This window comes from Hyaena hyaena, unplaced genomic scaffold, assembly GCF_003009895.1.
Source record: "Hyaena hyaena isolate Hyena2069 unplaced genomic scaffold, ASM300989v1 scaffold_143, whole genome shotgun sequence".
NCBI classification, from domain to species: Eukaryota; Metazoa; Chordata; class Mammalia; order Carnivora; family Hyaenidae; genus Hyaena; species Hyaena hyaena.
In genome coordinates, this window is record NW_024080775.1 from 1763758 (window position 1) to 1907936 (window position 144179).

General features: G+C 37.6%; 1 protein-coding gene across 1 annotated transcript; it reads right to left on the reverse strand.

Annotated features, from left to right (window-relative positions):
• Positions 1–43849: 43849 nt before the first annotated feature.
• ETNK1 (ethanolamine kinase 1) lies at positions 43850–100678 on the reverse strand. Its single transcript, XM_039238569.1, has 8 exons — positions 100243–100678; positions 82369–82628; positions 73360–73500; positions 70467–70609; positions 61050–61133; positions 58773–58933; positions 47401–47474; positions 43850–47066 (listed from the first exon to the last, which is right to left on the reverse strand). Exons 1-8 carry the CDS (start codon positions 100396–100398, stop codon positions 46994–46996), a joined length of 1092 nt encoding a protein of 363 aa, XP_039094500.1. The 5' UTR covers positions 100399–100678; the 3' UTR covers positions 43850–46993.
• Between the last annotated feature and the right edge of the window lie 43501 nt (positions 100679–144179).

A 144179-nucleotide genomic window follows, 5' to 3' on the forward strand; every position in this document is an offset into this window, starting at 1 on the left:
ACTGAGACCACTTACCTGAAAGACTAAGAGGATCCATTTGCTCAGGTTCATTCCTCCCTTCAGCTCCTGACTTCCACCACATGCCTGCAGCCTTTCTTGGACAAGCTCCCCCTGCCGTCTCAACCCCAAGGCACCTGGGCAGCATCTAAGGCAGTTTGAGGCCAGCTTTCCTTCTCACGTGTGGCCAACCTTTAATGCATGGAAAACACTCATATGTCAGTCCCTGTCCCACCATCAAGGCCGGAAGCTCTAGCCAGAGCATCCTACTTTTAGGTTCTTCAAGCCTGTCTCAGATACCAGTCAACTGTATCCCCCAAACAGTAGAGAACAATATCAGGATCTCCACTTTACCCTCTGAACCCTATTTCGCTTGAGTTGAGGTACAGAAGAAGCCTTTCGTTCAGTCTGAATGATGGAAGGGAATGAGCAGCATCCTAAAAACTCTCTCTAAAAAAATCCTCTCATGTCTCCAACTGCCTCCTCTTGATCTCTCCAACTTCCTTCGTAAATTAGAGGTGGATGCTCTGTAAAATCAGTTCATAGCTACCATCTTCTCAAAATGATTTAAGTGACCTTGCACCCATACTTGGCATGCAATGTTTCTATTGTCTTCGGGACTCAGATGAAAGAGGACTTAAAGAGTCCCATTTTGTAACTGGGTGGCTAAAATCCTAGTCCTTCAGACTGCCAAACCAAGAAGGGCAATGGATTTCCATTAGAGAATCTGAACATGCCCTGCATTCAATTGGCTCTTTGACATCTGAAGTCTGGGCAGACTAGCAGGTCCCATTTGCCAAGGAGCAATTACTTCTGTAGTAATTAGGTCTGAAATCATGTTTCCTCTTTGAATCAAAAGCAGTTATCTGCACAAGATAACATTCAACCAGTGCAGACACAGAAAGAGTAAATAAACAACCAATGTTTCTTCAACCAGGCACAGCACTGAATTTCATAGCAGATAAAGATTCTGAGAGTATCAAACATTATAAGACTATAATCATAAGGATACCAAAGACACTTATTAATTAAAGCCAAAACCTGGAAACATACACTGAAGCTATTATTTATATCATAATAGAAAAGGAACAGAGGAACAATGGGGAAGAAAAGAAGAAACTTAAATGGTAAACTGAAAAGCAAAATTATAAAAATTTAGATATACCAAGGATTCTAAAGATCAACTAGTTTAATTTTTATGTTACAAAAAACAATAACAATAGGCAGTCCTAATAAGCATTCACTGCATTTCAAGCACTTCATACATTATTCCATTTAATCATTTGAAAGGCTGCAGTAGATTTTACTATTGTTCTTTTTTTTTAATTAGTTTATTCTTGATGGCAGGGTGGCAGGGAGAAGAAAGGGAGAGAGAGAGAATCCCAAGCAGGCTCCACACGGTCATTGCAGAGCCTGAAGCAGGACTCAACCCCACAAACCACGGGATCATGACTTGAGCCGAAATCAAGTTGGAGGTTTAACCAACTGAGCCACCCAGGTGTCCCTTGACGATTGTTCTTGGGTCTTCACTCTCTCCCCCCCTCTGCTATGGAAACTTACAATGCACTGTAGTGGGGAAACTATAATTTTCCACCCCATCCCCACATTGATATTGGGCTTGGCCAGGTGACTTGCTTTGACTAATTTGTTGTTAGCACAGATAACACAAGTAGAGGGATTATGTGTGTTTGTATGATTTGACTTGACATCTTACATTCTTGAACTCACTGCTGGTTCAAGGAGAATTAAAAAACATATGGAACAAGCCTAAACTCAACCTGAAGCCTAAAACCAAAGCCAACCAATGAGCATCCTGAATTAGATATGTCCCAGCAAACTTGCAGATCCATGAGCTAGGAAAATTAATGGCACTACATTCAGAGCAGATTGGGATGTTGCATTATTTACTCAACACCTGATTAATTTGGAGGCCTAGAAAAAGAGAAAGAATTTATGCTTGTCACCAGGTCTAAAATAAAGTTCAAAAGAGTCATATTTCCAGTTTCCCCCATACTAGTTATTTGTCTCAATTTAGATACCTTGACTCTAACCTGTGGTCACTGTTGGACGTTAACGATTTTATTTAGAAAAGAATGCTACAAGGAACCCACAGAAATTCTGAATTACCAAAAGAACTAAAATTTCATCCCCCTCCCTTTGGGGGTGGGTGGGAATTGCTCTGTGTGATAGGTTAAGACAAGCAAACAGACATCTACACTTTGGCTCAAATAACACATCTGCTTTAGGATGAACAAGAATAAAGCAGATTGGTAAAAGTTTCTCATGCAAAATGGACCATCAACTCCCAGGACTAGAAACATACACATTCTTGGTATTAACTGATGGGTGTTTGTTCAGTTCTTATGCAATATTAGGCTGGGAGCAATGGTGGCAGTGGGGAGTGGGTGCTTAGGGGGTGGCTAAAAGTACAAGTATAAGAAAGAGAGGTCTTCCTTTAAGAAATTTTATCACCATTAAAAAGAAACTCTGAGGTTCAAATTCATTGTTTCAAAACTGCATGGAAAGTCATAATTTGCCCAAAAAATAAATTTCAAATTTGCTAACAAACTAAAACATCTGTCCCCCCACAACCAAATGAAACTTACCGTAAACATCAACATAATGGTGAAAATTTTAAAGCATGAAGTTTAAAATTAGAAATAGGACCAAAAATGGTTGATACCACCACTTCTGTTCACATTTTACAGGTTCTGTGAATCAGTAAAATAAGAAAGAAAAAAGTCAAAAGCATAAGAACTGGAAAGAAAAAATCAACAGCCATCATTATTCATAAAAGATATGATTATAAATCTAGAAAAGTCGGGGGATGGGCACAGAGGGGGGCACTTGTGGGGATGAGCACTGGGTGTTGTATGGAAACCAACTTGACAATAAACTATTTGTAAAAAAATAAATAAATAATTTTAAAAAATTAAAAATATGTAAACCCTAAAAAAGTCAAAAGATTATATAAAGTATTAGAATTATTAAAAGATTTTTTACAAGGTAGCTGATTAATTAACATTAATCAATACTTAAAAGTCAATTGCACTTTTATATACCAGGAACAGACATTGAGAATATATAACTTTTTAAAATATCATTTAAAACCCATCACTTAAAAAAAAGTGTGTGAACAGATTTAACAAAAGCTTTGCAAGATCACTAAGAACAAAAATATAATACTTTACTGGCTTGAAAAGATAACACTGAGGGAGGAGGGGCCAAGATGGGAGAATAGCACGGAAGTTTTTTTATGTCTCTCGTCCCTGAAATACAGCCAGATCAACACTAAACCGTCTTACACACCTAGAAAACTGATTTGAGGAAAAACACAACAATCTGCACAACCTGGACCCCAGAACTGGGCAGGTCCGCAGCGCCGAGAGTGAACTGGGGGAGAGTAAAGCTGCGGAGGGCAGGGAGCTGTTTTTGTTTGTGGAGGGAGGATGGAGATGGTGGGGGAGGGGGGGTAGGAGGAAAGCACACCCCCCCCCCAAAGAAGCTGGAGAGAAAGTGGAAACAGCCACAGGGACTGAACAGAAAAGGGAGGAGAAAGGAGAGGGTTTAAATTCTATTAAGGCTCTATAAACAGGGGGAGCACAGAGTCTTCACTCTGCAGCTTGATACCTCATGGTCCTCTGATGGGAAGGGCGAATCCCCAGGCGCAGAGACTGAAATTCCAGAGTCTTCGGGCCACATGGGGAGAGGCGGTTCTCCTGCCGGTAGAGAGATCTGGTGCAGCTACTCCACAGGCAAAGGTCCCGCAGACTCCAGAGAACAACCACATTCGCTGGTGCTGAACAAGGACGCTAAGGGGAAGCCTGGTGCCAGATGTGTTGTGATTTTCCATAATCCCCGAAATGCTGCTGCTACACTATCACCTGAACTTTTTCTGGGGCGGGAGCACCCAGCCGTAGTCTCTGGGCGTCGGCAGAGGTGCACTCTCACAAATGTTCCTGGGGGTGGGCGGCACCCAGCCATTGCTTCGGGAGACCCTCCCCCGGAAGGTCTGAGCGGGTCAAGGCCGCAGTCCCTCGGAAGTGAGGAGTCGGGAAACAGCCGCATCTGAGATCAAACTCAGGAGGTAGGTGCCGCCTGGCCGCCTGACGGCTTGGCCACGGACAGTGTACAAGCGGGGAGTAGATGGAAGTCGGAGACAAAGGAAGGATGCTTGATTTCCAGTCGTGGAGAGCACAGAGTTCTAACAGACACTTGGGTAGCTGGACGACGCCATTTTCGCCCCTCCCGCGCCTGTGCATACATGCGTACATGCGCACAGCAATCCACCCCAGGGAGCTGAGCAGCGCCATCTAGTGGAGAACGGAGCCATTACACTAAACCCCGCCCAACTGCGCCCACAGGGCTCCCGACAAACAAGTCTCTCTACCTGCTTAATTTATGGACTATAAAGAGCTTCATAGCTTGACTTCTATGGGAAGCCAGATGTAATTTCAATCGCACTTCATTCTGTTCGCTGGTCTTTTATTCGGTTTTTTCTTTTTCTTTTCTTATTCTTGAGTACAGAAAGAATCTATTTTTGTTTTCCATTTTTATTAAAAAGATTTTTACGTTTTTTCTACTACATTTTTTGCTTTTTCGTAAATTTTTAAATTTTATTTTACTTTCGTCATTTAATTTTATTCTATTTTATTGTATTCATTTTTTAATTTTCAAATGTTTTCCTTTTTTCTTTCTTTTTTTCTTATCTTTCCCTTTTTTCCTCTAATCTATCAAGCTTCTTTCAATAACCAGACCAAAACACACCTAGGATCTAGCATCTTTACTTGATTTCTTTGTGTTGTTTTCAATTTTTTAATTTAATTTTTTTACTTTATTAATTCCTTTTCTTCCTCCAAAATGATGAAAAGAAGGAATTCACCCCCAAAAGAAAGAACAGGAAGAAATGACAGCCAGTGACTTAATCAACACAGATATAAGCAAGATGTCTGAACCAGAATTTAGAATCATGATAATAAGCATACTGGCTGGGGTTGAAAATAGATTAGAGTCCCTTTATGTGGAGATAAAACAAGTAAAAGCTAGTCAGGATGAAATAAAAAAAATGCTATAACTGAGCTGCAATCTCCAATGGATGCCACAGCAGCAAGGATGAATAAGGCAGAGCAGCAATCAGCGATACAGAGGACAAATTTATGGAGAATAACGAAGCAGAAAAAAAGAGGGATGTGAAAGCAAAAGAGCACAAAAAAAAATTAGAGAAGTCAGTCATTAAAAAGGAAAAGACATCAGAATTATAGGGGTTCCATAAAATGAAGAGAAAGAAAAAGGGGTAGAAAGGTTATGTGAGCAAATCATAGCAGAAAACCTTCCTAACCTGGGGAAAGACACAGACATCAAAATCCAGGAAGCACAGAGGACTCCCATTAGATTCAACAAAAACCAACCATCAACAAGGCATATCATAGTCAAATTCACAAAATATTCAGGCAGGGAAAGAATCATAAAAGCAGCAAGGGAAAAAGAAAGTCCTTAACCTACAAGGGAAGACAGATCAGGTTTGCAGCAGACCTATCCACAGAAATGTGGCAGGCCAGAAAGGAGTGGCAGGAGATATTCAGTGTGCTGAGTTGGAAAAATATGCAGCTAAGAATTCTTTATCCAGCAAGGTTCTCATTTAAAATAGACGGAGAGATAAAAACCTTCCCAGACAAACAAAAATTAAAGGAGTTCGTGACCACTAAACCAGCCCTGCAAGAAATTTTAAGGGGAACTCTCTGAGGGGACAAAAGACGCTGAAGTGACTCAGTTTGTTAAGTGTCCTACTCCGGCTCAGGTCATGATCTCATGGTTCGTGGATTCAAGCCCCACATCAGGCTCTGTGCTGACATTTCGGAGCATGGAGCCTGCTTCAGATTCTGTGTCTCCCTCTTTTTGTGTCCCTCCCCCACTCATACTCTCTCTCTCTTTCTCTCAAAAATAAATAAATATTTTTAAAATTAAAAAAAAAAAAATCCCAAAACACCAAAAGCAACAAAGACTAGAAAGGACCAGAGAACACTACCAGAAACTCCAACTCTACAGGCATCATAAAGGCAATAAATTCATATCTTTCAGTACTCACTCTAAACAGCAATGGTCTAAATGTGCCAATCAAAAGCCATAGGGTAACAGAATGGATAAGAAAACAAGATCCATTAATATTCCATTTACAAGAGACCTGTTTTAGACCTAAAGATATGCTCAGGTTGAAAATAAGGGGATGGAGAACCATCTATCATGCTAATGGTCACCAAATGAGAACTGGAGTAGCCATGCTTATATCAGGCAATCTAGATTTTAAAATAAAGACTATAACAAGAGATGAAGAAGGGCATTCTATCATAATTAAGGGGTCTATCCACTAAGAAGACCTAACAATTATAAAAATTTATGCTCCAGGGGCTCCTGGGTGGCTTAGTCGGTTAAGCGTCCGACTTTGGCTCAGGTCATGATCTCGCGGTTTGTGGGTTCGAGCCCCGCGTCGGGCTCTGTGCTGACTGCCAGCTCAGAGCCTGGAGCCTATTTCGGAGTCTGTGTCTCCCTCTCTCTCTGACCCTCCCCTGCTCACGCTGTCTCTCTCTCTCTCTCTCCTAGAAATAAATAAAAATATTTAAAAAAAAAATTTATGCTCCAAATGTGAAAGCACCCAAATATATAAATCAACATAAAGAAACTTATTGATAATAATATTATTTATTGATAATAATACTATAATAGTAGGGGACTTCAACACTCACAGCTATGGACAGATCATCTAAACAGAAAATCAACAAGGAAACAATGGCTTTGAACAACACACTGGACCAGATGGACTTAACCGTTGTATTCAGAGCATTTCAGCCTAAAGCAGTGGAATTCACATTCTTCTCCAGTGCACATGGAATATGCTCCAGAATAGATCATATACTGGAACATAAACCAGCCCTCCAACAAATACAAGAAGATCGAGATCATACCGTACATATTTTTAGACCACAACGTTATGAAACTTGAAATCAACCACAAGAAAAAAAAATTGGAAAGATAACAAATACTTGGAGACTAAAGAACATCCTACTAAAGAATGAATGGGCTAACCAAGAAATTAAAGAGGAAATTTAAAAGTACATGAAAGTCAACTTACTTTTGATACCACAGCCCAAAACCTCAGGGACACAGGAAACACAGTCATAAAAGGGAATATAGCAATTCAGGTCTTCCTAAAGAAGGAAGAAAGGTCTCAAATATACAACCTAACCTTACATCTCAAAAAGCTGGAAAAAGAACAGCAAATAAAACCCAAAACCAGCAAAAAGACAAGAAATAATAAAGATTAGAGCAGAAATCAATGCTATTGAAACAAAAACAAAAAACAAAAAACAACAATAGTAGGACAGATCAATGAAACCAGGAGCTGGTTCTTTGGAAGAATTAACAAAATAAAAATTCCGTAGCCAGTTTAATCAAAAAGAAAAAGGAAAGGACCCAAATAAATAAAATCAAGAATGAAAGAGGAGAGATTACAACCAACACTGAAGAACTACAAACGATAGTGAGAATATGATGAGTAATTATGAGCCAACAAAATGGGCAAACTGGAAGAAATGGACGAATTCCTAGAAACATATAAACTACCAAAACTGAAACAGGAAGAAATAGAAAATTTGAACAGACCCGTAACCAGTAAAGAAATCGAATTAGTAATCAAAAACCTCCCCCAAAAAACAAGAGCCCAGGGACACATGGCTTTCCAGGGGAATTCTACCAAACATTTAAAGAAGAGTTAACACCTATTCTCTTGAAGCTGTTCCAAAAAATAGAAATGGAAGGAAAATTTCCAAAGTCTTTCTAGGAAAACCAGCATTACCTTGATTCCAAAACCAGACAAAGATCCCACCACGAAAAGAACTATAGACCAATTTCCCTGATGAACACGGATGCAAAAATCCTCAACAAGATACTAGCCAACCGGATCCAACAATACATTAAAAGAATTATTCACCACGACCAAGTGGGATTTATACCTGGGATGCAGGGCTAGTTCAATATCTGCAAAACAATCAATGTAATACATCACATCAGTAAAAGAAAAGACAAGAACCACATGATCCTCTCAATAGATGCAGAGAAAGCATTTGACAACATATAGCATTCTTTCTTGATAAAAACTCTCAAGAAAGTGGGGATAGAAGGACCATACCACAAGATCATATAAGCCATATATGAAAGACCCACTGCTAATATCATCCTCAATGGGGAAAAACTGAGAGCTTTCCCTCTAAGGTCAGGAACACGAGAGGAATGTCCACTCTCACCACTGTTACTCAACAGAGTATTGGAAGTCTTAGCCTTAACAATCAGACAACACAATGGAATAAAAGGCATCCAAATTAGCCAGGAGGAAGTCAAACTTTCACTCTTCGCAGATGAACTGATACTGTATATGGAAATCCCAAAAGACACCAAAAAACTGCCAGAACTGATACATGAATTCAGCAAAGTCGCAGGATACGAAATCAATGCACAGAATCAGTTACATTCCTATACGCCAATAATGAACCAACAGAAAGAGAAAGTAAGGAATCGACCTCATTTACAACTGCTCCAAAAAACATAAAATACCTAGGAATAAACCTAACCAAAGACGTGAAAAATGTATATACTGAAAACTATAGAAAGCTTATGAAAGAAATTGAAGAAGACACACAAAAAATGGAAAAATATTCCATGCTCCTGGATTGAAAGAACAAACATTGTTAAAATGTCAATACTACGCAAAGCAATCTACATATTCAATTAAATATCTATCAAAATAACACCAGCATTTTTCACAAAGTTAGAACAAACAATCCTAAAATTTCTATGGAACCAGAAAAGACCCCGAATAGCCAAAGCAATCTTGAAAAAGAAAACCAAAGAGGGAGGCATCACCATCCCAGACTTTCAAGCTGCATTACAAAGCTGTAATCATCAAGACAGTATGGTACTGGCAGAAAAACAGATCAATGGAACAGAATTGAGAACCCAGAAATAGACACACAAATGGATGGCCAACTCGTCTTTGACAAAGTAGGAAAGAATATTCAATGGAATAAAGACAGTCTCTTCAGCAGGTGGTGCTGGAAAACCTGGACAATGACATGCAGAAAAATGAACCTGGACCACTTTTTTACACCATACACAAAAATAAACTCAAAATGGATGAAACACCTAAATGTAAAACAGGAAACCATCAAAATCCTCGAGGAGAAAGCAGGCAAGAACCTTTTTGACCTTGGCCACAGCAACTTCTTACTCAACATGTCTCCAGAGGCAAGGGAAACAAAAGCAAAAATAAACTACTGGCACCTCATCAAAATAAAAAGCTTCTGCACAGCAAAGGAAACAATCAGCAAAACTAAAAAGCAAGTGACGGAATGGGAGAAGATATTTGCAAACAACATATCAGATAAAGGGTTGGTATCCAAAACTTGTAAAGAACTTATCAAACTCAACACCCAAAAAACAAACAATCCAGGGAAGAAATGGGCTAAAGACATGAACAGACAGTTCTCCAAAGAAGAAATCCAGAGGGCCAGCAGACACATGAAACAATGCTCAACATCACTCATCATCAGCAAAATACAAATCAAAACTACAATAAGATACCACCTCACCTCTGTCAGAATGGTGAACATTAGCAACTCAGGCAACAACAGATATTGGCAAGGATGCGGGGGAAAAAGATCTCTTTTGCACTGCTGGTGGGAATGCAAACTGGTGCAGCCACTCTGGAAAACAGTATGGAGGATCCTCAAAAACTTAAAAACAGAACTACCCTATTACGCAGCGATTGCACTACTAGGTATTTATCCAAGGGATACAGATGTGCTGTTTTGAAGGGGCACATGCACCTGAATGTTCCTAGCAGTGCTATCCACAATAGCCAAAGTATGGGAAGAGCTAAAATGTTCATTTACAGATGAATGGATAAAGAAGATGTGGTATATATATACAATGGAGTATTACTCAGCAATCAAAAAGAATGAAATCTTGCCATTTGCAGCTACGTGGATGGAACTGGAGGGTATTATGCAAAGCGAAAGTAGTCAGTCAGAGAATGACAAATATCATATGACTTCACTCATATGAGGAGTTTAAAATACAAAACAGATGGACATAAGAGACCCTTAAATATAGAGAACAGACTAAGGGTTGCTAGAGGGGTTGTAGGTGAGGGGAATTAAGGGATCTACTCCTGAAACCATTGTTGTACCATATGCTAACTAACTTGGATGTAAATTAAACAATAAATAAATTTAAATTATATGTATATATATAATACTTTACTGAAAGGCATAAAATATAAATAAATGAGAAAGGTACCACTTTCATGGGTTATATAAACATGTATATATGCAACCATGTTGATTGTCACTAATATGTTCTATATATTCAATTTAATTCCATTAACCAACCAATAAGGTTTTATGAGACATTAAAAGCTATTTTAAAAATCATATGTAGATCAATGGATGGATAATTGTGTGACAAAACAATATAGTAAAATGTTCATTGTAGCATCTAAGTAGTGGGTTCACCAGTGTTAGCTTACTATACAATTCTTTCAACTTCTTTTCATTTTTGAAGCTTTTCATACTGGAATATTGAGGAGAAATCATATGGAAAGATCAAGGGCTAGACTAGGCCAGACATTCCTGAAAAGGAAGAACCAAGTGCTTTACCATATAAGAAAAGTTTGAGTTACAATAATTGGGATGCCTGGGTAGCTTGGTCAGTTAAGCATACTACTCTTGGTTTCTGCTCAGGACGTGATATCATGGTCATGGGTGTGAGCCATGCATCAGGCTCTGCATGGTCAGATCTGCTTCAGACCCTCTGTCTCCCCCTCTCTCTGTCCTTCTCCCTCTCTCTAAAAATAAATAAACATTTAAAAAAAAGAAGTTACAATAATTAAGAGAGGGTGGCAATGGTTTGAGAATAGAAAAATGCAAAAATGGAATATAGCAGAGCTCAGGCATTTATGTCAAATCTGACACTATTGATTTTGGGGAAAGGATAGGCCATTCAATAAATGGTGTTAGGAAAATTGGCTATGCATATTAAAAATATTAGGGACAAAACTTTAAAACTTTTTAAAAAAGTAAATACATCTTTTAAATATCTTTGTAAAGGGAAATGGTTTTTTTTAATGACAAAAAAGCATAACCCATAAAGGAAAAGAGAAATATAATGTATAAGATAAATTTTATTACATTAAAATTAAAAACTTCTGTTCGACAAAAGATGGCATTAATGAAATGAAATAATGAGGCACCTGGCTGGCTTATTTAGAAGAGTATGCAACTCTTGATCTCAGAGTCATGAGTTTGAGCCCTATGTGGGTGTAGAGATTACTTAAGTAAATTAAACTTTAGAAAGAGAGAGAGAATAGATTATTATTCCACAATTTGGAAGCAGTTACTTTTCAACCCATATAACTCAGTAGTATACATATTTTATAAAGAAATTGTGTAAATCTTTGAGGAAAACGACAACCTTATAGAAAAAAATGGACAAAAGACACACACAGGCATCTCACAAGAGTACAAATAGATCATACATATATTAAAACATGTTCAAATCATCAGTTACAAAGGAAATCAAATTAAAACTACAGTGAAATGTTTTAATTGGGCAATATGTATGTGAATGTTCATTTTGTTAATATTTTTAAACTGTACACATATATAAAATTTTCTGTAAGATATGATTTATCACACCTGTCTTTTAAACAATATATTAAACATATATGTCTTAAACAAAAATTTGAAGTCAAGTGCAAGAGAATGTTGAAAGCCTAATAGGGAAGTAAAAATCTAAAAATCTCATCAAGATGGAAAGAGATAAGCAAACTATTGGACATCTTAACATTTCAATATACCCTTCAGCTTCAACAGAAATAAGCCAAAACAAAGGTGGCACTGGCTTATAATGTACTTTAGTAAATTTCCTAAGCCTTCCATAAAATATAATCTAGAAGCTTAAAAACCACTTAGGAATTGATGAAGCCTTATTTATTACTGTCCTCACAATTTATGAATTGTGGTTAAATATATCTTTCTATCCTAGAAGAGAGAGCAAAGGATGGAAATTATGACCAAGTATCTTTTTTTTCCTTCCTTTCCTTCTTCCTCTCTCCTTTTCTCCCTCCTTCCTTCCATCCTTTCTGTCTCCTTCTGTATTTGTTTTCCATTACTGCAGAGCAAATTACAAAAAAAAAAAAAAAAATAGCAGCTTGAAATAAAACAAAACAAATTAATTATTTCACAGTTTCTGTGGATCAGGAGTTTGGTGGCAGATTAACTACATTCTCTGCTCAGGGTCTGACCAAGCTGAAAATAAGATGTGGCCAGGGGTAGGATCCTCTTCCAAGCTCATTCAGGTTATTGGCCAAATTCAGTTCCTTGTGGCTGCAGGACTGAGGTCCCAGCATTTTTGCCAAGTATGAGTTGGGGGTCACTGTCAGTTCCTAAAGTCTGCCCTCAGGTTCTAACTGCATGATGCTCCTTCAACATGCAGCTCACTTCTTCAATGTCAGTAGGAGAATCTCTCATGCTTCAAATCTCTCTTAACTTCTTTTAAGGGTTTGCCTGATTAGGTCCGGCCCTCCTAGAATAATCTTTGTTTTGATTAACAGAAATTCAGCTGACTAGAGACTTTAATTACAGCTGGAAACCACAAATTATTTAAGATGTCTGAAACATAGAGTGACAGGTGGCAAGTGGGAGAAAGCTAAAGATATAGAGGCTAAGTCACACAGGACTTTGTAAGCCATATATGGAATGTGGCCGTTGTCCTAGCAACAGTTAGAAACCACTGAAAGAGTGAAGGTTTTTAAGAACAAAAATGTTAGAATGGAAGGGTCAGATCTTCACTTTAGAAGGATGGCTCTAGGGAGGAGTAAGAAGGAGAAAAGGGGCAATTTACTTGAGCAAGTATTTGTGGGACAAAGGGGGAACATATGGCAAAAAATAAGTCTAGAAGCTATTTCAAAACACTATGATATGCTCTCAGAAATTCTTTAATTTGAAAAACTTATGTAGCATTTATTCTATGCCCACAACAAAGCTTGTAACCAAATATATATATATATATATATATATATATATATATATATATATATATCCCTTCTCCTCTACCACAGATATGCACACATGTTTTTTGATAAAATAGTTGAGAGTAAAAGTCAAAATGCAAAAGAGAATAAAATTTAGGGGAGAAGGTTAGCACATTCCAATTCATACCACACCTTCATCTATTGTTGCCAGGTAGAGTAAAATTTCATTCTTAAATATGCTTGAAGTCAAAGGTATACAGGAAACATGATCAGTTACAGACATCATTGTATTCACAGGATAAATTGCTCAGGAGAAGAATAAACATGCCTTATGGCAAGATTGAGCAAACTTTTCCAAGGATCGTCTGTTAATTTTAAGTAATTTTAAGTAATACACCAAGTATTGAAAGAGGTAAAAATAGAAGGGTGACCAGTGCACAGCTGGGTTTGCCAAAAAAGGTCTCCTGATGAAGGAAAGACAGACTATGTCCCTACAGAGAGAAGAGGCAAATCCTACTAATAAATTTATATCCATATGCAGCATTCGATTGCTTCTTATTCGATTTGTCAAAGTGCTTATTTTGTGATTGGAGCATCCCATGTGTATAATAAATTGCTAACTTCATCTCTTGACTGATTTGTAAATCTTGGTCCTTTTCAAGGATTAACTACTTGCTAAATGCATTTATCAAAATTAAAACTAGGTTTTCAGTATGCTGCCCTCCAAATCCCAAGAAACTGTGAAAGATTAACCTTTTGCAGATCCTTCCAGACTGAACACCAGTGGGTGACATCGATGCAAGTGATTAACAGGCACTATCTAATGTCTGGGGAAGGTGCTGACAGACATTCCCCGCGGTGACAGCATAAGTCATCTCCTAATCAACCTAAGAAAACACATAACCTGATACTCTCCACACTATTGGACACTTCCAATTCATTTTAGAATATCCACAGATATTCTGTTTTACACTAATACCTGAGGTTTTTATTTTTATTTTTTTAACTTTTTTTTAACGTTTATTTTTGAGAGACAAAGAGAGATAGAGCATGAGCAGGGAACGGGCAGAGAGAGAGAGGGAGACACAGGATCTGAAGCAGTCTCCAGGCTCTGAGATGTCAGCACAGAGCCCGATGCGGGGCTCGAATCCACAAACCTTAAGATCTTGACCTGAGCCGAAGTCTGACACTTAACCGACTGAGCCACCCAGGCACCCCTACCAGAGATTTTTAGAAGTGTATCAGACCTCCTTGATGCTGTAAAACAGAATTCATTAACTCACCCTTCTTTAATTATTCTAGAAGAATCGGTAGCAGCAGCAGAATAAAACATCAAATCCAGAATGAATTGTCATAGCTCTTCCATGATGCCATTCTGAAAAAAGGACATTGGCTAACATTTTTTTATCCCGCTGACCCCTGAACCATTTGAGTTGTATAGTCTATGTATTCATCGTGGAGAAGCACACTCCTCTTCTGGCTTCTTTCTCCCTTGTCTATTTACAGCCTGCAGTGCTATCTTGGGGCCTCAGAGGCATTTCATCCGAATATCTACATTCACACAAAATGTTCCAACACCTTCCCAGTACAATCCTTGACATTTTCTCTTCTCTCCCTGAGAGGCGTGTGCTACGAACCTGCTTCTTCTTGCATGTGAAATGGAGGCAGGACTCGTTAATGGTTCCCTCTGATCCTCTGCCTCCTTTATTCCTCAAAACAAACTCTTTGCCTGAGTTCATAACAGGTCTGATGACGTCCTAAATAAAGTGCCACTGAGACTTTGCTTCCCACTAAAGGGTACAGGTTAAACCCAGATGGAGATATAAAATGGCAGGTGCCCTATCAAAGTATTCCCAGATTCCCTTAATTACATGTCATGGAATTATTCCCTTTGAATCCTCCAAACCAGTGGTGAGTGATCTTTTCTTTTCCCCTTGGAGGCTACAAGTATAGCTTACGGTATAATCATTTAGGTGGGGATCATACAGGTTATGTTAACTGCGTTAATTTTATAAGCATCTGTGAAAGCTAGCATTACAGAGCAAGTATGGTTACCATGCACTGTGTGAAGTGATTTATATGCCATTATTTCCACCGAACTTTACAATTCTGTGAGGTATATTCAATTACTAATATCCATTTAAACACAAGGGGACTGAGGCACCGGAAGTGTACATAACTTGCCCAAAGTCACACAGCTAATGAGTGGCCAGACCAGTAGTCAGACCCTGACCAGCCTGGCCCCAGAGCCCCGGCCTTCTTCTTCACCACCCGGGGGAAGCTCCGCAGTAGGTCCTAGAATCACATGGAGGGGCGAGTCGCATGGAAGCAGAAGACAATATTGCTGCCCCACCTCCACCTGGGGTTTTAATTCCAAGGAAAACCCGCTGAAAGCTATTACAGAACTAGGAATGGTGTGGTGGTCCAGCATGGAGGATGGAATAGCTAACTCAACCTGAAAGACTGAAGAAAGCTTCCTGAGATGGGTGAGATTCAAGCTGTAATCATGATGAAGAATATTCAAGGCAGAAGAATAGGCAATGATCAAAAGTACAGTGTTAGAAGAGGAAACATACCAGGAAAGTCAAGAAGCTTGACCTGACAGCAGTGGAGCGGACACAGGCGGGAGACTAAATAGGTTAAGTTGGGCCTTAGCTGCCATGCTAACAAGTTTGGATTTTACTTTTCAGGTAAGGGAGCCCATTGCTTTTAAGCAAAACAAAACAAAAATAATGCTGACTTTTATTTTAAGGAATATTAGCCAAGTGGAAGTACAGATAATGGAGGCAGTGGAGAGCCTAGAAGCAAAGGCACCTGTTTGGAGGCCAGGACAACAGTAAGCAGGAGAATGTAGAGAAGGCCTGAGCCACGCCAGTGGCAGCACCAGAAGAAAGGAAAGGCCAGAACAAGATACATTTAAAACTTTCTCCACGTTGCTTACCATCATATTTTATACCATGTATATTTACTTAATGATCTGTGTATTTTCTGTCTCCTACTGAAATGTAAATTGCACGAGAGCAGGGATTTTAGCTGATCCCTGGTGCCTAAAACACTTTCCCACAGAACCTCCACAGGCATATTTAGAATAAATAAAGTAAATTTAAAAGACTTTGGGGATTGACTGGATTTAATCGATGAGAATGTTGGATGACTAAAACGTCAAGCTTAGAAAATTGAATGGATGGTGACGGAGATCAAATATTTACAAGACAGAGGGGCACCTGGGTGGCTTAGTCGGTTAAGCGTCCGACTTTCGCTTAGGTGGTGATCTCGCGGTTCTTGGGTTCGAGCCCCGCGTCGGGCTCTGTGCTGACTGCCGGCTCAGAGCCTGGAGCCTGTTTCAGAGTCTGTCACTCTCTCTCTGTCTCTCTCTCTGACCCTCCCCTGCTCACGCTGTCTCTCTCTCTCTCCCCTAGAAATAAATAAAACATTAAAAAAATAAAAAAAATAAAGAAAAATTTACAAGACAATAGTTTTGAAGTGGCTGCAGAATTCGAGATTGATAGATGTTGCAGGCCATTTAAAGCTGGAGACTGGAGCACAAGAGGGAAGTTGAGACTAGTTTTAAAGAGTTTGGAGGCATCAGGACAGAGTTAGAAACGGTGTTGAAGTTATCAAAAAGGATAAAACCAGGCAGAGACTATGAAGGGTAGGAAGAATGGAGCGGGGAAGCCATGAGCAACCACAACATTTAAGAGATGGGAGAAGCCAGCCAAAGAAACAAACAAGAAACAGCGAAAAAACAAGAGGAGAACTGGAAGAAAAGGTGTTCCCGGAAGACAGAGTCCAGAAAAGCAGAGGCCGGCACATTTAAGGATGATCAGTTGTGCCATTAGCTATAAGAAGAACATGGAAGATGGGCCATTTGTTTTTGACCGTTAGACTCTAGAAAGAACAGTCTGAGGCACGAGGCGAGAACTGAATGCAAATCGTTGACACTTAGGAGGTGGGAGCAGGGATCCCACTAGCTCACAGACCCCTTCGTGCACATGAGAGGGAAGCACCATTCCTTGCACAGGACACAGGGATTGGCAGGCACAGCACCCCTCCCACATGCTCAACACCTTCAATTATTTTGGGCTACGGAGGCCAGAACGCAAGGACCAATGGAAAAGTCAATTTAAGATAAAGGAGAAAAGATCACCCACCGAAGGGTACAGGCAGGATGCAGAAAGCATACACCTTAGGGGCGCCTGGGTGGCTCAGTCGGTTAAGCGTCCAACTTCGGCTCAGGTCATGATCTCACGGTTCGTGGGTTCGAGTCCCTCGACAGGCTCTATGCTGACAGCTCAGAGCCTGGAGCCTGCTTCAGATTCCGTGTCTCCTTCTCTCTCTGACCCTCCCCTGCTCACGCTGCTTCTCTCTCTCTCTCTCAGAAATAAATAAAACATTAAAAAAATTTAAAAAAAAAAAAGAAAGAAAGCATATACCTTAGAATTTAGGGAGCACAGTAAAGGTTTGAAATAGGAAAATAAAATGTATTAGGGGCAAGAAAAATGACGATCTGGTCTGTACTGATACTAGTGCCATGAATTGTGCAGGCGTGTAATTTTTTTCCATCAGTGGTCAGAAGTTCAGCAACAGAAACAAAGAAAACGAGTCGTTGGCTTCTTCTTAAAATGTTTGAGAAAATTACAAAATGCTTCACTACCCATTTTAAAAATTGACATCAATCATAAAAATCTAGACTGTAGGAAACTACAGAAAAAATAACGTAGTTCCTTCAACAAATAAATTGAAAGTTGAAAAAGAAAGAGAAAAAAAGCTGGGATCTTGTATAGTAAAAAATATATATATATAATGTACGTATATATACATATATATATACACAAATATATATATATATACACGAATATGAGAAAAGAAATCAACCAATTACAATGTACGTGCTTTATTTCAATACATGTTCCAAGAGACAATTTTTTAAATAATATTTAAAAATCTGTGGGGGGGAGGCATCGGAAGTTTGAACATTAATTGGATTTTGTAATATTAAGGACTTGTTAACATTTCTGAAGTAATAGTGCCAACAGTATTGGCACTGTTGTTTTATTTAAAGAGTCCTCATGTATGAGAGATATATTTACAGATGAACTTGTTACTGAACTGGAGCTTGCTTCAAAATAATTTGCAAAGCAGGGAAGTGGGTGGGGATATGAATTAGCCATGAGCTGATAACTTTGCAGGTGGAAAATAGGTACATAAGGATTCATTGTACCATTCTGTGCCCTTTCCTACAGGTTTCCATTGTCCTACAATACGCTTTGTTTAATTTCATGACAAAGTTCTGTTCAGTGAATAATGGAAAAATTGCATCGCTTCTAACGATGGTCAGTTAAGGAGGATACAGATAAGGGAGGGTATATAAAGCAGAAAGAGGCAGAAAAATTCAAAGGACTGAAACACAGAGGAAAAAGGCATAAGTATAAACAGAAAACGAGGAAGCAAGGAGAGTGAAAGACAGACGTGAAATGACATTACCACCTTGTGGTCTTTTAGGATATTGCCCCCAAATATGTAAAGCATGATGTTTTTTCACACCTGTAGGCATTTGTGGAATTATTGTGCCTATATCTGCAGCAGGTGGAACTGACTTAAAGGCCACCCTTAACCTTCAGTCTGGAGGTTTGTTACTTGTGACTTAAACTTTCTTGACTTGTGTAATATTTTCAGACAATCCACTTGTGTTCACAAAGTCCCTACATTTTCTGAGCTTTATTGTCCAAAAATTCCCTTTTTATATTTTCATGATTAGCTCCTAAGTTGGTTTTTCAGGACTTCATGAACAAATCCTTGTTCGCTTTATCCAACCCCCTAAAGGTTTGTTTCATTAAAAAAACAACAACAACAACAACAAAACTAGTGAGTTATACTGATACACAAAAACTGGACATATTCAATGTATACCATTTGATGAGCTTGGAGAAATGCACACACTTGTAACACCATCACCCCAATCAAGGTAATAAACATATTCATCACCTCCATTTATATCATCTTTTCATCATTTTATATTCTAACATTTTCCAACTCCACAGGAGTTCTTTTTCTTGCAGTAGATGACAAAGCAGCTTACTATATTCATATAGTATGGGGCTGGCACCATAATACAAAGGAAACAGGAATGTGGAACCAAAGGAATTCTTTTTTCTTAATGTTTATTTATTTTGATAGAGTGTGTGTGTGAGCAGGGGAGGGGCAGAGAAGGAGAGAAAGAAAGAGAATCCTAAGCAGGATCTGAGCTATTAAAGCAGAGCCTAAAGAGGGGCTTGAATTCCCAAGCCGCAGCATCATGACGTGAGCCGAAATCAAAGAGTCAGACACTCAACCAACTGAGCCACCCAGGTGCCCCAAAACAAAGGGATTCTAAAGCTAAAATGGCCTCACAACTCAACCAGATGACTCCCCCCCCCCCCAGAACACTCCACATCCCTCACAAATAACAGCCCAAATAGACCAAATGCTCCATCACCTGTGTTACCTTTTAAATTCGCCCTCCTGTCTGTCCACTCTCTGTGTGAGCACTTGCTCTCCCAACTGCGTGCACTAAGGCACTAGACTCTTACCCGGCCTCCCTGCTTCGGTTGGCAGGCTCTCCAGCTGACCTCCACACTTTCTCCAAACGCAGAGCTAACCACGTGACTATGTTTAAGCCCTTCCGGCACTCCTCAACACCCACAAGAAAAGAACCCTAAATGCTGACAGCCAATGTTTTCATAAGCCAGTTTCTGCTGCTTTCTACTCTCATTCTCTGCCGTCCCCCCAACTTACACACTCTGCTCCAGCCATACCAGGCTACCTGCTGCTCTCAGCAAGCCACCTGTGCTTTCCACCTCCTTACCTTGAAACACATTGTTCTCTCTTTCTGAAAACCCATTTTGGGTTTGTCTTAACTCAGACACGGAGTTAACACTCAGACCTAAGATGCATGACGAGCCTCGCTTCCCAACTGAATATTCCCATAGCTCACTTACGCTATTACTTTTAACTCATAGTATTGTAAGAATATGTATACTGGTCTCTCTGAATCCCTGCCTTTAGTCTCCTTAAACTCAAATGTACGGTAACCTGAGCAGGGCGATGCAGAAGTCCCTCCTTGCCCCACGCAGGACATGTTCCCAGACCCCAGCGGATGCCTAAAACTACTGATGGTACTAAACTCTATATATACTATTTTCCCCCGTGCATATATTATGCCTGTGATAAAGTTTAACTTATAAATTAGGTGCAGTAAGAAGTTAACGATAGCTAATAATAAAATAGCAATGATAACAATACACTGTAATAAAAGTGAACGTGGTCTTTGTCTCTCAGAATATCTTTCCACACTGCACTCGCCCATCTTCTTGTGGTGATGTGAGATGATTACACGCCTGGGTGACAAGATGAAGTGAACGACACAGGCGTTAGGACGTAGCATAGGGACTGCTGACCTCCCGCCTATCTGTCAGGAGGATCATCTGTTTCGGGACCGCAGCTGACCAGGGTAACTGAAACCATGGAAAGCAAAACTGCAGGTAAGAGGGGATTATTCTATTTACTTCAGTATTCCCAGAACTTAACACAGTGCCCGGAAAGGCAGGGGTATGCAGTAAAGATCGACTGCCTTCTACTACAGCTATCTTCTGGAATCTAATATCCAAAATATAATAGGGGGATAAAAAACTGAGTGGGTGAAATGATGGGGTACCTGGGTGTTAAAATTTTTTTTAAAAAATAGAGTGGGTGACCAAAGTTTTAATGAAGAAAAGAAGATACTATTGGAGACTTATTGGATTCAGTATTTTTTAAAAATATGAACACTTTTTTTAATGTTTGTTTATTTTTGAGACAGAGACAGAGTGTGAGCAAGGGAAGGGCAGAGAGAGAGGGAGACACAGAATCTGAAGCAGGTTCCAGGATCTGAGTTGTCAGCACAGAGCCTGATGTAGGGCTTAAACTCACAGATCACCCCCGTGCCTCAGACTGTTTTTGTTTTTTTTAAATGATAAGTAGCCAGTGTTGCAAGCATTCTCAAACTCTAAGTAGGAGTATTTGTTTAAGTCATCTGTAAGTAAATACAACAAAATATGTGCATCATAGACCCAGAACTGTACTTACAGGGATTGAAATGGACAGTGTACACAGATTTAGTATTGATACAGTTTTTAAAGAAAAATCTAGGAAACCAAAATGTCCAGAATAGGAGCTTAGAAAAGCAAATTGTGTTATAACCCTAGAATGGAATTCTAGGCAGCCATTAAAAATGATATAGTATTAAACTGAAAATTATTCTCCTAACAAGCAAAAAACAAATGCTGGTATAAAATAACAGTGGCCAATTTTGCAGTATGTGTGTATGTGTGTGTTTCTATCATGGAATAATGTGATAGACTTATGTACATACATACACCTAATAACAAACCCAAGTTAACCATGCACAACGGAAGTTTTAAATATATATATACCAAAATGAAAATCAGTTTATAATTTTTTTTACTTCCTTATTTTCTGATTTTTCTCATGTGAACTGGTATTGTCTGTATAATAATAAGGGGGGAAAATTAAGTGGTGAGTTTTTTTAAAAGAAGAGGAAGAAGAAAGGATTCTGAGTCCCCAAGGCCATCAAGAAAGGAGAATATAGGAAGCTGGACTGAATTTAAAAGAGCATCAGAATCTTAATAACAGAAAGACCTATGGAGTTTTACAGAAGGTTAAGCCAACTGGTCATATGTGCTCTAGTGTCAAATACTGAGATCAATATGTACTTGAGGTCAGTGTCAGTGAATGAAAATGATCTGGAGAGGAGGGAGCTAGGAGGAAAAGGTGATATGTGTCAATATAATAGGTCAGACTATTCACATAACCCTTCTTTCCTTGGTTGCCCCAGCCCTACCTCCCTATCCCCGACTACGGCTCCCTCCTCACTATAAGGCTTTAGAGAATACTAGAAACTTACCTTTATTCATGGAGAACAGGAAGGTTATCTGTGGAATTAGTGAAAGGATATCCGGGCCATATACCTGACCAGTATATCTGTATCTGCTTCGCTAGACTTGGGCTTCCCGCTCCTAACCAGAGGTCAGCGGACAGACTGATTCTTTCCAAGTGCTTAGAAATTTATTTAAGTTCAGGTTTCACCAAAAATTTTGCACTGGTTGATTTACAAAGAAAACCAATAAAGAAACCCTGCTCTCACTAGAATATCACATATTCATTTTACAAACCTTTTTGTTCTGACAAAAAAAATAAGTAAATCAACTAAAACCATAATAGATGAAAGAGGAAATGGAAGGTTATAATGGTTCATTTCAGATGTTAACTTGACTGGGCCAAGGGATGCCCAGATAGGTGGTTAAACATTATTTCTCGGTGTGTCTGTGAGTGTTTCCAGAAGAGATCAGCATTTGAATTGGTAGACTGAGTAAAGCAGATGGCTCTCGCCAGTGTGGGTGAGCATCATTCAATCTGTTGAGGGCCTGAATAGAACAAAAAGGCAGAAGACTGGAAGACACGTTCTCTATCTCTCACTGTTAGAGCTGGGCCATCCATCTTTTCCTGCCCTCGATGCTCTCGGTTACCCGGAGTTCAGATCCAGAGTGGAATCAACACTATTGGTTTTTGGGCTCTGAGGCCTTTGAACTACACTACAGCACTGCTGGGTCTCCAGCTTGCAGATGGCAGATCATGGAACTTCTCAGCCTCCATAATCACGTGCGCCAATACATTATTTTATTTCTTACTGGTTCTGTTGCTCCAGAGAACTCAATAAAAAAGGTGAAGAAGTGGAGATAGCAAATTAATCTTCCAAGAACTTTGGTTATGAAGTTAAATATAGAAGTCTGTAGGTAAAGGGAGGTGTTTACTTATTGTTATTTTGTTTCTCTGGTTAAGGTAAGAAACTTCAGTATTCTCCTGTCCTATGAGGAAAGCTATTAAAGGTGAAATATTGAACATAAAGGAGAGGACACAGAGGGAGGCACTGGTATTGAACAAGATAAAGAGCATTAAAGCATCTCTACTTCTAAGGCTGCAGAAAGGCTGATGATGAGGGTACATAATACTTGTAGTTTTGAAGATGTGATGCTGTGGGACTTTTTGATTCTTTGTTAAACTGGAGGCAAGATCAACTGCTACAGAGAGAGGGAGGTACAGGGGTGAAATAGTGGTTTTCAGGAGCATGATATATTTTTGGAAGAACTACCACAAATAATGCCTTCTTGGAAAAGATATGTCACAGGAGGTGTTCTCTGGCAAGCAGACACAGAGACAGTTGGGAGTACAAAGGATCACTGGAAAGTAACACCTATAAAAGAGGACTTATGCCATTCCAGAAGCTCAATGTGGTTCTCTTTTGTTGGTTGGACATTCAAAGGCAGCAGATCCAGCTTCTTAGGTAGGGATTCATGCTATTAAGCCCACACATAGCCTCCATCACTGCTAATGTGGCCACTTCATGTACCTATCATGCTAGCCCCAGGGTGGCCACTGATAAAGGCTGGCTAATGTCAATGGCCGAGCCATTTTGTCTACCTGGTTGGTTAGTGTCTTTTCAACGACGGATTCTATCTGGGGCATGTTAATGTATGATAGAAAGATCTTAACACTTTTGCCCACTCCCATATATCCATCTATATGTCTCTATTTTAGATCTTGTCACTGATTTCTCAATCTTTTTTCATCTCTGACCAGCTTGTCACTGCTAACTAGTCCTTATATAGTGTAACCTCCTTCCACACAAAGTGAATAGCCTATTATACCATAGAGTACTCTCTCCACTGGAAATATTTTCTTTCGCCACTATTTTTCAAGACCGACCTGAATGGTCACCCTGAGTGCAGTGGTAATTCAGCTGCTGTCCACATCCAGTTTACATCTACATACCAAGCCAACTTGTCTATAAACCAAGCTGAGACTTTTCTTTTCCTTCTTTCTGCTAGTCATACAGGACCTCCCATATGACCACAGGTGTAAGTTGGAGAAGGGACAATGGTGCAAATATGATGACATAGGGGATAGGTTATCTGCTCAGTCTACTTATATCTTTTGGTACTGTTTGTATTTTGTCCCAGGCATTCCATTGTTGTCAAAAACCAACCAACCTCCATCCTTTGGATCCAAAATATAATGCAAAGACAGAGTTGGGGTTAAAGAGGGACAACAGCTTTATCGCTTCGCCAGGCAAAAGAGGCTGCAGCAGTCTATGGCCTTTAAAAATGGCAAGCCCTACAAAAAGTCGTCTACCTTCTGCAAGGGCGAAACTGCAAATTAGAGATATGATAGAATCTACCATTTCTGCATCCTTTAGATCATTAAGAGTGGGACTAATCTCCACCATGTTCCTTAGGATGCAATATTTTTTATTATTTTATTGGCGTGGGTAGGAGCAATGTCAAAGGCTTACATATGGCCTTCCCCACTATAACTGATATGGCCTCACAGGCCAAGGATCCAATATGGAAGTTACTCCCACTTCCAAATATATCAACTCCAATTTTTCAATGGTACTGGGAAAATGACCACCAAGAAGTCTTATGAACCCAATGGATCCAATACAGCCAGATTTTGACAAGGACTCCACTTAGAAACTGGTCTCCATATGCCTCAACTGTAATGGGGGGAACCATCATGATACTTCTATCTCCAGCTATTACTCTATGTTCAACAGACTTCAGATTTTCCAGGTAAGTCTTCTTTCTCCAGCGTACAGTCTCAATGGCTGTCAATCTCTTCAGATAAGGACTGGAGAATCAGTACAATTTTATTTAACTATGGTTTTGCAGTTACCATCCCCCTGAGGATCTGGCCAACTCTTTTGTAAATGGATTGCAGATTTGAAAATCGTCCCTATCTAATGACTGGGCAGGAGACTTTTACGAGCAAAACTGCCCTCAGGCTTTTGCTCACCCAGGTTTGCTCTTATTTACATATAGTACGCTCATCTCTTTTGCCCCAGGGGATGCTATTTCCTATTAACCATTTCCACCAGAGCCAATCCTTAGGTGCACAGGGTCTGAGGAAATGTTTTATTGTGGAGCTTGATCCATATTTTAATTAGATTTAAAATCTAATACAAGGGGCACCTGGTGGTTCTCTTGGTTGAACATCCAACTCTTGATTTCAGCTCAGGTCATGATCCCAGGGTGGTGGGATCAAGCCCCACATCAGGCTCTGCACTGAACATGGAGCCTACATAAAATTCTCTCTTCCCGTCTTCCCCTCTCCCCTGCTTGCTCTCTCTCTAAAAACTAAAAATAAAATAAATAAAGCGTTATACAAAACTCACGGGCCCATGTGAAATATAGTGACTTATCAGTGAAGAATTAGAATAATGATAGAGAAGAAGTAATTTTACATATTGTTTTTCTGCCCAGTCAGTGCATATGAGGATTCTTTGTAGTGTCCAGAAGCCATCTCTTTGTGTTTAGGTCTAGGAACCATCTCTTAACATTCTTTATTCGCAAGTGTACCATGACTGGCTAATTTCAGATTGTCTCCTGTTAAAAAAAAAAAAAAAAAAGTAGCAACACTGTTATTAATCACAATATGATGGCTCTTCAGAGTGTTTGCTTTGAAACAATAAAGATCTTTTTGCCTCTGCCTGCAGTTCCTTTATACCATGGTTACATCATTACTTCTGACCATGCTTCATCCTTTGTAGTTTCCATGAATACTGGCTTCCACTGACTCTCTCAAAGTTATTCCTGTGCTTTATTGATGATGATTGCAAATGTGAGTCTTACCCAGAGTGCAAGAAAATGTGAACAATAATGTGTCAAATTTACCTTTTTGGGTTTTAAAGCAAAAACATGGAATAATGTATCTTCCAACCATGTCTTCTCTTGAACTCTTCAGGCCATATCACTGCATTCCAAGAATGTAGTCACTTCTTACGGATATCACTGTCTTCCACATACTATCACCAGCAGGAAGAATAGATGAGGGGTGCTTTAGTGGAGTGAGAACAATGGTCTTATTTGCAGAAGGAATGTCTGTCTTTCATCTGGCATGGCTCAATTGTGATCCACAGTAATCAGAGGCAAATTTGTTATTACAGAGCCATAGTCTTGAAACCCCTCAAAAGACTTAGGTGAAATCACCCTGGGAGAATTACCTAACTTAAAGGAGGGAGTGGAGTGACCACTCTGGGTACTAGCAGGAGGATGGCTAGCAGAGTAAAGGATGTCTAAAACCATACCAATTGCCCTTGTGCTGTAGAACAGAGCTAGTACCATGGTCAAAACATACATAGTTGAGTCAATGCATGGACCTACATATGGTTCAGTCCCAAGAATCAGCAGTAGACCATTGATAGGCCAGAGACCTAAACTCATTCTGGTCCTACACGAGTCAGCCATTCAAAAATCAGCACGTCAGAACTATTTAGGTAGTGATCCTAAATGATCTGTTGATGTGCTAGAGGTGGTTGGTACTAGCTCATGAAAGCCAGTTGTTAACATCTTTTCCCAACTCTGCATTCAGTGACATGTTATAGTTTGAAACTGGCCATCATGAGAGTATCTACACCTTGGGAATCAGCAAACTCTTCAGGGACTTTTTGTGAGAGAGATGGTTGTTAAACATTTATCAGCACAGAGCTGACATGATCCTATGAAAGAAATACCATAATGGGCAGGAGTGATCCCCTCACCCGACTCGCCTCCTATAACTGAGGCCTGGCCACAGCCTGCAGGACAACCTCATAAGCATGAGTCCCTGAGCTCGCTGGGGGCATCTCGTTAACCCCAGATGAGGGGAGGCCAAAAAGCTGTTAAGGGGCAAAAATAGGAACTGAAGCCCCGTGGGACCTGGTCTAGTATTGTAGTATTCGGCCTGGATGGCAGTCCCAGCCCCACTTGGGACTAGGCACCAGAGGAAGACTTAAGGTTCTCCAAAACACGGAGCCCATAGCAGGAGCTCTGCTTGTGCATATCTAATGATAAGAACTTCCATAACTCTCAACTCATCAGGCTCCCTTGGCTGCTACCTCATGCTTGTTGTTTGCTTTGGTAATCATGACCACCTACTTAACCATCACCGTCTGGCCTATACATTAAGGAGCACCATCACCGCTGCTATCACGGAGAAAAGTTCTGTGATAACGTCTCCTACTCTCCACCCTGGCTTCCAGAGAAAGGCCATTACTGATCTTTTGGTGATGCTGGTCACCCTTTCAGCTGCCCATTACTGATGGCCTTTGTGAAGAGTGTATCCTCCAAACTTCCTTGTGAAATATAATCCTCTGTGGAGTCTTCTGGCCTCATGTATCCAATTTCAGCATGTACACTTTCCTGACCCTTTAGTACCTTTTTCTAATGTCTACCCTGGCAATTCAGGCATTTCAGTCTCACTCATTGGGCCACTGCTTGTTGCCAGCTTCTAGGAACCACCCTAGCAGCAAGTCTGCACCACCCCCTTGAGCTCTGACTCGGATGTTAAATTGTACATCCCAAGAGAATGCCCCCAAATCAGTCAACTCATTGTAAGCTACCAAAGAGATGAGCTCTATTACGTAACTTGCAGTCTTCTGTTAACTGACCTCAGCTTTTAATTATCCAACAGCAGGGTGTCAATGTAATTTACTAACAATAATCCAATTCTATTATCTTCAGATTTATCATCCTTCATATTATTTCAAACTCCTGAATGATCACACTGACCAATGCATTTCCATCTACCAGCACATTATCCTATTTCATCATCAGTGAAAGTTTTATCAATTATTTGCCACTTAGTGCCAGGGTCTGTGTACCACCTACTAGGGTAGTGAGTGAATGCTCCAAACTCCTATCTTACTGCTGCTTTCTTGGACCGCTCATCACCAATTGCTGCAGACCGGGTTTTCTGGGAAACAAATGCCAAGACAAGAGTTTGACATGTAAAAGGCTAATTATTGGGGAAGAGCACCTGTGAAAGAAAAAAAGGAAGAAGCGGGATTTGTCAGGGGGAAATTCCAAATGAGGAGGCATGCCTGACAGTCTCTGCCAGATCAATGGGGAGCTCCAGGGCAAAGACTCCCCACTGGAAGAGTCCCACACAGGGCAGAAATCACCAGGTCTTTGTACCACTGGCTGGGGGCTACCCTAAAAGGAATGTGATGTCAGTTTGAATGAGGCAGAGCCTGAATAAGCTAACAGCTGGAGACTATCAGCTAATCACACTCCACACAAAGTTTTTTCTTGGAGATCTGAGCAGCTTCCAAATCTGCCATAAATACACAAACATTGATAAGTTCAAATACTTACCTTGTTAGGGTAAATATATATAAACATGTTTATAAATTAAGGTTAACCATCTTAAGAATAAAACAGAATGCATAGAGGTATCTGGTTGGCTCAGTTTGTTAAGTGTCCAGCTCCGAATTTCGGCTCAGATTGTGATCTCACAGTTCGTGAGTTCGAGCCCTGCATCTGGTTCCACGCTGGCAGTGCGGAGCCTGTTTGGGACTCTCTCCCTTTTCCCCTCTCGGCCCCTCCCCAGCTCTCTCTCTGTCTTTCAAAGTAAATAAATAAGTGTCGGAGGCCGCGCCGGCTCCGACGGGTCCAGGGGTCCCTGAAGGATGGACGGTGTCAGCGAAAGAGAGTGAGAGAGCCCCGAGATCCTTTCTGATCACCAGGCAGGCATCTCTGTCCTGTCAGTTTTGGTGTCTTTATTTATAGGTCAAATGTTAACATGGCATCAGGAAATGGAATTTTTACAATGGATAGCTCTTTGTGATAAGGTGTTTTTGGAAAATGTACAGAAACAGGTTTTACAGAAGTCTTCTTGCAGAACTGCCCCGATTATAGTGAGGTTGAGTAACTAAGAAAATAACAAGGTGTTCACATTATAATAACACTAAGATTAAGTCATAGGTATGTAGATACTCTTATCCATCCTCATCACAGCTGCCAGGGTAAGGGAAGGTGTTTGTGGAAAGTAGGCCTTAGGGAAGGGGCTGCTATACACCATCGGTTAGCAAAGGTGTAGGTACTAACTTATCTTCTGTCCTTATCTGTTCCTTTTCTCTAAGTTAGGCTCTTTGTCTCCGGGCAAGACTTGATTTTCCAGTTATACGCTTTATTGCACCGGAGAGGCAACCATACCTTTAAAGAGTTTAGCTTATTTCCCAATATGTAGAATAGCCTCTTCGAGTGCATTTACCTTTGTGTCTACTTTTATGATTTCTTGAATAGCTAGGGCATGAGAGACATTTTTGGTTAGTTGATTTACATGTTGAGCTGTATGAACATCTTGGACTAACACAACGGTAGAAACAGAATTGTACATGTAAAGGTCAATCTTTTATGACTAGGGGTCATTAGCCTGTTCATAGCTCAAGGGAAAGTATGGAGGGAAACAGGACCTGCTGGAGACACGATGTCTGTTCCCATAATCAAAAGAAGTTCCCACAATAAGTTCCCTCACAAGGTGCAATCATCATACCAGGGCCAGAATAAGGGGAGAAGTCACTCCCGATATTGATCAACAAGGTACCCTAGGGGTCAGTGCTCAAGCAGAAATTGAGTGGGGGTGGATATCAGTCGTCATCTGATTGGCAAGAGACCGTGCAAACTTGCTTTAACCTCACCAGGAGTTTTCTCGACTAGTGGGCTCAGAATGGCTCCCAACAAATAAGCTTTAAAAAAAATAAGAGATAGAATGTATAACTTTTAACCCACCCAGAGTAACTTTTATATATACAATAGGAAGTAGTGAATAAAAACAGAAAGTACAATAAAACAGAATATGAAATACTGAGAACTAAGTTTTGATATTTGCACTAAAAGTAAATGTTTTAACTAACCAAGTAAAAAAGATTCTCAGAATGAATTTGGTGATACACAAATTGTTGCCTGTAAGAGCCATTCAGAGCAAAAAGACACAGAAAGGTTGAGCATGAACAAGGGAAAAAGATATACCAGGCAAAAATGAACAAAATAAAGCTAGGTAATCTATAGTAGCAGGTTTTAATATCTAACAGAATATATATATTCTTTTTTTAATGTTTTATTTATTCCTAGGAGAGAGAGAGAGAGAGACAGTGTGAGCAGGGGAGGGTCAGAGAGAGAGGGAGTCACAGACTGAAACAGGCTCCAGGCTCTGAGCTGGCAGTCAGCACAGAGCCCGACGCGGGGCTCGAACCCACGAACCGCGAGATCAAGACCCAAGTGAAAGTAGGACGCTTAACCGACTAAGCCACCCAGGCGCCCCATATATATTCTTTTAAGATAGATGATGATAGAAAGATATAGATGCAACAGAAATGTTACTCACTGAATAAAGGAGTGGTGCCTGGACAGCTCAGTCGGTTGAGCGTCCGACTTTGGCTCAGGTCATGATCTCATGGTTCATGGGTTCGAGCCCTGCATCGGGCTCTGTGCTTACAGCTAGCTCAGAGCCTGGAGACTGCTTCGGATTCTGTGTCTCCCTCTCTCTCTGACCCTCCCCTGCTCATGCTCTCTCTCTCTCTCTCTCAGAAATAAAATAAAACATTAAAAAATTAAAAAAAAAAAAAAAAAAAAAAGAACATTAGAACAGTCCAGAAAGCTATCTGGCACTTCTTGATCAAAATAAATATGGGCATACTCTATGATCCAGCAATTCTTCTGCTTGGATATATCCCCATGAAATTGTTACTCCTGACCACTAGTAGATATATAATGAGGAAGTTCATTATTGTATCACTGGTGGTGGTGGCAGAGTTGAAAGCAACCTGGGTGTCCATCACTGGGAGAAAGGATAAGTGAAATGTGTTGGATGAGCACCATGAAGTATTATGCAGCTGATGAACACAGTACCTAAGAGGTGCATATTCACACAGCTACACAAATTAATCTTTACAGTGTAGTACTTGGTGAAAAAATGAAAACAAGAATGAAATCAAGAACATCAGTTGGGTGAATTAAAAATAAATGGTCACAAAACTATACACATATTGCAAAAGTACACTCAAATAAAAAGGTATACAATAAAATGGTTGTTTTGAGGTGTTGGGAATAGAGGCATAGAGGACATAGTTTAAAAAAAAAGGAAGAATTAAAAAATTAAAGAGCAAACTAATTAGAAGGGCTTTGTTAGGATCAATAGTAATAACACAGATTTAGCAGATGAGTACAGCAAACTCAGTCCTCTGCTCTGGAAGCCAAGTGCTCCTAAAAGTCTATGCTATAGTAAAGATTCTGGAACTAACTGTAGAGGCATCAAGTAGCAGAGCTGTGTCTGCTCCTCCCGGGGCAGAAGTGGATGAGGCACATGGTTGGATATAGCCAAGCCTAAAGATTGGCTGGACAGTGGTGGAGAAAAACAGAGGTAGTCAATAGTTGAGGATGCTTGGCCAGAGGTTTTGAGGTGACACACCAGCATCTAGTCTACAGTAAATGACAGAACAGAAGAAGGGTGTTTGCACTGAAAAGGAAGAGGTCCAAGTTCTGGAAGTTTTAATGAGCTAAAAGAAAAGATAAGGTGAAAAAAAAGGAAGGGAATGGGAGGGGATGGGAGGGGAGGAGAGGAGAGAGGAGGAAAGTAAAGAGGTAAGGAGAGGAGAAGAGAGAGGAGGGGAGGGGCGAGGGGAAAGGAGAGGGAAGGGGAGGAGAGGAGAAAAGAAGAGATGGGAGGAGAGTGGAAAAGGGAAAGAGGAGGGGAGAGGAGAGGGGAGGAGAAGAGAGGAGAGGAGAAAAAAGAAAAGTAAAAAAGAAAAAAAAGAAATCTGGATAATCAAGAAAATGTAGCCAAAAATAGGAATAATTAAGGTTTACATTTTTTTTTATGTTTTATTTATTTCTGAGAGACAGCACGAGCAGCGGAGGGTCAGCAAGAGAGGGAGATACAGAGTCTGAAACAGGCTCCAGGCTCTGAGCTGTCAGCACAGAGCCCGACGTGGGGCTTGAACTCATGAACCATGAGATCATGACCTGAGCCAAAGTCGGACGTTTAACCGACTGAGCCACCCGGGAGCCCCAAGGTTTACATTTCTGTGGCACATTAATTAGGCATGGACTATGTCCATGCAGTTGGGCTGTTGATACAAAACGGAAATGAAGAATACTAAAATTTGAAGACACCAAAGGACTTTTAGCTTGGGTTACTGGACAGGATATACACAGATGCAGCTAAGCTTTCTGTGGTGATGGCAGCAGTGAGAAAAAGAGAGGATTGTGACTCAGATACCGAAGCCCTTCATGAGTAAGGAGGTGTAACCAGAAGAGTAAGAAAGAGTACTAAGAAGGACAAGTTGAGTATGATCTAGCCATGTTTCATGAATTTCACATAGGGCCAGTGTTTGTTGGAGAGAAATAGCAGTGAGAGGCTAAGAAAATATCCTCCATGCTCTGAGCCCTGGACACATGGATTAATGAAAGAATGCACAGCCTTTGCTTTGGGGAGTGTGACTAAGTGGTACCCTCAGGAGAAAGGCTATTCTCAGTGACAAGAAAGAATATCCTGTATAACAGCTAATATTTATTTATCCCCATCCCTTAAGCCCCACCTCCAATATACACACACTATCCTAAACTGCACCCACACACACACACACTCACACCCCTTCCCTTACGTACTTGCAAGAGAAAAGTTCTAAGACAAACCATGTTCCTATCATCTGTATTAATGGACTCAAGCTGCCACAACGAAATACCATAGATGGTGTGGGCTTAACCAGCAGACATTTATTTTCTCGGTCTAGAGGCTGAAGTCCCTAATCAAGGTGCTACTTGATTTGGTTTCTAAGAACTCTCTTCCTGGACTGTAAAGGCTGCATGCTCACGTGGCCTTTCCTCAGTAAGTGTGTACTTGAAGAGGGAGGGAGCAAGCTCTCTAGTCTCTTTCTATAAGGACATTAATCTTACTCCACCCTTATGAGTTAGTTCATTTACTCTTAATTACTTCCTTAGAAACTCCATCTCCAAATATAGCCACACTGGGGGTTAGAACTGCAGCATATGAATTTGAGAGCAACACAAACATTCAGTTCAGAATAATCCATCCAAAAACTAGATGGAAAGAGCGCCTATTCAAAAAGAACCTACATAGGGGCGCCTGGGTGGCTCAATCGGTTGAGCGTCCGGCTTCGGCTCAGGTCATGATCTCGTGGTCTGTGGGTTCAAGCCCCACGTCAGGCTCTGTGCTGACAGCCAGCTCAGAGCCTGGAGCCTGTTTCAGATTCTGTGTCTCCCTCTCTCTGCCATCCCCTGCTCACACTGTCTCTCTCTCTCTCTCAGAAGTAAATAAAACATTGAAAAAATTTTTTTAAAAAAAAGAACCTAGATAATATTTCATAGATCAAAGACTTGAAAAAGTAAAGCTCAAAGACAGACAAGATGTCTTCCTGTGGTGGCCAGTGTTCTGATAGAGTAAGATGAGCTCACGTACTTTCTGAAGGAACAGGGATTTTAAGTAGGATATCTGAAATCCAACAAAGGAAGAAAAGTGATATGCCAAAGTGACAAAGTCATATGAAAGGGTACCAATTTTTATGTGACATGTTTTCAAAGATATTTTGGTTACTGTAATGAGAAAACGAAAGAAAACCCATGATCATTGCTGGGAGTTCCTACTACCTAACCAGGGTCTTTCCACTACCTAACACTTAACTCTAGTTTCTAGATGTCCCCAAAGAGATAGTCTGAGTTGACAAGGAAAAAGAAAAGCAGAAACTAAATTCCATTCAACCATTACAACGTCTATTAGCAAACTACCTTAGCTTTCATTTTTTTATTGCAAAAAATAATTTAAGCTGATGTTGTCAACACAGTATTAGCTAACATAAGAGGAAAGGAAAAAAAAAAAAAACTGCTCCTCAAACCAAGGAAGGAAACTCACTGGCAAATGTGGTCAAGTGGCTACATTTTCTTTCTTGTTTATTTTTCTTTTTAGAATATTTCAAAGCTGGGACTCAAATCATTTTTAGCAGGATTGCTTTGGGTTCTTGTTAGGGATGTCACTAAGACAGCCTTTTACAAGGCACCTACACAGCCTTCTGCTTCCATGTGGGGAAAAAAAAAAAAACTGTAAGAAGCACAATAAAATTTTAAATTCTTTCCAAGTGTTACAAAACTAGGAAAAAAGAGAACAGTTTGAGTTAGACTCTTAAAATGTGGTGAGAGACTAAAATGGCAATCCTTTATCAACCAATTCCTAATACTTGTCTTTATAAGACATTAAATACATTTTCAACTATTCAGATTCACAAAATAAATAGTTGAGAAAACCAACTAGAGAAATTGTAGTAGAAAGTAGGACGTTTGGTTCAGGATCTTGTGTTTAATTAAAATAATACCGTAAAAAAAATAGTATGTCAAAAAGTAGTTTTACATGGATTCCTCTTTTGTGATATCTTGGCTAAGGAACAGAGGGCATAATCCAATGCAACTGCCAAATCGTTAGAAAAAAGTAAGCTGTTGCCTGCATAATTAATTAATGATGGCCACTTTAAGTAATATAAAGTTCTAATATAAGTCAGTGATGCTTAACTTGCGTTTTATTGACATTTACACAATATTATGACAACAACAATTACCAATTTTGACTGAAACTCATGTAAAGGGGAAAAAATCCTGTACTGCTTGTCTCAGTTTATAGACATATTTTTTTAAATTTTATTTATTTGTTTTGAGAGAGAGAGAGAGAGCCCAAGTAGGGGAGGGGCAGAGAGGGAGAGAATCCCAAGGAGGCTCTGCACTGTTAGCACAGAACCCAATGTGGGGCTTGGACCCACAAACCACGAAATCATGACCTGAGCCAAAACCAAGAGTCAGACACTCAACTGACTAAACCACCCTGTTTAAAAAAAAACAGGGTGGGGCTTGAAAAGCTGCTGGCATGCTAGACTCTAAGAACACTATATTACCTAGGGAATCAGTGACACTTAACAAAATACCTACATACTTTGGTAAGTTTTGGCTCAACTAAATAAATTAAAACCAAATCATGCAGAAGTACATGGAAAAAAAAATGGATCTCTAAATTCCAAAGTAAGTTAAGTACAGCTTCCCCAATGAAGAAGCTTTTCAAGTATCCGATTAACTCAGTTAAAGTTACTCTAAATAGTCATTTCCAGGGTTTCTTTCTCTCCAAGATCAAATACTGTTTGTATGTGTAACACCACACGCCAACAACAGAGAATATTCCTTCTTCTCAAGAATACATGAAACATTTCCAAAAGTGGGTCATATATTAAGTCAAAACATCAATAATTTCCATAAAGTAGAAATATTACAAACACCTGAAATAAATCAATATATTAAGAACAAAACCAAAAATTAAAAAATGTCCTTCCACCTAGAAATGAAACAACTTTCTTTTAAACTCTTGGGTGAAAAGGAACAAATTACAAAATTCCTGGAAAATAATAATTAAAACACTGCAAGTTAGAATATATAGTATTTGAATATATATATGAATTCTATATATGAATATATAGAATGATAGTACGTAGTGAAAATTTCAGAACATTTCACACCCATATCAATTTAAAGTTATCAATTATATTCCATATATGTATATGGAATATATATATCCAATTATATTGAGGGGTGCCCAGGTGGCTCAGTAAGTTAAGCATCTGACTTTGGCTCAGGTCATGATTTTACTATTTGTCAGCTTGAGCCCCACGTTGGGCTCTCTGCTGTCAGTGCAGAGCCCACTTTGGATCCTCTGTCTCCATCCCTCTCTGCCCCTCCCTTGCATATGCTCTCTCTCTCAAAAATAGTATTTTTTAAAGGTTCTACATTGAATGAAGGAGGAATGACGCCTACTGGACCAGGGTTCCTGTAGAAAAACTGTAATTTTGGGATATAATATATAAAACTACCTTAAAGCATTAGCAAATAGCAACCCGTAGAAAAAAGAAACTAGAACAGAATTTACACTTAGAAAAAGGGAATGACACTGAGTAAAATTTTACTAACATTATACCTGAGGGCAAGCCATGAGTCAGAGGTTTGTGGTGTTGCTAAAACTGAGAAAACCTGCACTTTTACTTGAAGAACGGAAGGACAGAGTTCAATGCAACCTCAACAGCTGGAAAGTATGAAAAGAAATTCCAAAAAGAATTTCACCCAGAGAGAGATGGCCCTAAAACCTGTGTGTATCCACTTTGCCCGAGGCTCTGACAGACCTCTAATCTATGTATGTGTGAGGGATACTCTGAGCAGCCAAGGTAAGCAAAAAGAACTGAAAATTTTTAGCTGCCGATTACCAAAGAGGAAAGAATTTGAGGTTTGAGTACAGCCAAGTTATATTGCCTGTTAAAAGAAACAAACCAAATCAATACTTTTCAGATCATAATAGAATCAAAAGTCTCCACAACATATCAATCACGATATCCAGGATACAAATCAAAACTACTAGACATACAAAGAAAATATGAACCATACTCAAAAGAAACCTAATCAACAGATGGTCCCTGCAGTGACTCCGTTGTTGAAATTAGTAGGCAAGGATTTTACAGCTTACTAAACTCTAAAAGATTACTCTAAAGTAATCAAATAGTTTCCAGAACTGAAAATAATAATACCCAAAAAGAAAAAAGAAAGTCACTGGATGAGCAGAACAATAGTTTGGAAATGAGACAGGGGAATATGTCAGTGAAATATGAAGACTGACCAATACAAATATTCCAATCCAAAAAAAAAAAAAATAGATATTGGGGGGTAAAAATGAACAGATAAGTAGTGAAGTGTCAAACAGCATCATACAGTCTTTGGAGACTCACAGGAAAAAGGGAATGGGTCAGAATGTGTACTCAAAGAAATGGCAGAAAGTTCCCCCAAATTTAGTAAAAGATACATTTACAGATTCAAAAAAGTCAAAACCAAAGAAGGATAATACAAAGGATGCACATTTATAAACATCATAGTCAAACTGCTGAAAACCAACTAAAAAGAAAAAATCTTGAAAACAGAAAAAAATTACACTATATACACACAAAAAAATGGAGGTGAGAAGACAGTCTTCTTAGGAAATACAAGTACTGAGGTGTAAATGAGATTTATGAGAGCAAACTGCTCTCAAATAATTCACAAAAAATAACATAAAGAGAAAACGATAAAGAAAATGAAGTGAAATATTGAGGGACTTTGTAAAAGGATATATGGCAGTGCACTGAACTATCACTGTGACTTTTCTGTAAGTCTTACATGATTTCAAAATAAAGTCATAAAAGCATATGGATAAAGAAATATAGATGTTATTTTAGAAATATATACATATATGACCTACATATCAGATCTATATAAAATTTCCTGATTCCACAACTGACAGAATATAGAAGCAGTTAACGGTGAGCACACCTGGCACCCAAAGCTTAGTTTCTAAGTCTCATTCTCTATAAAAAAGTCAGAGCTACTTGACACATCCCCAAAAGCAAGGGAATCGAGAGCAAAAATAAACTGTTGGGACCTCATCAAGATTAAAAGCTTCTGCACAGCCAAGGAAACAACCCAGAAAATTAATAGGCAACCAACGGAATGGGAAAAGATAGTTGCAAATGACATATCAGATAAAGGGTTAATATCCAGAATCTATAAGGAACTCACCAAACTCCACGCCCGAAAAACAAACAACCCAGTGAAGAAATGGGCAGAAGACATGAACAGACACTTCTCCAAAGAGGACATCCAGATGGCCAACAGACACATGAAACGATGCTCAGCATCCCTCCTCATCAGGGAAATACAAATCAAAACCACACTGAGATACCACCTCACGCCAGTCAGAGTGGCTAAAATGAGCAAATCAGAGAACTCTAGATGCTGGCGAGGATGTGGAGAAACGGGCACCCTCCTGCACTGTTGGTGGGAATGTAAACTGGTACAGCCCCTCTGGAAAACAGTGTGGAGGTTCCTCAGGAAACTAACAATAGAACTCCCTTATGACCCAGCAATAGCACTGCTAGGAATTTACCCAAGGGATACAGAAATGCTGAGGCATAGGAGCACATGTACCCCAATGTTCATAGCAGCACTCTCCACAATAGCTAAAACATGGAAAGAGCCTAAGTGTCCATCAACAGATGAATGGATCAAGAAGATGTGGTTTATCTATACCATGGAATACTACATGGCAATGAGAAACAATGAAATCTGGCCATGTGTAGCAACATGGATGGACCTTGAGGGTGTTATGCTGAGCGAAATAAGTCAGGCAGAGAAGGACAAATACCATATGTTTGCACGTATAGGAGGATTAGGAGGAACTTGACGGAGGACCAAGGGGGAGAAGAAGGGCGGAAATGGTGGGGGAAAGGGAGAGAGGCAAACCATGAGAGACTCTTGAATGCTGACAAAAACTGAGGACTGATGGATGTGGGGGGGAGGGGGGGATGGGCATGGAGGAGGGCACTTTGGGGATGAGCACTGAGTGTTATGTAGAAACTAATTTGACAATAAACTATTTGTAAAAAAAAAAAAAAACAAATAAAGTGAGTGTATACAGCAGGAAAAAAAAAAAAAAAAAAAGTCAGAGCTCCTTGAAGAAATAACTGAATTGAGGGCTGGGACAGGAAAGGTACAAGCCTCACCTGGAAAGCCTTATTTTGCCAGGAAAAAAAGTGCTCAAAAAGTATTAGGAGCATATGGAAAGGATACAGCAACCAACTGAAAGGAGCTCTCAATTACCAAATGAACAAAATGAACAACAGAATGATTGTAATGGATTACAGACTATAGAATTAAATAACCTTTACAGATGTGCTGTTTTGAAGGGACACATGCACCCCAATGTTTACAGCAGCACCATCAACAATAGCCAAAATATGGGAAGAGCCCAAATGTCCAATGATGGACAATGGATAAAGAAGATGTGGTACACACGTACACACACACACACACACACACACACACGAGTATTACTCGGCAATCAAAAAGAATGAAATCTTGCATTTGCAAATACATGGATGGAACTAGAGGGTATCATGCTAAGTGAAATTAGTCAGTCAGAGAAAGACAAATATCCTATGACTTCACTCATGAGGAATTTAAGATACAAAACAGATGAACATAAGGGAAGGGAAGCAAAAATAATATAAAAACGGGGGGGGACAAAAACATAAGAGACTCAAATATAAAGAACAAACAGGATTATTGGAGGGGCTGTGGGAGGGGGGATGGGCTAAATGGGTGAGGGGCATTAAGGAATCTACTCCTGAAATTGTTACACCATATGCTAACTTGGATGTAAATTTAAAAAATTAATAGAAGGCATGTGAAATTCTAAAACAAAACAAAAAGGAAATATCCTCGTGTTTTGACATAGTCAAATAAGTTAGTAAACTTAAGGAAAGCATAGCTCTTCTTTACAGTAAAATTCCAATTTTAGAATTAAAATTGAAAAAGAAGGAAAAAGAAATAGAAAATTAGCATCAGACAAACATCACAATTAACTGCTACAGGCAAAAACTGCCAATGGATGCTAAAATAGCACAAAAATCACATAGTTTCAAAGTATCTCCTCCCACAAGATACTTAGTAATTAAAAGTAGAAAATGGGGACAAACTTGGCAGCCACAACTTTAATGATATGACTAAGGTTAAAATCACTAGTAATACGTGTATCAACATTTTGTACCTCGTGTAATACAATGAAAAGGGCACATTAATTCTATGTTATTTATTAACAAAAATACCTATCCATATCATGAAGAGTAACGGAAAGGGAGAAACAAATATAAAATGTGAGACGCAAGGGAGAACTCTGTGAAGATAAATTAAAAATCAGAAGTGTCAGGGGCACCTGGGTGGCTCAGTTGGTTAACCTTCTGCCTTTGGCTCAGGACATGACCTCCTGGTTTGTGAGTTTGGGCCCTACACTGGGCTCTGTGCTGACAGTAAGAAGCCTGCTTGAGATTCTCTCTCTCTTTCTCTTTGCCCCTCCCCAACTTGCACTCTCTCCCAAAATAAAACTTTTGGGAAAAAAAAAAACAAAGCTGGAAGTGTCAGTATGTACTCACAATTTCTAAAATATTTACATATAAAGGTGTCTGTTTCCTTGTTCTGCCAGCTAAAAAAGGCCTAGAATGTCATATCCCAAGAATTAATGAGTATACCTAGTTCTCAGATTTAAGTTTCTAAGTATCATTCTCCCTAAAAAACAACAAAAACAAAAATGGATGATTCTAAGATTCTCAAAGGTTCCAAAATTAGTCTAGAACATCTTATTTTACTACAAAGTAAAGAACGCTCAAAAAAATGTTGTGGTACACCAAAAGAACCCAGATCTAATTGGGCTTCCCTTTTAACATCAATGTAAAAAAAAATACAGTAACAGATTATAACCCACTAAAAAAAAAAAAAAAAAAATAGCAACACAAGGGGCGCCTGGGTACCTCAGTCGGTTAGGCATCCGACATCAGCTCAGGTCATGATTTCACAGTTCCTGAGTTCAAGCCCTGCATCTGGCTTTGTGCTGACAGCTCAGAGCCTGGAGCCTGCTTTGAATTCTGTCTCCCTCTCTCTCTCTGCCCCTCTCCTGTTCATGCTCGGTCTCTGTCACTCAAAAAATGAACAAACCATTGAAAGAATTAAATATATTATATATGTATATATTATGTGTGTGTGTGTGTGTGTGTATGTGTGTATATATATATACATAGCAACCTAAGAGTCTACAGTTAAAATGCAGTCACATGTATGCTAGATCATACATACACACAGCTATTTTTGCTATGGAGAACTTATTTTCACGATTATCTGATGGGAGAGATATCTTCATATCACATTACCTGATAATTAAACTTAAGAAACAATGGTTGAGTGGATATTCCCTGTAAGATGCTATGTCCCAGACAGTGTCTTTATCTGTTTTCAGCCCTCATTACAGTGAGGATACAAAGCACAGTGGTTAGAATAATGAATTTTTAAACTAAGTAAAAGGAATTTGTTCACTGAGTTACATAATATTTCACACTCATCTCAACCAAATTTCCGAAAACAAACTTTTTTCAAAACTTTTTAGGGATGCCTGGGTGGCTCAGGCAGTTATGCATCTGACTTCAACTTAGGTCTCACAGTTCGTGGGTTTGAGCCCTAGGTCAGTCTCTGCTGACAGTTCAGAGCCTGGAGCCTGCTTCGGAGTCTGTGTCTTCCCCTCTCTCTACCCCTCCCCCACTTGTCTCCTTCTCTCAAAAATAAGTATTAAAAAAATTTAATAACCTTTTTAATACTATAAACCAGAGAACTAGAAATTTAAAGAATCACTTCAAATATATAGTTATACACTAACTTTGAAAAGTCTTGTTTTCTAATCCCCACAAAAAGGAAATCTACCCAAAATAAGTTGAAAGGACAAGATTTATGGCACACTGCAGTTAGAACCCAACTTTATTGTTACAACCAATTTTTATTTACAGAATATAAATCTCTTCAAAAAGATACATTCCTTCATTTAATCAATGGTAAAAGGCCTTATTAAACAGAAATAAAGCCTAAACATCACTTATATTCAAACAGAAATACAAACAACTTCATTAAAAGTTTGTGAACATACAGCAAAAATGTATTTTTTACGTAAGCAGTTACATGAATGAGGCTTTTTTAAATTGTCTTCACTGGCAACCCCATTTTTATCCACAGAATAAATTTTACACTTAAATTAACAGTAGTAAAAATGTAAAAATTAAATTTTAAACATGAAAAGATGCAACCAAAAACAGGAAGTATCTCCACTACCAAACAGATTGACAAGTTCTCAGACACTCAGATACTTTCTGAGGCATATCAAAACACCTACATCAAAATTTGCATTCATTTGAGAGGTATCAATACATTTTCAGTGCTGAGACTATTTGTAGCACTTACAGTATATACAAAGCAGCATTATACTACTATGGTTCACATTTGATAAACACAAATTTAAGGTTTATGCCACAATTGCCCAATTCAACATACAGCTAACGCAGTGACGGTTATTCATTTTGTTTTTCCTTCTGAATCTTAACAAGGAAATTATCACCTAAGAACATGGAATAATACCATGTCTCATTTCTTAGGAGAACAGTATATTTTAAAATTCAAATACTTCATATCATGGAAATTTCACCCAGCTGTAAAAAGGTTTCTAAATACAGTACACAGTTTAAGTTTCCTCTTAGTAAATTCCACCAATTGAGTTACTTTAGTACACATAACTAACAGGAAACTTCTTCAGATTATTGGACAATAAAGATCTTGGTGTGTCACTACCTAAAAAGTAGCAGCACACCACCACCATGGCAAGTAAATACTCCCACGTCTTCCACTGCATTTCCTGGGTTTTCTCCAGGTCATAAAATCTGGTTTACATGGAGATCGATGGGTCTCAACCTATCTCTGAACATTCTTTTATTAAGAGTTTTGAAATTTAACTAATGAAACAATTCAAATCAGCCAGCTTTTTCTTACCCTTCACAAACTAGTTCAAAAACAATATGTAACATTTTCAATTTTTATAAACATATTGTGTTTTGTTAAAATGATTAATGGTATTTATACCATTAATGGGTAAGATACAAACAAAAATATGCCTATATTTAGGGATTAAGAGTATTTTACAGAGCAGTTTTTCATAACTAGAAAAGCTAAAAGATCCATAATGAACAAAGATTTTATTTTAACCTGCTATGTGATATTATCTATAGTACAGTAAGAGCATTAAGTATAGTGGGGAAAAAAGGCAGATTTTAGGACAGAAACATAAAAAGTTGAATTTGGGATGGTTGAAACATAAAAGGGTATTTTTCTACAAGCACTGTCATTTTCATCCATTCAATGGTTGAAATCTATTTCAAATTATGATCCAAAAATGAACGTTTTAATGTAAAAATTGGAAGAATCTAATTCATTATGTAAGATACCTTATTAATTTCAGTTTTCCAGTACTCAAGTAATGCAAACCCAAGCATTTTGTTTTATATCAACATATTTACAGACTAAGCTACAAAGATGGGGAAAAATCATTTAAAATAATTGATATGCTTTTCCATCCAAAGACCTCAAACCTAAGACATAACACTGTAATCATACAAGTGATACGTAACTGGGGTGAAAAGGTGGCTCAATATAACAAATGTCTTTAAAAAAGAAAGAAGATGGAAAAGAAAACAGAAGCAAAACAGATTACCTTAATATGTTAGTTTCCAGTTAAAGGACATTCTAAAATCAAATGAACTAAAGAAGCAAAATCAGAGAATATCAATTCTGAAATAAAGAAAAGGCTGTTTTACCACACACTTATAATTCATTTCTTTTGTGCATAATAACTACTTGCATTTGCTTTTTGAGGAAGAATGTGCAAGTTGCTCCCAATAACAGAACTTTCCTCCTACCATAAAGCATTGGTTAACTTTGTCTACCAACTGAATGACTGATTAGTATTAGAAGCTTAAGTCTGTATCACTTTGGAATGCATATAAAATGCTTATTAAAAGCAATTTGAAGCAGAAAACCAAATTGACAGTATTTTCATCTGTATTTGAAAGAATTTAATAAAAATGGAATTTATAAAAGCTTTGTATAATATTAAAAAGAAAAACCCATATAATTTTTAAAGTGAAGGTTTTTAACTTTTAACTGAGAGTGTCTGGGGGAATTTTTTCCCTTAACTTTCCTTTATGAAATTGAAATAAATATTTTTAGTTCAGCAAAAATGAAAATAGCAGTCATTAAAAGATTACTCATTACTTAGGTCTTTTCTGTCTTTTACAATCCCATAATGAACAACTTTTTATTTATAGAAGCCAACTGTGATAGGCTTAAGTTGAGCTAAGAGCTATTATTTATCAGATCTCATATATGGGATTTAGATTCATAGAGATATGTAAAATTTCAAGGCTGGGTGTTTTTTTTTGGTAGGAAAAAGTTAACAACCTTGAAAACAGGAAAGGATAATACTTCAGTTTGCAATCATCACATTGTATTTTAATTTGCCTTAGTTTAGAATCGTGACTCAAAGAAAGGAGCTCTAGCAGTGTATTAATTTACTGCTTATAGAATCTAACCTCACAAAAACTAATGGCCAACTAAAGAATGAAGAAAAGTCATATTAGGCACTGAGAGGCTAAATAAATAAGTAATGACACTGACAAAATCTGATTAACCCTATTTCCAGTTCCTCTTGTTATCCCACTGTGCAGCCAGAACTTTTGGCTATTTCCAGTCTAAAACCAAAGAGCTGAATCATTTCCTTACCAAAAAAAAAAAAAAACCTACAAAAGGGAGGAGAATGCAAAACAATACACAATCTCATATGCAAGATACAATTCACACTAATTTACAAATTTTTATTTACACTATTTTATATACATTCCAGGCAGACCTAGTTGAGTTTTGTGCTCATGTTGATCTCAAACGACCATGTGAACAGTACAATTTACTACCACATCTCTTCGATTTCCAGAAAATCAAGTGGTAGCATGGGGTCAGGAGGGAAAAGTATCAAATATTACTGGTCAGGTAAGATCATACAAGTATGGAAGAAACAAAAGGAAAAAATGTGGAATTTTGCTTGTTAAAGCATTCAGGCCACTATGGTCTATTGACTAACAACGGGTACACATGAATGCCACTTCTCTAACAACCATTTTCATATTTACAAAATGAACTTACTACCAGCTGACTTATTAGGTAAGGCATTCAAGTTCCTTAGCTTAACATAAAAAGGCAACAGAACAGACATCTCAGCAAGCCACAGGACAAATTTTAGAGGGATGTTTTTCCTTTAAATTCCCTTAAATAGTCAGTAAGAAGGGAAGCAATTTTGAACCCTATTATTAGTCTGTAGCATGATACCAAAAACCTGTACAGGAAGTGGGAGCATCAGAACTCCCAAAATCTAGCCATAGAAGTGGAGAAAATATCTTATTTTGTTTCTAACTTCCACTGCATACTCTGAGGGCTAAAATGAAAGCCTTTACATTCACTTCTGTATGAATCTCTCTGAAACACAAGAGGATCACAGCTAGCAGCTATGCACAGTCTACAAGAAAAGGCTCAGTGAATCCCTATTCAAAATAGTTTGAAGAATATGGAATAATGTAGAAAACTGATCTTGTTTCCTCTCATACATACACAGTTCTCCAAGTTATATACTGTTGCACTTTAAGAAGTCAGAAAGCAAAAAAATCAAGGGTATTACATATTATTCATTGTCCTAAGAAAATGTTCCAACTACAGACGAAAATTCCACCAAAAACGATTTTTCAAGTTCACTCTAACATTATGTAAAAAAACTACTGTTTAATTGGTTCCATTCATTTAGTCAATTAGGTAAAATTCTATTGATCCTTTAGTAATATGGTTTATAAAAACAGAAGTGAACATTTATAACACTGGGGAGGTAGAAAACAAATATTAGTTTAACACTGTTACAGACACAAGCAGATTTTAAGATTCTATTTATGTAACTAGAATTCACCATTTAAAATGGCCTTAAGTGTTTCTAATTACTTTATTAGCTTTAAACATCTTGAGATAATCCAAGTATTTTAAAGCACTTATCTGAGAATATAAGTCATTTGGAATAATACATCAAACTCCCCAGAAAATTTCTTAGAGGATATATTTGTGGTTGCATATTCTGAATATGCAGATTCATTAAGCCAACTTTGTACATGGGCACTTATGTGACCAAAGTGCAAAGCTTATCAGATTAATTTTCTAAGTTAACCATGACTGCTCATCCCCACACAGGGGCAGTCTTCAAACTCGAAGCCTATTTATCACAAAGATCTAACTTCCTTCCGTATAATAATTACCACCCTCTCATTCCCAAACAAAATAAAAATACACAAAATCAAGAGAAAGTAAAACAAGAGAAGCTTTCCTACCATGAGTATTTCTGCTTAATTCACATTTTGTTGTAACAGATTTTAAATGTAGATCAATGTCCCAAGTGTTCCTTACTTCTTTCAACTGCTTCAATTAATTTCTCTGAACCTACATACATCACGTAATCATGTCATTCTAAAGACATGGAGCCAAACTAAAACATGAAATGAAATTGTAAGGAATGAATATGCAAAGGTAAAAAAGAATATCTAAATGACATTTTCTTGTTCCCAAGTATGATAACACCATTCTATCTTTGTTTCAAAAATTAGTATTTGTTCTACTAACTAAACAGAAAAAACAGAATATTTCATTAAGTAAAACAAAATTTTTGGTAAAAAAAAATAACAGTATGATACAATCAAATTTTAAAAATAAACTAGCAACTTAAATGACCACGTTTAGTACATGAAAATATTACTTAATGCAGATTTTGGTAATATAAAATCATATCAATTTTAGGATTATATGGTAAATATTAATATATATACTGCCAGACTATGTAAGGAAAGGAGAATTTAATTTTAAGATACATTCTGTGCCCCCCTCAAATATTATCCAATAATCAATTCAAAAAGATGTACCACTAAGCATAGACAGTAAATGTACTTTACCCTCATACACAGAAATTTTTCTATTAACACCTAAGTTATCTATACCAGTATCTGGCATTTCAAGAGTGAATGATTCATATTTCTTACAGTGTATCAAGATAAAAAGGTTACACTGCATACTTTGAATGTTTACTAAAAGTATTATTAAAGTAAAACTTAAAACAAAAATTTTTCTCTGGAACATTTTCAATGCTTACACTCAACCAACAGATGAAAAGAGTCACAGAATTATGTTAAATTTATAATAAATAATTCACATATAACGGAGATTAAATTATCAAAGAAAGGATTAAACTGACATCTTTATACCTTTTTGCAGATTTAACCAACTTCTAATCCACCACACACTGATAGCAGTAGGTGTACTTCTTGACATCATTTCAGTCTATTTAAAAAATAGATTGGTCGTTTAGAGGCATAATTTGTAAAGCAAGATAACCAAATTAAACAACAGAATTTTAACAAAATTGGCTTTTCAAAATTTCTTATGAAAAGATTTCACAAGCATTGTTCAGCTACTTGAGAATAACCAAATCTCTTCTTTACTCAGGCACTTTTAATGCGGTAACTTCAGGCTTCATTTTAAAGTATTGGTTAAAACGAACAATTGCATACCTAGTGAGAAATGAATAACAACAGAATTAATCAGAGGTGGAAAACTTAATCCTTCCTTCACTTTCCACTAACCTTTCTAAACTGGGATTTTTTTTTTTAATTTTAAGATTTTCAAAGGACATATTTTTAGTTTATTGCACCACCTACTGGACACTTTTCTAATATTGAGATTTTTAACAGATTATACCAGATTTACTTGCAGAATTATTAGATGTATAAAACTTTTAAAACATTTGACCGAAAAATAACTACAGTGTACCCTATAAGTTCTACATGTACACACAAAAAAAAAAATTACAGGCAAATGTGATGCACAGAGCACAATTAAACTTACCCAAGGAAATCAAAGTCAATAGTGGAGTATTTGGCTTGAATCAAAGCCCACAATCCCCAAAAGAAATGAGAAGCCTAAAAAGGAGAGAGGAAAAAATAAATTATGATAACACATTTCTTAATAAAACAACTATCAATTAATGTTCTTTATTTTCTTCAACTCCATGCAGAATATGGTCTTGATGCTTTGCATGAAATATCCAAAACTCAGCTAATACTGAAGTGTACAGTTATCTGGATGGCTACCTCATGTCCACACGGAAAGAGATTATGTTTATAACCTCTTCAAAACATAGAGCCCAATTCCTGTAACTGCTTTGTGGAGACAGAGTTCAGCGTCAGTACTAATAGATGTTGATTAATTTTTTTTTTAATATTTTTATTTATTTCTAGGAGAGAGAGAGACAGCGTGAGCAGGGGAGGGTCAGAGAGAGAGGGAGTGACAGACTCCGAAATAGGCTCCAGGCTCCGAGTTGGCAGTCAGCACAGAGCCTGACGCGGGGCTCGAACCCACGAACCATGAGATCATGACCTAAGCGAAAGTCGGATGCTTAACCAACTAAGCCACCCAGGTGCCCCAAATATTTTTAATGATTATAACTGCTAACAGGCTTTCCTATAAAATACAGGATTATCAAAGGACTTTGGATTTTTGACATAAAAATATAAACAAAAGGGAAAATCCAAATCTCAAAAGTGAAAAATATATTTAAATATGAAAAATGTCTAGGCATGGGACGCCTGGGTGGCTTAGTCGGTTAAGCGTCCAACTTTCACTTAGGTCATGATCTCGCGGTTCGTGGGTTCGAGCCCCGCGTCGGGCTCTGTGCTGAATGCCAGCTCAAAGCCTGGAGCCTATTTCAGAGTCTGTATCTCCTCTCTCTCTGACCCTCCCCTGCTCACGCTGTTTCTCTCTCTCTCTCTCTCACTTTTAACTTTCTCAAAAAATCACTAGCAGGATATGTAACTTCCCATCAAAACAGGTACAGAAAAGAATAAACAATGCAGTAAAGAGTCAACAGCTAAAATCACATGCACAAGAAGCCTAATTATTAAAAAAAAAAAAAAAAAAGCTGAGCCCTGGAGTCAAGTTGCAAAAATTACTAGTTGTATGGCTTTGAGCAATTAACCTCTCTGTACCTTTGTTTCCTCACCTGTAAAATGCAGGTGTGACATTACGATTTATAATACGAAATACATATTTAGTCTTTATCCACTGTCTCTGGTTCATAGTTCCCCAAATCATTGGAATTTTCTAAGCATAAAAGCAACGGGTGCATCTTTTTGTTATAATATTTGGTCTTTAATAAGTTCCTGAAATAGCTCCAGAACAATAAAAGAGGAGTCTCGTTATTCAAAACAAGTCCCTTTCAATCACACCTGACTTTATGGTAATGAGCTGAGTTTTGGAAAGCAAAGCACCTCAAGACAAGGACTGATTGCCAGGGGAACCAACCAGGTGATTAGAGGGGATGGACTTTGAGGCCATCTCACAACTCACAACTTCCAGGGAAGGGAAAGAGAAGAGAAATCGAGTTCAGTTTTCAATGCCCAATGTTTTAATCAATCATGCCTATGTAACGAAGTCTCCGTATAACCCAAAAGGGGAGGCTTCATAGAGCTTCCAGGCCTGGTGAGCCAGAAAACATCCATACGCTAGACAGTGGTACAGTCTAACCTCCTAGAGAATAGAAGTTCCTTGTTCAGGTCCCCTCTAGACCTTACCCTACATACCTTTTCATCTAACTGTTCTGTACCCTTTGTAATAAACTGGCAAACACAAGTAAATGCTTCTCTGAGTTCTACGTGCCACTCTAGCAAATTAACAGCACTCAAAAAGGAAATTTTGGAAACAACCTATTTATAGCCAGTGGGCAAGAAGCACAGGTAACAAATGAAACCTGCAATTGGCATATAAAAGGGGGAACACTGGGGTGCAGTGTTGTGAGACTGAACCCTTAACCTGTGGTATCTAACACTTACCTATGGACTCAGAGGACACTGCTAAGAATTGAAGTACTACTTAGTGATGTGGAAAAAACACACATTGGAGCCTAATATATATATCTAGTATACAACAAACATTAAATAAATGTTAATTATTATTATTATATAAAATTAGAATGATAGGGGCGCCTGGGTGGCTCAGTGGGTTAAGCATCCGACTTCAGCTCAGGTCATGATCTCACAGTTCGTGGGTTCAAGCCCCGCGTCAGGCTTTGTGCTGACAGCCAGCTTGGAACCTGGAGCCGGTTTCAGATTCTGTGTCTCCTTCTCTCTCTGACCCTCCCCCTAATCTCTCTCTCTCAGAAATAAATAAAACATTTAAAAACAATTTTTTTTAATTAGAATGATAAAAATAAAGACTTTTTTAAAACCTGAATGTAATGTTTTATTTCTTTTTAATGTTTTATTTCTTAGAGAGAGAGAGAGAGAGACAGTGTGAGCAGGGGAGGGTCAGAGAGAGAGGGAGATACAGAATCCGAAACAGGCTCCAGGCTCTGAGCTAGCTGTCAGCACAGAGCCCGACGCAAGGCTCGAACCCACGAACCGTGAGACCATGACCTGAGCCGAAGTCAGACGCTTAACCGACTGAGCCACCCAGGCGCCCCTAAAAACTTTCAAAAATGGTCTTCTGGGGTGCCTAGGTGGCTCATTTGGTTAAGTGTCCAACTCCAGCTCAGGTCATGATCTCACAGTTTGTGGGTTAGAGCCCTGAATCTGGCTCTGTACTAACAGCTCAGAGCCTAGAGCCCATTTCATATTCTGTGTCTCTCTCCCTCTCTCCTCCACTCGTGCTCGCTCTCTCTCTCTCTCTCTCTCTCTCAAAAATAACAAAATAAAACAAAACAAAAATGGTCTTCTTTCTACCTGAGGAAGTCTCAGGTATTGAAAAATGAATTATGAGATGAGATGCACTTTCCTTCTTTTTAAAGTCTAAAACAGTGGCTATCAACCCAGGGAAGGTTCCTGAGACTCAAAATTATTTCTCATAATACTATTAATATATTACTTGCCTTTTTGAACATGTTAACATCTGCAATGATGGTTTAGAAGCAATGGTGGGTGAAACTACTGGCACCTTACAATATGTCAAGGCAGTGTCACCAAACGCACACACTCCCATCACCACCACACACAGTAAAAGACTAGGCTAGGCTTGTCTGCGTGAAGAATGTCCTTTACGAAGCCAGTGAAATTATTAATTTTATTAAGTCTCTACCCTTGAGTTCATGTTCTTCTGTTATGTAATGGTGTAGGGAAGGTACACATAAAGAAGTCTGCTATATACCCAAAGGAGGAAGGTTGTTTCAAGGAAAAAACATTTATGACTAAGTTGTGAGCTGAACTTGCACATTTTTAATGGAACATCATTTTTACTTGAAAGAACTGACACTCGAACCAGTTATTAGACTTGGGCATTTTGGCGGATATTTCTCAGATATAAAAAAGAGCACTTGTCATTTCTATGAAAATAATTGACAGTATTTGTTGCCAATGATAGTCTTCAAGTATTCAACCTAAAATTAGAATTTTGGAAAATTGTTATTTGACTCTGTGAGCCTACCAGCTTCTCAATACGGTATTTAAAACTTTTCTGATGATACTGATTGTGATATCAGCAAATGTGAAATTTTTATATCATATAATGAGTCGTATTAACATCTGTAAGATCTATACAACTCAATGGATCAATATTTTCCAAATAATACTGAATGGTGTTAAAATTACAAAATCATGCACTCTAAAAAAGAGCCATTCAAAGTGCAAAGTAAAGCAATGGATTATAACATAATAGAGTATGAAAAGTTAATTGATGTTTTCTGACTGCACATTGCAACTAACCTTTAAAAAATGACCACCTGTTGGGTTTGGTGAAGTTATCAAAGAGAAAATCCACAATTATCTGATAAAGGCAAATTACTCATTTCTTCCAACAACATGTGTATGACACAGAACTTTCTTTCAAGCCCCATGTCTAGCTGCAGGCTGAGTATGAAGTCTGCTTGGGACTCTCTTTCTCCCTCTCTCTCTGCCCCTCCCCTGCTTGTGCTCAAAATCTTGGGACACCTGGTGGCTCAGTCAGGTAAGTATCCAACTCCTGATTTCAGCTTAGGTCATGATCTCACGGTTTCTGAGTTCAATTCCTGCATCAGGCTCTGTGCTAACAGCATAGAGCATGCTTGGGATTCTCTCTCTTACCCCATTCTCCCTGCCCCTCTGCCCCTACTGTTTGCACACTCTCTCTCAAAAAAAAGAGAGAAAAGAAAGAAAAAAAGAAAAAAAAAAAACACTTAAAAAAAGTGTTTGGAGCCCCCTGGGTGGCTCAGGCTGGTTAAGCATCTGCCTTCAGCTCAGGTCGTGATCTCGCTGTGAGTTTGAGCCCCACACTGGGCTCTATGGGGAGCCTGGAGCCTGCTTCAGATTCTCGGTCTCCCTCTTTGGCTCCTCCCCTGCTTGTGCATGCTGTCTGTCTGTCTCTCTCAAAAATGAAATTAAAAAAAAAAAACATTTACAAAAAATCTTGAAGTGTAAAGGGAAAATCCTGAGATAAAAAAGTTTGAGAACCTCTAGTTTATATCTCCTAAGCATATTTTAAGTGTTATAAAAATCATCTATAATCTCTTCCTATCAGGCCAATTCTGTGAGTGGAAAAGACTAAAATCGGGAAATTCTACACCTAAAAATAACATCAAACCAGCTCTTCCCGCTGGTTTCAAGCAACAGTCATTCATATACTAGTATAAAATAACTAAATGATTCTACATTAGAGATGCACTATACACAAAATTCACAAAAATCCCACTTTTTGGCAGGCAACACCTTTTATAGGGTGAAAAATGAAAAAAATATATACAAGATTACACTTTTTAAAAATGTTTTATTTATTTCTGAGACAGAGACAGACAGTGCAAGCAGGGGAGGGTCAGAGAGAGAGGGAGACACAGAATCTGAAGCAGGTTAGGCTCTGAGCTGTTAGCACGAACCACGAGATCATGACCTGAGCCAAAGTCAGACGCTTAACTGACTGAGCCACACAGGCGCCCCCAACATTACACTTTTAATAGATGGAAAGGAAATGCAGGAAACAGACCATTCATCATTGGTATTCCCCAAATATCAAAGAAAATATTTAAGTCCAAAGAAAATAATGTCATATTCTGTATGACTTACTTATATTATTATTTCTTTCAGATTTGGAAGTTATAGATACGTAAGTCTATCAAAGGGCATTTTAATTTCTAGGCTACTGTTCTGTATAGTTGTTTGTGTGATCTGTCATGCATTTCTGCCAGTGCCACACAAACACAATGGGGAGCTTAGTGGGCTAATTCTGTTGTCTGGCCTCAGGATCAGAACTGACCCACTGTTCCTAACAAGACGGATTAACGAGGCTCACCTTTCTCCTTGAGCCAGACCAGGCTGGCCCCCTGGAATGGATTAGGTAGGGAAGAGGAATATGGAGAAGCCCAGGCTCCTAACTTTGTGAGATACTAAGAGAAGTAGAGTGAAAAAAATGCAGCTTGGGACTGCACTTAGGCAAACTTAATGACTAACCATATATCATACAAGGGTAGTATATACATTGCCCTGGCAGGAATAGCTAGTTTGAAGTCTCACCTGAGGGGAGGACCCTCTGCCCAGGACCCTCAATCAGGACTCCAACTGGGCTATTCACCACGGGGCTTCTTTTCCCAGCAAGAAGGTTGGACATTGTTAAGCACCTGACTTGATGTATTAAGCCTCCTTTGTTTTTCTCTATAATTCTCTTTCTTGTGTTTAATGTAATTGTTTAATTCCTTATATTCCCTTCCCCTTATAATTAATAAAGTCTCCCTCCACAAAACCAGAAGTACAGCTATTGTGAATTCATATTACACAGAACAGCTACCCATCTCTGTTGCAAAGAACAATTCAAGGCTTTATAAGATAAACAAGTAACTAAAATGAATCCTGAAAACTGATTTTTGGGGGAAAAGAACCCTAAAAACTCTAACATTTTACTTAGAAATAATCCAAAGTCTGAAAACAATGTGGCTAAAAATTAAAAAGCCCAAATGTATACTTTATTTGACTTCACAATACAAATCCCTACTTTTGTTTACAATCTCAATATTAGTTAATTACAGTAAATAATCAGTAACATATGAAGTCTTTTAATATTTACAAGTCTGCTCAAGCCCTCAGCCATAAACATTTAATCAGCCATTCATTAAAAAATATCTATATCCTAATCTTATTCAAACCTCTTTTCTCTACTTATCAAATCCGCTTTATAACATATGTATATGCTGTCTTCTTGACAAGTGATCAATGAAGGAAAAGTCTCAGAGGAGGAAACAGTATTTAAGATGTGTCGATAAGAAACAAAAAGAACTTGCCAGAGGATGCAGGGAAAAGGGCATTCTAGGTAGGAAGAAATAACTTATACAAAAGCATACAGGCTTCAAACAGGGAGCATACAGAAAACAAGATGACTCTGCTAGAGCAGAAGTAGAGGTGGGAAAGAAGACAGAATCTGCAGAATGCTATCACTTGAATTCACTCTGTAGGTCACAGGGAACCATAAAGAATGCAAGTGACACAATTAAATTCATGAATTAGATCTAGTTATTACAAAGATAAATTTTAAATGTACAGGATGAAATACAGACAGAAGAAACTTGGAGGCGAAGAGGCCAGTGAAGGTTAACACAGGTGAGAAATTTAAGGCTTAATCAAAGGTCATACAATTAAGGAGATACGGCTGGAAATGAGAGAATTTTAGGAACACATAATGTAAAAGAATAATTCCTTCTTTCCTGGTTTCAGAATAGAGCAACTAAATGGATGATATTTTATTAAATCAAGACAGAACAAAGAATAAATAATGGGACAGAGGGTGGGATGCATGAAATGAAATTCAAGTTTGGACATGCTCTGGTCAATTACTAATGGGATTCTGGATAGAGAGAGATACTTACCTGGAGATCAACAGAAGAAAAAAATTCAACTTGGGATCATTAACAGAAAGTACAATAAAAGTCATGGGACTAGGGGTGCCCGGGTGGCTCAGTCAGTTAAGAGTTCAACTTTGGCTCAGGTCACGATCTCGGGGTCTGTTAGTTCAGGCCCCGCATCGGCCGCTCAGAGCCTGGAGCCTGCTTTGGATTCTGTGTCTCCCTCTCTCTCTGCCCTTCCCCTGCTGGTGCTCTGTCTCTCTCTCAAAAATAAACATTAAAAAAAAAAAAGTCATGGGATTAAATCATCCAATGAATGGAAGCCAGATGAGCCCCAAATCAGGGTAATAGGGAACACCAGTATTGTACGACGACTGTCAGAAGATGAAGAAAAGGAGGAGCCAGAGAAGGGGACTGAGTAAGAAAATACAAAAGAAGAGAACCAAGGAAGGATGGTTATCATAAAAGTTTAATGAAGAGAAAATTCTAGAAATCAATGGTAAATACTATCAAATGATTTGGGCAGAACAAGTAAGACAAAGATTGAAAGTTCAAACTGCGCTCAGTAATTATGTCATTATTGGTAATCCTGACATGAATTTTTTTTTTTTTTTTTTTAAGAATAGTGAGGCTAGAAGACCAATTGCAGAGGTCTGAAGAGTGCTTGAAAGATAATAGAGAAAAAAGACAGAGAGCTTGCTTTTATTTCCTCCTACCTTCCCAATTATTTATTCATTCTAACACTTGAGATTATGACAGACATTTACTTAATGATTGTGGGACAAAATTAAGACTTGGAAAGAGAATTATGTAAACTGGCTAGCTTAAAAAAAGAAAAACCAAAAAAACCTTGAAAAAGAAAGGCATACAGGGACGGACGCTTGGGTGGCTCAGTCAGATAAGTGTCAGACTCTTGATTTCAGATCAGGTAATAATATTGTGGTTCATGGAATCGAGCACCCTACGTTGGGCTCTGCACTCACAGCAGGAAGCAGGAAGCTGCTCGGAATTCTCTACCTCTCCCCCGCACGAGCACACATACTAAATAAACATTTAAATAAATAAATAAATAAATAAAATGATAAAATGATTCTTTAAAAACAGAAAAGAAAGGCATCAACTCTCAGGAGAATTAGTAATCTCAAGTAAGAGGGCCTATGAAGCCAAATGTGAGCATTCATCTAAATTCTGCTATATTCTTTCTATTCTAAAGATTGCAAGAGAGGCCCTGATGAAAGAAAGTAACCCACCTCTGAAGAAGAGAGTTGTCAAGAACAGCAATAACAGAGGACTGCAGCACAATTTAAATAAGAAAAGAAATTCAAACCAAAATTGGCTTCATAACTGGTTCTCAATGGTTTCTTAACCAGGAAAAACCAGAAATTGGTAACAGACTCTCAGAGCATAATAAACTCTGTAACGTTTATATGAAAACTAACAATTATATAAATTGGAAACATGCTAAATGAGGAATATTATTAAAAAGTTACTGAAGTTTTATGTCTCATCAACCATCTTTTTTTTCTTTTTTTTTTTTGAAGTTTTTATTTATTTTGAGAGCAAGCACATGCACATGGGCAGGGTACGGGAATGGAAGAAAATCCCAAGCTGGCTCTGCGCTGTCAGCACAGAGCCCGACGTGTGGCTCCAACCATGAGATCAATCATGACCTGAGCTGAAATCAAGAGTAAGACGCTTAAACAACTTAACCACCCGGTGCCCCTCATCAATCACCCTTTATTCTTTTTCTATAAGACCTTCTACTAAACATATGACATTTCATGAATATGTGTGCTGTACATTTCATATATTCTTTTTTTTCTTATTCAGGTTAAATTGGGGTCCTGGGTGGCTCAGTTAGTTAAGCATTTGACTTCAGCTCAGGTTATGATCTCAGTTTGTGAGTATGAGCACCACATCGGGCTCCACACTGATAGTGCAGAGTCTACCTGGGATATTCTCTCTCTCTCTGCCCTCCACCCCCTTCCTCATTTGCACACTCTCTCCCAAAATACAAAAACTTTAAAAAGTTAAATAAAGTTGTATGTTTAATCAGGTTAAATAAGTTTCCCTCCAATTATAATTTGCTATGAATTTTAAATAGGGATGGGTGTTAAATGTTATCTAGAAAGTATTTTGTACAAATAATGATTTGCCCTTCCAAATTATAAGTACTTTAAGTAATGCACTGTTTTATTCTTCTTTTAAGCCTCCAATCTACACGACCTAGAGTAATAAGTACTAGATATCCAATTAATAGATATTATAAACTTGATAATCAAATCAGAAGTAATTATTTTTCTATACCATGTATATATACAACACATAGTATAAGAAGTTGTTAATTTTTTTTTAATTTTTTTTAAGGTTTTATTTATTTCTGAGAGAGACAGCATGAGCAGGGGAGGGCCAGAGAGACACACACACACAGAATCTGAAACAGGCTCCACGCTCTGAGCTAGCTGTCAGCACAGAGCCCAACATGGGGCTCGAACCCATGAACCACAAGATCATGACCTGAGCCAAAGTCAGATGCTTAACTGACTGAGCCACTCAGGCGCCCTGAAAGTTGTCAAATTCTTATCATCAAAAGTTTACAGAAGAACCCAGGTTAGCTCTCTAACAGTAAATAGTGCTTTTGTTTAACTAATTAATAAGCTATGTGGACTTTCTGTGGAAATTAATAAACTCAATGCCTTGAGAATAACTTACATAAATAGGTACATGAAAAAACATAAATTATAGCAACAATATTCTTCATGTTAATATAGAAAGTGGCTAAACAGAAGTATTTAGGTAATTCTGAAGTCTATTAAGTAACCTTGTGAGAAAGAAAACCCTACATTCTCTACTTCAAGATAATGCTTAAATAAAGTAAGTAGAAACAGCAGGCATCCTAGGACCAGCTGGAGAGCAGGCCATTAATTTAGCTAACAGTTCACTGAAAATAGATACCAGAACAGAAAATTCGTCAAGTTTCAGCACATCCTCTTATTTGAGATGTATTCTGAATGGCTCTGGGAAAACACTGCTCTTAAAACAATGGAAAAACTATACCCTTAAGCCATCAACAGGGTCTAGTTGATTTAATTTTTTTTACATTTATTATTTTTGAGAGACAGAGAGAGCACAAGTGGGGAAGGCACAAAAAGAGAAGGAGACACAGAATCCAAAGCAGGCTCCAGGCTCTAAGCTGCCAGCACAGAGCCCAACACGGGGCTCGAACTCACAAACTGTGAGATAATGACCTGAGCTGAAGTCGGACACCCAACTGACTGAGCCACCCAGGCACCCCCTATACAGGATCTATTTGTAAAGACAACAATAGCCAATTTCCCAATATCAGTTGTACCAAACTGTATTAAAACTAAAAAGTAGCAGCTAAAATAACTTCAACCTAGTATTCAATTCAATTGTGTAACACCTCAGCTGAAGGCTCACTCTTATTCAACACATCATTCTCAAAAAAAATTTTAATGAACTATTTAAAAAAAAAACAAACGCATGTAAAAGTATAGAGAAGTGGGTGTTAAATATAATAATAAAGCATTAACACATCAAAGAAGCTGGAAACAACTGCTCATCAAAAGAAGACCACGACAAAATACTAGGTAAATTATGAAAACATAATTCTACTCCTTCTTCCAATCTACTTTTATCATCTTAACACTAAGATGTGATGTACTGGGTAAGGGCACCTGGGTGGCTCAGTCGGTTAAGTGTCTAATCAATCAGCTTAGGTCATGATCTCATGGTTTGTGAATTCAAGCCCACACTGGGCTCTGTGCTGACAGCTAAGAGCCTGGAGCCTGCTTCGGATTCTGTGTCTCCCTCTCTCTCTGCCCCTTCCCCATTTGTGCTCTCTCTCTAAAATAAACAAACAAAACAATTTTTAATGTACTGTGGAAAACCTCACTTCCTATAAATTTGTCCTTGATTATATGTTTTCTGTAACATAAAGACAATAGATGTAATCTAAAAAACTGCTTCACAATTAATCCGAACTGTAACTAGAATCCATTCATTACTTAATTACTGAGCACTTACCACGGGATGGCTTACCAGTTGGTACCACTGTTATTTTAGAGGTTAGGGATATGATAATGAATAAAACAAAACCTCTATCCTCAAAAGCATTATAATAGGGTAGTTGTAAAAAAAAATCATGTTTTATCCTAATTTTGAACAAAAATACATAAAGGATGATGAAAATTAAAAAGCTTTTTAGGGGCATGTGGGTGGCTCAGGTCATCTTACGGTTCATCAGTTCCAGCCTATATCAGGTTCAATGCTGTCAGCACGGAGCCTGATTCAGATACTCTGACCCCCTCCCCCCATCCCTCCCCTACTCTCCAACTCTCTAGAAAATGAATAAACATTTTTTTTAAAGCCTTTTAAATTATATGAACAACCTTTCATTGTTTAAACTTACCAATGCAAACTGATTGACCTGAATGAAGAGTATTTCCACCTCCTTTTCAGTAACTTCAGTCCCAAAGCCTTTATATTCTTTGTAGGCTTCAAGGTAAGAACGCAGCCACTGGCCCTGTAGTTGTCTGTCTGGATAGAGACTATAGTCTACATCACTGACACCTAAAATGGAAAAAAGGAACACTAAAGATTTTAAAAACACGTTATCTTCTATTTATCTGAATAATTTCTAAAGTAATAATAACTAGATGTTAATAGCAGTTATTAAAATAAACAAAAAAATATAATGCAATGAAACTTAAATCCTAATGCATGACCCATTTCATCATCATAATCAATTCTCATTGCTTCAATTTCTCCTCAAAGAGTGAAGCTTGAACCACCCACATCACAAGCCCCAAACCTTCATTTTAATAACCACCTCAGGGGATTCTTATGTACACTAATATTTAGAGCATTTCCTAGAACTCTAGCTCTAAAAACATTTTTGACCATTACTCACAGGGTTAAGAAATACATTGAAGCTTTATACATTCTCTCGGTATTAAGTGCCACAAAACAATATTTACTCTAACTACTTTGATATTTTCTATTTCTTTTCTTTTCCATTCCTTGTTTTAAAATAATCACCTGACAAACTTGGTTTTAAGATGTGCAACTTGGAAAACAGTAACCTCGGGGCACCTGGGTGGCTCAGTCGGTTAAGCATCCGACTTCAGCTCAGGTTATGATCTCGTAGTTTGTGGGTTCAAGCCCCACATCGAGCTCTGTGCTGACAGCTCAGAGCCTGGAGCCTGCTTCGGATTCTGTGTCTCCCTGTCTCTCTGCTCCTCCCCTGCCTTTGCTCTGTCTCTCAAAGATAAATAAGCAGTAAATAAGTTATTTTTTAAATAAACTTAAAAAAAAAGAAAAACAGTAGCCTAGAAAATAAAATTCAAACTATTTTGTCTACTCGGTGTTCATGAGTTAGTCCAAACTTTACTTCTCTATATAACTCCTATATGCTCCTTCATGAGTTTTATATCCTACAAACAGGTATACTCGCCTTGAAGTTTTCTTCCTCCTTCCTGCAGTGCTTTCCTTTCTCTTCTATTTGCATATCTCAACTTCTACCTAACCTGCAGCTTTATCTTGATTTTTTCCTACATAAAATCATTTTAGGATCACAGGAGCTTCCTCTTTTATATCCACAGCAGTGACCATCCATTATACTAACATGGATATGGTGATATCTCATATGCACAGCTGCTTTCCCTTCACATATATACAACACATGTATGGGGATATAGGATGTGAATGAAAGTTGTGGTGTAGGGAAATAATTGAAAACACGTAAATTAAAACTCCCTCCAACTTCTTCCTAGTTTGGTAAACATATGAAAATATAACTATGTCTGTAAATAAATACAAATAGAGCAATGAAAAGTTCCTACTAGGTATAAATCATCCAGGAGAATGTCCTAATCTTTAGTTTTGGAGCATTTCATGTTTCTAAATATAGTCATAAAATGTATTTTTAAATTCCTTTTAACATAAAAAACCTAAAATTTTTATGCATGACAGTGATAAAAGATTAATTTCCAGGGGTAAAATGGCAAGCCTTTCAATTATTCATAGCCAAAGACAAAATAAAAAACAAATTATTTACTTTCTTAGTTACTCAACATTCCAAAACGTCAAGTATAAAATGGAAACAAAAGCTTTTATAGGATTTTTTTAAAAATGCAAATCTTAGTTCTCTGTATTTTACTGTGATCTTGGGGAGTTGCTTTCTCCATGTGTAAACTGGGAATATAACCTAAGTGACAGGATTGCTGTGGAGGACAAAGATGAGACTTATGAAACACTTTGCACTATGTCAGGTCTTAATGTTAACCACAATGATTATTTATTATTTTCCTTAAGAGATTAGGAAAGGGTCATCTCTTCTCTTTCTTCAAGTAATAAAAAGGTCAGGAAAGGGTTAAAAAAATGTTGTTCCTACTCCGAGGAGAACTTCCCTGAAGAAAACAAACAAACAAGAACAGTTCTAAAAGCATTATTTAAGAGTCTAACTCTTGATTTCAGCTCAGGTCATGATCTCAAGGTCTTGAGATCCAACCCCACACAATGGGCTCCACGCTGAGCATGGAGTCTGCTTGGGATTCTCTCTACCACTCTTTCTCTCTGCCCCTACCCACCCCTCTCAAAGTAAATAAATAAATATCTTTTAAAAACCCTTTTTAAGTATTATTTCAAAGTTAAATATGTTGCTCCATTAGTTAAGCCCTGATTTTACCTGCAAATTCATTGAAATGATTTCCAATATCATAAGCCAGGTAGTTGTATCCAGAATATTCATAATCAATGAACTGTACATCACCTATGTGAGACACAAAAAAAAAGACATAAGAAATCATACACAAGATAAGAAAACCCCTATGCTATTTGTAATTAAATAGCTTCCAAAAATTTGTCTCATTGTATGTGCTTGGTTACATGCACTTCTGAGACAATACAGGGTAAGGCTGTGAATTTTATGGCAATGAGCTTTACAAAATTCAAATTACATACTGTCAACAGCTTGTGAACATTAACATTCACTATATTAAAGAAAAGTCAAAATAATAATTATCCAAATTCAAACAAAAGCAAAATACGTCTTTCACCACAAGGGGGCATCAGATACTTAAAAATTCCAATTTAATTAAAAATAAATACTATCTTTGGAAATTGTTAATAACCTGTGCAATTTTAACAAATTATGATACTCCAAAAGCAAACTGATATGCTACTTTACGTATATAAATCAAATATAAACTTTAACAAACTTGAATTCTGTGAACCCTGTAGTTCTGTTATAATGTTTGATCAACTTAATGATATTACTAATTTAAGAAATTAGTTGCTATAAATTCAGTTTCTTGGAAGGCTAGATAACTAAGATTTCCAATAGAACACCTGAGCAGCATTAAGGTGGTTATTTTATTTTTTAAAAAGAACAAAGGCATAGCTGCTAGTGAACATTTTTAATTTGAGAAATTTTTATATAAGCTAGATTCCTATTAATGCTAAATACATTATGTGTATTTCATTACATTTCTCCAAAGATAAAAGGCAAAGTCTGCCTGTCCAGACATTCATTTTTAAGTAGTAAGTGTAATAGAGGGTTTGTCTCAAAGATATAGGTCTTTTTAAAAAGGAGACAACAAAAAGTTTTAAAAAAAGAGAGAGAGAGAGAGAGAGAGAGACATTTAAAAAAATCAAAATGGGTCACTGTAGACACCAGGCATCACAAACTCAAAGGTTTACAGGGCCATACAGTTAAAATGGAAACACGCACAGAGATGGCTGTAAGAATAGTTTCTAAGAGGCTTATATTGAGAAAATGCATAGAATATGCCTTAGTTACACTGTCTTCAAACTGACGTAACAAAACAAACTCCTGGTCCACACACACTGGCATTTCCCAAATAAAAGAGCTTTGAACTATAGTATCTTGATATGGATTATATGCTTAATTTAGGGGTATATGTTGATCATATACAAACTCAGAAAAAAATTACATGACAAAAGTATTATGACACATGGCATATTTTACATAAAAGCAAAAATATTTCTAATGTAATAGCATTTAATATATTAATTCTAAACTTGTATAAATACTAGTCAGGTCTAGAGCAAATTAAGTGAGCATCATCAGAATATCAAAATCTATATGCATACTGACAAAATATAAGGTTTTAAAATGTTGGTGACTACAATGAACCACTGCTTTGAACCACCACAAGTATTATAGTCCTGAATTCAAAAGACTATCCCATAGAAAGTCTTAAAGTTAGCCAAATCACTTTACTAAATTGCAGAATGGGATGTGAGAACATGTTTTAAAGTCTGTTCTGGGTAACACTGGTAATAAGAGGGTGAATTCCACCATCACAGTAAAATACTCTAAAGCCATGAAAAAAAATTTTTCATTTTCAAAAATTATTTGATGACCAGGAGAATTACAAATGTTACACACATAAAAGGATATGGAATAGTAAACACAGTGATCCAAATTACTAAACTATGCCTGGAGAGAGAGAAAGAACATATAATGCACAGGAGAAAAAAAGATGAATGGAAATTAACCAAAACAGTATGTTTCAACTGGTTTCATTACAGGTGATAGACAAGTGACCTTTTTTCCCTTGTATTTTAAATTCTTTAAACAATACTTCATAGGAGAAAAGAAAAAAAGATAGTTTAAAAAGATTAAGATGAATTCTCTATATAAAACTGTCAACAGATGAAGAGACTAAACCCAGTAATTTTGGATATACCTATCCAGCCAGCCTTTAAGAAATCAGGATTCAAAAAGATTCAACAAGTTGCACAAATGAGCCAACCCAACAGTTTTAAACAGGCTTTTTTAAATTGCAGCTGTTGATTGTTTTAACTCTTTAAACACAAATTCTTGTAGAGCTCATATTAACTCTTACATGCCAATAAAAATACACAGCCCAGTCCTGAAGCTTACTTGTGCCACATAAACAAAAGCTTCAATTTCAATTTTCAAAATTATATTTAGAATTTGGCAAATATAGTTAAAATGGCAGGTAAAAATCCCTGCATATAAATACAATTTAAATAAAACATAGATCATTTTAACAAAAGTTAAAATCTGTTTCAGTATGAAAATTTTAGCAATGACTTTTTGTAGTAGCATTAATTCATTAAAACTAGCCTTTATTTTTAAATGCAATGTTGAGTTTATAAATAATGAAATTTAAAAAATAAGAAAATGAAGCTAACAAGATACAGATGAGGCTGTTACCAGGCTCCGTGCATGTGAACAAGTGATGCGATAAACCTCCAGTCAGTGCGTTTAAGAAGCACGGGTGCGCCGCCACATGGCAGCAACAATGGCATACCTAATCTGTAGCAGATGAAGAAAATTTGGCAAACTCACATTTTACAACACACAAAGCTTAAAAGGAAAAAAAAATTTTTTAAAACTCTGCATTAACTATTCTTTTTTCAAACTATTGCAAACAAAGTGGAACTCAACCTTAAATTTAATCTTCTGCAACAAAATAAAATTAAAGAGGCCTACTTCACTTATTTTGGGTGCCAGAAAAATCAAATTACTAGAAAATGCTTTCCTAACAACAAAATATATTGAACTTTTTCTTATATAAATTTAACTTCTGATTTCTAAAACTTCCAATTATTTAGAGGAACATCCACATCACTATTAATAATTAATAGTTCACAGGGCATGACTAACTTGTTAATTTTTTAAGTTTCAAGAGTGGGGGAAAAAATGAGACTACTCCCTAAAAGTTTTTACAAAATCTTATGTGTATCTTCATTTTATGAGGGCAATCTCAACTTTCCAGATTCTAAAGGGATCCCTGACCTCTTAAAAAAGTAAAGCAGCAGTGCTTTATCTTTACACAATAAGGCACACTGCACAAAATGGGTAAAACATCAGATTAACGAATAAAATTATAACCTGGACTTTCAAAAATTATGTTTCTTTTTATGGCTATTTCTTGTATGGCTTCACAGTAATAAAATCCATACATTACTGACTTTTTAACTGTTCAACAAATTTCAGTATGGCTGAAAACAGCCAATTTTTAAAGTACTTTAAAACCAAAATATTTAGTTCATTAACTAAGGCTTTATATAATTCACATGCTACATTTGTTTGGATTCCTTTATTTTGTTGTTAAGGAGAAAGAGATAAAAAGAAAAAGCAAAATGACCAATACGAGAACCTGAAAATCTTTTCAACTCACTCTACTTGTTCTGCAGTGTTAGGTAAGGCAGAAAGAGAATAGAGAAAAAATAATGATGATTAAGCTACTGTTAGCAAAATGCTTTTTCTCTTTTACAGAAAAAGGGAATATTCTGCTCTGAGAAACTTTCCATTCATCCCTCACTCTGGCGTCCAATAGTACCTGTGTACACCTTCACCATGGCGCTCATCATTCTGAATGTAAATATCTGTTTCATGATCTGACTCTTCCACTATATGGCATATGGCTTCCTGGAAGGACAATAGGTCCCTTTCATCTCTCATCACGCAATTGATGTATTGCACACAGTAAGTATTCAAATGCTTATAAACAAAGGTTTGGCAGAGAATACTGAGACACAATGATAACATACGTTTAAATGGTGGGTGGGGAAGAAGGAATAAGCATGAAACACTAAGAACGAATGAAGTATGGCATTTCTGACATTCTTACCCCTTAAGTATATGATTGAATATACAGTGGGAATGAATATATGAGTGAAGAAAAACACACTTATCTAGTAATTATTTTAGGCAGCTCTTTCTTAATAGTTCAGACTTTTATAGTGCATTTAAGCTTTTTACTGATTTAAGGATATTTTATTTTACGCTAAACAGTAATCCAGAATAGAAGTTAAAACAAGGTTAAGGCTATCCTTTATTAAGAATAACTCCACCCTGGAAAATACAAGTTACCAAATACAAAAATAAATTTGTATTTACTTAAATTTTAAAATAAAATCACCAAGAACAAAACTCTGTCATTAAAATGTCAATGAAACAATCAAACCACAGTATCTTTCATGAATAATAATACACTGGGTAAGATTTAGAGCCAATCAAGTGACTGAGAATGGTACCTCATCCATTTTCTATTTACAGTGTGTAAAACTCTAAAAACCTGTTTACACTATAAATCCCAGGAAAAGATTCCTTTTTCTTCCACTCATTTATGTTTCTTTAAATAGCTGTAAATCAGCTTCCTGTATTTCATAAATAATCAATGATTGCCATTACTGAAATTTAAAGTTCCAGATTAGATCTTAAATAAATTTTTATGAAGAAATGGGAGAGAAGGAAAGAAATGAAACAGCCACCAATAAACAGAGCATCAAGACATGAGAAAATATACTGAAAAGCTTTAGCAATTACTTCTAAGATATCAGCAGTTAAAGAGCTGAAATTAAATAATTAGAATTGAAGTTAGTCAATAAGCAATATTACAACTTGTTCTACTTCATATACATTCATTTTTAAATGATCAATATAAAAGACAATTGGTAAGTCTTAATAGTGCTGGAGCAAGAACCACTGCTACTGGGTTTTTTTTTTTATCATGTAATAAATTTTATTATCATTATCATGAAGTATTCTTTTCCTTACCTTTTAAAGATGTCATTTCACTGAAGGCAAGGAATGGGCCGCTGTTTACCAAACACCTAATTCCTGGCACTGCCTAACATTTCACAAATCTTGATAGTTACCATCAACTCCAGAAAGGAAGCTCACTCTTCTCCCATGAGTCCTGTCAACGGACATGGTGAGAACAGGCAGAGGCAGTATTTCGTCCTGTGATGCCTACTATCTCCTGCAACATTCACAGGTGCAAAAAGCCTATGAACTGCAGGGTGCTCATAATCCTGTGTGTGTATAAATATGTACTTATGTATACATACACACATACATATATATACATTTTTAAACTTTACTCACTCAAGTTATAGTTAAGATAAAATCTGTAAGCTGCACTTAAAGACAAATTCAATTGTCATCTCACGACTATGAACCATAAATCTCCTATTTGTAAGATACAGTCAACTACTATCTTCCAGTAACCACTCTTTTTCAGAATCAAATACATATTGTAAAATGCATCCTATGAACGTAATAAAGGGGTTGGCAAACTACATATGCTCAGGCCAAATCCAACCCACTGTCTGGTTTTGTAATAGTTTTACTAGAACACACATGCATTTACTGATGTATTATCTATGGTTCATTTGTGCTACAACACAGAATTGAATCACTGCAAAGGAGACTATCTGGTACACAAAGCCTAAAATGTACCATCCACACCTTACAGAAAAAGTCTGCCAACCCCTACTATAATAGTAACATCTATGAGCTACTAGGTACCTACTTGTATGCATGATCTAAAATCTTGTCAGGAGGGGCCCCTGGGTGGCTCAGTCGGTTAAGCGTCCGACTTCGGCTCAGGTCATGATCTCGCGGTTTGTGGGTTCGAGCCCCGCGTGGAGCTCTGTGCTGACAGCCAGCTCAGAGCCTGGAGCCTGCTTCAGATTCTGTGTCTCCCTCTCTCGCTGACCCTCCCCTGCTCACGCTCTCTCTCTCTCTCTCAGAAATTATAAAACAAATAGAATCTTATCAGGATCATCTGAAGTAGATAGTCCCTCTAAGTTAGAAATAAAGCAAATTAAATTTCTAGGCTATCAGAAGTATAAACACTGCCTGGAAACCCATTTAACATGCAGATTCTTAAGCCCAACTACAGAAATTCTTGTTCAGTTAGCCTTAGATGGGTCCCAGAAACACTCATTTTTCCCAAGTACCCTGGGTGATTCTCGTACAGATAGTTAAGTTCAGATATAAACACTTCATAAAGAGATAAAATGGAGGCACTTAAGCTGGCTAAGTCAGTAGAGCATGCAACTCTAGATCTCGAGATTGTAAATTCGAGCCCAATGTTGGGTACAGAAATTTCTTAACAATAAAATTAGAAAGAGAGAGAGAGAGAGAGAGAAAATGATGTGTCTAATACCACCTACTTCTATATGTGACTGAGCAGGGGTGTGAACCTAAGCGTGCTTGGTTCCAACATCTACACACTTTCCAACTTCTCTTAGTTGTAACTAAGCTTTAATACATCTGCTTTTTAGAGTTACTTAGGGGGGCCTGGGTGGCTCAGTCAGTTAAGTAACTCTTGATTTGGGCTCAGGTCATTATCTCTCAGTTTGTGACTTCAAACTCCACGTCAGGCTCTGTACTGACAGCACAGAGCCTGCTTGAGATTCTCTCTCTCTCAAAAATAAATAAACTTAAAAAAAGAAAAAGATTTACTTAGAAAATTTTAATCCAATGACAATATACAAAAATCTAAGTTTTAAGTTATTATGGTTGAAAAATACCTGTGGAAACTTCAAGATGACCTAGTATAAATTCATGAAGTTTAATAACTAAAATCTGCACTTCTGAGAAATGAAGGGTCTAAAACATACTAGAGATACTAAGCTTGATGATGTCAAAGCCAGTCCCTTGGCTTTCATCTTATTATGTTTACATATTTATATCTCATTAAGTGAGTACAAAATACTGAAGTCCTGAGCTCAAATCACATGAACGACTTAAAAAGTGGTAACAAACTAAACACACCTGTGATAGGACGTGCAACTTAATCACTTATTCTATGTAGAAATTACTTTAATCTCAAGACACTTCACACATGGGCTTTTAGATGCCTTAACATGTTAACCAGTTAAGATAAAGAACTCTTGCAGTCCCTATTTCTAATTTTAATTACCCTCCTTAAGACTGCAACTTTAAAAAATTAATGCTGTTTTAATTAAACATTTTTTTAATTAAATGGTAGGTAGATAAAATTAACCATAATTAATTAAACTAGTTTAATTTTTTTCTTATTACATTGACTAAATGTAAAGAACTTACAATTCTCTAAGCACAAGGCATGGTAGGTATTTCTTCCTTTTAACTAAAGGTAAATATGTCATACAGTTATATTACTTCAAAACCATTAGCTCTTAATTTGAAACAGATAATAATACACAGAACAAACCTCATGCCACACTTTTATGAGCTTTAGATTCTACCTGAACAACATTCCAACCGTATTTGCTTAATGCTATGTATCAACTAATCACATAGGAACTGACTCTTTTTAACGGATCCCATAAAGTCCAAACTTGTCTTCCGAACAGACTGTTAAAACCAGTGGTAAGGAAAAATAACAGAACATATCTATAACTAACACACAAAATATAACCACAAAGACAAGAAGAAACAAATGGTACACAATAGACTTTCTGAAGAGAGGAAAAACAGATTAAAATAATTACATTTGTTGAACTGTGAAATTCATTATTTCTGTATAGGGAAGAAAAATTAGGCACAAAAATATGACTTAGGTTTACTCTTGGTAAAATAAACAAGTGACAACACAGGAGTCAAACTGAAGCATAAAGATTTTGTTTGAAAATATGAGAACTTTTAATATCACTGATCAGTAGTTTAAATAAAAAGTAAAAATGCATTTTTTTTTAACACCTAAGACAAAGTAATCTGATTTTTTTGGTCCCTTATATTTTAGTTTTATAAACAAGATTGCTCTGTGAAATGAATATGCAAAAGAAAATTATAAAATAAAAATATGAAAAGTTAAAACTATATTCCAAAGGAAATAACAGATTTCTCTTTGACTAACTTGCAGTTAAAAATAAAGCTGAGTATCCACTTCAAAAGTAAGATGAAGTCCCTCACTTGAAATTCCATTATATAAAAAGTGTTATTTGGTCTTGTACTGAATTTAAAAAGCTAACACATCGCTTTAATGTAAAACTAGCATCTTGGCTCACAAATGGCATTGAGATTTGGTTACTAGTAATGATGTAGCATATACATGACAATTATATGTAATAAATGGACAATAAATAATAAAGGACACTGTCAAGTACTTCATGCTTTAGGGAATACCTGAAGTTTTTTTTAAAAAATGTTTCTAGACTAAGACTTCAAGACATTCAAAAAAATGATGTTATAGCTCAATGTATTTTTTAAAAAATAGAATCTCTAATCCGGATTAAAACATAAAAGATACTCAAACATGTTCTTGAAAATACGTGCTTCAGTCCCATCCTTGACAGTGCTCTTTGATTGATATTCTTCAAGTTAAAGGCAGTTACAAATACTAATAGCCTTTGCATTAGAACAGTCTTGACTTGGTCATAAATAGCAATTTTAGAATTATGACCACTTAATAATCAGAATTCTTTGGCTTTAGCATCTTCATAAAAACACACTTTTGACTTAAAATAATCTTTCAACTATAATGACTATTCTCAAAACTGATTTCCTTTAACATGCAAGTGTCAGAGTTTCAGACTTTCTGGATTAATACTAAATCTTCAGCCAAAATTATATTTTTTAATTTCAATTATTTCTGAAGGGAAATCTATAATTTAGCAACCAAACCTCAAACCACTTTATCCAATTATATAATAAAAACGAGAGTTTTTTAAATATGGAAACAGAAAATCTGAATACAACAAGATTTGAACAATCACAGAAAAACATTTCACCAAGAAGTATCACAGTCTATTCCTCAAAAAATGTTAAAACTATTTACCAAAGCTTCTTGACTACTACTTTAGTATACAAAATTCAGCAAGTACAAATAACATTTCCTCCATCTGTAGCTCTCCCCTTAGCATCAAAATATCTAAAAATCAGAATAATGAGGTAACAGAAAACCTGGACACAAATTTGTTTCTAATACTGCTGTCCTGCCCAACACTGAGAAAATTATATATTTATTAAAAGCAGTGCAATGTCAGTTGGCTTTTCAATAATTCCCATTACAAGCAGGTACATTTTCAAACCATGAATTACCAAATAGGTTTTACAGTTTAATTTATAAAAAAAAATCATTTTATCATTTTTCATTTAACTCTTAACAAGAACCACAAGATTTCTAAGAAACATATTTTGTGCAAATAAAGAATATGTTCCTACTTTAGCAGAGTTACCATGATTTTTAACCTAAAAAAAAATCTTTAAAGACTTCAGGAATGTTTTTAATCCTTACATCTGAATTAAATTTATTTGATACAAAGATCAAAGGACCAGTAAGAACATCAAAGAAATCAACTTTACTTACTGCTAAAGTCAGATACCTACCTTGTTTCTCATTGTAGATTATATTCTTACACAATAGGTCATTATGGCAAAGCACAACAGGTGACCCCAGGTTTGAAAGAATCTCCTTCATCCAAGTCATTTCTTCCTGAAGAATCTGAGAGCTTGGGATATCACTTAAGAACCTTTAAGTTAAGGAAAAAAAAAGAGAAAGAATTACATCCTGTTTATATTAATAACTTTTTTCAAGTTTAATTAAAGATTAAAATCTATTTTTAGAAAATTCCTTCCACTCAATTGCAAAGATTCCTGAATTAAAATAAGCCAACTATTCTAAATGTTTGAATAAAGGAAAATCTTTACAATGAACTTAATATGAATAAAAAATAAATAAACCTAAGCAAGTTAAAATGCAGAGTTGAAAAGTAAAAAATCTATTACTACAAAACTGGGGGAGGAAAGTAATATATACACATATACTTAATAGCTAACATTTACTAAGATCTAATTCTAATTGATTTACATGTATCTCCAAGACACAAAGAGTTCAATAAAAAGAGGTGTAAGTACATTATTTAAAGTTATAAAGACAGTTGATTAAAGAACTAAAACATCTATTTCAAATTTGAAGACTGAATGCTAACTTTACCTATCAAAGTCAAGAGACATGACCTACTATTGATAAACAAAATAAATTATATGCTAATCATCAGGTACTACCTGTGATAATCGTATCGTAGAATACTCTCATCTATTATAGAAACTGTCCCAGAGTAGTGAGACTGGGGAGTATGGTAGGCAGGTGGCAAGCAGGACTACAGATTATGGCTTTTGAATCCTATACCCACTACTCTTTTGTACTATTTATTATGCTATATTTATATTCATTTGACAAAATATAAAATGAAACAAAAATAGAATGCTACCCCTAACTCCTCCATACCATCTGGCTTACAAAATTGCTATTAGTTTACACTCTCTTCCCTTAACACTTTTAAGCCAAGTTTTCTTCATTCTTTCTTTGCAGTCTCTCAAACTACTCTCTTACTTTTCCATTTTATAATAAAGACTCTCTATCAATTAATTTAACTTTAATGAATTTGCCTATTCAAATGGTTGCTGCCTATATTTTCCCACTACTGCATTCTTCTCTACACACAGCTTCCAAAAGTAATCCTTATATGCTCTCGTGAAGATGATGTAATTGTTCAAGAAACTATGTAAAACGTACAGAGTTGAACAGAAATAACACTCAAAGGATTGAATGAGATCATTATAATCATATACAAATAAAAAGGAACTGAAAAAATATGAAATACTTTTAATACTTTGTTTTTAATGTTTTAGTTGTGTATTACCTATTAAGGCAGGGTACTTTTGCACCCTGTTGTATGTATTTTGTATATACTAACTCAACTAATCCTCATAAAAACCTTAAAAGGTAAATATACTACTTATTATTTCCATTTCACAGATGAGGAACAGGTAACTTGCAGAAAATTACAGAGTAGAACTGTTAACTGAAGAATTAACCCTTCATCCTAGGCAATCTGGGCTCTAGAACCTTGTCCAGAATCCACATAATACTATGCTGTCTCCAAACAGCATTATATTAAAAAGTCAAGAAACTCTTACATTCACCATTGCCATCTACTTCACGATTTTTAAGTGACATTCCCCAAACTTTTTCAATAAAACAGGTATTTCAAGAGGATTTTGAGGGGGGGGGGTTTGCTGCCACTTCCTGAATATCTAGTATACTGGACACATTTACAGATGTTTGTCTATCCCAGGTAAAAAGGTATACCATTCCTATCAAATTCAAAGTCTGACAAACTACCTGTAAGTAAAACACATATACTGAGTGAATCCAACTAATCTGTGAAATAATCCAACTCAAGAGAACAATACAGCTATTTTTCCCTAATGAATTATAAAGAGTAAACAGAAAGGAAGAAAAATCTATAGGTCCTGCCTGCCTTCATTGTTCTTAAAACAAAAAATTTCTAAAGAGATATAAAAGGGAAAATAAAATCCTTCATCTTTATACTAGCATCAATCACACTGTATAAAAATATATTCATATAATTTAGATTCCAAATACTAATTTACAATTATTTTTATAGAAAATATAAAGAAGTCCCTTACTTCCTCAACTTAGGTAGTCAATTTTACAAAAGCCAAGTAAGACTCCAGCAATTGAAGGGAACCTGGGTGGCCCAGTCACTTAAGCGTCCGACTCTTGATTTCAGCTCAAATCATGATCTCATAGTTGTGAGATCAAGACCTACGTCACGATCTGGCTCAGAGCCTGGGGCCTGTTTCAGATTCTGTATCTCCCTCTCTCTCTGACCCTCCCCTGCTCACGCTGTCTCTCTGTCTCTCAGAAATTTAAAAAAAAAAAAAAAAAAAAAGACTCCAGTAATTGAATCTTCAACCTCATTACCTGGGGATTAAATTCTCAGTAAACTAAGACAATCCAAACTTTTTCATACTCCAATATTACTACACAGCCCCAATGTAAATTTATCAGCCTATTTAAAACAGCTTCTAAGAAAAAGAATTCTTTAAAAAAGGGCTCCATGGCCAACTGCTTCTTCTATACAAAAACTACTCAGTCATAGCAATCATTACATTATGCTTACTTCCAAATAACTGTTTCTATATTTGTTTCTTGGCTGTTCATCTCTACCCACTTTCCCGGCTTTTGTAGGGTGTCTTGTTTGTTTTGTTTTTGAGCTGGCTGGAGGAGAAAGGCAGTTATACTCCTGTAGTGTCATCTGAGAGCCAAATGAATCAATGCTAAGCTAATCAAATACTAAGAGAGCAACCAAGCTAGATTTTATACACAGAAACCTTGCAAACTACCTCTAAAACCCTATTTATGTATAGCAAAAGAAAAGTAAAACAATTTCAAACGTAAAAGTAATTTTACCTTTTATTAAGGTCTTCATCTGCAAATCCTGTGGGAATGAGAGAGAAATATTTTCCCATCTTTAGCCATAGATTAGATTTGGGAATCCAGCCATTGTGTGCATGGATAGCATGGATTTTAGCAAGCTGACGTGCTATTAGCCTGTTTTAAAACAAAACAGAATAAAAAGAAAATGTTAAGTATCGTAGGGTTCATGCCTACTCATGGGTAAAATAACTAGTGTACATTTATTTTAGAACATGATTTCATTTTTACCTTATATATAAGAGCCAAAATTAATTTGTCAAGTCAACTCTCAGAAGGAGAGGCAGTCAAATGATTAAAGCATCAGTAGTTAAAAAAAAAAACAAAAAACAAAAAAAACCACCTATGATTCATACAGTGAATAAATGTTGTATCCAAAAGGGATGGAGTGTCTGGAAGTGGTCTGTTCTGATTACATAAACAATGGTTAGGATGAGCACAACAGTACACAATTTAAATGATTTCAAGTCTCATATCAGACATTAATCAGAGATACATTTAAATTGCACTGTTTGAATTTTTAAAAAAAGGTCTTTTAATGTCAGAATCAATCTCTCAATTCAACAAAATAATCTAAAGCTGTGTATACTTGTATCCATGCTATCTTTTTATCTGTAGAACCTAGAACAGCAAAGGCTAATATAAGAATAAGCATACAAAACAGAAATTAAGTTACCAAACAGTTTATATAGACTAGTAGGTAGGAAAATGACTTAATAGTAAGTAATGACTTATAGTAAGAACTTAAAATTGTCTAATTTTGAAGATACTCACGATCTAATGTTCTTTAAAGTACAAGCTCTAGGACCTACAACACAGTGCCATCTAGAAATGTCTGATGCCTCACCTCAGAACTACTGAATCACAATCTCTAAGGGTGGGCCCCTGCACTCTCATTTGAAACAAGATCTCCATGTGATCCCAATCCACTGTAAAGTTTGAGAAACACGGATATAATGTTGCAATTGTGCAGCTTGGCTCTATACTGAAATCAAACTTCAGAAACTTACTTACTTACATACATACATACATACATACATACATACATACCTAGGTACTACCTTTAAAAATTCCAATAATTGGTTTGGAATATAGCCAGGGCATCAAGATATTTAAAAGTTTTTCAGAGGATTTTAATATACAAAAATGTTTGAAAACTGCTCCATTAAGACACACACAGAATCTAGCATTGCAGTACTGTGATTCAATACACAGTTTTATTATATTTTTAAAGTATAGTGAATATTCTTCTGTACCTAGTTTCTAGTAATAAAAGCGTTACGATTTTCTCTTGAGGAAACCTCCATTCCCTTCACTTTTAGTTCCTGTGGTTCATACAGACCTCAATCCTAACTCCCTGGATCACATCTGTAGCACTAATATTAGGAATTAAGACACAGAATTGTCCAGAGCATTCCATCCTTCCCTATTTGTTTCATGATGATTAATTCTGAGCATATTACCCAAACTAAGCCAAAAAGATCTGATCAGGACTTCCCATTGATGCTTCTGACTGGTCAAAACTATTAGAAAAAGAACTCCCCTGCTCCCTGCCCTCCTCCCACCATTGCTAAACTGATCAGATAAGCCGGCAATTTCTGGTAATAGTTGCCATTCTTCTTTTTTTTAAGGTTTTATTTTTAAGTAATCTCTATATCCAACGTGGGGCCTGACCATACAACCCCAAGATCAAAAGTCACATGCTCCACTGACCAAGCCAGCCAGGTAGGTGCTCCTATTACTGCCACTCTTAAAAAAAAAAAAGAAAAGAAAATGGATAAATTAACATTTCTCTCGAGAAGCCAACAAACATAAGATGCCCAATAAGCAGAAGAAAAAATGCTATATATAACTAATCATTTGGCAAATGAAAATCAAGCCCACAGTGATATAACACCTCATAGCCATTAGGATGACTACTACCAAAAACAAACAAAATAATCAATGTTGGCAAGGATGTGGAGAAACAGCAGCCCTTGTACACTACTGGCAGGAGTGTAAGATGGTATAGTTGATATAGAAAACAATACGCAAGTCCCTCAAAATATTAAAAATAGAATTATAATATGATCCAGCAATTCCAGTTCTGGTTATATATCCAAAAGAACTGATATCGGTACAAAAAGATATTTTTACCCCTATGTTCATAACAGCCTTACTCACAATAGCCAAAAAGATAGAAGCAACCCAGGGGTGCCTGGGTGGTTCAGTGAGTTAAGTGTCTGACTTGATTTCGGCTCAGGTCATGATCTCATGGTTTTAGGATGGACTCTATACTGTGGGTGGGGCCTGCTTGGGACTCTCTCTTTCCCTCTTCGTCCCTACCCTGCTCATGCTTTCTCGCTCTCAAAATAAACATTAAAAAAAAAAAGAAAAGAAAGGAAGGTAGAAGCAACCCAAATGTCCATCCATGGATAAGAGGATAAACAAAATGTGATACATACATAAAATGGAGTATCAGCCTTAAAAAGAAAGGAAATTCTGGCACATACTACAACATGGATGAACTTTGAAGACACCATGCTAAGTGCAATAAGCCAATCAGAAAAGACAAAAGTGTGACTCCACTTACATGAGGTATATAGAGCAGTCAAATTCATACATACAGAAAGTAGAATGATGGCTGCCAAAATTGAAGGTAACAGAGAATTGGACAGTTGCTATTTAATGCATATAAAATTTTAGTTTTGTAAGATGAAAATAACTGTGGAGGCCTGGATGCAGAACTTACTACTACTTAACAGTATACTTTAAAAATGATTAAGATGGCAAAATGTTATATGCCTTTCTGCTGACCAGCACCTCCACCAAAAAAAATTTTTTAATTAAATAAATCAAATGAGGGGCACTTGGGTGGCTCAGTCAGCTGAACGTCCAACTTCAGCCCAGGTCATGATCTCACGGTTCATGGGTGTGAGACCCACAGGAGGCTCTGTGCTGACAGCTCAGAGCCCGGAGCCTGCTTCATATTCTGTGTCTACTTCTCTCTCTGCACCTCTCCCATTTGCACACTGTCTCACACTGTCTCTCAAAAATAAATGTTTTTAAATAAATTAAATGGTTATACAGTTCTTAACAAGACTTGATTACAGCAATTCAATTATTTTCTATTAGTAAATTTTACATATAACAGACAAAAAAACTACAAAATCTCTTCAATAATGTAGTTCTGCACTACTTAATAAACCACGAATTTTTTTTTTTTTAGACAGCATATGCACACCCAGACAAGGGGGGGGGGGGGGGGGGGAGAGAGAGAGAGAGAGAGAGAGAGAGAGAGAGAGAGAGAGAATCGGAGAATCCCAAGCAGGCTCCACGTTGTCAGAGCAGAGCACAATGTGCCTGAACCCACAAACCTAATCCAAAATCGAGTTAGACACTTAACTGAGCCACCTAGGAACCCCTAAACCATGAATTTTTATTTGTATATATAAGAAAGTAATTAAAAATTACTTCAAGATTTCTGATTTTCACTGTCATAGATTGGTCCTCCTTCTACCTGGTCTTAATAAGTAAGGCTTAACATCAAGGCAAATGCTACTTTAAAATTCCACACTCCGTAAAATAAAACATTTGAAAATTTCAAGGCTTCAGAGAACCTTCTTAAATACTCAATAATACGAATTGCCCCTACTCTTGGAAGCTTTTAAAAAATTAAGAGCATTATAAGAATAACAGGAATTTTTTTAATTGAAAAATAACCTCTAATCCTACCACTCCAATAGTTTGTTTCATTTTTAATACTCCATTTGGGTTTTCACATAGCAAATTATTGTGTGATTGTAGCCACAGTTCAACTATTAAATGAGTTGATTCCTCTTAGCCCTGCATCAGCCATTCTGCATTATTTTATACAATATTCAAAATTACAATTTCAATAATAGCATAGTATTTATTTGTGTTTATATGCCTTAATTATATCTGAATGTAAGAGTTGTCATGATAGGAACCCACTATCCAACTTTCTTTTATGATTATATATTGCCCTATTTTTTTTAATGTATTTTTTTTTAATTTATTTCTGAGAGAGACAGACAGACACACACACACACACACACACGTTTTTTATTTCTAGGAGAGAGAGAGAGAGAGAGACAGCATGAGCAGGGGATGGTCAGAGAGAGAGGGAGTGACAGACTCTGAAACAGGCTCCAGGCTCCGAGCTGGCAGTCAGCACAGAGCCCGACGTGGGACTCGAACCCATGAACAGTGAGATCATGACCTAAGCGAAAGTCGGACACTTAACCGACTAAACCACCCAGGCGCTCCAAAACTTCAGTATTCTTGATCAAAAACTGTAATTTTCTAACTTTCTACTTAAGATTACTTAATATCAATTATTAAAAGCTTTCCTTTAAAGAAAAATTCTATAATAAGCTTAATAGCAATTATTTAATCACAGAGAATAATCACAAATCAGTAAATAGGGATAAGTCTGCATTTACCTTCTTGAGTCTTTTCCACTGTACTTCAACAAATTTTCATAATAAATTACTTTTATAAGTAATTTAGACCTAACTATTTTCTTTTACATTTTATGTTCTTTTCTCAGTAAGTAAAAAGATTAAGTTACTCATTACTATCTTTTGGGATGTACTTGTACTAGCGACGTAACTAATTAGTTAAAATCTTACTTTTCTCATCTATTAAATTGGGATTTTAATATCATCTGTTCCCTGGGATTATTTTTTTTTTTAAATGTTTTTTTTTTTTTAAAGTATTTTTTTAATGTTTTATTTATTTCTAGGAGAGAGAGAGACAGCGCGAGAAGGGGAGGGTCAGAGAGAGAGGGAGTCACAGACTGAAGCAGGCTCCAGGCTCTGAGCTGGCAGTCAGCACAGAGCCCGACGCGGGGCTCGAACCCACGAACTGCGAGATCATGACCTAAGCGAAAGTCGGACGCTTAACCGACTAAGCCACCCAGGCGCCCCTCCCTGGGATTATTATGAGTTGAATTTGTTAATACACATAAGGTGTTTTGGGGTATCTGGCAAGCTCAGTCAGTGGAGCGTGCAACTCTTGACCTTGGGGTGATGAGTTCAAGCCCCAAATCAGGCAGTTTACTTAATTTAAAAAAGTATTTTAAAAAATACATATACATAGTGTTTAGTACAATATCCAGTTCATATTAAGTGCTATATCAGTATTAGCCACCATCACTTTAATATATCATTTCTCTAATTAATAAAAATTATATTATACCATTTTTTAAAGTATTAGTTAAAAATAAAATTTGAGGGGTGCCTGGGTGGCTCAGTTGGTTAAGAATCAACTCTTGTCTTTGGATCGGGTCATAATCTCACGATTTGTGAGTGTGAGCCCTGCATTGGGCTCTGGGCAGAAAGTGTGAAGCCTGCTTGGGATTCTCTCTCCTAGAATCTCTGCCCCGTATCCCCTCCCTCCCGCCCTCATCAGTAATTATAATTATAAATAATTCTCTCACTCCCACCAATAAATAATCTTTAAAAATAAATAAAATCTTAACTTTTTAAGGTAAAATGGTCTCTTTAAGAAAGCTAAAATAACTAAAACAAGGGACGACTCATGGATAGTAAGTACCTAAAATCACTTAGTTGAGAAAGATTCTGAAATCTCCTTGTTCATAAGAAAAGAGTTTCAAGACTGGTTAGTATTATCTGTCACAAACAAGAGTTAGGGGCGTAGTGGTAATGATTACTTGCTATGCTATTATCTATATGCTGCTTGCATACACCTTAAGAACAGTATATAATGTTATAATAGTATGTAAGTGCAAAAAAGTCTATGAATTTTAAAATTAAGAAAATGTTTCTAAAAGCATAATAAAGTCAATTAGTATTTTAATACTTTAATTAATGTCTAAGTTGTTAAAAACTCTGCCTAAGGTAAAATGTGAAAAGTCTTGAGGAAAAAAAATTTTAATAATTATAAAAGCTAATTTTTACATAGTGTTCAATAAACACCAGGCATTGTTATAGACTTTTTGCATGCACTACAACTTTAATCGTTACAACAAATCCCCTAGAAGTAGGCACTATTATTATTCTCATTTTTTAGATAAGAAGACTGAGGCACAAAATGTTTAAGTACTATGCCCAAATTCACACAGCTCATAAAGCTGAAGCAGTCAGATTCCACTGTGTATTTATAGTGGCAGAGGTATAATGCCATATATTGAATTTCACATGGATTTAGGGCTCAGTCGGTTAAGCATCTAACTTCGGCTCAGGACATAATCTCCTGGTTCATGGTTTCAAGGCCTGCATCAGGTTCTGTGCTGATAGTTTGGAGCCTGAAGCCTGCTTTGGATTGTGTCTCCCTCTCTCTCAAAAACAAATATTAAGAAAAAAAAAATGGAATTTCAAATGGTTTTTGATTCCATAACTTTCCATGATCACTGAGAGGGGAAAAAACTATCCTCAGCATTCACTTTCCATCATGAGATTATAGAGTAAACAAAAGTGCAAAATCTCCTGAATATGTACTTCTGACCAGCAGACAGTATCCACTACCAACAGTTCAACAGAAAGTTTAAATTAAGTGTGTTAAATTTAAATAGCTTAGGAATATCAACGTTAAGGCAGTTAAGACTGCTACACCAGGGGTGCCTGGGTGGTTCAATTGGTTAAGTTCCGACTTCCGCTCAGGTCATGATCTCATAGCTCATGGCTTTGAGCCCCACGTCGGGCTCTGTGTGGACAGCTCAGAGCCTGGAGCCTGCTTCAGATTCTGTGTCCCCCACTTCTGCTCCTCCCCCGCTCGCACTCAGTCCCTCTCTCTCTCAAAAATAAATAAAAACATTAAAAAAAAAAAAAAAAAAAAGACTGCTACACCAGTGGGACACCTGGGTGGCTCGGTTGGTTGAGCATCTAACTTCAGTTCCAGTCATGATCTCATGGTTCATGAGTCCATGAGTTCAAACCCTGCATCGTGCTCAGAATCTGCTTCGGATCCTCTGTCCCCGTCTCTCTCTGCCCCTTCCCTGCTCATGCTCTCTCAAAAATAAACAAACATTAAGGAAAATTAAAAAAAAAAAGACTGCTTTACCAGTAAAAGTTGTTATTAGCTTTACCCAACTTTCTTCTTAAATCTTTTGGACACGGATTCTTATTATTTTCTTCCCTGCTTTAGTTACTAGGAAGCTCATATAGCCCTTCTCTAACATTATGGAATAGACTTTTCATATCTGAAATCTAACTCCAGCTTTTCCATTGGCCTAATTTATGCATCTAATCACCTTTAATCCTGTTACACTGATATACTTCAAACACTGTAAGATTAAGGATTTATAAATAAATTTTATACACCCACACGCACGCATAAACCTAAACACCACAAAAAAATGTAACAAAAAAAAATCATTATCTATGAATTGGGGTCCTTCAATAAATTCTAAACAGGGGAGCCTGTTTGGCTCAGTCAGATGAGTGTATGACTCTTGATTTCAGGGCTGTAGGTTGGAGCCCCATGTTGAATGCAGAGATTGCTTAAATAAAACCACACACATACTAAACATTACATTCATGTAAGGCAGAAGACTATGTGGTTAAAAATATACTTTTATCTTTTAAATAAATGTGGGGTTTGAATATATTTCTATGCCAAATATTTTTTCTTTTTTTTTTTAATTTTTTTTAATGTTTTATTTATTTCTAGGAGAGAGAAAGAGAGAGACAGCGTGAGCAGGGGAGGGTCAGAGAGAGAGAGAGAGAGAGAGAGAGCGACAGACTCTGAAACAGGCTCCAGGCTCTGAGCTGGCAGTCAGCACAGAGCCCGACGCGGGACTCGAACCCATGAACAGTGAGATCATGACCTAAGCAAAAGTGGGACGCTTAACCGACTAAGCCACCCAGGCGCCCTATGCCAAATATTTTAAAATATTATTTGAAACAGATATAAAATAGTAAATACTGGTCCATTCCATTTTCATCATTGTGTTAATACAGCAACTCTTAAAATATAACCCAGGATCCCTGGAGACTCAAAACCCTTTCAAGTTTATGTAGTTAAAACTACTCTGGTAAGATATTATTCACCTTTTTCATTCTCTCATAAGTATATGGTATAGTTTTCAAGAAGCTACATGAAGTGGTATGATCATGTTAACACACCGATAGCTAAGAATGTGATATTCCTGAAGTCAAAAAAAGTTGCTTTAATTTCTAACATGGTTAATATTGACAGATGTAACTCAGAGAACTCTTTGGGTCCTCAATAACCTTTAAGAGCTACCTGTTAAGGAGCCCTGAGACCAAAATGTTTGAAAATTTCTGGGTTAAACTATGAATGAATTTACAGTTTTCAAATTAAACTCATTTGCTAGTAAGAGAACTCTAAAGAGACAGCAATTTTAGAAAAATGATCAAGCATATGCAAGACATTATTGTTATTAGCAGAAGAGATAATACACTGAGTTAAATAATTAAAAAGTAACAGTGTTAACAGAATTAAAAGCATCTTAGTAAGCAAAAACTCTAAAAATATGAGCAACTAAGTTATAAAAGTTAGTAATAAGAAATGTGTAATGCATTAATCCAGGCACTACTTTAAAAAATTAAGAGGAAGCCTTGACACCCTGTAGCAGGTTAATCCAAAACCACATCTTACAGTTTTCTTTTGCAAAGAGTCAACAATGAGATGGCAGACAGAGAGGATTTTTTTTTTCTTCAGCAAAAACAAAACAGAGTCCTAACTAAACAAAGTTTCTAAATTAACAAAATAGTTGCTCAAAGAAAGAAAAGGCAATTTAATTCCCGGTGCACCTGAGTGGCCCAGTTGGTTAAGCATCCAACTCTTCATTTCAGCTCAGGTCATGATCTCATGGTTCAGGAATCGAGCCCCACCTTGGGATCCACGCTGAGCATGGACCCTGCCTGAGGTTTTCTCTTTCTCTCTCTCTCTCTCTCTCTCAAAATAAATAAACATTTAAAACATATATATAATTCCTTAGTGCACTTAACACTCTTATTTTCAAAAAGGAAAATTATTTAGAAAAAAGAAATTTACCTGAAAATGGCAGGGTTGCAGACGTGCTTTGGATCCAATGCTTCTCCCTGTATAAATTCATAGCACAGTCCATTATTGAAGGTACAGTAGAGTTGGGGTGCACAGCCATGCGCCTGCAACACTCGGAAACTCTTCACTTCCTCATCTCGATCAACTAACAGCTCAGTCTTATTGCCATAAATTCGCACCAGGACTACATCCTCCATTGTATTACTCACGTAACAGCCAATAAGTTTATTTGTGATTCCATCTGTGAAAAGCTGCCAAAAAAAAAATAAGAAAAAAATGAGGGAAGAAGCAATGATATACTTTTAACAAATGAAATAGCAGACAACTTGAAAATAGCTAATTAAAACATCTACTTTTTAACATAAAAAAGAAACTTTTAAATACAATTTTGCCAAACAGGTCTATAATTTTCATTCTAGATTTAAATAAAAAGGAATACTACTGCTTAATATGTTGCCCTTAATTCTTATAACATTATGTCTTTTCTCTTAATCCAAAAGTGTTAATTATTCAATCTCCAATACTCATGCAATGTTTTGATACTATTCTATCTCAAAGTACATCTTGTACCGCAATCACTGTAAACGTGTGTATACACACACAATCTCCTATGTATAATAGACTGGAAGTCTCTGAAGACAGACACTGCCCTCTTCTAGCATGGCATATAACATATAGGTCTTTAATAATGTTCACAAGTTTAGGGGGTGCCTGGATGACTCAGTCGGTTAAGCATCTAACTCTCGGTTTCAGCTCAGGTCATAATCTCACAGTCGTGACATCAAACCTCGTGTCCATGCTTAGTGTAGCGCCTGCTTAAGATTTTTTTCTCTCTCTGCCCCTCTACCCCACTCACTCAAGCTCTCTCCCTAAGATACAAAAAAAAAATTTTCATAATAAAAATAAGGTTCACCAGTTTAAATATACAAATATAAATCTACCATAAGTAATATATGATGACAAATCTCTAACTTATTAAAAAATGAATTTTAAATGTCATTTTTAAAAGGTTACTTAAAACAACACGAATTAGAAATTGTTGTATTTAGGTTATAATAATTTAAACTTAAATGCTATGGCTAAAAGGAGAAGTACAACCTTAGTGAGAAGTGAGAGGTAAAGTAGAGACTTCTACCTTATTTTCTAAAAGGGACTTTTGGGGCTTTTCAAGAGCTTATGTCAAGTACATCAGGTTCTTTGATATCTGAGCACAAATGGTACATTTAAAAGGCAAACAGATGATTAGCAGTGTTAGTTGAAGTCTATTCAAAAATTGCAATTTTCATTTTCCTCTAATTTGATATTAAAACTAATTTTTCTATTTGCTCAAAGCTTTTGGAGGCTCTCGGGTGGAATAAAGGGACAAGAGGTTAAAAGTGAAAGTGTAAGCAAGAGTTAAGGACATTATTTTCCAAGAAAATTGGCAAAAAAAATAAAAGGGAAAAGGGCCAAAGGATGTTTTAAACATACACATATTTAGCTAATGCCTAAAAAAAAAAAAAGTAAATGTTTCTATTCCAAGAAGATTATTGTAATGATAAATGACATCTAAAAAGGCTTTTTATGGGGCGCCTGGGTGGCTCAGTCGGTTAAGCGTCAGACTTCGGCTCAGGTCATGATCTCACAGTCCATGGGTTCGAGCCCCATGTCAGGCTCTGTGCTGACAGCTTGGAGCCTGTTTCAGATTCTGTGTGTGTGTCTCTCTCTCTGCCCCTCCCCAGCTCATGCTCTGTCTCTGTCTCAAAAATAAAAATAAACGCTTAAAAAAAAAAAAAAGGCTTTTTATCTTCAGATGAAAATCTGGAAGTGTTTACTAAAGTTAATATAATCAACATCTAACTAGTTTCTTTTTTAATGTTTATTATTTTTGAGAGAGAGAGACAGAGACAGAGCATAATGAGTAGGGTAGGTGCAGAGAGAAAAGGAGACACAAATCCAAAGCAGGCTCCAGGCTCCAATCTGTCAGCACAGAGCCCAACACGGGGCTCAAACTCACAGACTACAAGATCATGACCTGAGCCGTACCAACTGAGCCACCCAGTCACCCCTAACTAGTTTTTATATATATTTTATTATATATAAGACCTATTATCCTTATTCACATAATGCAGATGAATTACATGAGCTAATCTAAAGAGACTTATTTTGAATATTTACTTTTTCAGGTATGCAAAAACATACAAGTATTGCTTTCCACCTAGATTTCATAAAGACTGTTAAGTAGAACTGACAAGAAGCATATGCACTTAAACTAAATGAAAACCATTTTATTAAAATCTGTGTTGAAAAGCATACTGTCTACTACATGGTCATGTCAATTTACATACAGCATTCTGTAACTTCTTCAGATGTACAAATAAAATATTTCAATTTACTATAACAAAGACTGAGAAACTAACCCCAGCATCCTCTACTGTACAACAGCCACATACTTTGGGGTGTCTGGGTGGCTCAGTCAGTTGAGCAACTGACTTCGGCTCAGGTCATGATCTCACAGTTCATGGGTTTAAGCCCAGCGTCCAACTCTGTGCTGACAGCTCAGGGCCTGGAGCCTGTTTCAGATTCTGTGTCTCCCTCTCTCTCTGACCCTCCCCCACTCGTGCTGTGCTTCCCTGTCTCAATAATAAATAAACATTAAAAATAATACTTTTAAAAAGACACAGACTTCAAATGAAATGATAAACAATAAATTCTTTGGGTAAAAAAATAAACATGTGAATAATATCACTTCACATCTATAAAAATTTTTTATGTATGAACAAGGATAAATATATCTACAAAGATATTCAAAATTATATTAAGCAGGCAGGTTAAATCTTTTTTGTTTTCTTGTTTCTCGAAACCTTCCTTTTGGCTTATGTATGTTTTCTCACTTTCATTTTCCTGCAATGAGCCTAGTTTACATATGAAAAATTAAATTACTAAGAGAAAAGAAGCCCAACAACTAGGAACTGACCTGGCACACAACAGTAGGGCCTTGAGGTTCTATTGAACATAAACAATTTCACAGAATACCAACATCAGATGAGGCCACTCTGACCACAATGGATCAAGGCAAAAACAAAGCTACTCTGTAAGCACGTTTGAATGTAGACAAAATTATAAATTTTTCCAAACCACAAGAATGACTAAATATCCCCCTATTTTGGCTTGTATGAATGACTGCTGTTTCTTTTCCAGTCACAGCGTAGGCCCTGCTTCACACCTCCAGTCCTCTAGGTAAGATTAATATATCCCCAGTCATAGACTTGCTCCACTTCCTTTCTGACAGCACCCAATCCAGAGTGCTGTAAGTCTTGCTTACTTGAACACTCCCAAATCAACAAACCCAAATCCTATTAAATCCTTTGTATCACCCACATACAGAGATCCCTACTATTCCTAGTGGTGTAAGTTCTCTCTTAAACCCAACTTGTTCAGCACTAAGTATGTTCATAATGGTCTGTCGATGGAGAACACTGGCTTTAAAGATGGTTTTTGCCCTTGGATGGTTCCCACCTCATATATAAACCTACAGGAAACACAGAAGGTGCTGAACCTTCTGAAATGTACAGTAAAACATACTAGATATATACTAGAAATGTAACTTTTCACCTCAATGGAGGGAGGACAAAGCTAATACAAATCTCATGGATCTCCTCCTCAGGGACTATATCTGGCACTGTTGTCAAATATTTAGGATAGTACTAGCTCAGAGAAAAACATTCTATACTGAATGATAATAAAAACATTTCAAAACTTGTGCATGCTTACAGGGCCATCTAAATAAATATATTAAAAAGACAGAAAATTAGTTCCAGCTCAGGTTGAAAAAATAATTCTTCAAATAAGTATACATTAGAAAGAGAATAAAAGGGCAAAATTGTCAATAAAACACAAAAATTCAACCATCAAAAACTGTTACTTTTGGGCACCTGGGTAGCTCAGTCAGTAAAGCGTCTGTCTTCAGCTCAGGTCATGATCTCACTGTTTTTGAGTTCAAACCCTGCATCCGGCTCTGTGCTGAGAGCTCAGAGCCTGGAGCCTGGAACCTGCTTTGGATTCTGTCTCCCTCCCTCTGTGCCCCTCCACTGCTCACGCTCTGTCTCTCTCTGACTCTCAAAAATAAATAAATGTTTAAAATTTTTTTTAATTGTTGGGGCGCCTAGGTGGCTCAGTCAGTTAAGCATCCGACTTCGGCTCAGGTCATGATCTCACGGTTTGTGGGTTCGAGCCCCAGCTAGCTCAGAGCCTGGAGCCTGCTTCTGATTCTGTCTCCCTCTCTCTCTCTGACCCTCGCCTGCTCACGCGGTCTCTCTCTCTCTCTCAGAAATAAATTTTAAAAAACATTTAAAAATTTTTAAAAAAAAGAAAAAAATTTTTTTTAATTGTTATTTTTAAAGGCAGTGTTGATCACTTCCAAGCAAGATTATCATGGGGGAAAAAAAGAACACAAACTATCAATATGATATCAAAACACACCAAGGACATTACCAGAATACAATAAAGATCACTCTCATGAACATAGTTGCAAAAACTCTAATCAAAATATTAGTAACTAGGAGTACTGGACTGGCTCAGTTGGGAGAGCATGTGACTCTTGATCTTGGGGGTCATGAGTCTGAGCCCCACATGGGATGCAGAGATTACTTAAATACTTAAAAAAATATCAGTAACTAATAAAATATTTTTAAAAAGGGAGAACTTATCAGAGCCAAATGGGGCTTACTCTAAGAAAGCAAAGGTTTTCAACATTAAAATCTTTTTCAAAAAATCAATGTAATTTAGCTCAATAGAAAAATGGAGGAAAATCATGTACTCATCATGAGATTTAAAAAAAGCACATGATAAAATTCAACACTCATGTATGTTAATCACATGTGCAACTAAGAATAAAATGAAACTTTCTTGGAATGCTTGGCTGGTTTAGTCTATACAGCATGCAACTTTTGATCTTGGGGTCATGGGTACAAGCCCCACATTAGAAATAGAGTTTACTTAAAAAAAAAAAAAAAAAAAGTATACTTACAACCTGGGTGGCTCAGTCGGCTGAACATCTGACTCTTGATTTTGATTCAGGTCATCAGTTCAAGCCCTACATCAGGCTCTGCGCTGATGGTACAGAGCCTGCTCAGGATTCTCTCCTTATCTCTCTGCCCTTGCCCGGCTCGTGCTCGCTCTCTCTCTCTCTCTCAAAAAAAAAATTAAAAATCTTGATAGAAATTAAAGGACTAAATAAATGGGATATACCTTTTTATGGATTCTGAGAGTCAATATTAATGATTTTACTCCTCAAAAACCTATAGAGTCCACAAAGTATCAAAGTCTCATCCAGTTTCTTTTGTGAAAATTGAAAAGCTGAGTCTGCAATTTATATGCCAACATAAAAAGTCAAAAATAGTCGAAGAAATGTTAAAGAACAAAGTTAAAATCCTGTATCAAGGACTAGAGTAACTATAGCAGCTACCAACAACCATAGTAAAACTTGAGTAATCAAGATAGTACAGTACCAGTGCAACAGATAAAACAGACCAAAGGAACAGAACAATATAACCTGACCCACATACAGAGCAACTGATATATGACAAAGAAGACACTGTAATAGGGAAAAGATAGTCTTTTTGATAAACAATAATGGGTCAACTGAGAGTCACATGGAAAAAAAAGTCATCATGAGCCCTTCTACCTAACACCATACACAATTCCAGGTCAAGATGTCAAATATCAAAACAGTAACACTCGTACAGAACACAGAGGAATGAACATCTTCATGAGGTTGACACAGGAAGAGATCTCAAGACATAAAGGCGGCAATATGTATGGGGAAAAAAAAACTGAAATATTGGTTTTAAGACTATCAAAAGATACTATTTAAGAGTGTAAATGCAAGCTATAAACTAGCAGACAATAATTATAATATATACTTCTTTGAAAAGGACTCAACTCTAGAATATATAAAGAACATCAATAAATCACAAAGAAAAAAATAATCTAACAGAAAAATCAGCAAAAGACTTGAACAGGTACTTTAAAATAGAAGATATCCAAATATCCAACACACACAGTAAAAAGATGCCCTAGCCACCAGTAGAATGCAAATTACACCCATAAGATATCCCTAATGCCCACAAGAATGATAAAAACAAAGACAAATAGTACCAGCTGTTGGTAAAAATGAAACACAACTAAAAATGTCATATACCCATTATGGGTATGAATTGGCACAACTACTTTGGAAAACTGAAAATATGTAATGAAGCTGAAAATACCTAAGCCAGATGACCTACCAAGTCTAACTATTCACCTAACAGAAATGGTCATTTATGTTCATCCAATATATATGTATATTTGTAGCAGCATAATTTATAATAGCCAAATACTGAAAACATCCCAAATGTCCACCAAGAGTAGGAAATAAAGAAACTGAAGTACATTCTCACAATGGAATAAGTTATCATGAGAAAAAATATATATATATATGTATAAATCTCTCAAAATTTGAGCAAAATCCAGACCAAAACAAAAAACAAAAGTCCATGTGATTCCATTAAAAAATTCATAAACAAAATTATGATGTAAGAAATCAGGATAGGAGTAACCTTTGATTGGCGAGAGAGATGATGAATGACTGCAGAGGAACATAAGAGGATTTAGGGGTACTGTTTCCCCAAATCTGTTTCGTGACTTGGATACTTATTACCTGGGTCTTATTACATGGGTTTCCTACATTTTGTAGGAAAACTTATCAGGGTCTACACTTGATTCATGTGCTTTTTATTATGTGTATCACTTATCAACAACAAATAAACTTTTATTAAAAAGTTACTGTAATATTCAGATCAAGAGGAATGTATTTTCACATTAATCTTCTCATTACCTTCAACGATTTTCCAAATTTACAATGGTATAAAAGCAATACACATTCAGCAGAAACCATCCTTTGAATAGGACTTTTGGGTTGGCAATATGATTTGATCCTCCCATGACAATGGGTAGCAGCAGCTACCGTTCTCAGTCAACCACATGATCATGACAATAAACAAGCTATATACTTCCAACCATTCTGTACCCCTACAACCATTCTGTTTTTCACTTTCAGTACAGTACTCAATAAATTACATAAAGCAGTCAATACTTTATTATAAAATAGGCTTTCTGTCAGATGATTTTGCCTAACAGTAGGCAAATGTCAGTGTTCTGGGCACATTTTAGATAGGCTAGGTTAAACTACAATGTGCAGTAGGTTACGTGTGTTAAATGAATTTCTGATTTGGGGGATTTGTGACTTACATTGGGTTTACCAAGACATAACCAGAACATAAGTCAAAAGAAACATGCATATGAAAGGAAATAAAATGTCTTAGTCTATTACATGCATTCTCAACACAGATATCACCAAAGAAACAAGAAAAATCTTAGGTAGTACAATGGTTGGTGGCTCACCAAAATTCAATCCAACCTGACAAAATCCTATTCTTTGCAACATAATTTCTCTTAGGCAGAAATCAAAAAACTTAAAATTAATTTCATTTTAATTTTTGTTTCAAGAGTAATTATTAAAAGGACTGAGAAACAACAGCCTACAACATGGACATATTCAATAAATGCTTGCTTATGTATAGACTGACTGTAAAATATCTCAGAAATGCTCAATTTGTAGAATGAGAAAATTACGGCCTAGTTAAGTTCCCTTACTTATCCAAAGTCACACGACAGAAGAAGGTTAAAAGCTGGTATCATGACTCTTTATCTGTTTCAATGATATCAAGTTTGCTAGCATGATCCTAGACTCACTGTAATATTGCTAAAGCATTTGGGGGGGGGGTGGAATAAAGAAGGTGTGAGAGGATAAATCCCTGATGCCAGGTATTTGCCAATTCACCCACAGTATCAAACAGCAGGTGTGCTGCCATCTGATACAGGAGGTAAAAGTAAATGAAACCTAACAGAGAATCCAATCTGAGAGGAGTTTAGTCACTGAATCCACAATAAAATGCAAAATAATAAGAAACTGACTAAACACACAATTCCCTGCTATTGTTAGCATACTACCTAGAATAGAAAACTAAAGACAGTTTTAGAGTGGACTGTGATGTTAAACAGACCCAGATTCCAACTGATCCAATCCAATCAAGCTGTTCACTTTAAAACCATCACAAAAGAGGGGGTGCCTGGGTGGCTTAGTCGGTTGAGCGTCCGACTTTCACTTAGGTCATGATCTCGCGGTTCGTGGGTTCGAGCCCCGCGTCGGGCTCTGTGCTGACTGCCAGCTCAGAGCCTGGAGCCTGTTTCAGAGTCTGTGACTCCCTCTCTCTCTCTGACCCTCCCCTGCTCACGCTGTCTCTCTCTCTCTCTCCTAGAAATAAAAAAATATTTTAAAAAAATAAAAATAAAAATAAAACCATCACAAAAGAGAAAAATCATACTGAGCAGCAGATTTACAGCTGTTTACCAAAATGATTCAGGTGACAAGGGGCCAAAATCAGGAAAACTACTGAAACCAGGGGATATACCATAGAAGTTGTCTTATTTAGTAGGTCAATATAGCTGGCTCCCTAAAGGACCTTTATTAATATGGCTCATAAGAATGGTTAATTCAGTAGCAGTGTATGAAGACCATGGCACGTCTGAGCTAATGCAGGATCCACAGCTCATTACTGACAGTCTTAAATGGCAGTAACCAACCCAAACAAGAGTGCTAGCCTGGTACAGTGAATAAAAAGTGGCTAGAAAGTTTATCTTGAGAAGGGGAACTGTTCTGTCCCTCCTTTGCATGCAAAGTGGAATGGTCCAGAGGAAGTAGCTGATATGCTATACATACAGACCATCCTAGATTTGCTTTCCAGTGACCAAGATATTCAACCACTAAATATGTCTCACCTCCCAGGTCATAGTGAATACTGTGTAATAAAGATGGCTCCTTCTATGGGGCACCTGGGTGGCTCAACGGTTAAGAATCCAACTCTTGGTTTTGCCTCAGGTCATGATCTCATGGTTCGTGGGTTCAAGCCCTGTGTTGGGCTCTGCAATGTTGATGCAGAGCCTGCTTGGAATTCTCTCCCCCACACCCACCCCTCCTCTGCTAGTACTCTCTCTCTCTCAAAATAAATAAACTTAAAAAAAAAAAAAAAAAAAGATGGCTCCTTCTATATGGGTCCCCCATGTAACTTTACTGTTACCAATACAAGAAACCATTCAGGATGTTGTATCGGACTTACTGTCTCAAGCTTCTCTTCATAGGTCTTAGGCATGTTGTCAAAGAATCAGAATGGTTCACTAGGAAGTGGAAAACGTAAGAGAGATGGCAAATCTATTTGCTGCAAAACAACAGAAGTTATGAGGTTTTTTTCTTTTTTTTTTGAAAGAGAGAGAGAGAGAGAAAGAGACAGAGACAGAGACACAGAGAGACAGAGAACATAAGTACGCAAGCAGGGAAGAAGCAGAGGGAGAGAATCTTAAGCAGGCTCCACAGCCAGCAAGATCATGACCTGAGTCTAAATCAAGAGAGGACCGCTTAACCGACTGAGCCACCCAGGCGCCCCAAGATTAGGGGTTTAATGACACCTTAAAAGCTACAGTGGTACTGATAAACCTGAAGGTCATCTTTAGACCCCCAAATCATAATTTAATATCTTCTTTCAATATCTGACACTGTCCTGCAACCAAAAACCCTGAGATGGTAAAAATATTAATTTCTACTTACTCAGTATGAAACCTCTTTAGTCCCAATGATGATTTAAGATATCAAACAGGGAACCTGTTTTGACATGAATTTATGGTCTAGAATGACCAATTAAGTACTGAATTTAAATGAATAAACTCTCAGGCTAATAAAATTGTAAAGACAAGTTTCATTTATTAAGCTAATGGTTACTAAACCAACTAAAAAGCCTAGAAAAGTGGAAATTAAAACATAGTTAACTGTTTTGTGGGAAAAAAATGCTGGATTCCATCACCTGCCAAAATAATAAAATTAGAAGTAATGTAATAATACCATTTTCATGTATCCCACTAACAAAAATTTTTAAATTTGGTATCAGGAATTGGACAAGGTATAAGGAAAAACTCAACACTGTGCTGAGAAATATAAATTAATACAACTTTCATGACAATCTGGCAATACAAAAGTGAGAAAGAATATGACAATTTAATGTGTCAACTGGGATTGGCTGTAATACCCAATTATTCAATCAAACACTAATCTAGATGCAGCTGTGAAAGTACGGTAGCTACACTTAACATCAACAATCAGTTATGAGGGTAGGCTTCATTCAATCAGTTTAAGGAATATAAAAGTAAAAAAATTTTAAGTTTTCCTGAAGAAATTCTGCCTTAAGATGACAGCAACAACTCCGGCCTGTTTCTAGCCTATTCTACTGCCCTACATTTCAGACTTACCAGCCTCTACAAGTGCAGGAGCCAATGCTTTGAAATAAAGCCCATATCCTATAACCCTAACTGGCACACAGTTTTTAACTTTTTAATTCCACTAATAAAAATTTATTCTATGGACATACTTCGAAAAGTTATCCAAAACATATGTAGAGGAGCAGTTCATGCAATATTATTTTAATATGCAAAAAAATAGAAACAATTCAATGTTTTTCTCCCTCTCAAAGTTTTGATATTGTAATGTATCTTTGTAGTAAAACTAAATTATTTCACGTTCATGTTCCTTGTAAAAGGAAATTCATACACTCAGTATACTGTTTTCTCATAGTATTGACTTGCAAGAAATGGCTAAAGCAAAATAGTCTGTTAGTTAAAAAAACAAAACAAAACTGCTATTGTGGAGAACCTGGGTGGCTCAGTGGGTTAAGGAACTGACTTCAGCTCAGGTCATGATTTTGCAGTTCATGAGTTCAACCTCTGTCTCAGGCTCTGTGCTGACAGTTCAGAGCCTGGAGCCTGCTTCAGATTCTGTGTCTCCCTCTCTCTTTGCCTGTCTCTCTCAAAAAGAAATAAACATTAAAAAAAAAACAAAAAACAACTGCTATTGTGACTACCACTAGAGGGAGGGAGAGATTAGGACAAGGAAGGAAAATGGAGATATTCTGGGTTACTGATATTTTCTTTACCAGGAGTTTGGGTTACACAGTATTTGTTCTACAAAAAAAAAATTTATGTTTCATACATTTTCCTGTATGTGTGTTATATCTCATGATTTTTAAAAGGGTGATAAAAATTTATTTATGTCCCATTTATTATATCAAAGAGCAAAATTATTCCTCAGAAGACTATATCATGAGAAATATAACCTCTGATTCCTTAAATATAGGTCTTCTATTATTTACCTCTGTCACCCCCCCCAAAAAAATCCTTATGCTTCCCTGTTCCCTCACCTGCAAGCAACCAATTAACTACTGCATATTTATTTTCTGAAATTCCCCCAATCTGCCCTTTATTTTCATTTCCAAAGCCACTATCCTAATTTGGGCAGCAGCACTTCTTTTCTGGACTAATATAACAGTCTCTCCTAGGTTAAGTCTTTCTCAAACGCTTTTTAATGTGATACTCAGACAAAAATAGATTTATCATCTACTTCAGTACATACTTTCATATGAAAAAAGCTTCACCAAAGAGGACTTACCTTATTATTTGCAAGACTCTCTGATCTATCCTATTATATCCTATTTTAATTCGTCACTTTAAACTGCAGTAGCTTCAACCCACTCTACTGACTTAGCGTTCTATTAATGTGGGGTAACCACTGGTTTCAAAACCAATGTCCTAAGTGATCACTTATTTCCCAATTCAAAACATCTCATTCAACTACTGCTGCCTTCAATAAGGCCTGCTACTGCTCTAAGAAAACAAAAAATGCTATAACTCATCTGCTTAAAAACATTCAATGGCTTCCCATTATGTCCTAGATAAGAAATATCACCTCCTTAATGAAGCACAAAACCTTCAAATCTAACAACTCCCTTTCTCAAAAATCAGTCCTACTTCTTTTCTTGTTCACACTCCATTCTGCCCAAAATACTAGTAGCCTAGCTTTGTTCTTTGCCCCTTATAGTCTAACTTTGTGAAAGTACTTTTCATTGCCCAGAAATGCTTCCCCATTCCATCTGATCATCTTTCCTTCAAAGCTCAGTTCAGGTATCTTCTGCTCTACGAAGCCTTCCCTCCTACATTTTCCCATGCCTACCTTCTGTATAGTTAGTTGTACAAAATAATGCTGCTTAAAATTAACATCATGCCAGGGTGTGGGGGAGCCTGAATCAGTTAAAAGTCACACCTCGATTTTGGTTCTAGTCATGATCGCACAGTTCGTGAGTTCGCACCCCATGTTGGGCTACGCGCTGACAGTGTGGAGCCTGCTTGGGATTCTCTCTCTCCCCCTCCCTCGCCCCGACTCTCTCTCACAATAAATAAACTTGAAAAACAACAGGGAAAAAAAAGGCTTATAAAATGGTATCATGCCTGTTACAAAAAACATATGTCAGAATTACTAAATTTTAGGAGCTTAAAATTCTTTTAGATCAATTATTCCACTTATAAATGGGGGAGGGTGTTGGGGGGAAAAAGGAAAAGTTGGAAGCATACAGTATTAACATATACCGTACAGAATTTTATGTATTCTATTAGTAGTAAAGTAATAAAAATTGGTGCTGGTAGTAAAATTACTATCAGTAGTATTAGGTAGTAAATTCTACTATTTTCTACTAGTTTGCTACTTTCCAAGTAGATGGTACTCCCATTTCAAAGATTTAAAAGCTTGCCAAAGGCTATAAATAGCTAGTATCAGGATTCAAAAACCATCCTCTTTCCACCGCATTATGCTGAAGCCCCCAAAACAGGTCATTTGTTTAGTTCAAATCACACAGTTGTTAATAGCTGAAAGTGATCTACATACTAGGCTTCTGACTTTTTATTTTTAGTCCCATCATAATAAAAGACATGAGAGGCCTATCAAACATTCAGCTTTGGGAAGCCTAGCTGGCTCAGTTGGTAGAGTATCCAACTCTTGCTCTCGGGGTCAGGAATTCAAGCCCCATGCTGGGTGCAGATTACTTAAAAAAAAAAAAAAAAATTTAGGGGCACCTGAGTGGCTTGGTCAGTTAAGCGTCCAACTTTGGCTCAGGTTGTGATCTCACAATTTGTGGGTTCGAGCCCCGTGTTGGACTCTGTGCTAAAACCTCAGAGCCTGGAGCCTGCTTCACATTCTGTGTCTCCCTCTCTCTCTGCCCCTCCCTACTTGCACACGCGCGCTCTCTCTCTCACAAAAATACACATTAAAGAAAATTTTAATTACACATCTTTGATAGGAGCCTATCAAACATCATACATCTCTCTTAGCCATAGTCAACAGAGTCTTAAGAACTATCACCCATCAAATACTTTATTATAAAACGCTGTAAACAAAAAGAGGAGGAACAGGAAATGGAAAAGTGGACCCAACCATTGCTATTACGCTATGTTGAGGGGCACCCAGGTGGCCCAGTTGGTTAAGCTTGGACTACTGACTTCGGCTGAAGTCATGATCTCATCCTTTGTGAAATCAGGGCATTGGACTCTCTGATGACAGTGGTAAGCCTGCTTTGAATTCTCTCCCTCCTTTCTCTGTCCCTCTCCCCCAACCTACAAGCACATGTGCTCTTTCTCTCAAAAATGTTTTTTAAGGCGCTCCAGTTGGTTGGGCATCCGACTTTGGCTCAGGTCATAATCTCACAGTTTGTGGGTTTGAGCCCCGCGTCGGGCTCTGTGCTGACAGCCAGCTCAGAGCCTGGAGTCTGTTTTGGATTCTGTGTCTCCCTCTCTCTCTGTCCCTCCCTTGCTCACGCTCTCTTTCTCTCTCTCTCAGAAATAAATAAAACATTAAAAATTTTTTTTTCAAGTTTTTAAAAATTTGTTGAAAAATTATGTTGGAAAAAACTATGAATCCTTATATTTATCTACAGGACTCAAGGATCCTATAAATATCATATCCTCCTGGCACACTTAATACATTACTTCAATTTACCTAAGACTTTTCAGAAAAAAACTCATCTTTCTAAAAACAGAAGAGAGGGCACCTGAGTGGCTCTTAAACATCTGACTCTTGATTTCGGCTCAGGTCATGATCTCAGGATTCATGGGTTTGAGCCTGGCAGTCCAGAGCCTGCTTAGGATTCTTTCTCTACCCCAACCCTGGCTCACGCTTGTTCTCATGCACACTACCTCTCCTTCTCTCAAAATAAATAAGTAAAAAAAAAAAAATTTTTTTTAAGTTAAAAAAAAGGAGGGGCAACTGGGTGGCTCAATTGGTTGAGTGGTGAACTCTTAATTTCAGCTAGGGTCATGTCCTCACAGTTCAGTTTGTGAGTTCCAGCCCTCCATGGGGCTCTGTGCTGACAGAAGAGTCTGCTTGATTCCCTCTCTGCCCCTCCCCAACTTGCACATGTACCCACCCTCTCCCAGAGGCTCTCTCAAAATAAACTTTAAAAAAAAGCCACTTGAAACTAATGTAACATTGTGCGTCAAGTATACTTTAAAAAAAGGGTGGGGGGGTGAATTATTAAATTAGAAAGTAAAGGACACACAGCTTAATAAACTATGTATATATATACATATATATTAGCAGCTTTGACTATTAATTTAAAAGAATATTAAATATCAAATATCAATATTAAAATAAAAAGGATTATAGATTTTTCATAGACTATTTTAGTAACTATCTCCAACATGGCTAAGGGAAGGGGATATGGAAAGTGCTAAGTAGCAACACAACCAAACATAAGCACTGGTTTCTAAGACAGTCTATGTATGCTTAGAAAAAACGGGATTTCAAAACCATGCATCCAAAAACATGAAAACTTGTAATACAGAAGGAACAAAACCGTATAATTTTTTAATGTTCTTCCATAATCTTTTCATATGAATGTAACATGAATGTACATTCCAAAAACACTATATTATGACTTTTATTTATCTTCCCCATTAGACTATCAATTTCAGTAAAATATTATGAAATAAAAAGTACTGTGACTAGTATTGTTGTTTCAGATGTACTCTGTCTATTCTAAGACAGTACAATACACTCCAAAAAGCTCACCACCCCTTTTATACTTTGTTCTTTCAATCTTGTATGAATAGGAAAACCCTAAGTTGTTAAAATCCCATCTAAGATGAGATACATCATTCCATGTGTCTATAAGTTTTGAGCAAAGACTGGGCCTTATAGCATTTTGACTGCATCAAAGTCTTTTTTGCTTGCTTCTGGATTTTCCAATACATTCTGAATAGTTCAGATGACAGGAGTAATCGTCAAGTAAAATTAAGTATTACTAGACTAAGCCTGTAAGGTATGTTTAAAGCATATTTCATTACATAAAAGTCTTAAAAAAAATGGGCTACATACCATCTGTATTAATCTGTTGACCATATGATACATACTTCCCTTCTGAAATGTAGATTATCTTTATACTTCAAAAGAAATAAAAGCAAATCTAAAAAGAAATATTCCCATTGAGATTTACTAAAGAAATCCTGAAGCATCGTAAGGAAGAGTTTGGAGGGGCATCCAGCTAGCTCAGTTAGTAGAGCATGAGACTCGTAGGATTCTGAGTTTGAGCCCCACATTGGGTGTAGAGATCACTTAAAATTAAAATCTTAAAAGGGGCGCCTGGGTGGCTTAGTCGGTTAAGTGTCCGACTTTCGCTTAGGTCATGATCTCGCGGTTCGTGGGTTCGAGCCCCGCGTCGGGCTCTGTGCTGACTGCCAGCTCAGAGCCTGGGGCCTATTTCAGAGTCAGTGTCTCCCTCTCTCTCTGACCCTCCCCTGCTCACGCTCTCTCTCTCTCTCTCTCTCTCCTAGAAATAAATAAAAATATTTTAAAAATAAATAAATAAATAAATAAAATCTTAAAAAAAAAGTAAGGAAGAGTTTAGAATGACAGAATTTGGGAGTCAGATTTTCCCAGGTTCAGAAACCACCAATGAATAAACACCAAGTCAGAGTTTCTGATCAAAGGAGTTGTTTGCTCACAGAATGATTGTATTTCTAATAATCATCCTTACAGCAAAATAAGTGGTAATATTTATCTTCACTGACAAGTAAGTATATTAGAAATTTGGATTATGAGTGCAAAGACCTTAAAGTAAAAAGTTGCTACATTAATAAAAGACGAAATTCAATCCCAAGTAATTTCCAATAACAAAAAAGCTCCCATTTTGTCCCTTTTTTACCTATACCCTGGCTTTATTTCACTGAATTTCACTTAGAAAAAGAAAAAGAAAAAAAAGTATCTACCTAATACAATTGTCTGTAGGATTAAGGGATAAAATATATAGATCACCTAGCTAACAATATGGCACACTGGTACCACAGGGTAGTTATTATTACTGTTCTACAGACAAATACATTAATAGAAAACACCAGTCTCAAAGCTTAAAACTTTAAAGTCTCTACTTAAAAAGCAGCATAGTTTGCCAGCACCAAAGTTTTCCAGGAAGCAGCATCGTCTTTAATTAGTATGTTTAGTTTATAATTGACTTTCAGAGTATAAACCATTTTGATATAAAAATTTTCTGTAGTAAACTACAAATAAGTTAATAATAAACTAAAGTAGTTCTTATTTTCAACTCGAAGTTTCATTTTTGGAAGTTTCAACTAATTTAACTTTCTTGTTAAAGAAAATATAGCAAGACTAATTTTTTTAATTACACATGAAAATCATTTTGGATTCACTATGTCCTGTTTAATTGGCTAACACTCCTTTAAAATTTCAGAATTTCTAAGTTTTTTCCCCCAAAACATAGGAGTCCTTTTAATCTGCTCAAAACTCATTTAGTCAACAAGAACTGAAACTAACACCCCTGAGAGCCTAAGTGTCAGGAACTGTTCCGGGCCCTAGAGCACTGTTCATGTTTTATTCATCTTTGTATAGGTGACTACTTTAGCAAAGAACCTGAGATACTGTTAAAAGTCAATAACACTGATGAATAAATTAGTCAACAAAACAAACCAGATGTTGTGGTTACTTCTTACGTTATTGTTCAGATTTGAAACAAACCCCAAATATCTCCGCCTTCAAAATTACTGACTTTGATCTGTGTATGCAAGGAAAATGGAGGTTCACTGTCGCAGATCATGAAACTCTAAAAGTTAAATTAATATTCAAAGTAAACGTCATGTATACTAAATCCTATCTTATTAGAAACAAATTATTCGAAAACGCCTATACCTATAAAGATTTTTTGTCTATCAATTGTCCCAATTTTTGTCTATCAATATGATAACACTGATCGATCTAACATCAGATACTGTCAGTTTTACTGAGACGAATACAAAAATTCAGAAATACCGATTCAAATAAAATATGTATAGTGCTACCTAAGAACACAACTGAGTAATACTCGACCATGGTTATTACTTTGAAATCGAATACTCTCGCCAATCCTAAGGTCTGAGACGGTAAAATGCAGGGTGAGACCTCCATGGGAGTAAACCGCCGGGGGGAGGGGGGAGGGGCGGGAAGGGAAAGGAAAAGATCAGACGGATTAACTACTGCATTATCCGTGGAAGAGAAGGTAACTAGGGACGACTGAAGAGGACCCCCTAGCAAGGGGAATGGAAAAGGTTCCTTTTGCAGTTAGAAGGGACGGGGAGTGGGAGGAGGGGCAACTATCAACGGATTTTCCCGGTGTGAATGGGTGCGTCACTTACGTAGCTGCTTCCAGAAAGAAAATTTGCCCCAAGGACAACCTCGCTAAGCAATTGTGAAGGAAGGGGGAGTGACCTTCCTAGGTTTGATCGAGGAAACACAGGCTCACTTCCCAGAGGACTGAGGAAGAAGACGCTCCCGTGGGCTCTCCCGGTCGACGGGAAACTGAAGGGATTGTGAGAATCCTTCAGGGCCGCGTCTGGGTAGTGAGAGACCCCGTGCAGAAATGTGGGCGTTACCTGCAGGGTCACCTCCTGAGGGTCCCAATGCGGCCGCAGGTGTTGCAGGAGGCTGAGGGCCCCCTCCCGGCAGCGCTGCTCCTCCTGATCCTGAACCGTGACGTCCAACTTGGGCACCTCCGGGGAGCCGGGCGGAACGTGGATGTAATTGGCCATGGCCCAGGCGACGGCAGAGACTACCACCACGACGACGGCGACGGCGACCACGAGCACGGCGGGCGCCGACAGGCTGGTGGATCCTTCCGTCCCGGGGCGCCCTCGCGGGAGGGCTAGGGGCGCTCAGACTGACGGGCGAGCGATAGGAAAAGGGCTGGACACGGCACTCTCACCGACCCGGGTCTGAACAGCAGCTGAACTGAGCCGGAGATGTCCACGGGAAAAATTCCGCTCGTCTGCACTCCACCGCCGGCGGCCGCGGAGCATGCCGGGACTGGCCTGACGCTGGCGTCACGCGCAGGGCGGGGCCTCCGCCTGCGTCAGGGGCTGAAGACGACTTTCTAGCCCCAAGCACAATGGGCGGGCGGCCCGTAGCTCTAACCCTCGGTGGTCAAAAACTCGGCCGGCTTGCTGCTCATCTGAAAACGCAGGCTCCTCTTCCGGAATGAGCCTGAGCACTGCGAAAACTCGAAAGGCTGTGATGCTTTACTTCAGATGATCGGGAGCGTTGGGGGGGTCTGGGTTTGATTTATGACTGAGTTTTTCTGGGAAGCGAGGGACGTGCCCTGAAATAACCCCCAGATCAGCCTTTGAATTTGGCCAGAGTATGGGCGTGGGGGGATTAAATGGTTCGCCTTGATCTCCAAGCCGCTCTGTCCTGACGACCACACAGTTGACTGGACCACTCAATTCCTATCAACAGTGTACTGAGATCATGGTGTTTGGTACAAACTTATATTTGTGTAAAGACAACACTTAAAGATTTATTTTTATGCAGAGAAGGACAAATACATGTTTGCACGTATAGGAGGATTAGGGGAACTTAATGGAGGACTATGGGGGAGAAGAAAGGGGGAAATGGTGGGGGAGAGGGAGGGAGGCAAACCATGAGAGACTCTTGAATGCTGAGAACAAGCTGAGGACTGATGGGTGTGGGGGGGGAGGGGGGAGATGGGCATGGAGGAGGGCACTTGTGGGGATGAGCACTGGGTGTTATATGGAAACCAACTGGACAATAAACTTTGTAAAAAAAACAACAATTGTTACGCAATAACAATTGTTTAAAAATTAAAATTCAGTATGATAAGTATTTAAAAAAAGATTTATTTTTACTGCCAAATGTTTAGCCATGCTGAGAATTATTCAGAGCCAGGAAAAACAGGTTCTAGTCTAGGATAAAGGTGAAAGGGAAGGAATGAAAAATAGTTTGGAGACAGCGCTTACATTGGCTCCATGCCTGTTTCAGGATATTCCTGCATGGACTTTACAATAGCTACCTTAAAACTTTTAGCTTCAAGTGTTATAGCAGCTATTTCCCCTGTTAAGGTAATATTGGAAACTACATAATCCGCAATGTATTGGGGCCTCTGAATTTTCTTTATGATTGATGAAAATGGTCTGAAATGTGACCTATTAATCTGTGTCTTCCCTGAAACACTTAGTACATGGTGACTATGTTTATTAGTTGTAAATTAAATCACTAACTGGATTCAGCTTAATTAACATTCAAATGTTTACCACCTTAACATGAGCTTACTTACAGTGATTATTCAGAATGAACCTACTTACTTTTGTAAATCACAAAATAAATAGCTCACTATCAATAAGGGTAAATTTATAAACTAAAAAGAAACAAATAGCACTGGCTGTTATATGGAAGTGAATCACTCGGTTCTGCTCCTGAAACCAATATTACCCTGTATGTTAACTAACTTGAATTTAAATTAAAACAAAAGGGGCCCCTGGGTTGCTCAGTGGGTTGGGCATCTGACTCTTAGTTTTGGCTCAGGTTTCATGAGTTGGAGTCCTACCTACATTGGGTTCGGCGCTGGTGGTGTGGAACCTGCTTGGGATTCTCTCCCTCTCTCTCTCTTTCCCTGCCCCTACCCCACTCATGTCTCTGTCTCCCTCAAAAATAAACTTTAAAAAAAATTTTTTAATGAAATAAAAATAAATTTTAAAAAGAAACTACAGTATTATAATTCAACAAGGGAGTTGAATCATTTTCCAGATATTTTTTTAATCATGTACTACAATAAACAGATTCTAGATTCCTTCCAATTGGGGGAGAAATAATCTACTAATACTGAAGCACATATATATAAAAGATCAGTAAAACCCAAGCTTGATGGTCAGCCTTTGGAGGTGACTCTGCTGGGCCCGCACTGGCACAAAATAAACAGTCTTTTCTGATTCCTCAAGTGCTTGTCACTTGTCTCCTTGAGTATTTGCTGTAACAATACTTTCACATTACAGATAGTATCTCTTGTATTTTTGTATAATTTGTATGTATTCTTTACTAAGATATACTACAATATATTATAGCATATATGATACATATATACTATACAGATGACATTTAAAAATGTTTAAAACTATATTTTGAATTATAAAATAATTTACTAGCAAATTATAAATCATTTTGAGGGGCATCTGGCTGGCTAACTTGGTGAAACATGCAACTCTTGATCTCGGGGCTGTGAGTTTGAGCCCCACATTGAGTGTAGAAATTACTTAAAAATTAAAATCTTAAGAAAAAAATTCTGAGAACTGAACAAGTTTGTAATTTTTTTAAATGTTTATTTATTTTTGAGAGAGAAAGAGAGACAGCATGAGCAAAGGAGGGATAGAGAGGGAGACACAGAATCTGAAGCAGGCTCCAGGCTCCAAGGTGTCAGCACAGACCCCCATGCAGGGCTAAAACCCACAAGCGGTGAGATTATGACCTGAGCCAAAGTCCAACGCTTAACTGACTAAGCCACCCAGGCACCCCACAAGTTTATAATTTTAAAGAAGCATCCTTTAACAAGAAAAAAAAAAAACTATTAGGTACCTAAGAATAAAATTAACGAAGGATGTGCAAGACCTTTATGGATGAAATTATATCAACGGAGAAATCTTTTCATAAAAAAAAGAAAAGATACATATAAAGATCTCTGTTTTCACTGAACTAATCATTAACTATAATGCAATTATAATTAAAATCTCAACAGGGTTTTTCGTAGAACTTGGTTTTTTGGTTTTTGTTTTGTTTTTTTTTTAGTTTATTTACTTTTGCGACAGACAGAGCACGAGTGGGAGAGGGGTAGAGAGAGGGGGAGACACAGAATTTGAAACAGGCTCCAGGCTCTGATCTGTCAGCGCAGAACCCAACACAGGGCTCGAACCCACAAACCATGAGATCATGAACTGAGCCAAAGTCAGATGCTAAACCAACTGAGCCACCCAGGCACCCCCCACAGAACTTGTTTAAATGACATTAAAATGTATGCCAAACTTTGTCCGAGAAAAGTTGCTATAATTTTTTTTTGGTGGGGGAGGGAGAATTGCAGAATAAGTTGAGAGAATCCCTTCTACTAGGATTTATTATATAACAGTTTAGGAATGGCCTACTAGCCCAGTAGAATCCTAGTATTGATTCCAGAAAAAAGACCTACACAGATATGAGAACTTTGAATATGACAAAGGTGGCATTAAAAATTAGTGAAAAAAGGATGGACTAGTCAATAAATGGTACTGGAACAATTGCCATTCATATGGGAAAAAATTTTGATCCCTCCTCATTATCTATAAAAATTAATTCTGGAAGATTGAAAACCTTAATATTAAAAAGCAAACCTCTAAAAATATACAAGAAATGTTAGTTCTTATCAAATTGATCTATACAATGCAGTTCCAGTGCAAATCCCCAGAAGTTATTTTTGTGGCTTTTGACAAACTGATTGTAAAATTTACATGGAGAGGAAAAGGACCCAGAATAACCAATGAAATACTGAAGAGAACAAAGACAGACATGACCCAGCTTCAACACTTACTATAAAGCTACGGTGATCAAGACAGCAAAGTATTAGTTAAGAATAGACAAATCAGAGGTGCCTGGGTGACTCAGTTGATTAAGCATCTGACTTCAGCTCAGGTCATGATCTCACAGTTCGTGAGCTCAAGCCCTGCATTGGGCTCTGTGCTGACAGCTAGCCCAGAGCCTGGAGCCTGTTTCAGATTCTGTGTCTCCCTCTCTCTCTGACCCTCCCCTGCTCATGCTGTCTCTCTCTTTCTCTCTCTTAGAAATAAATGAAACAGGGGCGCCTGGGTGGCTTAGTCGGTTAAGCGTCTGACTTTGGCTCAGGTCATGATCTCACGGTTCGTGGGTTCGAGCCCCGCATTGGGCTCTGTGCTGACAGCTAGCCCAGAGCCTGGAGCCTGTTTCAGATTCTGTGTCTCCCTCTCTCTCTGACCCTCCCCTGCTCATGCTGTCTCTCTCTCTCAGAAATAAATATTTTTTTTTAATTATATTAAAAAAAGAATAGACAAATCAATAGAACACAATAAATTATTTTTTTTATGTTTTATTTATTTCTAGGAGAGAGAGAGAGAGACAGCGTGAACAGGGGAGGGTCAGAGAGAGAGGGAGTCACAGACTGAAACAGGCTCCAGGCTCAGAGCTGGCAGTCAGCACAGAGCCCAACGCGGGGCTCGAACCCACGAACCGCAAGATCATGACCTAAGCGAAAGTCGGACACTCAACCGACTAAGCCACCCAGGCGCCCCGAGAACACAATAGATAGTGCAGAAATAGATTCACACAAATATAGTTAACTTTTTGTTGAAAAAGGAACATAAGGCAATTCAATGGAGAAAGGATATTTTTTCTTTTTTTTAATTTCTTTTATTGTTTTTTATATTACTTCTGAGAGAGAGAGAGACAGCATGAGCAGGAGTGGGTCAGAGCGAGAGGGAGATACAGAATCTGAAGCAGGCTCCAGGCTCTGAGCTAGCTGTCAGCACAGAGCCCGATGCAGGGCTCGAACCCACGAACTGTGAGATCATGACCTGAGCCAAAGTCAGGCGCTTAACCGACTGAGCCACACAGGCGCCCCAAAAGGATGTTTTTTCAATAAACAGTGCTGGAATTACTTGACATCCACATACAAAAAAACATGAATCTAGACACAGACTTTATATCTATCACATAATTAATTCAAAATGGATTATTGACCTAAATGTAAAACAAAACTATAAAATTCTTAAGAGAAAACATATAAGAAAATCAAGGTGACCTTGGGTTCGGCAATGACTTTATAGATATAACACCAAAAGCACAATCCATGAAAGAAAAATTGGTGAGTTGGACTTGAGTAAAATTAAAAACTTCTGCTCCGTGAAAAACACAGTTAAGAGGATGAAAAGCCAAACCACATGACTAGGAGAAAATATTTGCAAAACACATATCTTATAAAAGGCTTGTATCCAAAATATACAAAATATCTTTTAAAATAATAGAGGAAAAATTTTTTTAGTGGGCAGAGGATCAGAATCTCACCAAGAACACATACAGATAGGAAACAATCTTAAAAACATGTCCACACCACGTGTCATTAGGAAACTACAACTTAAAACAACGATACCACTACACACCTATTAGAATGACTAACATCCAAACTGTTAACAACACCAAATTTTGGTGAAGATGTTAAGAAACAGAAACTCTCATTCATCACTGGTGGGATAGAAAATGGTATAGCCACTTTGGAAGACAGTTTGGCAGATTCTTATAAAGCTAAACATAGTCTTACCACACTATCCAGAAATCATGCTCCTTGATTATCCGAATGAATTGAAAACTAACAGCCACACAAAAACCTGCACGCAAATGTTTATAGTACCTTTATTCATAACTACCAAAACTTGGAAGCAACCAAGATGTCCAACAGTCTACATTTAAAAAACAAAAGATGACAACAACAACAACAAATAACAACAAAAAATGTGTTACATCCACATAATGGAATATTATCCAGCAATAAAAGCAGATGTGGGATCAATCCGTAAAAAAATGAAAAAGAAACCATGAAAAAATCTTAAATGCATATTATTAAGTGAAGGCAACCAATTTGAAAAGGCCATATAATGTATAATCCCAACTATATGACATTCTAGAAAAGGCAAAACAGTACAGACAGTAAACAGAATAGTGATTACCAGGTGTTTAGACAGAGGGAAGTACAGATAAATAGATGGGGCACAGGAGATTTTTAGAGCAGTGAAACTATTCTGTATGATTCTGTAATGCCAGATACATGACATTACAGGTTGTTGAGCTCACAGAACTGTACAGCATAAAAAATGAACACAAATGTAAACAATGGACTTTAATTCATATTTACATCTTTGGTAATCAGCATCCTGCCTTAATAGTAACTAAGACTACTACTATAGAGCAGTTATGCAAAAAAGTAAATGAATAAATAAAAATGTATAAGAAAGTAAGGGATCAGATCTCTACAACTATAAGTGAAGGAAAGATGTCCTAAGCAAGACTCAAAATTTTAAGAGGACTTCAGCTACCTCTATTTTGACTTCAAACATTCTAATTAATTTCTTCTTTCCAACTTACCTCCTAACTTAGGCAAAAGACCATGGGGGCAAAGCATCCCCTGATGGGAACCAAAACTATCCCAGAAGCAATAAGGACTGCCCTGAGCCAGCAATACCCCACCTGTGACAATGATGACCTGATCTTTATTGTCCACCTGCATGTACCCATGGGTCTTTGTTCCCTATTTTCCTTACATAAACCTGGAAGTATTTTTGGCACTTTGGAGACAATCTTTGAGACACTAGTCCTCAATCTTCCTGCTGTTGACCTCACTGAACTAAAATCTTTTCTTATTTCACCACCACTCATTTCCCTGCCTTTGGATTTTGTCAGGACAAGTGGCCAAATCTGGACTGTTTGGGACCCCTGGAGCCAGGAGCTCTTGCACCCCTGTGCCTCTGCACCAGCTACACAATGAAGGAAAAGGAATGATAAGATTTTTATAATATAACTGCAGGGGCGCCTGGGTGGCTTAGTCGGTTAAGCATCCGACTTTCGCTTAGGTCATGATCTCGCGGTTGGTGGGTTCGAGCCCCGCGTCGGGCTCTGTGCTGACTGCCAGCTCAGAGCCTGGAGCCTGTTTCAGAGTCTGTCACTCCCTCTCTCTCTGACCCTCCCCTGCTCACGCTGTCTCTCTCTCTCTCTCTCTCTCCTAGAAATAAATAAAAATTAAAAAATATATATATAACTGCATATGTACATGATCAGAAGAACTACTGTTCAGAATATCACTAAGAAACCCAACCCACTTAGAAAAATGGGCAAAGAATATCAATTCTCAGAAGATGAAATCCAAATAGGCATTAAGCCTATGAAAATAATCAAGGCAATGCAAATTAAAACAACAATGAGATACCATTTTATATCCATTAGATTGGAAAACAATTGAATTCCTATAATGCTAATTGGATATTTGAATTTATTTGGAAAACAAAACTTTGGAGTGCAATATTACAGTATTTAATAAAGCCGAAGATAAGTATTCATGATCCCCCACAAATTTCAACTTCAGGTATATACAAAAATCCCCCACATATACATGAAAAAGTGTGCAAGAATATATACTACAGTATTGTTTATAGTAGCTAAAACTGTCAACGATGATTGAATGAAGATAGATAGATGAGTAGATAGGTAGGTAGATCAATAGATAGGAATATCCTACAAAAAAATAAAGATGGCAGGTGGAATATAAACATAAGTATATGCATATATTCAGGACTCAATAATGGACCTAGAAGTCAGAAATCAAGTAGTAGCAGTAGCTCTGGAAATCCAACAACACCTCTGGTTAATTGCAAACAATTGGCTTCTCTGTCTTTTCTCTCTCCACCTGTTTTTCTCTCTATTGTGGTCCTAATTATATGTTTTTATTTCCTTATGACTTCTGTCTACTGGCTTCTTTCCATGTATGTTGCTACCATTCAGGTCTTACCCAAAGTTGTTCTAGGGTAGCCTTCCCATTGTCCTACACAACAAGCTGTTTTATTTGTTTAGGTATCAGTTATTACCTATGTAAGTTATTTTAAAATCAACAGATTTACTGTCTTAGAAGCTATGTTTTCTACTACAATGTTAGCTCTCCAGGAGAGCAAAGCCAGAGTCTATCTTGTCTATTGTCAAACTGCCTGGAATACTGCCTAGAATTTAGAAGGTACTCAATAAATGAATGTTTAAGCCCACCTAGTTAGCTCCTGATATTCTGCAGGTCTCACACAAGAATAGCCCTCAGTCAAAGGTTGTATTTGGTCATCCCCATAGAGTACTCTGATTACGTTGAGCTACCCTATTGATTACTTCCTAGGCCACAGGCCAGCCCATAAATTATCTCTGGCTTTGGAACAAATTCTTAGCAGTAGGGTGTCATTAAATCTGCCCAGCACTTTGCAACATGTCTAGAGGATAGAAGATACTTATGAAGATATCAATATAAAATGTCCGACACATTTTAGTCCCCTTCCTATATTTGGGACATTGAGGTTACCAGTACCTGCCTCCTATCTTTGCTTCTTGAAGTCCCACTCATTCTTCAGAGCTTAACTGTACAGCAATCGTGTTCATGAAGCTGGAGGGGAGCAGAATTTACCGTCTCAAAATATGTCACTTTGGCATGAAGATTATTTTGAGCTAAAGGCAATCAAAACCCAGCAAATAAAGGAAAGCTTTTTACCTCCCCCTCAATTGCCTAAATTTACATTGGAAAGGGGGCCTGTACTGGAAAGAAAGCTATTCCAGAGGTACCTTTTTCCCTAAGAAACTTATTTGCATAGCTGGGTAAGCTTTGTTTTCCAAACATCTGTGACTTCCAATGAATGGTCTTCCTTCCTTTTGTGTCCCCAAACCACTACCCCTTTCCTTAGTTCAGGATGTTACATAAGCCACAATTACCTGGCTGTTCTTTGAGTCTTCCTATCTTTATGGGGCTCTCTTATACATAATTTTATTTGTTTTTCTCCTGTTAATCTGGTTTTTTTTTAATTTTAATTTTTATTTTTTATGTTTTATTTATTTCTAGGAGAGAGAGACAGCGTGAGCAGGGGAGGGTCAGAGAGAGAGGGAGTCACAGACCGAAAGAGGCTCCAGGCTCTGAGCTGGCAGTCAGCACAGAGCCCGACGCGGGGCTCGAACCCACGAACCGCGAGATCATGACCTAAGCGAAAGTCGGATGCTTAACTGACTAAGCCACCCAGGCGCCCCTCCTGTTAATCTGTTTTATATCAATTTAATTTAGACCAGCCAAAGAATCATAGAAGGGAAAAAGGGAAACGTTGTCTATCTCTATAAAGCCTATCTGGAATTTCCTAGTCCAAATTTACTTCTCCCTTTTATATATCTGTTAGAACACCTAACAAATTCTGCCATATGCCACCCACATTGTAGATTTAAGTCATAAAGATTGTGCTACACCTAAAAGACTAGTAAAACGTTTATAACCTGTTACATAATGAGCATTATATATGAGGAAATGAAAGGATCACTGAATATAAATCCAGAGGCTTTGGTCATAAATTTTTTAATTACAGTAGAGTTAACTTTAGTTACCAGAGTAATATTGTAAAGAATTTGCAGAAGAAGATATTCTGTGAAACAAGATTATGTGGTCATGTCTAATAGCTAAATCAGCCACAAAATTGAAAACATGTTTAAAATGAATAACTCTGAGGCTCCTGGGTGGCTCAGTCCGTTAAGTGTCCAACTCTTGGTCCTGGTTCAGGTCATAATCTCACAGTTTGTGGGTTCAAGCCCTGTGTCAGGCTCTGTACTGACAGTGTGGAGTCTGCTTGGAATTTCTCTCTCCCTCTCTCTCTGACCCTTGCCGGCTTGTTGTCTCTCTCTCTGAAAAAATAAAAACAAGCATAAAAATTCTTTTTCATGAATCACTCTGGGGGCACCTGGCTAGTTCAGTCGGAAAAACATGCAACTCTTGATCCCAGGGTCATGAGTTTAAGCCCCACATTGGGTTGTAGAGATTACTTAAACAAACAAACAAACATACTTTAAAAAATATAAAGGCCATGAGAGGCGCCTGGGTGGCTCAGTCGGTTAAGGTTAACAGTCCCACTTCGGCTCAGGTCACGATCTCACGGTTTGTGGGCTCGAGACCCGCGTCAGGCTCTGTGCTAACAGCTAGCTCAACCTGTTTCAGATTCAGATTCTGTAACTCCCTGTCTCTCTGACCCTCCCCTGCTCATGCTGTCTCTCTCTCTCTCAGAAATAAATAAAACATTAAAAAGAATTTTTTGAAATATAAAGGACATGAATACTCTGCTCTTCTGTTCCCCCACCAAAATAAAAAAAGAAAAAGGAAGAGCTTTAAATATTTAGATTTTAAGAGATGCTTCATAAAAGTGAGGCAGCACCTGTTGTACACTTCACAACTTTAAGATAGCCTGGGGGTCTGGCTGCCTGTAAAACTACTACAACAGCCACATTACACATCAAAGAAAGGCTGTGCTACTTATATGCATGCTCAGTTTTATAAGCTAATATTTAACTCTATAAAGCATGCCTATTGATGCTAGTTCTACCTTGACTCTTTCATATTCCTAGAATCAGATTATTACTCAGTTATTTCATACTATAGATGAACTCTTTGAGAGCAAGAATTCTTTTTCTCTTTACATCTCCCCTCGTCTAAAAGCAGTATCTTGCATACTGTAAATTATGAATATGGATTTAATTGAACAGAGAAATTTTAATTTTAACCATCTGAAATATGTAAGGGGAAAAATCCATATAGGGACGCCTGGGTGGCTCAGTCAGTTAAGTGTCTGGCTCTTGATTTGGCTCAGGTCATGATCTCACAGTTTGTGAGTTTGAGCCCCACCTCGATCGATCTCTGTACTGACAGCGTGGGGCCTGCTTGGGATTTTCTTTCCCTCTCTCTCTGCCACTCCCCCACTCACATTCTCTCTCTCTCTCTCTCTCTCAAAATAAATAAATAAACTTTAAAGAAAAATTTGAATACGAATGGGGCTCCTGGCTGTCTCAGTTGGTAGAACATGTGACTCTTGATCTTGGGGTTGTGATTTTAAGCCCCCACATTGGGCAGAGAGATTACATTTAAATAGGGTTTTTAAAAAATGTTTATTTATTTTGGAAAGAGGGAGAGAGAGAGACAGAGTGGGAGCAGAGTTGGGGCAGAGAAAGAGGAAGACACAGAATCTGAAGCAGGCTTCAGGCTGTCAGCACAGAGCACAACATCGGGCTTGAACTCATTAACCACGAGATCATGACCTGAGCCAAATTCCGACACTTAACTGACTGAGCCACCCAGGTAGCCGGGCAGAGAGATTGCTTAAAAAACAAAATAAAATAAAATACTGTTTGTTTAAAAAGAATCCTTACAGGAGTAATGAAAGGGGACATACCTTACCAAATGTTGAACATTTCATAAAGCCATAAACTGTGAGGCTGACACAGGAATCAAAAGAGAAAAAAAAGAGAGAGACAGAGAAAACCAAGTATACGTGGGTAGTTACTCTGCAATAAAGGTAATATTTTAAATCAGATATTTAAGGCAGATAAATTTTAAAATAATATTCAGATCACATTTTTCATGAAATTTGATAAAGTGGAGGGGCACCTGGGTGGCTTAGTCGGTTAAGCGTCCGACTTTCGCTTAGGTCATGATCTCGCGGTTCGTGAGTTCGAGCCCCGCGTCGGGCTCTGTGCTGACTGCCAGCTCAGAGCCTGGAGCCTGTTTCAGTCTGTGACTCCCTCTCTCTCTGACCCTCCCCTGGTCACGCTGTCTCTCTCTCTCTCTCTCTCTCTCTCTCTCTCTCTCTCCTAGAAATAAATAAAACATTAAAAAAAAAAAAAGAAATTTGATAAAGTGGGTTTAGCAGTCATTATTGTTATTTAAATGGAATTAACTAAAAGTTCACAAGTGTTGATTATTTCATCTTAATTCTATATACATCAGTGGCAAAAACATCACCTTACAGGTAAAATAAAAAAACAAATATTTAGCCCACTTAAATCCTGTTCTCTTTTTAAGTCCATTTTTCCTGGGATTTAGATGATGATTGGCATTCAATAGACAATAATTATTTGTTGGATAATAAAATGAGTGATAGAATAAATATGTTCTGCATTATAGTTTAAAACCATTTTCATATGATGTCTGAGACATTCACTTTTTTTCTTAAGTTTACTATTTATTTTGAGAGAGAGAGAGCTTACACATATACACATGCATGAATGCAGTGAGAGGGATAGCACAAGAACTCGGCCTGACATGGGACTAGATCTCAAAGAACTATGAGATCATGATCTGAGCCAAAATCAAGAATCAGATGCTTAACCAACAGAGCTACCCAGGCACCCCAAAACAAGTTCTTTCAGACTCCTAAAGTATACTGAATTAAATAATCACTCTATATTGTTTTAGTACCATTCTAACTTTCCCAATATGAACCTAATTATTTTAATACCAATTCCTAAGTTAAACACTTAATAGCTCAATTTTTTTAAGTTAATTTATTTATTTTTAAGAGAGACAGAGAGCACACAGGGGAGGGGCGGAAAGACAGGGAGACAGAAAATCCCTAGCAGGCTTCAACACTGTCAGTGCAGAGCCCAATGCAGGGTTAGAACCCGTGAACCATGAGAACCTGAGCTAAGATCAAGAATTGATGCTCAACTAACTGAGCCACCCAGGTGCCCCTAATATTTCCATTCTTATGTCTATTCCATACCCCATAAGGAGTGTTTGAAACAATATCTTGATAATGGTAGGCAAGGATTTCAGAGCAACTGTGTGTGCACACAAACTACAAAAAAATAATACCTACTACCTATGTAACTACAACATATGAAAAACACATCAAATAAGGGCCACTTACTCAGCTTCATATTTTATTCTATCTTGTTCCAAAGGGTGTAGTTTTGCTTTCTAGCTTTTTAAGGCCTATTACACAGAGATTAGAGAGGTAATAAAGGAGAAGAAAAGGATTTGAGTTCAGTAGTTAGACATCCTGCTATAGAATTTGAGCAATTTAGTCTTTTTGAAACTCAGTTTCCTCATCTGCAAAACAGTGATAATAACAGTGATGTCAAGATGATTTAAATAAATGATTGTCAAATCTTCAATATAAAGAGTGGCCCGTATAAGGACTTAAATCTCAAACATGTTTTGAGTTATTATTAAATGTTTATCTGAACTAAATGAAATGGTACATAATAACTAGTCATTTGGGGGCTCCTGGGTGGCTCACTTGGTTAAGCATTTGACTCTTGATTTCGGCTCAGTTCATGATCTCATGACTTTGTGAGTTTGAGCCTCACATGGACTCTGTGCTAACTATGCAGAGCCTGCTTTAGATTTTCCCTCTTTCTGTATTCCTTCCATGATCACACTCTCTCTGTCACTCTCAAAATAAATAAGTAAATTAAAAAAAAATTTTTTTCAGTTATTATTAAATGAGAGAGTGCCATTATTATTAGGTGGTAGAAAGTAAAAGACTTTCTTAACTTAATCCACTGGAATTGTTCCAGTGCTTTGACATTAGTTCAGTAAGTGGGTTTCCTTTATTCTTTCATTGGGATAGATTTATCAGGACTTAAAGGACAACATTCTGGGGAAGGAGAATATCAAGGACCTACTTTCTCTGGTCCTTTGTAATCCACTAGGTCTGATCATGTTACTCTCCTTTTCTTCCCATTGTATATTTTAAAGCTGCCCTGAGTAACATGACCCAGAAAGAGAGCACACTAGCAAGGAATGAGGAGTGACATAGTGATAATGTCGCAAGCCACTTAAACCCAGAGCAGATGCAGAGAGATTGGCCATTACTTTGAACGATTTATGGAGATGAAAATTCTGAAGATTGATACTGAAGAATTAAATGAAATACCCGTTGTTTTTGTTTTGTTTTGTTTTGTTCTGTTTTAAATGAAGGTAGACAGAATGAGTCCTATTAATTGTCAACTGGCAAGATAAACCAGGATACCTAAGTAACCACTAGATAAGAGCTTATCAGGCAATCACGTAATATAACAATTCAGAAGAGCTTAAAGTATAGCAAGGCTAAATCCTGATGGTTAAAAAAGACAAAGCCTACTGTACTAATTAATTAACTTTTATGATGCTGTTAGGCCATTAGCCATGAGGAAATATTGCATTTCCTGTATTTGGACTTTGGTAAAATGTGATTCTTTCTTCTTGTCAACATGTTAGGACCATATGGTCTAGAACGAAGTAGAATACATTAGAGAGAAAATTGACTGAATATCTTACCCAAATGGTTTATAGTACCACTGCTGCTGAAATGTGCCAAATAGGGCTATTTAAGGATCAGTCCCCAAGGATTTTTAATCTATGACATGTATGACATATTTCATAAAAACCAGTAGTAGTTTCTACTCCTACAACTTTGAGTCATTGCTCAAAAATAGTAATAGCCAAAATCAAAGTACACCTCTATTTTTTTCTTTTTTCTTTTCTTTTTTAGTTGAGAGAGAGAGAGAGAGAGAGAGAGAGCATGCAGGGGAGTTGTAGAAGGAGAAAGAAAGGGAATCTTAAGCAGACTCCATGCTAGGTGTGGAGCCCAACATGTGGCTTAATCCCACAACCCTGGGATCATGAGTTGAGCTGAAATCAAGAGTTGGATGCTTTACAGCCTGAGCCACCCCGGCACCCCCCAATTACACCTTCTTGACCCAAATCTGTATGTCTGAAACAAATTTATGAGATGTGATCGATGCACAGGCCTTCATAGAGAAAATATTTTAAAGTTGGGTGGGGAGGAGAAGAGGCAAATGGTAAAAAAATCTAATTAATATAAAGTATCCTAGTTACCCATAGAAGAAATATAAAACTTATGTATTATATAGATACAAATTGATTCTTTTAATGTTAATTATATTTTATCTTGGTCATAAAATAATAAACATTAAGACAGAACACATGCCAAGTCATAGAAAATGATTAGCCTGTGGTTGAAAAGAAGGGTCCAAAATTAAGAAACAAAGAAACATACTTCTAAATAAAAACTAAGTCAAAAAGGAAATTTAGAATACATGAACAATATTTGGGAAATAATTGATATGAAAACAACATACACAGGTGGACTGCTGGATAAATCAGACTTATACTTGTAGGTTAATTTATAATAATTTTATCATCAAACTAAGAAAAGAGAAAATAATCTCTGTTTGTAATTTTATAATTTTTTTAAAAATTATTTATTTTGAGAGAGAGAGAGAGAACAGCTGAGGGAGGAGCAGAGAGAGAGAGGAAGAGAGAAAATGCCAAGCAGGCTCCACACTCAGCCCAGAGCCCCACTGGAGGCTCAGCCTCAGTATCAAGACCATGAGAGCAAGACCTGAGCCAATATCAAGAGTTGGATACTCAACTGACTGAGCCACTCAGGCATTCCTCATTTTTTTTTGTTCTTCTTACTTTATTTTTTAAATTTATTTTTTTTTACAAATCGTTTATTGCCAATTTGGTTTCCATATAACACCCAGTGCTCATCCCCACAAGTGCCCGCCTCCATGCCCATCTCCCCCCTCCCTCCCCACACCCATCAGTCCTCAGTTTGTTCTCAGCATTCAAGAGTCTCTCATGATTAGGCATCCCTCATTTTAAAAAACACCCTAAGGGGTACCTGAGTGACTCAGTCGGTTGAGTGTCCAACTTCAGCTCAGGTCATGATCTCCTGGTTCCTGGATTTGAGTCCCATGCTGGGCTTTGTGCTGATAGCACAGAGCCTGCTTTGGATTCTCTGTCTCCCTCTCTCTTTGCCCCTTCACCACTTGTGCGTGCACTCTTGTTCTCTCTCTCTCAAAAATATTAAAAAACTAAGTAAATAAAAATATAAAATAAATAAAAAATAAAAACACCCTAGGGAAGGGAAGGTGGGGGCACAACAAGACCCATAAATCAATCTCTATTTGAGATCAGCCAAGGCTACCTTAGGTTTAATGCAATAAAGAAATATAAATGTGATTCTATACGCCACCAATAATTAGTTTGGAAAAAAATTGTTTTTAAAGGTTATATTGGCAACTGCAGCAAAAAGAATAAATTACCCAGAAATAAAGATGTGCAAGAATTCTTTTTCCTATAGTACATACTAATTTTTAAAACTATAAAATATTAATATGTATTTTAAAGTCCTCTATTTTTTCCTACTCAGCAATGATTATCAATAACGTTAGCTTCAGATGATTTGGTTTAAATAATTTAATCAAAATGGCGATCAATTTCTCAATATTTATTTATATTATTTTATTGTTTGTTTAAATCATAAAGATTTGGGAAGCTGTATGTTAGCTGCAACAAAATCCAGCCTATTCTAAATCATAGTTGGGGGGCGCCTTGAGTGGCTCAGTCGATTGAGTGTCTGACTTTGGCTCAGGTCATGATCTCACAGGTTAGAGCCCCACATCGGGCTCTGTGTTGACAGCAAGCTCAGAGCCTGGAGCCTGCTTTGGATTCTTTGTCTCCTTCTCTCTCTGACCCACCCCTGTTCACGCTGTCTCTCTCTCTCTCTCTCTCTCAGAAATAAATAAAACTTTAAAAAAATAAATGACAGTTGTGGCTTAAAAACTTTTCAGATTATTGCACCAAAATGATTAAGGTTTGAGAAGCATTTAAATGGCTTTTTAAACTTCATGGCAAAAGATAAAACCTACATGTGAATCAAAAGCTTTGTATTGGGGAGCTAGTCAAAATTTTACAATGATTTTAAAATGCCTTTTAGAACCTCTGAAATGGAAACACAATTAAAGACCTTTTGTGAAGCAGATAAAATGAAATTGTTGTCAAATGATATCACTGAGTGTTAAATTCTGCCAAGTAACCAGTAAAGAGAATTTACATGGGAAACATTCCTTTAAATCCCATTTGAAATTCTAAAGCCTGAAGTAAAAATGATTCTGACCATTATGAGTTAGGTTATATAACTTGTAATAACAGGCCCTTTGCCAAAATTCTAAATCTCACAAGCTCTAAAAACCAAGATTCTTTTTGATGTTTGCCATAGACCGATTGAGTGACAGATTCAGAACTGAAGTGAAATCAAATTACTTATAGTCCTCATTCATTCCACTTTGTATGAATTCATAAGTTTAAATCAGGCATATTCATTTATTTGCCAATAGGGAGGTTCTCAGACTCTGCTGAAAATATTTTATAAAATTTGCTATCGACTCTCATTTGTCTTTCTAAAATCTGAAAAATTCTGATTTCCAAAACCCATCAAACTTCATGGGTTTCTGATCAGGGGTATTCGGCTTGTAATACCTAAGTTTTTTTTGTTTTTGTTTTTGTTTTATCATGTACACTCTGTACCAGAGTACTGTAAGTGTTTTATTTTAATTCATCTCACAATGCCTATGAGAAATGTACAGTGGTTATTTCCATTTTATAGATGGGGAAACTGACACACAGAAAGATGAAACAACTTGCAAAGCTAATAAGGGGTGAAGCCCAGGTTCATAACATGGCTCCAGTTGGACAGCTGGACTAGCTCAGCTAGCTTTTGAACCAGAGGTCATGGCTTACTTAGCAGATAAGTAAAACAAACTTAGTTAAATGAGTATTCATACTCAGTTTTCTCATTGTAAAATGAGAATAATATTACTCACTAGCTCATCAGATTATTACTTCGATTAAATGAAACGTGTAAATCACTTAAGTTAATGGCTCATAGTACCTACTCAGTATGTTTACTATTGTTAATAAGATTGGTCCGTTTAAATCAACCTGAACTATCAATTACAATGGGGACCTTGAAATACTTAGAAACAAATTAGATTTTGCATCAGTAAAAAGAAAATATCTGCTTAGGGATGGGCACCGGGGTGGCTGAGGCAGTTAAGTGTCAGACTCTTGATTTTGGCTCAGGTCATGATCTCATGGTTTTTTGGTTTTTGGTTTTTGGGTTTTTTTAGATATTTTTTATTTTTTAATTTTCATTTTTTTTTATTTCTGAGAGAGAGAGAGAGAGAGACAGTGTGAGCAGGGGAGTGTCAGAGAGAGGGAGACACAGAATCTGAAACAGACTCCAGGCTCTGAGCTGGCTGTCAGCACAGAGCCCAACGCGGGGCTCAAACCCACAAACCGTGAGATCATGACCTGAGCTGAAGTCGGACACTTAACCGACTGAGCCACCCAGGTGCCCCCATGATCTCATGGTTTGTGAGTTTGAGCCCCTCGTCAAGCATGCTGACAATGTAGAACCTGCTTGAGATTCTCTCTTTGCCTCTCTCCTGCTGTGTGTGTGTGTGTGTGTGTGTGTGTGTGTGTGCGCGCGCGCGCGCGTGCTCTTTCTCTCTAAATAAATAAATAAAATAAAAGGAGAGAGAGAAAGAGGTGCGCCTGGGTGGTTGGGCCAGTTGAGCGTTTGACTTCAGCTTAGGTCACAATCTCTATGTTCATCAATTTGAATCCCGCATTGGGCTCTGCAGTCAGCACAAAGCCCACTTCAGATCCTCTGCCACCCTCTCTCTCTACCCCTCGCCTGCTCATACTTTCTTTCTCAAAAATAATAAAACATTAAAAAAGTAAATATCTGCTTAGACTACCTAGGACCATGTATATAACTTAAAAAAATAATATATTCACATGAAAGCCCTTTGTTCCTTGTGCTGTGGTTTATAAACACAGTGTCCAACACAGAGTGGGTAATCAATAAATATGTCTTGAATGAACAGTGCTATAAAGTTATAAAGAGGCAACCACGTGCTTCAAATTATGAAATGTTGATTCTGAGTTCATACACGATAGATATCACTGAAAGCCTTGGTTGATAATGGTAGATAATAAAATGTTAATGGGTTCATTGACTTCCTATAAACAAATAGTAGAGTCCACAGTATATATTTTATTAGAGTTGTGTTGAAGAACATCTGACCATACTTAGCTGGCAACATGTTTAATAAAGAGAAAAAAGCACAAGGAACACCTGCCTGGGTGGCTCAGTTGGAAGCGCCCAACTTCAGCTCAGGTCATGATCTCGCAGCTTGTGTGTTTGGATCCCAAGTCAGGGTCTATGCTAACAGCTCAGAGCCTGCAGCCTGCTGCAGATTCTGTGTCTCCCTTGCTCTCTGCTCCTTCCCTGCTTGTGCTCTGTCTCTGTCTCTCAAAAAATGAATAAAAACATTTTTTTAAAAAAAGCACAAAGCTTTCATTCCCATTTTAAGTCTCTCAGGCCACAAACTGGCTCACATAGGGAAAGGGAAACATTCAGATGAGCAGAACCCAGACCTAGTGGGTCAAACTAGGCTGAAATTTATTTTGTCTATTTTATTTTAATGTTGACTTATTTTTGAGAGAGAGTGAGAGTGCGAGCAAGGGAGGGGCAGAGAGAGAGGGAGACAGAATCCAAAGTAGGCTCCGTGCTGTCAGTGCAAAGTCTGACACGGGGCTCAAATCCATCAATCCTGAGATGATGACTTGAGCCGAAGTTGGATGCTCAACCGACTGAGCCATCCAGGCACCTCTAGGCTGAATTTTATATGTTTTTTTTTTTAATATTTTATTTATTTCTAGGAGAGAGAGAGACAGCATGAGCAGGGGAGGGTCAGAGAGAGAGGGAGTCACAGGCTGAAACAGGCTCCAGGCTCTGAGCCGGCAGCCAGCACAGAGCCCGACGCGGGACTCGAACCCACGAACCGCGAGATCATGACCCAAGCGAAAGTCGGACGCTTAACCGACTAAGCCACCCAGGTGCCCCTAGGCTGAATTTTAAATAACTAGATATGACTGGGAAGCTCTGGGATCTGACTGAGATGTCATTAAGAGATGAATTGGGATTTTGAGGAGCACTGAAGTCATTTAGAAAAATGTAAGTTTTATGTTTATGCTGTACTGAGAGGAGACTGCTTATTAAAATAGTTACTTATATTTTTCTAGCCAAAAGGCTTTGAAAAACTTTTAGTGCCTTTAAAGATTTTAAAAGTCCATAGGATACTTCAGAATAATTTATAATATATATGAATCACCTGACATTATTAGTAACAAATAAATAGTATACCAAAGGTATGACATTATTTATTTCACTTTATTTTATCATGCTAGAAATACCACTGTGAATTGTAATTAATGATTTATCATAAAAACAGTGGAAAACCCGAAATATGTCCTCATTTCTGTTTGTGCCCCCTAAAAATCTCCTACTCATATTTCAATATCAGTACAGATCAATAAATGAAAAGACACAGGTGCTTGGCTGGCTCAGTTGGTAGAGCACGTAACTCTTGATCTCAGGGTTATGAGTTTGAGCCCTACATTGGATGCAGAGATTACTTAAAAATGAAATCTTAAAGGGACGCCCTGGGTGGCTCAGTCCATTAAGCATCCGACTGTGGCTCAGGTCATGATCTCACAGTTCATGGGTTGAGCCCCGCTTCAGGCTCTATGCTGACATCTCAGAGCTTGCAGCCTGCTTTGGGTTCTGTGTTTCCTTCTCTTTCTGCCCCTCCCCTGGTTGTGTGCTATCTCTCTTTCAGAAATAAATAAACACTTAACAATTTAAAATAAATAAATAAAATCTTAAAAAAATAAAAATGAATAGGTAACCTATGGAATCAAAAAGATATTTACAAACATATATCTGGTAAAGTATTAATATCCAGAGAGCAGATAGGCCATTGCTTAGGTGGTGGAGGGAAGGGGATTAGAATAAGTGAAGGTAGTCAAAGAGCATAAACTTCTAGTTATAAGATGAATAAGTTCTGGGAATCTGACGTACAGCATTGTGACTATAGTTAACAATACTGTATTGTATACTTGAAAATTGCTAAGAATAAATCTTGAAAGTTCTTACTACATACAAAAAAGTAACTATATGCAATGATGCATGTGTTTATTACCTTATGTGTATTAACTAACTTTATTTTACAATACATATATATATATCAAATCATCATATTTTACACCTTAAACTTATACAATGTTATATGTTAACTGTATCTCAATAAAGCTATTGGAAACAAGGAAATGTTTGAACTAGATAGAGATAGTAATTGCATAACATTGTGAATGTACCAAATGCCACTGAATTGTTCAGGTTTTTTAAAATGTTTATTTGTTTTTGAGAGAGAGAGAGAGTGTGCAAGTGGGGAGGGGCAGAGAGAGAGGGAGACACAGAATCTGGAGCAGGCTCCAGGCTCTGAGCTGTCAGCACAGAGCCTGACGTGGGGCTCAAACCCATGACCTGTGAGATCATGACCTGAGCTGAAGTCAGATGCTTAACAGATTGAGCCACCCAGACACCCCGTTCAACTTTTTTCTAATGTTTACTTATTTATTTTGAGAGAGGGAGTGTGTGAACACACACACACACACACACACACACACACACACAAGCAGGGAGGGCAGAGAGAAGGAAGAAAGAGAATCCCAAGCAGGCTCTATGCTCAAGGAAGAGCCTGATGCAAGGCTCTAATTCATGAACTGTGAGATCATGACCTGAGCCAAAATCAAAAGTTGGATGCTTAACTTACTGAGCTACCCAGGCACCCTTGAACTGTTCAGTTTTAAATGGTTAATTTTGCTATGTCAATTTAATTTTCATGAAAACATAAAGTAAAAGATCAGTACAAATGTTGCCTTTAACAAAGTTGCAAATGATATATACTTCCATATCATATTGTATTGTAATGATATCTTTATGGTTCTTTTCCCTTAACGAGGTGTATGCTCTATAAAGATAGGATCTATATTTAAATGTTTTTGTATCCCCTACCCACCGAAATGCCTGCCACATAGTAGTCACATAGAAAATGAATGAATTAATTAAAGAATTAAAGAAATTACACGCATTTCTCATAATGAAAGTTGAAGTTAAGTTTTGGATGACTAGCACATTTTGGAAAAGTCTTTGATGTTCCTGAGCATGAAGTGCTGAATGTGCCAGGTTATTTAGACCTTGTTCATAAGATTACAGGAGATTTACCTAACAGAGCTGATAATTGATTTTATTTTTTACCAAATTGCTGACACTAATATACCTATTAAAATTATGAAAAACATCTAAATTGTGTTGGCTTTCTAAGGATCCCTTTGTTTACTTCAGGCTGTGACAAATTTATTACTGTGAAGTCAATGAACAGTTCTAAGAGATCTTAATTTCCCAGTAACGTGATAGTGAGCTAGATGGTGGAATATGACCTAAGGCTTGCAATTCTACACGATTGTTTAACTTCTTCAAGTAACTCATTAACTATTTGTATTACGAATATAAAGTGCATGACAATTTTGATATAACTAGACTAATAAATGTTTTTGGAAATACGAAATTTTTCATACTTTTATGCTCTTAGAGGGCTCTATTGCTTGTGAGTTGTCTTTCATTCACTGGGACATTCCCTCAAAAATTTCCTTTGTGTGTAACTATTCCAACCTTAAATGTGCTGTGGCTAGGGTTACAAAACCTTCATTTGAACTTTGTTTTGTGGTTTATCTCTCACAAGAGTGGGACTTTTGACTTGGCACATACTCAAATATGTGCTTGGATATATTCTTCAAAGAAATGAACCATGATACAGTGATGAATTAAAAAACATTCTATTAAAAAGCAAATTTAATATTGTTTATATTTTAAAAATTTTTTAAGGTTTATTCATTTTTCAGAGACAGAGCATGATTGGAGGACGGGGAGAGAGACACAGAATCTGAAGTAGGCTTCAGGCTCTGAGTTCTCTGCACAGAGACTGACACAAGGCTTGAGTTCATGGACTGCAAGATCATGACCTGAGCTGAAGTCAGATGCTAATTGACTGAGCCACCCAGGTACTCCTATTTACAAATTTTTTAGGGGCCCCTGGGAGGCTCAGTTGGTTAAGTGTCTGACTTCAGCTCAGGTCATGATCTCACAGTTTGTGAATTTGAGCCCTGCATCAGGCTCTGCGCTGACAGCTCAGTATCTGGAGCCTACTTTGGATTCTGTGTCTCCTTCTCTCTCTGCCCCTCCCCTACTTGTACTCTGTCTCTCAAAAATAAATAAATGTCAAAAAAATTTATTTAAATAAAAATTTTTTAAACAGTTTTTTTTAAATGTTTTATTTATTTCTAGGAGAGTGAGAGAGAGACAGCACGAGCAGGGGAGGGTCAGAGAGAGAGGGAGACACAGAATCTGAAACAGGCTCCAGGCTCTGAGCTAGCTGTCAGCACAGAGCCCGACGCGGGGCTCGAACCCACGAACCGCGAGATCATGACCTAAGCGAAAGTCGGACACTTAACCGGCTAAGCCACCCAGGCGCCCCTTAAATAAAAATTTTTAATGTTTATTTATTTACTTTTGAGAGAGAGAGAGAGTAAGAGAACACCATCAGGGGAGGGGCAGAGAGAGAGGGTAAGGGAGAATCCTAAGCAGGCTACAAGCTGCCAACACAGGACTCAATCTCACAAATCATGAGATCATGACCTGAGCCAAAATCAAGAGTGGGATGCTTGGGGCGCCTGGGTCTCCCTCTCTCTCTGACCCTCCCCTGCTCATGCTGTCTTTCTCTCTCTCTCAGAAATAAATAAAAACATTAAAAAAAAAAAAAAGTGTGGGGATGCTTAATCGACTGAGCCCTCCAGGCACCCCTAGTTTAGATTCTAATATGTAATGGTATACCTTTAAGATTTTAAGTAAAATAACATTGGAATTGGTATGGCTAGTTTCTCAGTTTTACGGATCTGGCTACAGGTCTCCTCCTATCTGTTAACTTGGGTAAAGTGTTTAACGTGAACATAAAGTTTCCTCAAATACAGGTGAAATATTTTCAGAAGTAGCATTAAGTAAAAAGGCAGCTTAGCAAACAATTTAGATATTTATGTCTGTCTTCTTCATTTTTTTGTTTCCTGGCAACAAAAAGAACCTGAAATAATTATTTCACAATTTAAGGGTATTTGGGCTGCCTGACTGGGTCAGCCATAAGGTGGGCAAATCTTTGTCTCAGAGTTGTGAGTTTGAGCCCCACATCTGGTGTAGAGATTCCTTAAAATTAAATGTTAAGGGGCGCCTGGGTGGTTCAGTTGGTTAAGCTTCCAGACTTCGACTCAGGTCATGAACTCACAGTAAATGGACTTAAACCCTGCGTCAGGCACTGTGCTGACAGCTCAGAGCCTAGAGCCTGCTTCAGATTCTGTGTCTCCCTCTGTCTCTGCCCCTCTCCCTGCTTGTGTTTTGTCTTTTTCTCTCTCAAAAATAAACATTAAAAAAATTTTAATAAATAAAATCTTAAAAAAATTAGGAATATTTGAACTGAACTTCAATGATAGAATCCTCTTAATTTTTGATACATAACTATGTTTACCTAACATGGATGAGTATATCAATGAAAGAAAGTAATATTTCAGTTCAGATCAGACCCTTATAGAATTGTTATTAATTTTTAATGTCATAAAAATAAAGACAAAAGAACAGTACTCTTTTAATGAGGGTGTAGAAAAATATAACTAGAAAATCTTGGCTGATTGTATGTGTGCCTTCTGGGAACTTATACAACTAACGTTTACTGAACATTTCTCTATGTCAGCCAATTTTCTACACACTGTATGAGCATCATTAATCTTCACAAATGCTCTTTGAGGGAAAACCATGATGAGGTACACAGCTCTCTTCAAGGAGAGAAAAACTTTTTATTAAAACTTAACAATACCATATAAGGCAATTGAATCTATTAAAAGGTATTTCCAATTATTTTCAGTTGTGGTTTTTGTAAAAGCTGCTTTTAGTCGATCAGCTTGAGTAATGGAAACTTGGGCCAGGCAAAAGGATCCATGGTGACCGACCACCCCACCGAACTGAATACAAAGAGCACATTAATCAACCCACCTCAAAATAGCTATGGGCCCTAACTAACCAATAGGTTACTTACAACCAGGCACAGTCACCAAAAAGGGACAATTCCATGTGCCCCCATATTCTCTCACTCCACCCTGTAACTGTGGTCCCCCAATACCACCTCATAGCAGATGGTCTCTCCTCTGCTGTCTTGCCCGCAGCTCCCTTGTGTGTGTTCAGTAAACTTCTATCTCCTTTGGTCTAACTTGGGTGAATCCTTTCACTGCCAGTGCCTCAAGCCCCCATCGAACCAAAGCGCCCCTCAGTTTTACAAATGATGTTGAACATGGGTTCATCTGTAATACCGCATCTGATAGTCTGCTGTCAGTTCTGGAAGAGAGTGGAGAGCATGTCCAGAAGAGGTTGAACTGGTTAGTGAAGTGTTTCCAAATATTGTTGACTATGGGAAAGTTGATGTCACTGTGGCTCTTTAGTCTGTGTAAAGACTTCCGTAGCTATCTTTAGACACTTGAAGGGTATTTTGTTCAAACCAGATTTAGATCTTACTTTTGTGTTGCTTCAAGGCACAAACAAGATAAATGAAAGAGGAAAGCGAAAGAGAGTGTGTGAGTGAATGAGATCCTTTTGCACCGCTAAAAGCACTCAAGGTGAACATTACCAGGGCAGAGAGTTTGCTTTTGTTCTTTTAAAATACATTTCAGTGGCACCTGGGTGGCTCAGTTGGTTAAGCATTTGACTCCTGATTTTGGCTCCAGTCATGATCTCACAGTTGTCGGGTTCAAGCTCCACATCAGGCTCCGCATGGACAGCACAGAATCTGCTTGGGGTTCTCTCTCTCCCTCTCTCTCTCTGTTCCTCTCCTGCTCTCTCATGCCCTCTTTCTCTCAAATAAATAAACTTTTTAAAAACAAAAATAAAATATATTTCCAAATAAATATAAAACAACTTTAGCAAAAGATTAGAGGAAACTAAGAAGGGAGGAAGCAAATGAGGGAAAGAGGAGAACAGAATGGAGGAGAGGAGAACAGGAAAAAAAACATAAGGGATAATCTATCAAAGATTACTTTAAGAGGCAGATGTAAAGTAATTTAAGATGCAGCCAGGACACAGGGGTGCAATATAACATCAGGATCCAGGAGTCCCAAAGAGACCAGGTTTGGCCACTTGCTGCCACATGAAACCCAAAAGGTACAGAGACAGCTGGTTGTGAAATAGGAATTTATTTCAGCAAGGCCAACAAGATGGTGGACTAATGTCTCGAAGACTGTCTCCAAAGTGCTGAAAATACTTCCAGGTTTATTTTTTTTAAAATGTGCGGGGTGCCTGGATGGCTTAGTCGGTTAAGCGTCCGACTTTCGCTTAGGTCATGATCTCGCGGTTTGTGGGTTCGAGCCCCGCGTCGGGCTCTGTGCTGACAGCCAGCTCAGAGCCTGGAGGCTGCTTCAGAGTCTGTAACTCCCTCTCTCTCTGACCCTCCCCTGCTCACGCTGTCTCTCTCTCTCTCTCCTAGAAATAAATAAAACATTTAAAAAAATGTGGAATACAGGTTGGTGGGTACATGTGGGTAGGCAGTAAAGGTCAGGTCATCATTTTCGTAGGTGGGGTCTTGCTAGCCCAAGGCAGTCCTTAAGGGAATACTTGCCCACAAGATCTTTAGTCCGAGTTAAGAGATAAGCTGAAAAGAAGAACTTAATCAGTTATAAAGTTTGAGATCAAAATGGAAGGAGGTAGTCTTCTTTCAAAGATGATAGTCATTATTATTATTTAAGCAGGCTCTGCACTGGGCATGGGGCTAGAACTTATAACCCTGAGATTAAGACCTGAGCTGAGATCAAGAATCAGATGCTTAACTAACCGAGCCACCCTGGTGCCCTGATAGTCATTACATTCTGATGATAATAGGAGAGTTTGTCCAATCTTATGATTTGACAAACATAATAAAAATCAGTGAAACAATCACATAAAAAAAGACACTAAGAAATAAAACACCCAGGAACCGCCATATCCCAGCAATTTCCCAAAATGACCAACACAAAAGGAAAGAAAAGGAGCACCTGCTATGTTCTCTAGGCCTTTTAGAAAACATGGAGTGGTTCCTTTGGCCACATATCCAAGAATCTGCAAGAAAGATGATAGGGCTCCTGGGTGGCTCAGTTGGTTAGGCATCTGACTTCAGCTCAGGTCATGATCTCACAGCTCATGGGTTCGAGCCCCACGTCGGGCTCTGTGCTGACAGCTAGCTCAGAGCCTGGAGCCTGGTTCAGATTCTGTGTCTCCCTCTCTCTCTGACCTTCCCCTGTTCATGCTGTCTCTCTCAGAAACAAATCAAACATTAAAAAAAAAAAAGACAATATTGTGGACATCAAGAGAATGGGCACTGTTCAAGAAGGAACACCCCACAGACGTTACCATGGCAAAATGGGAAGAGTCTCCAGTGTTACCAGCACGCTGTTGGCACTGTTGTAACCACACAAGTTAAGGGCAAGATTCTTGCCAAGAGTATTAAGCGTGTTAGTCATGCAAAGAGCAGAGATAGCTTTCTGAAAGGTGTGAAGGAAAATCATCAGAAAAAGAAGGAAGATGGAGAGAAAGATGCTTGGGTTCAAGTAAAGCCCCAGCCTGCTCCACCCAGAGAAACACACTTTGTGAGAGCCGATGGAGAGGAGTCTAAGCTGCCAGAAGCCATTCTCTATGAATTCATGGCATAAGTGTAAAAAAATAAAAGACCTCAAGACTGTTAAAAAAAAAAAAAAAAGAAAGGAAGAAAGTAAACATTCAGTGTGGTAAACATTCAGTGTTGATAAAGGTATATACGATGACTGTCCTCATAAACATCTAGTCACAGTGTGTATATGTTGATAGATTTAAACAAACTAAAAAATCCAATTTGACAGTATAAAACATTTATAATTTTCATTCTGTAATTCTTTTCCTGTGTATCTATCCTAGAGAAATATTTTTAACAGAAAGAAGCCATGAGTACAAATGTATTCATCACAGTGGTTTTTAAGTAGTAGAAAAATGGAAATAATATGAACAAAATTATAGAAGAATGGTACATTAAATACAATATATGCACTTGGTAGAAATGTATACGTTCATCAAAAAGGAATTTTCAAATAAGATGTACCAGCATAGAAATATATTTGTTGAGGAATGAAAACATTCTCAAAGAAGTATAGTTCAAATAGCCAAAAATTTTTCAAGATGTTTTTGTTTAATATTTATTTATATTTGAGAGAGAGAAAGAGAGAAAGAGAGAGAGAGTGTGTGTGTGTGTGTGTGTGTTAGCAGGGGAAGAACAGAAAGGGAGACAGAGACAGAACTTGAAGCAGGCTCCAGGCTCCAAGCTGTCTGACATGGGGCTTAAACCCCACGAGCCGTGAGATCATGACCTGAGCTGAAGTCGGATGCCTAACCAACTGAATCACCCAGGTGCTCCAACAGCCAAAATATTTTTGAGGGGATCCTAATAATTAACTAGGCTCTCCTCTAAAACCGTTAATAAATTTCGATTCATATACCCACCAACACTTCCACATCTCTTTTTCTCTTCTTTCCATTTTCCGTTAAGCCCACATTATTCTGGAGTTCCCTTACTGACAGACCACAGTTGATATTCTTTTCCCCTCTTCTCAACTGCTTTCCCTTTCTCCATCCCTAATTTGTCAACTGTTTTTTTAAATGACCCTAAAAACCGACGCCTTAGTCGGTTAGGGATCCGACTTTCGCTTAGGTCATGATCTCGCAGTTCGTGGGTTCGAGCCCCGCGTCGGGCTCTGTGCTGACTGCCGGCTCAGAGCCTGGAGCCTGTTTCAGTCTGTGACTCCCTCTCTCTCTGACCCTCCCCTACTCATGCTGTCTCTCTCCTAGAAATAAATAAAACATTTAAAAAAATTTTTTTAAAAAAATGACCCTAAAAATCAATTTCCTGTCTTCTTTTCCATCCCTTCCCAATCTCAATTTTTGCATCTCACAAGTCCTTCCACCAGTCTGGCAGACTGACCTTTCTGGAGCAGAAGCGTGGGAAGCTGGAATGGAAAACAAAAGAAAACAACAGCCACAAAAAACAGGGGGCTTGAATGGCTAATCTGGTTGAATGTTTGACTCTTGATTTTGGCTCAGGTCATGATCTCACGGTTCATGGGATCCTGCCCCACATTCAGGCTCTGAGGTGACAACTCAGAGCCTGCTTGGGCTTCTTTCTCTCTCCCTTTCTCTCTGCCCTCCTCTCCCACCCAAATAAATAAGCTTAAAGATTTTTTTCTTTTTTGTAAAAAAAGCAGTCAGCATTTGTATTCCAACTTTTGACAGAAGGAGAGTCATTTCTACATTAAGAATTTTTGTCCTGTTCAGGGGTGCCTGGGTGGCTTAGTCGGTTAAGTGTCCGACTTTCGCTTAGGTCATGATCTCGCGGTTCGTGGGTTCGAGCCCCGCATCGGGCTCTGTGCTGACTGCCGGCTCAGAGCCTGGAGCCTGTTTCAGTCTGTGACTCCCTCTCTTTCTGACCCTCCCCTGCTCACGCTGTCTCTCTCTCTCTCTCTCTCTCTCCTAGAAATAAATAAAAATATATTAAAAAAAAAAAGAATTTTTGTCCTGTTCAATTATGAACAGGCTCACAGAATTTTAGATACCAAATATTGCAAGTTGGTATTCAAGTATTATTATCAAACTAGGTTTTTATTTCCCTGTATCAACTTAATCACACTCCCACCGGAAATTCATCGTCTATATCTTCATCACCATTGGGTATTTTATTTCTTCATATGTGAAACTAAGAATAACTGTTCTAAGTGACTGATACAAACTTAACAATAGTAAAATAAATGGAAGTGTTCAAATGAAAAGGATTTCAAAGATGTCCCAGAGAGGAGGGCCAGGATTTTACTGTAAAAATAAAAACCTCTATTTGAACTGTGTCCTAGGTCCTGTGAGTCACTTCAGGGTTTACATAAGTATGATTCACATATATCTTAGTTACACTGAGAGGCCAGGGTGCCAAGTGGTCAGGAGGAAGGAACACAGAAGTAGGGCTTAAAAGTACTTAAGATTGCTTCCTATTTTTACTTTTCAAAAATTTCCATTTCTAAGCATAATGATATTACTAGAGCCCTGCTGCTCGCTTTGATTAAATGAGAAAAGATTAATTACTGCACTTTGTACCTCACTAGATACTTCCTGTAATATCCTGTTTTCTATTAACTGCTTGATAATTCAAAAAAAATCAGAAGAATTATTCTAAGTAGGTGAGATGAAGTCTCATGAGGTCTTGGATTTACTTCAAAATACTTTAGCAACAAAAAGAAAAAGAGGGTAGATGAAACCAGTATGGCAAGATAATTATCATTTTTAAATCTGGGTGCTGCATGTATTAATTGGGGTTCAGTGTACCAGTCTCTTCACTTTTGGGAGTATTAGGAATTTTTCATAATAAGATTAAAATCGATAGTTACACTGAAGGCAATCAAGCTCTTAGCTTTATTTCTTTTAAGTTTATTTCTTTATTTTGAGAGAGAGAGAGAGAGCAAGTGAGAGTACGTGGGGTAGGGGCAGAGAGAGGAGAGAGAGAATCCCAATCTAGCTCCTTGTTGTTAGTGCAACAGTTTCACAAATTGTGAGGTCATGACCTGAACTGAAATCAAGAGTTGGACGCTTAACCAACTGAGCCACCCAGGTGCCCCAAGCTCTTAGTTTTAAAGAATAAAGTTTCATATTCTACCAATGAAGAGGTTTTTTGTTGCATATTGATGTATCCAAAATAGTATCAAAAATTTCTGGTACCTGAAAATTTCTAACTAACCAAAGACAAAACAAAACCAAACCGATATGCAATGACAATGATAAATATCAGATTCAAGACATCCTGACAGTCAATATACTTAACAGTAACACCAATTTGTACTTGTCGCAAGTGAAAACACCAAATGCTCCTTGATAACCAGACACTAGCTCTTTCCCGCCTCCCACCCCATTCCTCTTCTTCCTCATGTACTTTAGTCTCAGATTTAGCCTTAAACACCCTGTTCCTTTATTTTATTGCTCTCATTGATTTACTTGGATGGAAAATAAGCTACATAACACCCAAGAGAAAAAGACTCTTGGATCAAAAAAAACTTTTAAAAGAACTAGGACAAATACTAAGAGTGGTAGTAACTAAAGAGAGTAGACAGAGGAACTAACATGTTTTGAGTCCTCTACTATGGACCTAGGAGATATTATGGATATTTTACATATAGCAGAGTAAGACACTTTTTGATATTGTTTGCAAGAAGAATCACTAGAATGGCCCTATTGGTTTTTTTTTTTAAGCTTATTTATTTTTGAGAGACAGAGCAAGGCAGAGCGTGAGTTGGGGAGAGGCGGGGGCATGCGGGGGGGCGGGAAGGGGGACACAGAATTCGAAGCAGGCTCCAGGCTCTGAGCTGTCAGTACAGAGCCAGACGCGGGACTCGAACCCACGAACTGTGAGATCATGACCTGAGCCGAAGTTGGACGCTTAATGGACTGAGCCAACCCGGTGCCCCTCTTTTTTTAATTTTTCCAATGTTTATTTATATTTAAGAGAGTGACAGTGGGTGAGTGGGGGAGGGGCAGAGGGAGATGGAGGGAGAATCTGAAGCAGGCTTGTTTTGTCCACTTTTTCAGGCCAAATATGGTATTCTTTGACACTGTCCTCTTTCCTAACCTCCCTGCACCAAAGTTATCTTACAAAGTCATGTTGAGTTTTATTTCTAAATATATATATTTAATTTTTTAAATTAATTTATTTTTTGTTGGTTTTTTTTTTTTTTTCTAAGAGAGAGAGAGAGACAGCGTGAGCAGGGGAGGGTCAGAGAGAGAGGGAGTCACAGACTGAAACAGGCTCCAGGCTCTGAGCCGGCAGTCAGCACAGAGCCCAACGTGGGGCTCGAACCCACGAACCGCGAGATCATGACCTAAGCGAAAGTCGGACACTTAACCAACTAAGCCACCCAGGCGCCCCATTTTGTTGGTTTTTTTATATTCATTTTTGAGAGACACAGACAGACAGTGAGAGCAGGGGAGAGGCAGGGAGAGAGGGAGACACAGATTCCGAAACAGGCTCCAGGTTCTGAGCTGTCAGCACACAACCTCTGACAAAGGGCTCAAACCCAGGAACCTCAAGACCATGACCTGACCCCATGTTGGATGCTTAACCAACTGAGCCATCCAGGAGCCCCATAGAATGGCCTTATTCTTTATACAAATGTCAGGCAGGCAGAAATCTTTAAAGAAATATTTAAAGACTAGAGCAAGTATCTTTCACTGCTCCATCAGATCTGTCACTCACTGTGACTCCTGGAATGTAAAGCTGGTTACCCAAGGCAGAAGTAGATGAATTTGCATAAGGGGCTCAGGGACTTCTGTGAGAGAATATATCCTAAATATCTTCTCTTGAGGATATCCTACCTCCTCCTCTCTGAGATACAAAATTAGAGAATGGTGCTGGAATGAAGAAGGCAGACTTCATTCATTCAAAGGCCAGTGGTTGGGATAGGCAGCATGTCTGCTAAGGTGAAATTAATGTAGAGGGGCGCCTGGGTGGCTCAGTCCGTTGAGCATCAGCTTCCGCTCAGGTCATGATCTCACAGTTCTTGAGTTTGAGCCCTGCATCTGGCTCACTGCTGTCAGCACAGAGCTCACTTCAGGTCCTCTGTCTCCCCTTCTCTCTCTGCCCCTCCCCAACTTGTGTGCACATGTGTGTTCTCTCTTTCTTTCTCTCTCAAAAAATAAATAAACATTTAAAAAAATTAATGTAGAGGAAGGAGTTGATCTGGACTGGTAGCTCTAACTCATGACACATAAATAATACAGAAGTAAGTAGAGTAAGGGGCACTTGGCGTCCAACCCACATCGGATGCAGAACTTACTTTAAAAAATCTTGGGGTGCCTGGGTGACTTCGTCCATTAAGCAGCTGACTCTTGATTTCCTCTCGGGTCATTATTTCTCAGTTTGTGATTTTTGAGCTCTGCATCTAGCTCCATGCTGACTGAGCCTGCCTGGGATTCCCTCTCTCTCTGCCTCTCTTCCCTCCCTTTCTCAAAAACAAACTTTTTAGAAAAACTTTAAAAAAGAAGTAGAGTAACAAATATATTTATACTGTTCTTCACATAAAGAATTAATTGATAATTAACATCCTTTCCCTGAACAAGACAAAACTTTTACCTCACTTTGGAGTTTCCTATCCTTCATCTTCTAGTGCATTCAAATTATCTGGAAATTCGGCTCTAAATTATTTTATTACACCATATCTCTACTTTACTGGGAAAATTACCTATGTATAAAATAGTGTTGCTTGTATTTTAAAAATAAAGGAAAATAATTTGAAGTATATTGTAGTGGACAAAGCAAGAGGTATTCAAATCTCATACACTCTGCTCTATGACCCCTGACTTACTCTTCCTAAACCCCGACTTAGTTCCCACGTGCTCCCTTATCTGAACAATTCTCACCCTTGATTTCCCACTCAGGCCCTCATTTTCCCCTTGAAATCTCACCAAGCATCTCACTTTACAGAGATGTTTTTCTGCCTCTGAATTCCTATTATATTTACCATTCATTTTATACTCTATTGTTACATTTTAAGTGAATAAACTAAAATGGATTATTTAGAGCAGTGACTGTTCTAGATCTCCCTGCACTCTTCAAGGAACTTAATGTGGTATTTTATTTTTTAATTTTTTAATTCTTTTAATGTGGTATTTTATTTTATTTATTTATTTATTTATTTATTTATTTATTTATTTATTTTAATGCGGTATTTTAAATATTGGCTGAACATTAGACTAAAACTCTAATTTGGTCAGAACACATGAGTTCTTCTCTAGCTCTCCTTGGTTCTTTTTAGCTTAGTAACCGTCATGGACAACTGAATGTGAATCTTAGGGCTTTTATTGGTCTACCTAGCAACCAGGAAGGTTCCCAAGGATACAAACTCTGAAGACATACACTTTTGATATGGTAATGAATGAAACTAAGGAGATAGTCCTAAAACAGTACATTTCCATATAAACTGAAATCGTATGTCAATATTAGAACTACTGTATAATTAACTGTGGCTTTACGGTCTCAGGGAGAGCTATTATTGCCTTCTTTATAATCAAACATTTTATTTTACTTACATGAAGCAAACATCTCTAACTTTGTAAAAATGAAATAATGAGAACTTACTAAAGGAGTACCAAGCACAACATTACAATCAATCATGTTCACATAATCCAGATTTAGCAAATTCAGCCATTTTTCCTAAGAAATAAAACATTATAGAGATGAAACCCTTCTCATCTTGTTTTCCTTTCTCTTTCCCCAGAAAAACAGCTATCACGAAGTTGATAAGTTTATATGTATATTCTTCCTATCCATGTTTTTACATATTTTACCATACATGTATATATCCATTAACACTGTATATTATTTTGCATGTTTAAAAATACTACACAAATGTTATACATAGTATTCTGCAAACTGCTTTTTCATTAAAAATTATGAGATTTAAGCATGCATATATATGCAATGGATTCACTTCAATTGCTCTGTAGGATTCCATACAGTAAATAATATACAGTTTGTTTATCTGCTCTGTTATGAAATGCATTTAGATTATTTCTAGTTTTGGGGAGAGCACCTGGTGGCTGGCTCAGTCCATAGACTATAGAACTCTTGATTTTAGGATGATGAGTTCGAGCCTCATGTTGGGCATAGAGCTTACTTAAAAAAAAAAAAAAGACTATTTGCAGTTTTTTCTTAATTACATCAGAAGAGAAGCAGTGAATACCTTTGTACATGACTTGACATGTGTGAGAATCCTTTCAGTGTAAATATTTGAACATGAAATAATGTTGATATGATAAATTGTTACAGATTTTCTGATGTTAGATAGACCATACTTATATTCATGGAATAAATCTTATTTGATCATGACTTTTTTTTCAAGTTTTATTTATGACTTTGGGTCTGCATTCATAAGTGAGATTTGTCTATGATGTTATTTTCTTGTAGTGTCCCTACTTTTGTTACCAAGCTTACAGAACCTTCTAAATTAATTTGAGGAGACTTCTCTCTCTTGCTATTTGTAAAACATCTTGATTACAATGGAATTTTTCTCACATTTATAAAAACTGAAGGGGTGTCTGAGGGAGTCAGTCGGTTAAGAATCTAACTTCAGCTCAGGTCATGATCTCATGGTTTGTGAGTTTAAGCCCTGCATTGATCCTTAGTCCCAGTCTCTCTCTGCCTCTCCCCATCTTGCATTCTGTCTCTGTTTCTCTCTCTCCAAAATAAATAAACATTGAAAAAATAATAAAATAAGATAAAAATAAAAAACACTGAAGTATTCTTTGTTTTGTTGATATTTTAGATTTTTCTAATGCTTTTACTTAAAAAATTGTTTTAATGTTTATTTTTGAAAAAGAGAGCACAAGCAGGGAAGGATCTGAGAGAGGAGTGGAGGATCTGAAGTGGGCTCTGCATGGACAGCACAGAGCCCAATATGAGACTAAAATTCACGAACTGGAAGATCATGACCTGAGCTAAAGTGGGACACTGAACTGATTGAGCCACACAGGCACCCCCATTTTTTTATTTTTAAAAATTATTTTATTTATTTTGAGAGAGAGACAGAAAGAGAGAAAAAGAGAGAGGGAGAGAGAATCCCAAGCAGACTCCTCACTGTCAGCACAGAACCCAAAGCAGGGCTCGAACCTATGAACTATGAGATGAAACTTCCATAAAACGCTGCAAATAATGAGGTTTGGGGAGCTCCCAAGTTGATGAATACATCCACGTGTTACAAGAGTGATACACCCAGCTCCACAGCCTCCTGGGTTCAGTACTCTGCTGGACCTCACCCTTGTACTTCTTTATCTAGCTATTGATTTGTATCCCTTATAATAAACTGTAATAGCAAATAAAGCATTTTCTTGGGTTCTGCAACTTGTTCTAGCAAATTGTTAAACCTGAGTAGGTGGGCTTGAGGGAACCCTGGTACTTGTAGCCAAGTTAGACAGATGTGTGGATAACCTGCGGCTTGATACTTGTGACTGGCATCTGAAGTGAAATCACTCCTTAGGTAATCTTTGGGGCTCCTGGTTGGCTCAGTCAGTTAAGCGTCCAACTTCAGCTAAGGTCATGATCTTGCGGTTTAAGAGTTGAAGCCCCACATTGGGCTTTGTGCTGACAGCTTAGAGCCTGGAGCCCATTTCAAATTCTGTGTTTCCCTCTCTCTCTGCCCCTCCTCTGCCCATTCTCTCAATCTCTCTCTCTCTCTCTCTCTCTCTCTCTCTCTCTCTCCCCTCTTCAAAAATAAACATTAAAAAAAAAAAAGTGAGATCACTCCTGTGAGACTGATTACTTAAATCTGTGGAGTTTGACATTAGGACTGGGTAATTAGTGGGGCGCCTGGGTGGCTTAGTCGGTTAAGCGTCCAACTTTCACTTAGGTCATGATCTCGTGGTTGGTGGGTTCGAGCCCCGCGTCGGGCTCTGTGCTGACTGCCAGCTCGGAGCCTGGAGCCTGCTTCAGTCTGTGACTCCCTCTCTGACCCTCCCCTGCTCATGCTGTCTCTCTCTCTCTCCTAGAAATAAATAAAAAAGAAAAAAGAAAAGAAAAGAAAAGGACTGGGTAATTAGTGTCCATCTTGAATTGAATTGTAACACACTTAGTTGATGTTGTAGAGTTGGAGAATTGTATTGTGAAAGATACCATGTATTGGTATCCAGAGGAAAAAATTTCTCACTACCACTGTGGATTTGCATTCTATTTTAGTTGCAATCGGTGGGTGTCCTGGAGCCAAATTATACTGGTTCCGGAGAATCATTTATTAACCTCCATGAAATTTGTGGGCTGATTGTTCACTCTAATAACACACCCCACGAATGGTAGCGTGTTTTATGTATTATTTTGACTTTGCTCTTTAAATTAAATATATTATCCTGGACATTATCCTGGACATATTCTAGTATCAGTAGACTGTTTTTGTTACAGCTGTACTGAATTTTTTTTTCTTTTAAGATGATCTATTTTTGCTTTCATTAGGATGAGCCTTGATGTCGATTATTTTATTTTTATTTTACAATATTTTATTTTGAACTTTGGTATATACCCTGATTTTCAAGATTCATGACTTTTTTCATTTCTGGGCTATCCTATTTATTATCTCTTTATACACTAGTCTCAGTATACCATGTCTTTTTCTGAAACTCTTACAATCCCTTATTATGCTGTTGAACCACATAAATATCAAAATTACAGATATATTCTTTTACATTTTCTAGCCACACCTATGCCCTGTGCATTTAAGACAAACTTGTATAAAAGACACAGCAACATACAATGGCTCAAAAAGTTGTTTGGTTTTTTTTTGTTTTTTTGTTTTTTTGTTTGTTTGTTTTTTTCAAAAAGTTGTTATTTAGTGTTCTCTTATGTACCAATCCTGAGGGTGACTGAGCCAAATTTCCTGCTGGCTCTACTCATTAAACAGATCTTATACTTTCCATCCTGTGTCTCCACTATTGCCTGGGGCAAGAGTTCTTTTATTATTATTATTATTTATTATTATTATTACTGAAAAGTTATTGGATACAATATTGTATTCGTTTTAGGTTAGGCCAAGGGTTCTTAACCATTTTAGTGCTATAAACTCCTTTGGCACTCTATTCAAACATATAGACCATCTCTCAAAATGATACATAAAATAAAATATATTTTTTAAAGCATAAAATGAAATACATTTAGATTTAAAACAAACAAATTGGAGCTCCAGGGTGGCTCAGGAGGTCAAGCGTCTGACTCTTGGTTTCAGCTCTGGTCATGACCTTATGGTTGGAGACCCTCTGCACTGACAGTGCGAAGCCTGCTTGGGATTCTCTCTCTCTCTCCCTCTCTCCCACTGGTGCTGTCTCTGTGTCTCTCAAAATAAATAAATACACTTTAAAAACAAGTTTTTAAAAAGTTAGAAAAAATAAAGGAAACAAGGGTGACTGAGTGGCTCAGTTGGGTACGTGCCTGACTTTGGTTCAGGTCGTTATCTCACAGGTTTGTTCATTGCAGCCTCATATCAGGTTCTTTGCTGTCCCTGCAGCAACTGCTTCGGGTCCCCTGCTTCTCTCTGTGCCCCTCCCCGACTTGCACTCTCTCGCTCTCTCAAAAATAAATAAAAACTTAAAACACAATAAAGGAGGGGCACCTGGGTGGCTTAGTCGGTTAAGCGTCTGACTTTCGCTTAGCTCATGACCTCGCGGTTCATGGGTTCGAGCCCTGCGTCCGGCTCTGTGCTGACTGCCAGCTCAGAGCCTGGAGCCTATTTCAGAGTCTGTATCTCCCTCTCTCTCTGACCCTCCCCTGCTCACGCTGTCTCTCTCTCTCTCTCCTAGAAATAAATAAAAATATTAAAAAAAAAAACAATAAAGGAAACAAATGATACTGGATTACAGTTATCAAAATAGTTTTCTAAATAGATACAATAATAAATATACTTAATTCATTAAGCAATCTAATCTAACAATGGATCTAATAACCACCATAACCTTGAAATATGGTTGAGCATAAATGATATTTAGAGAGATCTGAAAAAAATTGTAATGTGATATGAAAATAATTTTTTGGGTTATAAATTCATAGGTATTGCTAATACCAAAGTATGATTTGTTGTCTATATTTATAATTAAAGTAAATATTAATTTTAGCTAGAGGCTAGTAAAGACAAGGACATAATATTTTCCCATTGAATATTTTCCCATTTTCATGAACCTAAGATTAAGAACTCCTACGCTTTGGTGTCTCTTTGGCTTGAAGCAGAGTCCTAGGCAGTGTTCTCACTTACAAAAAGGGGAAGAACTTGAAAAAGTGCACCCTCAATGTTTTAAAGTTCTGCTCTGAACGTGGCATATAATACTTCTGCTCACTAGGACTTAGTCAATGTCCGCATCTAGCTACAACATAAGCTGAGAAACACAGTTTTTGACTGGAAGTCACACGTCCAAATATTACCATATTACATAACAAGTAACTGGCAATCTCCTTCATGCTCTTATAAGAAAAAATAAATTTTACAAGTTTTTTAAACGTTTATTTATTTTTTGAGAGACAGAGAGAGAGACAGCATGAGCAGGGGAGGGGCAGACAGAGGGGGAGACAGAATCTGAAGCAGGCTCCAGGCTCTGAGCTGTCAGCACAGAGCCTGATGTGCTGCCGGAACTCACCAACTGTGAGATCATGAGCCAAAGTCAGAATGCTCAACTGATTGAGCCACCGAGGTGCCCCAAGTTTTACAAGTTTTAACTTATGAATACATATATCAGACGACGGGTTTCCCTGAGCATTTCCTAATGTGTAAACTTGATAAGCATTTTAAGCACTTTTATATGTTTTAGTTAGATGAAATATATTTTTAAATTGCAAACAGGGAAAACTAAAAACAAAAACAAATAAATAAATTGCAAACAGGGAATTAGCTCACCACAAAGTTGTGAATTAGGTAAAGTTTATCTCTGTCTTTACAACATTCTCACTTCTTTTTTTCTTTTTAATTTAATTTAATTTTTTCTTTTGAGAGAGCGAGCATGCATGTGGGGGCGGGGTGGAGGAAGAAGGAGAGAGAGAGAATCTTAAGCAGGCTCCATGCCCAGCGTAGAGCCCTACACAGGGCTCAATCTCACAACTGTGAGATCGTGACCTGAGCCAAAATCAAGAGTTTGACACTTAACTGACTGAGCCACCCAGATACCCCATACAACATTCTCATTCTATCCATTTTTAAACCATTCTCTGCTCTTCTCTCCCAGTTGATGAATCTGCATCTTTCAGCCTTTATTTCCACGTTTATTTTTAAAATTTTCAAACATACTGAAAAGCTGAAAAAATAATACAATACCTATATTACTATTAAGTAGATTAAAAAACTTAATTTTTAACATTTGCTTATTCCCTTTTTATTTATTTATGTTAAAAGCACGTTATGAATTGCACAAACATGAGTTGTGTCTTTCCACAGTGTTGGCTTCATTCAATCACAAAGCAAGGCTAACATAATTATAAAGCAGGTCCAAGATTCCAAACTCAATGACATTTTGTTACACATTTAACTTGGTTTCATACATATCATGCAAGGCAAAGCACAATACAATGTCACACCACAAACAAGACACAACAAGGGGTCAGAAGTTGAGGAACCCAACTCAAAATCAGTCTATGAAGATGAGGTCTCAGTCTGGTCTGGTCAGCTCTCTGTGCATACTGCTTATTATATTCTAGCAGTGGAGGATTTCTACTATGCTCAGAGATCAATTAGCCAGAGCTTTGGCATCAGTAGCCTTTTCAATGTGGTCAGATGTGAAAGAGTCAGTCTCTGGAGAGTCTGACAGTTTGCTGCAAAAGTCCTCCCTTTTAAAAGGCATTTAATCAGTCTTGGGCCTTTGGAGGCTTCTTCAGTTTCTGAAGTTGTCACTTCTGGGCATCACCAGTCTGTGCTGGTTTGAGCAATATCTGGTCTTACCTGCAGCTCTCATGGCTTGAGAGTGACATGAGTCACTGCTTGAAGTAAGTGACTCCATCTTGCACTCTACAATATTTTTAAACAATTTGAATGTAATTTACAGATATCATGAAACTTCACCCTTAGATACTTCAGCATGTATCTCCAAAGAAATAAGGACATTTCACCATATAACTACACTATCACTCTAAATCAAATTAACTACAATTTCCTAATATCTAATATCCTTTCCACATTAAAATTTTCCTAATCATTTCAAAAATGTTTTGTATAAGTGTGCCTGGCTGGCTTAGTTGGTAGAGCATGCAACTCTCGATCTCAGAGTCATGAGTTCAAGCCCCTACACTGGGTGTGGAGCCTAATTAAAATTAAAATTAAAAAAATATTTTGTATAGCTAGTTTTTCTCTAATATGCATCTTTTAGTTGGTAATAGACCTTTTCAACTTTGAATGAAACTACTTAGCATTTAAGTAATGTCTATACTTTTTATTTCTATTTGTGGATTTAAAGGCTTTGCACCCAATTAATACAAGGACAAGATGGGAGAAAACTTGTTGTTGTTTTTTTTCCATTTTATTAAGTGGATCTTTTGCTTGCACCTAATATTAAATTAGACCTAATACTGCTGCTGAAAGGATATAGGTCTTAGTGACTTTAAATAGAAGGTGGTGGATTACAAGGTATTCTGGGACTACCTAAGCCCATTTTAGGCCACATTTGACATCTTGGCTCTCTGTTCAATTTTTCAAGATTCTACCAATGTTTATTGAGTAGTCAATATGTGGGCTGGGGACATATAATTAAGATAGACATGGCCTCTGCCCTCAAGGGAGAGAGATCAGTTAAGTTATACTTTCAATATTGGAAGTATTGAAAGTGTACTATACAACAGGCTTAGAATTGGTATTTCCTTTAACCCAGCCCACAAAGCTTTCGTATTCCCTAGCCCTGAGATGTCCACATGTAAGAGATCTGAGTGTCGTTGTTAAATGCCATCTCCCACTTCCAGTGCTTTAGCCTGGCGCTCCAATTCTCCAATCCTGTGGCATTGGCACTATGTATGCACTTCAAAGCACCAATATACAATTTCTAGTCACAAAGCTTCTGCAGCCTCAAGCCCCTCAGTCCCAAGACTCCTGGATTATGACCGAGGAAAAGACAGTAACTGCTCAAATGTTTTAATCAGCTATTGCTGCAATAATGCTTCAGGATACACCACTCCAAACTCAGCAGTTTAGAACTACAAGCATTCAAAAATAAATAAATAGGATATCTGGCTGGCTCAGTTGCAAAAGTATGCAAGTCTGATGGGGTTGTGGGTTCAAGCACCATGTTGGGTGTAGAGATTACTTAAAAATAAAATATTTTAAATAAATAAATAAGAGATAAATTTAAAACTATAAGCATTCTTTGTTCTCTTAAGGATCTGTAGGTTGCTTGCACCTTTACTATTCTAGGCAAGATTCTTATTTCTAGCCTCTGGGTTCCAAGTTCTAGGTTTAGATGTGCTCCATGTTTCTACAGCAGCCACTTGGATCAGATCACCACAGCACAAGACAAGATAAACTTTGCAAGCGCATGAAAAGCCTGTGCTCATATAATTTCGTTTTATATCATATTCTGTTGATTTACAGCAAGTCGCATGGCCACGCCCCAAGTCAGTAGCACAGGAAAATAGAGTCTATGCCAAGTTAGAAGGGGAAACTTCTAGTTGGTGGAGCATGTGACTCTTGCTCTCAAGGTCATGGGTGTCAGCACAGAGCTCAAAGTGGGGCAGAGAGAGAGGGAGATATAAGAATCCCAGCAGTCTTCATCCTGTCTGAGCAGAGCCTGACTTGGAGGTCAATTTCATGAACCATCAGATCATGACCTGAGCCAAAGTCTGATGCTTAATGAACTGAGCCACCCAGATGCCTCCTAACATTTAATTTTTAAAATTTAACTTGAACATTTAAATATTTTAAATAATAAACTGCTAAGACAGAGGTTTATATTTTCGTTTTTGTTTCCAGATAGTAATGTTTCCCAGACGAAAAGCAGCTCCATCTTCCAGCGGATAGGATGGCAGCTAAACTATCCACAATGAAGCTATCCACAAGCTTCTGGTTTCTTCTACCTCAGCCAATGATTACAATTTCCTATGAGTTCCAAGGTCTCTAGGAAGGGCTGGATGTAGGTTTTTGAGGGGCTCAATGTTTACACATCTCCTTTTGCTCACTTTTCATTTTTATTTCCCAAATAAATTGTATTCCTTAACCATGACAGGTGACCACTGTGGAATTCACTTTTACCCTCTTCATCTTAAGTTGTACTATTTGTGTGCTGCACTTGTGCTGTTACTTTACATCTCTTTCACATGCAGCTATGGAAAAAATTAATTTGAAACTGTATCCTGGTCAAATACAATGGAAGTGTAAGAAGTAGCCCTGCAGTCACATTTGGGTTTAAATAGAATAGAAGAAGCTTAGAAAGATACTTAAAACAATTAAATTAGAAATTGTTGTTCCTTTCAGCAAATTATGAAAGATCTGGAAAAAAATCCTTGGAATAAAAGTAGCTGTTGCTGCAAATTCTGTGTTTTTGCACTGTATAATCCCGTTTCATTTACGCGATTAACTTGACCTTTTTTAATTTTGAATCTGTATTTTTATTTTTATCTTATTTATTTATTTTTAGTGTTGAGACATACAGTCCTATCTCAATATTTCTTTACTTTTTTAAAAATTTAGATTCTTGGGGTGCCTGGGTGACTCCGTCTGTTAACTGGCCACCTTTGGATCAGGTCATAATCTCACAGTTCGTGGGTTCGAGCTCCGTGTCAGGCTCTGTGCTGACAGCTCAGAGTCTGGAGCCTGTTTCGGATTCTGTGTCTCCCTCTCTCCCTGACCCTCCCCTGCTCACACTGTCTCTCTCTGTCTCAGAAGTAAATAAAACATTAAAAAATAAATAAAATTAAAATAAAATAAAATAAAATTTAGATTCTAGGTAGTTAACATAGTATTGGTTTCAGAAGTAGATTTTAGTGATTCGTCACTTATGTATAGCACCTAGTGCTTATCCCAAAAAGTGCCCTCCTTAATGCCCATTGTAGCAGGATTCTTGCAGAGAGTCGTGACATGGAGGCTTTTCTTTCCAGGAAGCACCTTTATTTGTGCTAGCACTGCTCAGTTGGATTTGTACCCAAAGAACTGAGCCCCGAACACCACATGGCATAGTTTTTGTATATTTTCTACTTTTTTGTCTCCCATATATGGTAACATATAAACATGTAATCTGATTAAGTAGTCTCATGTTACAAGGTTGTCAGGTAAGCGTATAGCCAGGTTGCCTTGAGGTTTTTTTTTTTTTTTTCCTTAGGGAGGGGACCCTACCACACCATCACCCATTTAACCCATCCCCCCAACAACTTGACTTTATGTTTAATACAGGTTTTCTTTTCTTTCGTTTTTTAAATATTTTTATTTGTTTCTAGGAGAGAGAGAGACAGCGTGAGCAGGGGAGAGTCAGAGAGAGAGGGAGACACAGACTCCGAAACAGGCTCCAGGCTCTGAGCTGGCAGTCAGCACAGAGCCCGACGCGGGGCTCGAACCCACGAACCGCGAGATCATGACCTAAGCGAAAGTCGGACGCTTAACCGACTAAGCCAC

Excerpts from the sequence above, each read along its gene's own strand:
- ETNK1 (XM_039238569.1), bottom strand. The coding sequence starts at position 100,398 with ATGGCCAATTACATCCACGTTCCGCCCGGCTCCCCGGAGGTGCCCAAG. Across the intron at positions 73,501-82,368 it reads TGCAACCCTGCCATTTTCAG|GCTAATAGCACGTCAGCTTG; the intron begins GTAAATTTCTTT and ends GTTTTAAAACAG. Across the intron at positions 61,134-70,466 it reads AATCTACAATGAGAAACAAG|GTGATGTACAGTTCATTGAT; the intron begins GTAGGTATCTGA and ends TGTCTCACATAG.